The sequence below is a fragment of the Electrona antarctica genome, assembly GCF_951216825.1.
Source record: "Electrona antarctica genome assembly, chromosome: 2".
In the NCBI taxonomy this organism is placed as follows: domain Eukaryota; kingdom Metazoa; phylum Chordata; class Actinopteri; order Myctophiformes; family Myctophidae; genus Electrona; species Electrona antarctica.
The window spans coordinates 3,460,012-3,589,698 of NC_136807.1; the positions used below are offsets into that span (position 1 = coordinate 3,460,012).

The window sequence follows — 129,687 nt, forward strand, 5'->3', positions numbered from 1 at the left end:
ATCAGACAGTGGCCTTGTGGTTAGAGTGTCCGCCCTGAAACTGGGAGGTCGGGGTTCGATCCCCGGCCGGGTCATACCAAAGATTGTAAAAATGGGACCCAATGCCTCCCTGCTTGGCACTCAGCATCAATGGGTTGGATTGGGGGGTCAAATCAACTAATCAAATGATTCCCAATCGCGGCACGGCTGCAGCACCTTGGCTGCGGCTCAGCGCTCCAATGGGTCAAATGCAGAAAACAAATGTCACGGCGGTAACGTCTGTGACAAATCGTACGACTTTGAAAACGCACACACGCACATACACACACACCACGACTACAAGGAACAATGTCAAGAAATGACTGTCTTTCACACAGAAAGGATACCCTGCTGAATGATGCAATGGAAAAATGGAAACATCACATCTCCCAGTCATAGTGTTTAGGGACAGCTTAAGGCTGAGGAGGAGGGCCCTCAGCATTCATGGAGATTTCCTCCACCACCATAAATGCACCCCCCCCCCCCACCCCCACCACCACCAATTATATTCTCACATGACATACAGCAAAGATTTCTTACTGTCTCATTAAGGCAGCCCAAAGATCATTATTACTGTATTTATATTTTCACTGAAACATATATGATAGCCTATATGTATTTTCATTCATATTTTCCACTGTTCATAGGTTGTACATTTTATATTTATTGAGAGACTGAATTACTTAAAGGAGCATTCAGTGATTTGAGTGATTTGGAAAACCACCCAGTCCGCCCCGGTAACAAAATGTGCACATGCACGCTCTACAGTGGGGGGAAGTGCAACAGGCCAACAGCATGTGCACCAAGGCCCGCCCCCACTCGATCATGATTGGAGGAAGGCCCCTCTCATCCTGATTGGATGAAGGCTTTGCCACCCGCCACCAAAACTGAAACTAGGGTTTTTTGACCCCAGGGGCTCAATGGGGACAGGGAGGAACTCCTTATATGGTCAGCACACTCTATAGTAGGGAGGATTATCCACTAAAAAAGACAAAATAAGTGATATTTGAATTAAGTAAAATCACTGAATATACCTTTAAATCGTTCAGAGATCCAGTGCAAATGTCTTCTTGTCTAGTGTCAGATCCCGTGATCTTTTGTGGCCAGATGTAATTTCTTGGGGTCTAATTAGGACTATAGTAAATAATAAAAAAATAAATCTCTATCAAATTTGGTAAAAAAATACATATTTAGCCCCATGCTCGAATGCCCCCGCCCCCCTGTCAAAAACAGCTGAAATCCCTAAAACGAAAGAAAGCAGCAAAATGAAAAAAAAATGAACACTCATCTTTTACTTTCTCTAATAACAACCTAAAACATGAACCTTGGTTGAAAAAAACTAAAGTTGTCTTAATCCATTCTGGGCGGGAACCCTTTTTGGTGTTTTAAGCATTATGTTATAATTTAGCTATTGAAAAATAGCAGATCTACAAGCTCGTAGCGCGCCACCGAGTGGCGCGCTACGAGCTTGTAGGTCTGCAATTTTTGAAAAATCGTGAAAATGTGGCGCAAATCCTGACAGAAAACTGTCAGGATTTAGAAGACATTTTTATAAATTTCGACATCAGGCCTAAATGGGTTGATGAGGTGTTTTGATCCGGACTATTCTGCTGATGGAACCTCCCGTATCTCGCTATTTTCATTAATATTAAAATATTAATATTTCCTTGACTCAGAAGGTATAGTTCTTATTAACCAAAGTATAATATACTGGAACATACTGTACGACGAGTAAATGTCATTTTCATGTCATTTGTCATGTTATTTAATATTTAGTGTTTTTGAGTGGTGCAAACCACTCCAATAACCCGTGTCTGTACCTGTGTACCAGGTGTGTACCTGTACGTGGGGCCATGTACAGGTGAGCATGGTTGCTATGGTTAGTGTGTGACGTCACTGCACCACTCAGTTCACACGGGTGTGATTTTTGTTTGTTTGTTGAAGAAGCAATGGACATGGCCATAAGCCATCTGGCTTTATTGTGTTTTCATCCTCTGTGATACATTGACTGTACGTCGACAAATGCTTTTGTGCTTTTTTTTATGTCACCAAATAAAATAAAATCAATTAAATTCATATATCAATTATTTTTCTGAGACTGGTCAGCCCCTTGATATTTATTTCTCTTTTTGAGTGGTGTAAACCACTCCTACAACTGGCTTTGTTAGTTTGTCTGTCTGTCTGTTCGTACCAAAAAATGAGCATGGTCGCTATGGTCACCCAGTTCACACAGGTGTGATTTCATTACGTCAGACATTATGTCAGACCACAGCTGATCAGTCTATATAAGACCTTACACCACTCAGTTCACACGGGTGTGATTTTTATTTGTTTATAATGGAGTTGAATTGTCTACAGTGGTTCTCAAACATTTACATGTCAAGTTCAAGGGGGGGTCCTGCATTTGAAAAAAAGATTTTGTGTCAGGGTCCTCCATAATCTTCGTTCTAAGACTACTTTTGTTCAGAATTCTACACAGTCTAATACTGTAGGTGGATAATGAAACCTATACTCTGTAAAAATTAGAACGTAATATTTTAGGCCTATTCTTTATACATTATCATTGGGCTAACTAACTTCTGACTGGTGAAATAACAGTGCAAATAAACTGTTCTTAATTTGTCTGGGGACCCCCCCTCAAGGACCCTTGGGGTTTCCCGGACCCCCCTCAAGGACCCTTGGGGTTTCCCGGACACCACTTTATGAACCTCTGTTTATATTTATTTTAATCAACACAACACCAGTGGTCCACTGGTCTAGTGATGATATTTATTTATACACATAATACTATTTATATATTGCTCTTAACCCTTTTGACTTCTGAAAAGACAATTACCTCGGGGGTAAGAGTTAATGAATATGAATATGAAATATTCTAGAGGAGCATCTGGCTCCTGGTTCCGCCGTGGGTTCCGGCCGTCTGATGACGCAAAGTTACATCCGCTCTAGACAGGACCAGAAAACCCAAGGAGTTGATCCTTAGGTTTTACTGAGGTTGTGTGGAGGTTTATTTATTGTCCCTCTTGGAGGTTCAAGGTTAACTTCATTGTCCCTCTTGCGGGAAATTGGTTTGCAGATGCAGATGTTCCTTCAGTTTGTGGTTCCCAAACGTTTTAGCTCGGGACCCAAAAGAGAAATTAGACATTTGTTTTGGGACCCAAACAAGTGAAAATAGCGAATGTACACGTTGCTTTGCGAGCTTGTAGATCTGCTATTTTCACTAGTTCTTAATTATATATTATTTTTAATTTATGGAATTTCTTATTTGTGAGCGCAAATATTTTGATACAATTGTTTTTTAAATGTAAGACATTTTTATTCGAGTTGTGACCACCAAAAATTGGCCCATGACCCACAAATGGGTCCCGACCCACTGTTTGGGAAACAGTGATGGTATTTTTCTCCAGTGTGGACAAGCTGTTGTCTCTTCAGACCTGTCTGACTTAAACTCTTGTCAAAGTTGTCACACGCAGCAAAGGTTGTCGGGATCAGGAATCAAACCTGAGACACGCTGTCATGTCAGGCTTGGATTACCAGCCTAGGTGCCTGGGCCGTTGAATAACTTATTTTTTTTGCGTGTTTTGGTATTTATTGTGCAGAATGCATTTACTGCTGTCCTCTGCCACGTCCAAAGCCACCCCAGCCACCCCTGAACTGGAAGTCCGTGGCTGCTCCGGCTCCTGCCTCTGCCTTCTTGTCGCCACCAGGGGGCGCAGCAGAGCGCCGGTACGTGTCTCTGTCGGACTCTCCGCGGTTAAAGCGGCCGGCTCTCTCTCCTCCCTCGGCGCCCCTGGGCTTGGGCCTGGCGGTCTCGGAGGGGCGGTTGGAGCGACGCAGCGTGGACGGTACGATCTCGGCGGGCAGGTGGAGGAACTCCCTCAGGTACTGGATGCCCTCGTCGGTGAGGTACCAGTAGAAATGGCGCCAGGAGAACGTCTCCTTGACGAACCCGCGTGACTTCAGGGATTGCATTGTCTTCATCACGTGGAGGTTGGGTACGTTCTTGTCGGCCAGGTCGGGATGCTTGGCCAGGTGCACGTCCTTCATAGCGACTACCACCCCGTCTTTAAAGAGGAGCTCATAGATTGCTTTGCGGTTTTCCTTTGGCATCAGCATCTTCCTTGGCTTGTCTTACAATCTCTGTTCTTGAAGTCTGGGACACTCTTAGTAGTTCACTCGGTACTGAACTTTGCACTCTTGTGTGGCCCTCTTTAAGCTGAGATACCTCCACGCTTGTGTCATCAGTAGGACATCGGTCGTGCCCAAATATGGAGTTCCCTTGTTCAGTCATGCCCAAATATGGGGTTTCCATGTCAGTTGTGCCCAAATATGGAGACCCAGCCATGGTGTGTCAGAAATAACATTGAGTAACCATGACAACATTTTGGGCGGGAACCCTTTTTTGTGTTTTAAGCATTATGTTATGCTTTAGCTATTGAAAAATAGCAGATCTACAAGCTCATAGCGCTGAGAGTGCCGCGCTATGAGCTTGTAGGTCTGCTATTTTTGAAAAATCGTGAAAATGTGGTGCAAAGCTTTGAATATATTCTTTCAGAGCCAACGTTTTTAAGCTGGAGACCAGTCTATGATGTCATGCATTCGGAACGCATTCTCCTTCGGTTATGCAGTACAATATTTTAACAAATACTGTACACTTTTTTGAAAAAACTTCTTCCTTATATTATAAAACCTGATGATCATGTTTTAGGGTGGAGAAAAAAAGCCATGGCACTCCATCTTTAACCACATCAGATCTATGTTTTTACACCTGCTAAATTATACTTTTGACGTAGCTTATGGTATAACAGGCAATAGAAAACAACATGGAACTCATTTTCATTGAAAAACGGTGTACATGGTGACTATAACTATAATCTACCTGATCTTGAGGCCTACACAATCGGGGGGAAAAAAAAAATATATATATATATATATATAGTTTATATATATATATATATATATTTTTTATATATATTTTTTTCTTTTTCTTTTCTTATCAACTAGTCAACTAGTACCAGCAAGGTCGACTAGTGGATTTACTAGTCGACTAGTAAACTAGTCGACTAGTTGCTTAATGCCCTAGTATCTACAGTATCTACCAGTCTCAAGGTGCAGGGGCAACATCCCAGAATGAAGTTGGGCAAGGTCTAAAACAAGGCCAAACGAAGCGACTATCAGTTAGTTTAAACCCTTACATTTCATGCTCTACACAAGCTTAGAGCTTGTAGATCTGCTATTTCCCCAAAAATATTGAAGACAGTGAAATCTAACACTTGTAATATCTTAGAAACATTTTAAATACAGAAATCTTGTATTGGGGCATGGGGATTGTGGCACAAAATATGTTCAGATGGCGATCCGCGTAAAACAATATATTAATTTGGTGGTCCTTGACATGAAAATGTTTGTCAAATTAGGAAGCTGCAATTAAGACCAAAATGGACACTTTAGATAGACCAATAGTTACACGTGGCATTGCAGAAGAACAAGCCCAAAAGTTGCTTATAATAAGCAGAACTGGCAACACTGGTGTGTGTCTATGTTATTCCCTCTCTGGATAAGCTGCATTTCCTGTGAGACATCATTGTCTCCCGCAGGGGACACACACACAACAGCAGAGGTTAGGGTCAGGGGACACACACACAACAGCAGAGGTTAGGGTCAGGTCAGGTGCGCACACGCCTGCACGTAGCTCTGGTCCATAGCTCTAATGCGTTTCATTTAGACTAGAGCTATGTTACTCTCAACTTCCGCCGCTCGCATTAATGCAGACCAGCCTCTCCTCTTTAGCGTGAATAAAAATAACGTTTTTGCTACTCACCAAAACAAAGGCGGGTTGTGTCATTAGAAAGCCTACTTTCCTTAGTGGACGCACTCTGAGCCCCCCCCCCCCCCCCCCCCCCCCCCCCCACCACACGTATAAACGGTACTTTTTGGCCAAAAGGGGATTTTGTTTCCACCGGAAGAAAAATACTTGTAGTTACTCCACTGCGCCTTCTACCGATATTGCCCAGAGAATTGCCCCATAGAGAATATTTTTCCTCTGGTCAAAAAGTTCAGTTTATACGTGTGGTGGGGGGCTCAGAGTGCGTCCACTAAGGAAAGTAGGCTTTCTAATGACACAACCCGCCTTTGTTTTGGTGAGTAGCAAAAACGTTATTTTTATTTACGCTAAAGAGGAGAGGCTGGTCTGCATTCATGCGAGCGGCGGAAGTTGAGAGTAACATAGCTCTAAATTAAACGCATTAGAGCTTGTATGGACCAGAGCTAGCCTGCACGTACGCACGTATAGTTGAATTTGACAACTAGACCATTGGTTACCAAAGTGAGGTCCGGGGACCCCCAGGGGTACCTCTCTGAGTTACAGACCCATAATGGTCCATTTGGTTCCAAACTATAATTTAGCTGGGTCCCCCCCATGTGGGTAAACTAGAGTCCCTCAGTTTTATGGGCCGATCGACAAGCTCACAATACGACGCAACTCGTGGCTTTGTGAGCTTGTCGATTTGCCATTTTCAGGGAATCCTTCGCCACAATATACACTACTGTACATACAGTAAGGCCCTTTGTTTTCTTTTATTCTATATTTAGGACAATAGTGGTCCATTGAGCTATATGAAGTGGTGTGTGTGTGTGTGTGTGTGTGTGTGTGTGTGTGTGTGTGTGTGTGTGTGTGTGTGTGTGTGTGTGTGTGTGTGCGTGTGCGTGCATGTGCGTGTATGTATGCGTGTATGTGCGCGTGCAAGGAATGAGTGTGAGTAAAGAACGAGGAAGGACGAAAGCTACTCTCTTCCTCTGCTTATCCTGTAACTACTTCCTCCTCTCCTCTCTCCTTATACAACCCCCCCTCCCCCCCGCCACACACACACACACACACACACACACACACACACACACACACACACACACACACACACACACACACACACACACACACACACACACACACACACACACACACACACACACAGTTTAAAAATAACCCATTGTTGCACCAACACAAAGGGACAAGAGGAGGACATTCAGAGATCTGAGGGGACACAGCCAACAGAGGAGGACATTCAGAGATCTGAGGGGACACAGCCAACAGAGGAGGACATTCAGAGATCTGAGGGGACACAGCCAACAGAGGAGGACATTCAGAGATCTGAGGGGACACAGGAGGACACAGGAGGACATTCAGAGATCTGAGGGGACACAGCCAACAGAGGAGGACAATCAGAGATCTGAGGGGACACAGCCAACATCATGATGGCCTTTTGATTTAGAAATGACACCGTTTTATAGACTCCTTTCACACTTGCACTGAAAGCCGTAAATCCACTGCCAATATTCCATTATGTTAACACTAGAACACTGTCTAGAAGCTTGCACACTCACGTCTAATGCCACGCGTCGTGGCAGTGTGCGACCTGAGTGAGACACACACAAACTGTACATTTTGAACAAAGGCAGACAGCGATTTATCGTTGGCCACTGAGCGTGTTTTTTCCGTGCTGAGCAGGTTGTGTGGGACTCTGTAATGGGTCCATCACATCACAGAAACACTGAGCAGGTTGTGTGGGACTCTGTAATGGGTCCATCACATCACAGAAACACTGAGCAGGTTGTGTGGGACTCTGTAATCACATCACATCACAGAAACACTGAGCAGGTTGTGTGGGACTCTGTAATGGGTCCATCACATCACAGAAACACTGAGCAGGTTGTGTGGGACTCTGTAATCACATCACATCACATCACAGAAACACTGAGCAGGGTGTGTGGGACTCTGTAATGGGTCCATCACATCACAGAAACACTGAGCAGGGTGTGTGGGACTCTGTAATGGGTCCATCACATCACAGAAACACTGAGCAGGTTGTGTGGGACTCTGTAATGGGTCCATCACATCACAGAAACACTGAGCAGGTTGTGTGGGACTCTGTAATGGGTCCATCACATCACAGAAACACTGAGCAGGGTGTGTGGGACTCTGTAATGGGTCCATCACATCACAGAAACACTGAGCAGGTTGTGTGGGACTCTGTAATGGGTCCATCACATCACAGAAACACTGAGCAGGTTGTGTGGGACTCTGTAATGGGTCCATCACATCACAGAAACACTGAGCAGGGTGTGTGGGACTCTGTAATGGGTCCATCACATCACAGAAACACTGAGCAGGGTGTGTGGGACTCTGTAATGGGTCCATCACATCACAGAAACACTGAGCAGGGTGTGTGGGACTCTGTAATGGGTCCATCACATCACAGAAACACTGAGCAGGTTGTGTGGGACTCTGTAATGGGTCCATCACATCACAGAAACACTGAGCAGGTTGTGTGGGACTCTGTAATGGGTCCATCACATCACAGAAACACTGAGCAGGGTGTGTGGGACTCTGTAATGGGTCCATCACATCACAGAAACACTGAGCAGGTTGTGTGGGACTCTGTAATGGGTCCATCACATCACAGAAACACTGAGCAGGTTGTGTGGGACTCTGTAATGGGTCCATCACATCACAGAAACACTGAGCAGGGTGTGTGGGACTCTGTAATGGGTCCATCACATCACAGAAACACTGAGCAGGGTGTGTGGGACTCTGTAATGGGTCCATCACATCACAGAAACACTGAGCAGGGTGTGTGGGACTCTGTAATCACATCACATCACAGAAACACTGAGCAGGGTGTGTGGGACTCTGTAATGGGTCCATCACATCACAGAAACACTGAGCAGGTTGTGTGGGACTCTGTAATGGGTCCATCACATCACAGAAACACTGAGCAGGGTGTGTGGGCGCTCTGTAATGGGTCCATCACATCACAGAAACACTGAGCAGGGTGTGTGGGCGCTCTGTAATGGGTCCATCACATCACAGAAACACTGAGCCGGTTGTGTGGGCGCTCTGTAATGGGTCCATCACATCACAGAAACACTGAGCCGGTTGTGTGGGACTCTGTAATGGGTCCATCACATCACAGAAACACTGAGCAGGTTGTGTGGGCGCTCTGTAATGGGTCCATCACATCACAGAAACACTGAGCAGGGTGTGTGGGACTCTGTAATGCTGGTGTCCCCCCCTGACCCCCCCTTTATCCTCACTCCACCCCCACTCAGAGTGGAATGGACTGACTTGTGCTCTGAACTGATCACTTGAACTCTCTTGCACTTTATTTTATTCACTATTCTTTGCACTGTCTTGTCCTGTTTTGCACTTGTCCTAATGTTGTAACTGCACTCTGCTGTCCACCAAACCAAATTCCTAACATGTTTACATGTCATGGCAATAAAGTCTTCTGATTCTGATTCTGATTCTAATGGGTCCATCACATCACAGAAACACTGAGCAGGTTGTGTGGGACTCTGTAATGGGTCCATCACATCACAGAAACACTGAGCAGGGTGTGTGGGACTCTGTAATGGGTCCATCACATCACAGAAACACTGAGCAGGTTGTGTGGGACTCTGTAATGGGTCCATCACATCACAGAAACACTGAGCAGGTTGTGTGGGACTCTGTAATGGGTCCATCACATCACAGAAACACTGAGCAGGGTGTGTGGGCGCTCTGTAATGGGTCCATCACATCACAGAAACACTGAGCAGGTTGTGTGGGACTCTGTAATGGGTCCATCACATCACAGAAACACTGAGCAGGGTGTGTGGGCGCTCTGTAATGGGTCCATCACATCACAGAAACACTGAGCAGGGTGTGTGGGACTCTGTAATGGGTCCATCACATCACAGAAACACTGAGCAGGTTGTGTGGGACTCTGTAATGGGTCCATCACATCACAGAAACACTGAGCAGGGTGTGTGGGACTCTGTAATGGGTCCATCACATCACAGAAACACTGAGCAGGGTGTGTGGGCGCTCTGTAATGGGTCCATCACATCACAGAAACACTGAGCAGGGTGTGTGGGACTCTGTAATGGGTCCATCACATCACAGAAACACTGAGCAGGGTGTGTGGGCGCTCTGTAATGGGTCCATCACATCACAGAAACACTGAGCAGGGTGTGTGGGACTCTGTAATGGGTCCATCACATCACAGAAACACTGAGCAGGGTGTGTGGGACTCTGTAATGGGTCCATCACATCACTGAGCAGGTTGTGTGGGCGCTCTGTAATGGGTCCATCACATCACAGAAACACTGAGCAGGTTGTGTGGGACTCTGTAATGGGTCTATCACATCACAGAAACACTGAGCAGGTTGTGTGGGACTCTGTAATGGGTCCATCACATCACAGAAACACTGAGCAGGGTGTGTGGGACTCTGTAATGGGTCCATCACATCACAGAAACACTGAGCAGGTTGTGTGGGACTCTGTAATGGGTCCATCACATCACAGAAACACTGAGCAGGGTGTGTGGGACTCTGTAATGGGTCCATCCCATCACAGAAACACTGAGCAGGGTGTGTGGGCGCTCTGTAATGGGTCCATCCCATCACAGAAACACTGAGCAGGTTGTGTGGGACTCTGTAATGGGTCCATCACATCACAGAAACACTGAGCAGGGTGTGTGGGCGCTCTGTAATGGGTCCATCACATCACAGAAACACTGAGCAGGGTGTGTGGGCGCTCTGTAATGGGTCCATCCCATCACAGAAACACTGAGCAGGTTGTGTGGGACTCTGTAATGGGTCCATCACATCACAGAAACACTGAGCAGGGTGTGTGGGACTCTGTAATGGGTCCATCACATCACAGAAACACTGAGCAGGTTGTGTGGGACTCTGTAATGGGTCCATCACATCACAGAAACACTGAGCAGGTTGTGTGGGACTCTGTAATGGGTCCATCACATCACAGACACACTGAGCAGGTTGTGTGGGACTCTGTAATGGGTCCATCCCATCACAGACACACTGAGCAGGTTGTGTGGGACTCTGTAATGGGTCCATCACATCACAGAAACACTGAGCAGGTTGTGTGGGACTCTGTAATGGGTCCATCACATCACAGAAACACTGAGCAGGGTGTGTGGGACTCTGTAATGGGTCCATCACATCACAGAAACACTGAGCAGGTTGTGTGGGACTCTGTAATGGGTCCATCACATCACAGAAACACTGAGCAGGTTGTGTGGGACTCTGTAATGGGTCCATCACATCACAGAAACACTGAGCAGGTTGTGTGGGACTCTGTAATGGGTCCATCACATCACAGAAACACTGAGCAGGTTGTGTGGGACTCTGTAATGGGTCCATCACATCACAGAAACACTGAGCAGGTTGTGTGGGACTCTGTAATGGGTCCATCACATCACAGAAACACTGAGCAGGGTGTGTGGGACTCTGTAATCACATCACATCACAGAAACACTGAGCAGGTTGTGTGGGACTCTGTAATGGGTCCATCACATCACAGAAACACTGAGCAGGGTGTGTGGGCGCTCTGTAATGGGTCCATCACATCACAGAAACACTGAGCAGGGTGTGTGGGACTCTGTAATCACATCACATCACAGAAACACTGAGCAGGGCTTGTGGGACTCTGTAATCACATCACATCACAGAAACACTGAGCAGGGTGTGTGGGACTCTGTAATGGGTCCATCACATCACAGAAACACTGAGCAGGTTGTGTGGGACTCTGTAATGGGTCCATCACATCACAGAAACACTGAGCAGGTTGTGTGGGACTCTGTAATGGGTCCATCACATCACAGAAACACTGAGCAGGGTGTGTGGGCGCTCTGTAATGGGTCCATCACATCACTGAGCAGGGTGTGTGGGACTCTGTAATGGGTCCATCACATCACAGAAACACTGAGCAGGTTGTGTGGGCGCTCTGTAATGGGTCCATCACATCACAGACAGGGAAACTGTGAACACCCACAAAGCTGGGTTGAAATCGCAAAGGTAAAGTCAGTGACGTATCGCGGCCACAAAGCATAGGCGTGAGCGGCAAATACTCTGCATAGTTACGTCACGGTCTATGACTTGGCCAACCGATCCGCACACAAAGTGTGCTCTTTTAAAAAAAAAAGAGCAAATCTAGAAGCTCACAATGCATCACATTGTGAGCTTGTACATCTGCTATTTTCAAATGTTCGAAACTTTTTAATAGGGCTGAAGTGGGTAATGTAGGTTCGGTCAGGACAACTCAAGAATGGATGGAATATATATTTATTGAATATCCATCCATCCATCTTGAACCGCTTATCCGTAGTCGGGTCGCGGGGGCAACAGCTCCACCAGAGTGCTCCAGACTTCCCTCTCCAGAGCAACATTAGTGACTTCCTCATGGGGGATTCCGAGACGTTCCAAGGCCAGTGAGTCGATTTCGTCGTATTTCCTCCAACTAAGCCTTGGTCTGCCCCGGGGTCTCCTCCCAGTGGGACGTGTGTCGAGGACCTCCCTAGGGAGGCGCCCGAGAGGCATCCTAACCAGATGCCCGAACCACCTCAGCTGACTCCTTTCCAGGCGAAGGAGCAGCGGTTCTACTCTGGTATTGAATATAAAATGAGCAATATATTTATTATGGTTTGGCGATGTATTGGATCTGCTTTTTAGGTACTCTGATCAAGCGCATCAGTCCCGACCATAGGGACTCCGAATCCCCCGTACCTAAACAGTAGATCCACAACGACAGGTGGTAGCTGGGGTGGAGGAGGGTGAGCAGCAAAGGTTTAAGCAGTATCTTATTTTGTATTAATAATCAAAATCTACATGTCACTAAAGTTTGTCAAATAATTGTGGTGGAGTAAAAGTCAAAAGACATCTGCTGAGATGCAGACAGTGGAGTAGAAGAACAAGTATTGGAAATTGGAAATACTCAAGTGTAACAGTACGTATAGTGTAAGTAAATGTAGTAGAGTGTGCAGAGTGTGACTCTGAGAGTGTACCCACTTTAACCCATTCTGGTGTTAGCATTATGTTATGCTTTAGCTGTTGAAAAATAGCAGATCTACAAGCTCATAGCGCGCCACCGAGTGGCGCGCTACGAGCTTGTAGGTCTGCTATTTTTGAAAAACGACTGACATAGAAACATAACTTTTTCAGAAAACTGTCAGGATGTAGAAGACATTTTTAGAATCTGATCTCAGGTCAAACACAGGAGTTAACTGTGTCTGAACTGAACTTCAACCAGTTTCTAGCCTGTTGCTGAATTTGGCTCATAGTCATACTCAAATACTTAAGTCCAGTAAATCAGTGCAAGAGTCACTCCGCTAGTGTGCATTGTTTGTTTGTAGTGTGTGTCCTAACAGAGGCCCTGGCTGTCCATGTATGAGTTATTATATACTTGCTTATTTTCCCATCGCCGGATCCAGAAATAGATTGTCCAGCTTGGAGCTAGGCCAATAAGGACATACTGGTTTTTTGTTTTTTTATGCCCCTGGGGCAGTGGAAGCAGAACGGATAGTACAGAATACACGCACGCACGCACGCACGCACGCACGCACGCACGCACGCACGCACGCACGCACGCACGCACGCACGCACGCACGCACGCACGCACGCACGCACGCACGCACGCATACAGATTTCCTAGCATTTGAAAATTCCCCCCCTCTTTGTATGTGGATGAACAGAGTGTGTGACTGTGTTATACGTATATGTACAGATATGTGTCATTGTGTATGTGATATGTAGATGTATGTGTGTAGTGTATGTGTGTAGTGTATGTGATATGTAGATGTATGTGTGTAGTGTATGTGTGTAGTGTATGTGATATGTAGATTTATGTGTGTAGTGTATGTGTGTAGTGTATGTGATATGTAGATGTATGTGTGTAGTGTATGTGTGTAGTGTATGTGATATGTAGATGTATGTGTGTAGTGTATGTGTGTAGTGTATGTGATATGTAGATTTATGTGTGTAGTGTATGTGTGTAGTGTATGTGATATGTAGATGTATGTGTGTAGTGTATGTGTGTAGTGTATGTGATATGTAGATTTTAGGCAATGTTATGTATGTGTCACCATTGTGCCACTATTGAAGGACAAAACTATTGCATATTGTCCAAATGTATTTAACATTTTATATAAATGCGTTAAGAAAACAAATCTAAAATCATCACGACTGCCTGAATAATTTGACATATTGACAAACAGGGTGGCATGCTGTACTTAGGATCACAATAATCCAAGCTTCCCCGTTGCCATTAGCAACATGGCAGCTTCACCTTCACACCTCTCATCGCATTGAAGCCGCGCACACACACACACACACACACACACACACACACACACACACACACACACACACACACACACACGCACACGCACACGCACACACACACACAACCCTAAAATAAACCGGGAGCAATTTTAGGGGAGTGGGGTGCGCTTGACACTTGGCTGTGTTGCAAAAGTAGAAGGCAAAGCAGCTATTAATATGCTGACAGCTGCCCAGTGAGACCAGCCTGTTCCAGGCTGATACTCATTGTGACACCGTGAATGAGCCACTGGTTCAGGGGTCAACACATCAGCAATGTGACGTGTTGTGAGCTTGCCTTGTAGATCTGCTATTTTATCTACTTTGGGGGAAAAAAAGGGAAATGTATTGTTAATGTCATTGTATGGCGTTGTTGCACAAAAGTCACATTGTGACAAAGTGTGTGCTTATGGATCTGCTACCTTTCTTTCCCTTTGTTTTTGAATATTTTCACCTACAATGGCATGCCCAAAATAGTGCCCATGTGTCTGTGGGTTTAAAGATTCAATTAGGGGGAATAATAAAAGAAACAAACAGAACAATGTCTGATGAAACAAAAAATGGCCCATTATATTAGATTAGAGCCAGACCGTTATATAATTTTAGGCCGTATAACAGCCATTATTTGACTTTCTTCATGACATCGGTACTGGCAATTATGCAGCCAATTTTTTTAACCGTTTATTTACTACAAAAATAGCAGATCTACAGTACATGCTGACAATGGGTCACCTGCATCATTTCAGTTTACTAATTTGCTTGTTCATTGTATAATTAAAGTTAAATGTTCTGATTTTAAATATTATTACATTTTTAATTAATCAAAACATTAATTTCGTATTTGATTGCTTACACCGGGGCTCCACCGGGCGCGTCAGCGTCTCCGTCACCGTCAGGGAATGTTCCCTTTTTAATCAATGAAGGGTGGCTCCACTGCCTGCGTTGCGTTGCGTTGCGTTGCGTGACTGCATTAAAATTGCCCCGGTTCGTTTTTTGACGCACGCGACGGAGACGCAACGTGTCCGGTGGAGCCCCGGCGTTATACGTTAAATGTTCTCAAATAGTAATCAAAACTATGTTTTTCAAATTGAATTCATGATTTTGCATTATTATTATTTATTTTTTTTAAACAAAATATGGGTGTACAGTATTGGTAAGATGGTGGTCTAGGTCAGGTCTCCTTAGAATGGGGATCGGCCGCAGACCCATACAGTATACAGTTATATACTATTATATTATTATGTCCAGAAAATAGTTCATATGTTCTCATCTGGTGTTTTGCAGACGGACTAAGGAAGAAGGAAAAGCCACTTCAGTAGAAGCTAACAAGGATCCGGAATAGTAGGCAAACACTATTACCAGTGGCAGACAAATTATTCAACCAGGGGCGCCGCTGACTGCCCCAATCAATCAATCAATCAATCAATCAATCAATCAATCAATCAATCAATCAATCAATCCAAAAATACAATGACCCAAGTAAAGTACGTACGGTGCTCAAGTAAATGTACTGTGTTACTAACTTACTGTCTACCACTGACTTAGTTATTACCTAACACTGTTTACAGCTGTTACTAACTTACTCTCTACCACTGACTTAGTTATTACCTAACACTGTTTACAGCTGTTACTAACTTACTGTATACCACTGACTTAGTTATTACCTAACACTGTTTACAGCTGTTACTAACTTACTCTCTACCACTGACTTAGTTATTACCTAACACTGTTTACAGCTGTTACTAACTTACTGTATACCACTGACTTAGTTATTACCTAACACTGTTTACAGCTGTTACTAACTTACTGTATACCACTGACTTAGTTATTACCTAACACTGTTTACAGCTGTTACTAACTTACTGTATACCACTGACTTAGTTATTACCTAACACTGTTTGTTTAGAGCTGTTACTAACTTACTGTCTACCACTGACTTATGTTATTACCTAACACTGTTTACAGCTGCAAGTGGGTTCTGTTGACAGGACCAGGCACACACATCAAGTGGGTTCTGTTGACAGGACCAGGACCAGGACCAGGACCAGGACCAGGACCAGGCACACACATCAACGGAAGGAGGAATACTGTACCACCAACTCTGCAAAACGTCCCAGTGATTCTTTCAGACAAGCACACAAGAATAAGCTCAGCAAGAGGCAATGCAAATTCTTAGAAGAGAAGAGTGTTCATTGTGATTTAAATCAGAGTGTCCCAACTGGACCATTTTGCATTACCTAGAGAAAAATCATATGGATTTGTTTACACAATTATTGTTCAGCCAGTTATTCTAGCAACCTCTGAAACACTGCAAGAAAACAGGAGGTTTTGGTCCAAATATGGCAAGTGTATTGCCAATGATATACAGGTTTATAGGTTTATCTTTACAAATATCTTCACAGAAAAATATTAGGCTTTGCAACTCATTTGAGTCATTAGTCCTGTTTGTGCCAAGACTGTTGGCACAAACAGAAATGTTGGGGGTAATTGGATAAAGCTTACAAAATAAATAAAATCATTTTTAGCCCCAACAATAACCTAATTTATATTTATAGTAGGGTTCAAAGAGACTCATATGCCACCCCTTACATCTTATCCCTAAACATATTTGCCATTTTTTACTATTTTAAAACATGTTTAAAATAGTTCAAATAGCTGATCTACAAGCACACAACGTGTTGATGTAGATTGGCTAGTCGAACTATTTTAAAATGTTTTTAAAAAGTTTAAAAAAAAAAGGCAAATAAATGTATGGATAAGGGGTAAGTAAGGGGTGGCGCAAATTGGGCCCTGATCAGAGTAAAAAGGCTTACAGATTTGATTAGTTATAACAATGTCAATGAAAGGGCGACTGCATGAGACTTTTTCAAGAATGCCCGAGTTGACGGGTATTTGAAAAGGATGGGTCTTCTCTGTAATAATGTGGGAGAGCTGAATCGAGGCCGGGATACTGGGCGTACAGGCGTACACGGACTAATTTAAAACAGTTGGGGCCACAGCCAGATGTGAGGGACTAAACTCACAATGGTGAATAAAGCAGTACTAATGAATAACAGAACCTCTTTCAAGAATGGAATGAGTAGGACATCCCGGGGACTGGAGTGTGCATTTGAGACGCTGTGCCAAGGAGTCAGGGGCAAACCAGGACAACACAACATGATCGGCGCAGGAGGAGGAAGGGGGCATTATGTTAGATCCGACATCACTGACCTTGTTAACAAAGAAGGATAAAAAACAATGCCACAGTCTTCTACAGTAGTGGTTCTCAAAGTGGGGTCCCCTGAGAGGGTTCCAGGGAGTCCCCTGAGAGGGTTCCAGGGAGTCCCCTGAGAGGGTTCCAGGGAGTCCCCAGCTAAAAGATTCATAGTTAGGACACTTACTTGTCTGTAACACTCAAGAGTGGGGGTCCGTGGCCTAATCAATGCAAGCATACGGTACCTATAACTACATACTGTACATAATACAGGAAACAAAAATAAAAATGTTTGAGAACCACTGTTCTACAGGTATAGTAACAGGAATTAAGAGAGTACAATTACCGTAACAGGATGATTACTCTACTGAAAAAACCCCACTTCTGACTCCTTGGATATGTAATGGACTTGGAGATACAGTATATATATATATATATATTTTAACATGCCTGAATTAACAGTAGGTTCAGTCATGGTTTTGAAAGGAGTAATGGCATTAAAGTATAGTTGCATAAACAATATGCATATAATAAGGTGGGTATAATGTATACAGTGTCCTGACTGCATCACTCGCCATAAATAACTTGTTTTCAAGGAAGAAAATCAATCATGTGGAGCCACATGAGAACAGCGTACTGGCTCCAATGTGGCGCATGGACTTCATCTGGCCAGCCTGTGACGTCAGTTGACTATGACATCAATTGTCAATGGAATTGAATAGAATTGAACAAGTGTGTAAAAACTGGTGTGTGTGTGTGTGTGTGTGTGTGTGTGTGTGTGTGTGTGTGTGTGTGTGTGTGTGTGTGTGTGTGTGTGTGTGTGTGTGTGCGTGCGTGCGTGCGTGCGTGCGTGCGTGCGTGCGTGCGTGCGTGCGTGCGTGCGTGCGTGCGTGCGTCAGGCCGCGGGGCATGCTTGCCACATGAGGGGATACAGTGAGGTCAAGGGATCCTGTGATGAAGTTATGTGTGTTTCTACAGCAGAAAGAAGGACATACTGTAGGTCTTATAGATCTGCCATTTGTTTAGCCCAGTGGTTCTCAAATTTTCAAATGTCAAGGACCTCCATAGCTCATTTCGTTCCATTTCTACACTCTCTCAGTCGGAGTTAGAGACCTGTAAGGGTGGACACCCACAATGATCCCTGAGGGTCCCTCCTTAGACCCCACTTTGAGAACCACTGATTTAGCCTGTCTGTGCAACTATTGTGATAAGTGTTTTTTTTTTTTTTTTTTTCCACCGCCCCCCCTTTTTTCCCCTCACTGTATATGTTTCTTTTCCCTTTTTACCTCCATTATGATGAATTCCTGTACTGTTCTTTGTCTATATAGAAGTGTCTATTTGTACGTCTCTAAATGTTTTGATGAATTGAACATGGTGGACCCTGTTGTAAACAAGTGTAATGCTTAATTGGGTCGTCCACTCACAGTTAACAGCCTTTGTATTGAGTTTGTGCTTGAAATGTACTGTAATTCTGCAAACTGTTAATAAAATTTTCAATCAATCAATCAAAACACACGGCAGCTGAAACATATCTGTTCAACACGGCACAGTGTTGACCATACAAAATAATTGATTACTGCAAATGACAATTATCTTCATGTATAGACTGGCACACTCACCGATACCGATATACCAGCATTTTAGGCAGTTATCGGCACATTCGGCAGCTTTTCTGATACTGGTATTGGAACAACTCTTCCCACACCAACCCCAGCAGACACACTGTGCACACCATCACGCTCTACCATAGACACTGGCCATAATGTCCTCCTCCTCCTCACCAAAAAACATAAAGTAGCAGCCTATTTAGAAAGTATACCCCCCGAATAGGCGACTAGGGATGCTAAGGTTCAAGTGGTTAATTATTGATTGTGGTACATCCGTCTTTGTCGAGCATCTACACAAACAGTGTAGATGCAGGAGAGAGAGAGTGATATTTGTCATTTGCACTATAGTCTAGTACTCCTGCACCGGGACGGCCCCTGTACTGTCCGAACTCTACAGTAGTGGAGCAGATTACTGAAACGATCGTTCACTTGATCATACAAGCACCAAATTTGGCACACAAGTGCTTCAGAACCTACTCTCTCAGAAAAGTACGTTGTCCACTTGAAAAAATAAAATGGCCACCATTTTTCAAGATGGCTGCCTTTCAAAATGGTTTTAAACAGTGTTTGAACTATGGTTTGATTGAATAATCTTATTGTGATGGCCTATACATCAGAATGTATGTTTCTGAGTATGATAAATCCAATTCTGCATTTAGCAATCAAAATGATTGAATATTATGATGATACAATGGGAATTAAACGAAAAGCTGGGGCAGATTAAGTCAATATTCCATAAGAATCTTTCACTTGGTGGTACAAGCACCACATTTGGCACACATGATGTCCAGGATGTATTTCTATGAAAAGCACCTTATCCAGCTGAAAATCCAAGATGGCTGCCAGTATTCAAGATGGCCGCCTCGTCAAATGCAAGAAAACAAAACAAAGGTTTTCGAAGTAGGATTCAAATGTGTTAATGATCCAAACATCAAAATGAAAGTATTCTGACTGTAAGAACTTAATGGTGTTGGAATTTAATTCCAATATGGCCGCCAGTTTGCAAGATGCAGTTATTACGTGACTCAAAATTTGCGTTTTCGGAAGCTGTATGATTGTTGAAGGGCAACATCATTTGTTGATCATGCATTGAAATGCTGTGATCAAGCCCTATTGGTTTGTAATTTTGTATATAAGAGTGATGTCAAAGCACAACCAGGACACACTGGTGACATCACTGCTGTGAGACTCTGCATGGGGTTCAGTGTCGGCTTGTAGCATAGCTGTAGTTGTGGTTTACTAACTGTTGTAGTGTACTCACTGTAGTTTGTTGTATACTTTAGTGTCCTAAATGCTAATTAGCCCCTGTATGTATGTATGTATGTATGTATATATATCTCCACTAGAAGTTTAGTTAGTTGTAGTATTGTAGTTAGATAGCCGCACCTGAATTGACAAGATGTGCCAGCGTGGGAGAGCTGAGACGAGGGTAACGGGGCTTCAGTTACCTGGATGGTGTACAGATCGCACAGGACTTAAATGGCACTGGATGAACGGTCGGGCTAGGTGTAGGGCACCAGATGCTTGAACCTAGATCAAGGTTCAAGGTTGGACTTTATTGTTACATCTTATGTACAGGTGTATATAAGATTAAAACTTATTTTTGTTTGGCTTCCTTACAGACAATGCAGCGGCATAGATAGCGTAATATTCAAACAACAAAAAACACAGCAAGCACAGCAAAACAAAGGGATAGAATAAAGAGTGCTAGAAAAATAGTAACATATGTACATGTTTCCCTGTAGTAGCAAAGTTAGGTAAACTCGCCCTGGTTCTTATCAGTTCGTTCATGTATCTGATTGTTGGGGAAAGAAGAAGAAGCTTATTTGCAGTCTATTTCCAGTGGCTTCGAGACTGCGAAAACGTTTTCCATGTGGCAGCATCTCAAACAGTCTGCGGTTGGGATGGCTTGGGTCCCTCATAATTCCACGACGAGCTTTGCTCACACAACGATCGTCATACAGGGCTTCGATGGGGGGGAGATCACATCCGCTGCACTGCACTCTTTGAATTTGTGCGTGTCCTTCACCAGGATCATTCTGAATTTCAGCTGCTCTCTTAGTGGAACGCTGGAGTTTCAGTTGCTAAACATTTGCCTGACAATTTTGGTGATACTTTGTACTGTTTTGCCTCAATGTATCCTCACTGCCACCTCCATCATCCAATCTGGATGAGTCTAACATGATGGGCAACAGGTGTATTGCCTGAAATACGGTGAGACTTCAACTCCTCTTTCGTATCTGTTTGACACTTCCAATCAGTTTTAGTAGCGGAACATCTTGTGTTATACGGTTAAAGGCCGGGGGCTATATCCTTTTACCACCCAACCGTACAAACATCAAAGCACATTGAAATATGGGATGCATCTAGGTTCAAGCATCTGGTGCCCTACACCTAGCCCGACCATTCATCCAGTGCAAGTCCTGTGCGATCTGTACACCATCCAGGTAACTGAATCCCTGTTACCCTTGTCTCAGCTCTCCCACGCTGACACATCCTGTCAATTCAGGTGCGGCTATCAACTAAAATGCTACAACTAACTAAACTTCTATTTGAGGTATACAGGGGCTTATTAGATAGCATTTAGGACACTAAAGTATACTACAAACTACAGTGAGTACACGACTACAACAGTTAGTAAACCACAACTACAGCTACGTTACAAGCCGACACTGAACCCCATGCGGAGTCTCACAGCAGTGATGTCACCAGTGTGTCCTGGTTGTGCTTTGACATCACTCTTATATACAAAATTACAAACCAATAGAGCTTGATCACAGCATTTCAATGAATGGTGATGTTGCCCTTCAACAATATCTGTGATCAGACGGCTTCCGAAAACGCAAATTTTGAGTTGCGTAATAGCCCCCATCTTGAAAACTGGCGGCCATATTGGAATTAAATTGACACCATCAGAATACATTCATTTTGATGTTTGAATCAATGTGTGGATCACACATTTCTGTTCACTAAAGTTCTACTTATTAATTTGATGAGGTGGCCATCTTGAAAACTGGTCGGCCATCTTGGATTTTCAGCTGGAAAACATACTTTTCCTAGAAAGTACATCCTGGACATCAAATGTGCCAAATCTGGTGCTTGTACCACCACATGAAGGATTATTATGGAATATGGACTTAATCTGCCCCACTTTATCGTTTAATTCCCATTGTATCATCATAATATTAAATAATTTTGATGTTCTAAATGCAGAATTGGATTTCTCATACTCATATATTTTGATGTATAGGCCATCAAAATATGATTTTATAGCTCAATATAACTCAAACACTGTTTAAAACCACCTCGAATGGCGGCCATCTTGAAAAATGGTGTCCATTTGGTTTTTTCAAGTGGACAACGTACTTTTCTGAGAGAGTAGGTTCCGAAGCACTTGTGTGCCAATTTTGGTGCTTGTATGATCAAGTGAACGATTCTTATGATATATTGACTTAATCTGCTCCACTACAGGGAGTGTTGGGTGGGACGGAGGAGTGGGGCGGAGGTGCTGCTGTGTCCTCCCAGTGGGGGCTCCTCACTGGCAGGTGAGCTAGTAGGATAATGGTACAACAGCAGCGACCAGTTCTTGGGGAGAAAAAGGCAAAAGCCAAAGGGCAGCCAGAGGGCATGCAGCAATTCGATGATTTTAGCAAAGTCAATATACAGTCCAGGTTATGGTAGCCTATATTAAGTCAAGGATAGTGTTCCCATTTTTCCCTGATGTTGACCAGGGACCTTGAAAGATTCCATCACAAGGTTGACTGTGAAACACATAGGCCTAATTAATTGTGATTTATAACATTATATCTATTTATTTTACACAACACAATAATTGTGAATATAAATTGTCATGACAGTTTCCTAAATAGTAGTCTACTTGCTGCCACCTTGATTTATGCATTCCATAGCCTACTATTACTAGTAGCCTAATTAAAAAGAGGTGTAGGCTACATGTAGGCTAACAGGTGCCATATCTCAGTGTAATATTAGCAGTCTTGTTAACAGTATTCTGCTCTCCAAGAACACACTAATGCATAGCCTATAACAAACCTGTCTTCCTTCTGTTTAATTGGTTTACACACCCACGCAGACAAATCGACCACCACAAACAGCTAAATTAATACAAGTGGATAATATGACGCCAGGCCAGTCAGTTATCGGATAAATAGCTGTCTACTGTGGCCTATTTGCATACCTGTTGAACAAGGAGACGTACGTGTAGCCTACCTGTTAAATTGTTTGTTTGTATGAGTGGTCAGGTTATTCTTCCTCCAAATATCCGTTTGGTGTCATGATGATCCAAGTGTCTCGGACTCCTAAGCCAGCAGCGCTGATCCCAGCCACTAGAAATAATAGGCGGTGCCTAGATATTAACTCAAGTTGTTTTCAAAGTTTTCAACCACACTTCTTCCACAGTTCCACTATTAATTCTGTAACTAGTTTTATGGAGATGTGAGCGAATTGCACAAACCATCATTATGGCCTTTTGAGAGTACCCTATTCCGAATGGTCTGAATTTAAATTATAGGCTACAGCCATTTCAGTTCAAATTCAATTAAATGCCCGATAATAGTTATTGATTCACAGTACACAGTCTACCTGGTAGCTGGAGTGGGGCTGGTGTGAATTCCATGTCCAACGACGCCATCTGCTGGAGGTAATCAATACATGAATCAACTTCGTTTTGTTATCAGCGGCCGGGGTTCATGCTAAATACTATCTCAACGCCAAGTGAACAGAATCAATTAATTCTACAGACAGAAATACTCCTTATCTGGGTTTTACTTCTAATCTGACCGCCTTTAGATTATACAATTTAAAATGGGCCTATTTTCGGCAAAAACCTAAAACATACGACCTACAATAATAGGGTATAGGTTCTCAAACTGAACACACTCAACAGAAACATCTGTTTAACCCTAGCCCAATAGGCTATTGGTTATTTGAAAATAGCAGTTTCACATCGACAGCATGTGAAACTGCGTGTGTGTGTGTGTGAGTGTGTGTGTGTGCACGCGTGTGCGTGCGTGTGCGTGTGTGTGTGTGTGTGTGTGTGTGTGTGTGTGTGTGTGTGTGTGTGTGTGTGTGAATGGTTTCGAATTTAGGATGCCTGCCCATGGAATGCTGGTGACATGACATGCTTGTTGTATCATGACTGAGGACAATACAAGATGCATGCCTTGATTTTGTGGATGTAATTAACTTTGCTGCACCTGAGCTAATTATGTCCTTTTATGCAATTTCCTTTGTGTGGACATAAATACATTGCTAAAATGTGTGTGTTTGTGTGTGTGTGTGTGTGGGGGGGGGGGAAATATTTATATATATATATTAAATATATACATTTTTCCTTGACATTAAAAAGTTTGGACTTCCCTTGCCTCTCTACCTCTCAGTTTATTCTGGTTCTTCTAGCCCTGAAACATGACTGTCATAAATAATCGTGAAGTACGAGCGTCACGTGAACCATTGGCTATGCTTGTTCCAGGCGCTCATTGGTCCTCCTGCCTCCCCGTGTGGACCAATCGGAGCGCACAGGAAGAAGACGCGTTCCTCACGGCGCCCCACCTTGTTTGTTTCGGTCACGTGACGCGACGGTGAGGAAGATGGTGGAAGTTTGTTCCTGAAGTGGAAAACACCTTACAAACAAACACACAAACAAGCTAGCAGGATCTAAAAGCGCCACGGCCTCGTTCAACCCCACGTCCGACCATCGGATTCAGGTCAGTGATACCAGCCGCTCGAAGCTCTTTTTACCCGGTTACATCTGGTTGTCTAGTCTGTCTCTACCAGACATGATAACAACCAGCTAACAGGCTAACGTTAGCCTTGCAACACGTAATAACAACTAACTGAAGCATCTGGTAAACACTGCCATTCAACATGTAACAACAATGACAACTAAACTCGAGTGTCTGGTGTAAAATACTGCTACGGCTGTCTGTTGACGTTCAACATCGTAATGACTAACTACTAAACCACTGACATTCAACATGTAATCAACATGTTTTTGATGAATTGAATACATTAGGGCCACAATGGAAACAAGCCCTTGGGTCTTTTTGTGTTATCCCTTTAGCATCATTGATAGTACTGTACTATTTGCGAACTGTTAATACATGCAGTGTTCATTCAATCAAGCAATCAGTGGCCAGTAACTAAACCATCTGGAAGACTGTCATTCAACATGTAATAACTAACTTACAACTGGTAAATACTGCTATCTAGTCTACTGACATTCAACATGTAGTAATGTAAAATGTACTAGCTTACAACTGGTATATTCTGAATCTACTGAATGACATTCGACACGTAATGACTACTAAACCAACTGGTAATTGCATTCTACTGACACACTGACATAATGACTAAACAACTGATAAACTACGTGATTGTTTTTTTTTTTTAAATAAACACAATAATTGCATAACACAGCTTACACACACACACACACACACACACACACACACACACACACACACACACACACACACACACACACACACACACACACACACACACACACACTCTCCCCTCCCCCCTCCCCCAGCCCTTCAAATGTCAACACCACTATTGTTGTCTTAAGCTTGAGTAGACTTGATGAAAATACCATCCGATAGCCAGGATGACAATTAGAACCAGACAAAGATTTATTTATTATGGTCACAGTTAGTTTGTTGCTAGTGGTTTGGCAAGGTTGGTCGTGTTACGGTGTTAGTTTCTACTCTGTCACTGTTGTCTTCTGTGAGCGTTGTCATGCGGTTGTTACCCATCTCTGCTGACTGATCTCAGCTGTTTATTACAACCCCAGGGAAGGAATGCCCCAAGACAGGCCTATCTGCTTTGTAATTTAATTTCGTCCTTCCGTCATTGGAAACGTCACTTCTTATCTAGGAATGTATATCACTTTAGGAATTCAAGACTGACTGGCTGGTTTGGCATCTAATTTCCTTTATGCTTAATTTCTTTCATCTAAAACACTATCATATATATATATATATATATATATATATATATATATATATATATATTTCAATGCTATGAGCACGTGACCTGACGGAGCTCACGGCGAAACGCGTCGTGTTAATAACTACGTTGATGATGCAGTAAGTTGTCCGTCTCTATTCCCTGGAGTGTGCAGTCCCTGTCCCTTCCTTGGAAGGTTTATTTTTCTTTTTGAAGTCTATGCCTGCTAACTAGACTTGCACCTCCCACAGGGTTTTTTGTATGTGCAGGAGTTCCTTCTTTTTTGTCTCATATATATATATATATATATATATGGCTAAAAACCGACATGCAGATGACCGTATGAGTGCAAGTTATTTAGTATGTCTAGGCTGTGTTCAGCTTATCTCATTGTGATGGATAGGATCATGGCTCTGTGCAGAAATGTAGCTCTGGTTTCCTGAAGGCGGCATACCTGTTACCTGTTTCCAGTGAGTTCACTTGATTGGCTCAGCAGCAGATCTGCTTTTGGTTGAAACACTTGTACCCTAGTGCAGAGGTTCCCATTGTCCACTGGTACTAACCCTCTGAAACACTTGTACCCTAGTGCAGAGGTTCCCATTGTCCACTGGTACTAACCCTCTGAAACACTTGTACCCTAGTGCAGAGGTTCCCATTAACCACTGGTACTAACCCTCTGAAACACTTGTACCCTAGTGCAGAGGTTCCCATTAACCACTGGTACTAACCCTCTGAAACACTTGTACCCTAGTGCAGAGGTTCCCATTAACCACTGGTACTAACCCTCTGAAACACTTGTACCCTAGTGCAGAGGTTCCCATTGTCCACTGGTACTAACCCTCTGAAACACTTGTACCCTAGTGCAGAGGTTCCCATTAACCACTGGTACTAACCCTCTGAAACACTTGTACCCTCTAGTGCAGAGGTTCCCATTAACCACTGGTACTAACCCTCTGAAACACTTGTACCCTAGTGCAGAGGTTCCCATTAACCACTGGTACTAACCCTTTGAAACACTTGTACCCTAGTGCAGAGGTTCCCATTAACCACTGGTACTAACCCTCTGAAACACTTGTACCCTAGTGCAGAGGTTCCCATTAACCACTGGTACTAACCCTCTCTAGTGCAGAGGTTCCCATTAACCACTGGTACTAACCCTCTCTAGTGCAGAGGTTCCCATTAACCACTGGTACTAACCCTCTCTAGTGCAGAGGTTCCCATTAACCACTGGTACTAACCCTCTCTAGTGCAGAGGTTCCCATTAACCACTGGTACTAACCCTCTCTAGTGCAGAGGTTCCCATTAACCACTGGTACTAACCCTCTCTAGTGCAGAGGTTCCCATTAACCACTGGTACTAACCCTCTCTAGTGCAGAGGTTCCCATTAACCACTGGTACTAACCCTCTCTAGTGCAGAGGTTCCCATTAACCACTGGTACTAACCCTCTCTAGTGCAGAGGTTCCCATTAACCACTGGTACTAACCCTCTCGTGGTACGCAGAGGAGTCGCCCCCAAAAAAGAAGAATAAAGACAAAAGTGGAATGAAATATTTATATTAATACAGGTAGTTCTTCTGACCAAGCCATTGGTTGAAATAGGTTCTCCAGCCGTGCTGAAATGAACATGACAGACAGACAGCCCACCTAGCCGTTAATAGAAGATTTGAGGACGGATTAATCACATTAGAAATATTATCAGTTGTGCTGATTTAGACAGAGTTTCATCAGAGCAGCAGCAAAATTGGCTTAGGAATGGAACAAAAACAAACAAACAATTCAAAGAATAAATTGCATTTTCCTCTGAATAGGATGGGGCAAGTATTTTAACCTGTATTTTGACCCATTTTGGGGCGGGAACCCCTTTTGGTGTTAGCATTATGTTATGCTTTAGCTATTGAAAAATAGCAGATCTACAAGCTCATAGCGCGCCACCGAGTGGCGCGCTACGAGCTTGTAGGTCTGCTATTTTTGAAAAGTCGAAGAACCACTGACATAGAAACATAGCTTTTTCAGAAAACTGTCAGGATGTAGAAGACATTTTTAGAATCTGATCTCAGGTCAAAATGGGTTAACATCAGTTATTATGGTGGTACTTGGAGAGCCAGCTATTTTCTGTGGTGGTACTCGGTATAAAAAAGGTTGGGATTGGGAACCCCTCCCTACTGTGGAGTTAACATTCAGGTTAAACAGCAGATCTACAAGCTCACAATAGTACACATTGCATTATGTGATGCATTCTGAGATTGACTACACAGTTATCCACCAGGGGTTGACACTAACGCTTGCCCGCTTGCCCGGGGCAAGTAAAAAAAATGGTCGGGCAAGTGAAGGTTGCTACCGGCTTGCCCGATCGGGCAAGTGTGCATTTTGAGTGAACGTCTTGGTTTAGTTGGCTATATAAACATTTACACAACATGAGATATATATGTCTTGAACGTGGTCATTGCGCGCCGCCTCCGCATCTTCCCCTGCTATCTATCTCTCTCCCAAGCAACCCCCCCCCCCCTCCGCCGCCGCCGCCGCCACCACCACACACACTGTAGCTATACTAGCACGCGTGAAGCTATGAGAGAGGTCCCTGCTCCGGCAAAATTATGAAACAGCCTATTGTGACTGTGACTAAAAAAAAACATAATTTTCAACTTGGAAAGGAAACGTTTCAAGCATGCAAGTAGAAAGTAAAAAAATACGTTAAAATAAACAGTAATGTAGGCCTACAATATATTTTGGGGGGCAAGTGGCCATGAGCTGAGGGCAAGTGGAACATGACCGTTACTTGCCCGACGGGCAAGTGCCTCTGAGACCTTAGTGTCAACCCCTGATCCACACTTGCACAGAGTTGATTGCATCAATTTATTTCTTAGTAATGATATGTCGCAAGAGCAAGGTTGTAGAAGTAAAAATGTGGATTTAGGTTTCAGTTTAGGTCACAAGTGTAGGCATTGGTTTCATTTAGCAATGCCTGGAGGTTTGTGGATATTGAGAAGGTTAGTTAGTGTGCTGGGTGTGTGTAAACGCAATTAACTCAGACGTTGTTTTGGCCCTCCTAAATAGTAATAAGTTCTTGTTTCTGTAAAGAGTATCTGCACTGAAGCTTGTAGATCTCTTATTTGTTTTTGGTATTAGGCATAGCTTCATCATACTCTGTCACACAGACTCACTCTCTGTGTGTCGACGGCACCATACAAAGTCACACTGCTGCTACTCCGCCTGCCCCAAAAATTAATTGTCAGAGAATGTGTCCAAAACCCAGTGAGCCCACTGGCAAGGCTGTGGAGTCAGCAGCGCTGATGAATTATTGACCAAGACTGACGCAGAAGCCCAAGTGAAAGTTTACCCAGCCAGCACGTCTCACTCTTTCCCTCTCTACCATCTGCATACTTGAAGAGATGGAAGAAGGAACATGCATTATTCACTGACACATTAGGGCAACGAAAGATCACACAAGACTAAGTTAACTCTCCCCTAAATGGCTGTGTACTACAGTACTGTACTCTGTGACGTTTCTCCCCAAATGGAATTACAGTTATCCATTAATCTGTGTGTTTTTCTAGATGTGGTAAAACTAGTGTTGACTTGTTTCAGTGGCTAAATTATTTGTTAAATCCACGTGTAAGTAAGACGACATGTCCATATCATGTAGTGAGTGCGTGTGCCAGGCCTGTGCGTCCTCCGGTACTTGCCACCTATACTCTTCCTTAACAGAATTTTAAGTCTACAGTATATAATAATATGGGGTGTTTTTTTAGAGGGGGACATGGCAATTGTAGTCCTTATTATAGGGTGTCTGTCAAGTGAAAGCCCCAGGTACCTGCTCAGACCGTTACTAGGTCTAAGGAAGGCTGTTGCAAGGTGCAGACTGTCACTAGAGGACTGACCTTTGTCCACAGTCACACACACAGTCAAATGATATTGCTGTCTATGTCCTGTGTTAGCAGTAGCACAGCCCATTGGAGACTTTTGGAGTGTCTGTATAATACTTTGTCAGGTTATCGTGTAACAGACAGATTGGGCTACTTGATTAACCCATTTTGACCTGAAATCAGATTCTAAAAATGTCTTCTACATCCTGACGGTTTTCTGAAAAAGCTATGTTTCTATGTCAGTCGTTCTTCAATTTTTCAAAAATAGCAAAAATAGCAGACCTACAAGCTACGAGCTTGTAGATCTGCTATTTTTCAATAGCTAAAGCATAACATAATGCTAACACCAAAAGGGGTTCCTGCCCAAAATCGGTTAAGTATGTGCCTCGAGTCGTTATCGATGCTTAATATCTTCTATCAATGCTAGGAGCTTTGAGACCAAAATACATTGTTAGCACCGATTCCCAACCTTTGGGCTGGTCCTTGAGGATATTGAAATAGGGTCCCCATAGTTGGCAAAACACCAAATAATGTTTAATAACTTAAAAAGAAAATGGTGGGAAAAAAAGGCCAAGGAAAACCTTGATTTCATTGTTATATGAATACATTACAACGTAAAGTATAATAGCGGATTAGTTCCACTTATCCAAGCTGGAACACTGAAAATGCACCAGATTTAATCTTGTTATTAAAATACTTTCAGGGGCAGCTCCAAAGCTATGACAAAACAAGGATTACAGTACGTGCCCTCAACAATGTTAAGCATACCTACACTTGTATAAATGCAGAGATTAAAACAGGGTGCATTTTGCATCCCAAAATGCAGTTTATAATTAAGGGACGCAATACAACAACGACCTCTGCATCCACGGGATGCACTACTGTACTGTTTTTTATTCTAGTTTATTTTGCTATAGCTTTAGTTATAATAACCCTTTCTTCTTCTGTTTTCTACATGAATATAACCACATTATAACCATATAAAATGAAATGGGAGTTAAATGCTGCAATCTTTAAAAATGACAAAATATGACTCCTAACGTCGTTGAAGTGGGACTCCTAAGATGTCCCTGCATGGGACTCATCTAAAAGACCATCCCTGCATCCCGGGACTCATTACATTGAAAACCTATTTACATCACTGTAAATGTCCTGCCCTAATGTCCTGCACTGATCCAAAAAGACCACACGAGTGGACTACTATGCCTTGAAGTGAAGCAGTCATGTCTATTTGTAAAAGTCCTAATGTTTTCATATGGCCTGTTTTGCAGGAACACAGCCCTATGTCATGGCCAGCGGTGTTGCCAAGCCAGGCCCTTCCAATGGCTACCCAATGAAGGCACAACTTCAAATCATTGGTAAGTTTTTATCACTTCAAACACTTTCATCACTGTGTCCAAGGTTTTTATTTTATTTTTTTTGCTCATGTGCCACAAACCACATTTGTATTATGAAGTTATAAACAGGGGAAAAGCACATGGAATCGGATATATTCCAAGTTCTGTTTTGGATGTGAATCTGATCTGCCGATGTGACCACAGTTTGGAATGTTTTGGTCCTCACAATTTGTTCAACATAACATGAGGCCAAGAGAAATGGAGGATGAATGCTCCTTTTAAATATCAGTGTCTTGCAAGACACTTTGATTTACTGGAAGCCTTAGTCAGTGCTCTGCAGGGTCATTACCCTTCATTGTCTCAGGCCAAGAGAGACATTTCTTTCGCCCCTGTCTGTCCGTGTGTATCCCCGTGTCCTTCCGTCTGTGTACAGCTAATAGTACAGCTCAGGCACCATTGGCCCGATCAACGTGAAACTGTGCACATGCATTCCCTTTAGGGCCAGAGCAGAACCTCTGCCCCGCCGTTTTCATATCTGACTTTTATAGTGCCACCAAGAGGCAGATGTTTGTTAGAAGTTTTTGTTTAAATATTACTCCTACAGATTTTGTCCAAACATCACACCAATCGGTACACAGTACTGTATCTCTGCTAACCTATGTGTCTTTAGTACTGTGTAATTGCACTGCTGTAATGTTGTAGTTGTACAGTACAGTACAGTACAGTACAGTACAGTACAGTACAGTACAGTACAGTACAGTACAGTACAGTACAGTACAGTACAGTATGTATAGGACCCCCTCTAAAACCAGATGCTGCATCTCAAGGGGCCGTCCTCTCAATACAATTCTGACAAAAAGATTCTCTATATTCAGTCATGTGATCAAGACAGACCAGTCTGGTTTTCCATATTCCATCCTGATTGACTAAGGTCTTATGAACATGGTCAAGCTGGACAGACTAACCCTGACTTCTGACTTCTACTGGAAGCCAGTTGAGTGATTTAAATTGGCTCCTTCCTACCTATTTGTGACCAAGCGCCCAAACCTAATAACCCTGTTTAACCCATTTTGGGCGGGAACCCCTTTTGGTGTTAGCATTATGTTATGCTTTAGCTATTGAAAAATGGCGCGCTACGAGCTTGTAGGTCTGCTATTTTTGAAAAATCGAAGAACGACTGACATAGAAACATAGCTTTTTCAGAAAACTGTCAGGATGTAGAAGACATTTTTAGAATCTGATCTCAGGTCAAAATGGTTTAATCTGTATTCTGTGCTGTCTCTGCAGCTTGACTTTGAGGATTTTGGTTGAACTCTCAAACCAGGAAATGCAGGCAAAGTCAAAGTGACATTATACAAGTAATGATTTGGCTAAAACAAACATTGAATCCATGAATCTAGAGCAGGGATCTTCTATTTGGTAGTTTATAAATCCATTCCTTATATGTAAAGAATAAATGTGCTAAAATCTGTATTTAACCCATTTTGACCTGAGATCAGATTCTAAAAATGTCTTCTACATCCTGACAGTTATCTGAAAAAGCTATGTTTCTATGTCAGTCGTTCGGGTTTTCGACTTTTCAAAAACAGCAGACCTACAAGCTCGTAGCGCGCCACTCGGTGGCGCGCTACGAGCTTGTAGGTCTGCTGTTTTTGAAAAGCATAACATAATGCTGACACCAAAAGGGGTTCCCGCCCAGAATGGGTTAAATGTGATATATAAATATAAATACATAACAATGAATGCCACTGCGTTTGAGTCCTGTTTCATCTTTCATAATGTTTGTAAGATAATGAAAGGGAGAGAGACTATTTTGGTCACACATGCTCCCTGAATTGAATCTGTGCGATCGCGAGTGTTTGTGTGAGTGCAAATGTGTCCTTGTGTGACACTTTCCCCCACCGCCAGTCGGAAATCCCTTTCTTAATCGTACACCCATTGTAGTATGCATTTGTTAGCAGTAGGTGTGCTCTGCTTATATTAAAAAATCACACCCGTGTGAACTGAGTGGTGCAAGGTCTTATATAGCCTGATCAGCTGTGGTCTGACGTAATGTCAGTGACCATGGTAACCATGCTCACCTGTGCACGGACACGTACACGGACACGTACACAAACATACAGACAAAGCTGGTTGTTGGAGTGGTTTGCACCACTCAAAAGATAGTTTGAATTGGCACAACGCAGCAGAGATATCACAGAGCAGTCTGCTGTGCTTGGCCTTCTTGCGCTTTCTGTGCGACCACACCGTGTGTTAAAATTATCTTAGAACCTATTTGCAGAAACAAGACGGAGACGAGCATTGTGAAAGAGAGGTGGGGCTGTTTCGTGTGAGCGTGCAGCAGGTGCGTCACAGGTGTGTGTACAGTGTGTGACACATGTGTGTCACTGACACACTGAACTGGTATCGATGGTGTAGCACGCCGTTTCACTGACACACTGAACTGGTATCGATAATGTAGCACGCCGTTTCCCAAACAGGGTTGGGAGTCGAATCTTTGGGTCACGGATGGTTCGCGAGTAAATATTTCCCTTTTTCTGTTTCTTACAAATTCTAAATAAAAAGTAAACAAAGGAAGGAAAAAATATATATATATAATATATATACAGTACACATACATGCATGATGCATACACAGTATATAATAATAATAATAATAATAATGATAATAAAAACTTAATAAATGTAATAATAATAATTAAAAACTTTATTTATAAAGCGCTTTTCAAAACGGAGTTACAAAGTGCTTTACAATGAAATATAAAAATGAAATGCAGTATACCAGCTTAGAGGCACTTGGTGGAATTAAACAACAACAATAAATCGTTAATGCAGTACACAGAAGCAGTAAAATAAAATAATATCACACAAAAACAATAAAACAAACAATAAATAAATCTAGGGGAAAGCCTGTGTGTACAGGTGGGGTTTTAAACCCATTCTGGACGGGAACCCCTTTTGGTGTTTTAACTAAGCATTATGTTATACTTTAGCTATTGAAAAATAGCAGATCTGGCGCGCTACGAGCTTGTAGGTCTGCTATTTTTGAAAAATCGTGAAAATGCAGCACAAATCTTTGAAAATATATTCTTTCAGAAGACTTTTTTTTTTAATTTATTTCGATATTCGATATATTTTGGTGGGTGTTCCTACAGTTTTGATGGGGCTCCTTGAAGTAGTGAGCACCAGTACTATCAAGTAAAAAAAGAAAGAAAAATAATGGAGCCCTGCAGCTTAATGTAAACGTTTGCTATGCAACAAGTTGTGACACTAGTGTCAAGTTTAAGTTTACACATGCACGACTGACATTGAGCACCAGAGCGTGCAGTAGGTAGTAGTAGTAGTGCAGTAGTGGTAATAAATAGAAACCAAGTAAGTAGTGTGCTCCTTGGTTCATTGTTTAAATACTATACAAACAAATATGTAGTTCCAAATGTTTCAACCTTTGTTGCACAAATCTAGGGGCACAACTTAAGTAACTTATTTTCACCTCATGTTCCTCTGTACATCCCTTGCAATGATCTCCACTTTGGAAAGACCCGATCTAGAAGATTTTAGAGCAAATATGTTTTCAATGTAATGAGTCCCGGGATGCAGGGATGGTCTTTTAGATGAGTCCCAGGGACATTTTATGAGTCCCACTTCAACAACGTTAGGAGTCATATTTTGCCATTTTTACAAATTGCAGCATTTAACTCCCATTTCATTTTATATGGTTATAATGTGGTTATATTCATGTAGAAAACAGAAGAAGAAAGTATTATTATAACTAAAGCTAGCAAAATAAACTAGAATAAAAAACAGTACAGTAGTGCATCCCGTGGATGCAGAGGTCGTTGTTTTATTGCGTCCCTTAACTATAAACTGCGTTTTGGGATGCAAAATGCACCCTATTTTAATCTCTGGTTCATAATGGAGTTCATAGCAAATAGCAGAAGAAGTGAACGTCTCCATTCATCTTTTAACCTACAGCTTCTCCCATTTATGTAACACTTATTCCAAGGTTGATGAATATTTAAAGAACTTATTGCGCCTCCAAATGATTAAATACAACTTATATTTGTATTGTCCTTAGTAGTAAGGACAATAATAAAGTAATTGAGGTAATACAAAAACACACTACACTGAGACTTCAAACTCCCCTTCCGCTTCAATCATGCATGTGACATGAACTACTTAAAGGGATAGTTCAGATTTTTTGAACTTAAGTTGTATGAAATACTTGCCATTAATATAGTGGTTGCAACTGTATTAATTGATTGCCCGAGTCCCGTGGTGGGAGTTCTGCTCTGGTTTTGGTCAATATTAAGTAGTTCTGGTCATTTTGTGGGGGGTACTGGGGGCCACGCAGTAAAAGTAAATGAATCCACAAAACGAACGTAATTTGTATTGTTGACCTATTTCTAAAATATTAGCGCGACTTTCGTTCAACTTTGACCCCTCTATCACATGGAACTATTTTTTGGGCGTAGTGACAGTTCTGTGTGATAGAGGGGTAAAAAAAGAACGGAAGTTGCACTAATATTTTAGAAATAGGTCAACAATACAAATGACGTTAGTTTTGTGGATTCATTTACTTTTACTGCGTGGCCCCCAGTACCCCCCACAAAATTACTTGATATTTCACCAAAACCAGAGCAGAACTCCCACCACAGGACTGGGGCAATCAATTAATACAGTTGCAACCACTATATTAATGGCAAGTATTTCATACAACTTAAGTTAAAAAAATCTGAACTATCCCTTTAATACTTATCCTGTATTTGGTCCATAAATATTAGACACTAGAGCATGACCGATGCCAGATTTTCTTTTCTTGATTATAGTAATATTAAATGCTTTACTGTAGTGCAACTTCTCCTCCTTGACCCTCTCACCCTCTCTCAGTCCTCCCTTCACCTCCTTGACCCTCTCACCCTCTCTCAGTCCTCCCTTCACCTCCTTGACCCTCTCACCCTCTCTCAGTCCTCCCTTCTCCTCCTTGACCCTCTCGCCCTCTCTCAGTCCTCCCTTCTCCTCCTTGACCCTCTCACCCTCTCTCAGTCCTCCCTTCTCCTCCTTGACCCTCTCACCCTCTCTCAGTCCTCCCTTCTCCTCCTTGACCCTCTCACCCTCTCTCAGTCCTCCCTTCTCCTCCTTGACCCTCTCACCCTCTCTCAGTCCTCCCTTCTCCTCCTTGACCCTCTCACCCTCTCTCAGTCCTCCCTTCTCCTCCTTGACCCTCTCGCCCTCTCTCAGTCCTCCCTTCTCCTCCTTGACCCTCTCGCCCTCTCTCAGTCCTCCCTTCTCCTCCTTGACCCTCTCACCCTCTCTCAGTCCTCCCTTCTCCTCCTTGACCCTCTCACCCTCTCTCAGTCCTCCCTTCTCCTCCTTGACCCTCTCGCCCTCTCTCAGTCCTCCCTTCTCCTCCTTGACCCTCTCACCCTCTCTCAGTCCTCCCTTCTCCTCCTTGACCCTCTCACCCTCTCTCAGTCCTCCCTTCTCCTCCTTGACCCTCTCACCCTCTCTCAGTCCTCCCTTCTCCTCCTTGACCCTCTCGCCCTCTCTCAGTCCTCCCTTCTCCTCCTTGACCCTCTCGCCCTCTCTCAGTCCTCCCTTCTCCTCCTTGACCCTCTCGCCCTCTCTCAGTCCTCCCTTCTCCTCCTTGACCCTCTCGCCCTCTCTCAGTCCTCCCTTCACCTCCTTGACCCTCTCGCCCTCTCTCAGTCCTCCCTTCACCTCCTTGACCCTCTCGCCCTCTCTCAGTCCTCCCTTCACCTCCTTGACCCTCTCACCCTCTCTCAGTCCTCCCTTCTCCTCCTTGACCCTCTCACCCTCTCTCAGTCCTCCCTTCTCCTCCTTGACCCTCTCACCCTCTCTCAGTCCTCCCTTCTCCTCCTTGACCCTCTCACCCTCTCTCAGTCCTCCCTTCACCTCACTTCTGTCTTTATTGTTGTTTTTTAGTGCTATCAGCGAAACTGAAAGAAAACAAGAAGAACTGGTTTGGTCCCAGCCCCTATGTGGAGGTGACAGTCGATGGGCAGTCCAAGAAGACGGAGAAATGCAACAACACACACAGTCCCAAGTGGAAGCAACCTTTCACTGTGTAAGTCTGACCTGTCCACTGTTCATCCATGCAGAAACACAACCAGTCACTTGCGTCAGACTTGACCATGAACCCTGGTGTCCTTATTCTGGCCATGTCATAGAAGGCCAATATTTGGCAAAAGAATTGCCGATCTCTACAAGTGAGACGTTGTACCACCTCAAAAAACATTTGTTTCTCCAAGTACCATTATTATATCTGATCTTAACACATTTTGTGCCCAAAACGTCTGTGGACTGGGTATTACCGCACGTGCATAGCCCAAGACGTCTGTGGACGTCTTTGGAAAAAAAAAGAAAAAGATTTTTTTATTAAAAGAAATCAGAAAAATCAAAACACTTTTTGTTTTTTTTTAACACGTGGTGCCAAAGTTTGTGTTTTCGCCATTGAGAATGCATTTGGCGTTTAAATTAAATAACTCAGAAACTATAAAACATTTCAAAGTAAAAAGTTCCAGCATGTGTCTCCACAGTCAGCTGAATTATAAAAAATGTGAATGGATTTTCTAGGTGAAAGTGATTTTGGGCAGTTTTGCGTGGGCTCTCAATGTGTTAAAATACAGCCGTACAGCAACCCTATCCCATCCTAGCTATGCACAGTTCACACAGGAGGTAAGTTAATTCTTAATAATATAATATGTATAATATAAGAATATATATTTGGGGTGCGCAGTTGCACACGCTTATCCGACACACCAACGGACCGACATGTGGAAGCAACGGTCGGACATCCGGTGGAACATGCCCTGCTCCCGTGCTTGGGTTAGGGTTAGGTTAGGGTTTGAGGTGTGTTGTCGTTCTAATGACAGTCGGACCAATAGTATGTCTAAACTAAAGGCTGTACCCATATATTTTTCACAGTTGTCAGCCAAAGTCATGCTGTACAAAATGCTAACAATAAAGCTGGTACTTTAACTGGTCCAGTTCTCACACAATGCAACATACAGAGGAGACACAGAGAGAGAGAGAGAGAGCTAGTAGAAGTTTACAGATTTTGCAATGTGCGAGGCATTATTAGCGCTACGCAAACTACGCAACTGCGTAGAGCCCTGATGGCTAGAGGCCCGAGAGTTCTCCCTGAAAAATGTCTAATATTGCAGCCCGTTCCGTCGCAGTTTCTGCAGTCGGTTTGAGGCCCTGGGGGGGCCCCCCAGGGCCTCCTCCGAACCGGCGTCACTTCTTCATCCTCCCGTTAAGCGACGCCTGGCCGTCCCGTCGCGGGGCCCCCTGTTGTCCCCCTCTGAGCAGCGCAGTGCCGTGCAGGCGTGCGCTGCAGAATTAGAGCAGATCTACAAGCTCACAACGCGTCGCAGCACGACACGCTGTGAGCTTGTAGATCGGCCGCGCCGCCTCGCAACGCAGTCGAATTATGCACACAATGGATGGAAACCTAACATAAACAAGCTGAACACATGTATGTAGTTGAGTGCACAGCCGCTTCGCTCACAAACAAAAACGACTCGTCACTCGAGTGAAGTGAAAAGGGTAGGCTGTGTCATGTCATGTATATGACTGTGTGTGGACAAAAAAAAGGTTTTATTTCAAATGCATGGACCGACGACCAAACGAGCGAGGAACCTCTCTCTGTCTGGGTCATCTGAACGGCACCAATTGATGCTGGGTGCGATTTCACTGGAGCAACTAGTTGGGCTATGTTCAAGTTCTGTGGTCCAAGACATCCACCACTTCAGTTTCTACAGTCAGGGCTTCACCACTGGTCAGTTTCTACAGTCAGGGCTTCACCGCTGGTCAGTTTCTACAGTCAGGGCTTCACCGCTGGTCAGTTTCTACAGTCAGGGCTTCACCGCTGGTCAGTTTCTACAGTCAGGGCTTCACCGCTGGTCAGTTTCTACAGTCAGGCCTGCACCGCTGGTCAAGATATTCTCTTCTTGATCCACACTTATAGTTCCAGTTTATTATCTTGCCAGCTTGTTGAGATCCAAAGTCAAAGTCGTACGATTAGTCACACACGTTACCGCAGTGAAATTTGTTCTCCGCATTTGACCCATCTCTTGGAGCTGTGAGCCGCAGCGTGCGCCGCGCTCGGGAATCATTAGTTGATTTGACCCCCAATCCAACCCATTGATGCGGAGTGCCAAGCAGGGAGGCATTGGGTCCCATTTTTACAGTCTTTGGTATGACCCGGCCGAGAATCGAACCCCCGACCTCCCAGTTTCAGGGCGGACACTCTAACCACAAGGCCACTGTCTGGTCGATTGGACCAGTTGTGGTCCGTTGTGATTGGACTCATCGCCGACACATTTTAGACAACATAAGCACGACGCACACTGACAACGTAATAATACAGGAAAGCCATTTCCATTCATGGAAGTATTTGCCTATAATGTGTTTTTTTACATTATTAATATTTATAATATTTTATTTCAATATCTTGGGGGGTGGGGGTGTCTGGGTTCACTGCTCTAGATTGTACAGTGTACTCCACTCGTTGGACTCATGTATCTGAGCACCACTTGGCACTTACTTCTGTGTGTACAGTGTATGTCCAGTTTATTTGAGCCTGTCCAGTCCACAGGCTCCCTGTGTGCACGGCACAGAGTGCCTTCTTAATATAGAGTCCATCTCGTATTTCACTGACCCACTGGCGGTGTGGAGTTATTATATAACAAGAGTTTACCATGGGATGGTAAACAGACCCATGTGTCTGTCCTGGAGACACTGTCCTGGAGACACTGTCCAGTGGAGACACTGTCCTGGAGACACTGTCCTGGAGACACTGTCCAGTGGAGACACTGTCCAGTGGAGACACTGTCCTGGAGACACTGTCCTGGAGACACTGTCCAGTGGAGACACTGTCCTGGAGACAGTGTCCTGGAGGCACTGTCCTGGAGATACTGTCCTGGAGACACTGTCCAGTGGAGACACTGTCCTGGAGACACTGTCCTGGAGACACTGTCCTGGAGACACTGTCCTGGAGACACTGTCCTGGAGACACTGTCCTGGAGACACTGTCTTGTCCTGGAGACACTGTCTTGTCCTGGAGACACTGTCCTGGAGGCATTGTCCTGGAGACACTGTCCTGGAGGCACTGTCCTGGAGACACTGTCCTGGAGACACTGTCCAGTGGAGACACTGTCCAGTGGAGACACTGTCCTGGAGACACTGGGATGGTAAACGGACCCATGTGTCTGTCCTGGAGACACTGGGATGGTAAACAGACCCATGTGTCTCTTGTCCTGGAGACACTGGGATGGTAAAAAGACCCATGTGTCTCTTGTCCTGGAGACACTGGGATGGTAAAAAGACCCATGTGTCTCTTGTCCTGGAGACACTTGGATGGTAAACAGACCCATGTGTCTGTCCTGGAGACACTGGGGTGGTAAACAGACCCATGTGTCTGTCCTGGAGACACTGGGATGGTAAACAGACCCATGTGTCTGTCCTGGAGACACTGGGATGGTAAACAGACCCATGTGTCTCGTCCTGGAGACACTGGGATGGTAAACGGACCCATGTGTCTCGTCCTGGAGACACTGGGGGTTGATGGGATGGTAAACAGACCCATGTGTCTCGTCCTGGAGACACTGGGGGTTGATGGGATGGTAAACGGACCCATGTGTCTCGTCCTGGAGACACTGGGATGGTAAACAGACCCATGTGTCTCTTGTCCTGGAGACACTGGGATGGTAAACAGACCCATGTGTCTCGTCCTGGAGACACTGGGATGGTAAACAGACCCATGTGTCTCGTCCTGGAGACACTGGGATGGTAAACGGACCCATGTGTCTCTTGTCCTGGAGACACTGGGATGGTAAACGGACCCATGTGTCTGTCCTGGAGACACTGGGATGGTAAACAGACCCATGTGTCTCGTCCTGGAGACACTGGGATGGTAAACAGACCCATGTGTCTCTTGTCCTGGAGACACTGGGGGTTGATGGGATGGTAACCAGACCCATGTGTCTCGTCCTGGAGACACTGTCCTGGAGACACTGGGGGTTGATTGGGATGGTAAACGGACCCATGTGTCTGTCCTGGAGACACTGGGGGTTGATTAGCTAGACGACAGTCACAGGGTTATGTTATGAATGCTCACTTGTCCCTGAATATCTTTTGAACTTTATTGTGCATGGATTGTTTGTACAGACTACAGATCAGGAACAACACTTGCGTTGATCACAGAACACTGGTTCATTCACCACAAATTGACAAGCCACATTCATCCTGACTTGGCTGGTTATCTGCTGAAGTGTCGCTGCTGTCGCATGTAAAAAGGCTTCACTTTTGACCTGAGATCAGATTCTAAAAATGTCTTCTACATCCTGACAGTTTTCTGAAAAAGCTGCCGAGATTGTCTCCAACCTTCTCACCCATGGTGAAATCCATGGTAAGCTGGGGCCTCGAGTGGCTTATTGCTTTTCTAAAACGGTTACAAACATATAGCAATATTAACCTAATAAAACTATTAAATTCACAAAAGTAGCTACGCTTTGCGCCACCAGAGCGAGCCACATCACTTCCTTGTTTTGCTCGGCAAGTAGGCTATGTGACGGGAGAATAGTGCTTGATGTCTTTACGGGGCTGCCTGGAGCCACACATTCACAGTCATATGAGCCGGGCGGTGCTTAGAATAGACGCCCGCACGGCATGGGCGTGTAAGGCAATCAAGTGCTCCCCTTCCCCAGTGCAGCTGCAGAGCTGCGGAATCAGCTGGGAATGATATGAAGTGATTGAAGGTGTCACCGGTGAAATTTACAACGGTCACGTGACGGTAACCAGCCAATCAGAATCAAGTATTGGGACTAACCGTTTTAGAACTGTTAATATTATTGACCGATCAATTTAACATTTGGCTGGAGAATTGTAATCTTGTCGGTCATGTTGGCCAGCCAGAAAAATGCCCAGCGGAAACCCTAGCTAGGGTCCAAGTGGTTAATTAAACCATAGCTAGGGTCCAAGTGGTTAATTAAACCCTAGCTAGGGTCCAAGTGGTTAATTAAACCCTAGCTAGGGTCCAAGTGGTTAATTAAACCCTAGCTAGGGTCCAAGTGGTTAATTAAACCCTAGCTAGGGTCCAAGTGGTTAATTAAACCCTAGCTAGGGTCCAAGTGGTTAATTAAACCCTAGCTAGGGTCCAAGTGGTTAATTAAACCCTAGCTAGGGTCCAAGTGGTTAATTAAACCCTAGCTAGGGTCCAAGTGGTTAATTAAACCCTAGCTAGGGTCCAAGTGGTTAATTAAACCCTAGCTAGGGTCCAAGTGGTTAATTAAACCCTAGCTAGGGTCCAAGTGGTTAATTAAACCCTAGCTAGGGTCCAAGTGGTTAATTAAACCCTAGCTAGGGTCCAAGTGGTTAATTGTCTCCATTTCATTTTGTGTCGTTGAGCCAGTTCATCTGAGAGCAAAATTGTGCTTTAGAAAATAGCAGTTCTACAAACTCACCATGTGTTGATACGATGTTAACCCATTTTGACCTGAGATCAGATTCTAAAAATCTTCTACATCCTGACAGTTTTCTGAAAAAGCTATGTTTCTATGTCAGTCGTCGTTCGATTTTTTAAAAATAGCAGACCTACAAGCTCGTAGCGCGCCACTCGGTGGAGCGCTATGAGCTTGTAGATCTGCTATTTTTCAATAGCTAAAGCATAACATAATGCTAACACCAAAAAGGGGTTCCCGCCCCAAAATGGGTTAATGTGAACCTAACATGCCCAAAGTAGGGACACCAGGTTGAAAGTGGTTAATTGGCAACCAGAATACTGTTTAAAGTTATACAAACATGGTTACAATTTACTCATTAGAGTTGGATTGAAGTCTGCCAAAGCCAAAGTCACTCTTCATTCTAAAGTTTGACATCTAAATTCATATTTTTTGTCCATCTCTCTCTCACACACACACAACAGAATCGTCACTCCATTCAGCAAGCTGGTGTTCCGAGTGTGGAGTCACCAGACCCTGAAGTCAGACGTGTTGCTGGGCGTGGCCACGCTCGACGTCAGCGACACTCTCAAGTCCAACGACATGAAAAGTGAGTATAGAACACTTACACACACACACACACACACACACACAGCGCGCTGCGCGCACATGATTTGAATGCGGCATGTTGAACCGGTCTGTTCATTAGCGCTTGGTGACTCATGCTGATTAATTCCATCTTTTCTGTCCTACTCTGACCAGTTTGCAGTTCAATAAAGGGAAAATACTGAACAGCTGAGTCCCTAGGACAAAGGCCCTGTGTGTGTGTGTGTGTGTGTGTGTGTGTGTGTGTGTGTGTGTGTGTGTGTGTGTGTGTGTGTGTGTGTGTGTGTGTGTGTGTGTGTGTGTGTGTGTGTGTGTGTGTGTGTGTGTGTGTGTGTGTGTGTGTGTGTGTGTGTGTGTGTGTGTGTGTGTGTGTGTGTGTCGTACTATGCACACCATTGCTTGCAGGAAAGCCTGCGCTGGCTTTCTCCATGCCTGGTATGTCGTATCTATAGACATACACTACACATACTTGTAGTGCAAGACTTGTCATTGTCTTGCTCCTTGTCGACACAGTCTCAGAGGTGGTGCAGACCTTATTATCTGTCATTGTCTTGCTCCTTGTCGACACAGTCTCAGAGGTGGTGCAGACCTTATTATCTGTCATTGTCTTCTTGCTCCTTGTCGACACAGTCTCAGAGGTGGTGCAGACCTTATTATCTGTCATTGTCTTCTTGCTCCTTGTCGACACAGTCTCAGAGGTGGTGCAGACCTTATTATTTGTCATTGTCTTCTTGCTCCTTGTCGACACAGTCTCAGAGGTGGTGCAGACCTTATTATCTGTCATTGTCTTGCTCCTTGTCGACACAGTCTCAGAGGTGGTGCAGACCTTATTATCTGTCATTGTCTTGCTCCTTGTCGACACAGTCTCAGAGGTGGTGCAGACCTTATTATCTGTCATTGTCTTCTTGCTCCTTGTCGACACAGTCTCAGAGGTGGTGCAGACCTTATTATCTGTCATTGTCTTGCTCCTTGTCGACACAGTCTCAGAGGTGGTGCAGACCTTATTATCTGTCATTGTCTTGCTCCTTGTCGACACAGTCTCAGAGGTGGTGCAGACCTTATTATCTGTCATTGTCTTCTTGCTCCTTGTCTGTCGACACAGTCTCAGAGGTGGTGCAGACCTTATTATCTGTCATTGTCTTCTTGCTCCTTGTCGACACAGTCTCAGAGGTGGTGCAGACCTTATTATCTGTCATTGTCTTCTTGCTCCTTGTCGACACAGTCTCAGAGGTGGTGCAGACCTTATTATCTGTCATTGTCTTCTTGCTCCTTGTCGACACAGTCTCAGAGGTGGTGCAGACCTTATTATCTGTCATTGTCTTCTTGCTCCTTGTCGACACAGTCTCAGAGGTGGTGCAGACCTTATTATTTGTCATTGTCTTCTTGCTCCTTGTCGACACAGTCTCAGAGGTGGTGCAGACCTTATTATTTGTCATTGTCTTCTTGCTCCTTGTCGACACAGTCTCAGAGGTGGTGCAGACCTTATTATCTGTCATTGTCTTGCTCCTTGTCGACACAGTCTCAGAGGTGGTGCAGACCTTATTATCTGTCATTGTCTTCTTGCTCCTTGTCGACACAGTCTCAGAGGTGGTGCAGACCTTATTATCTGTCATTGTCTTCTTGCTCCTTGTCTGTCGACACAGTCTCAGAGGTGGTGCAGACCTTATTATCTGTCATTGTCTTCTTGCTCCTTGTCGACACAGTCTCAGAGGTGGTGCAGACCTTATTATCTGTCATTGTCTTGCTCCTTGTCGACACAGTCTCAGAGGTGGTGCAGACCTTATTATCTGTCATTGTCTTCTTGCTCCTTGTCGACACAGTCTCAGAGGTGGTGCAGACCTTATTATCTGTCATTGTCTTCTTGCTCCTTGTCGACACAGTCTCAGAGGTGGTGCAGACGGGCTTATTATCTGTCATTGTCTTCTTGCTCCTTGTCGACACAGTCTCAGAGGTGGTGCAGACCTTATTATCTGTCATTGTCTTGCTCCTTGTCGACACAGTCTCAGAGGTGGTGCAGACCTTATTATCTGTCATTGTCTTCTTGCTCCTTGTCGACACAGTCTCAGAGGTGGTGCAGACGGGCTTATTATCTGTCATTGTCTTCTTGCTCCTTGTCGACACAGTCTCAGAGGTGGTGCAGACCTTATTATCTGTCATTGTCTTCTTGCTCCTTGTCGACACAGTCTCAGAGGTGGTGCAGACCTTATTATCTGTCATTGTCTTCTTGCTCCTTGTCTGTCGACACAGTCTCAGAGGTGGTGCAGACCTTATTATCTGTCATTGTCTTCTTGCTCCTTGTCGACACAGTCTCAGAGGTGGTGCAGACCTTATTATCTGTCATTGTCTTCTTGCTCCTTGTCGACACAGTCTCAGAGGTGGTGCAGACCTTATTATCTGTCATTGTCTTGCTCCTTGTCGACACAGTCTCAGAGGTGGTGCAGACCTTATTATCTGTCATTGTCTTCTTGCTCCTTGTCGACACAGTCTCAGAGGTGGTGCAGACCTTATTATCTGTCATTGTCTTCTTGCTCCTTGTCGACACAGTCTCAGAGGTGGTGCAGACCTTATTATCTGTCATTGTCTTCTTGCTCCTTGTCGACACAGTCTCAGAGGTGGTGCAGACCTTATTATCTGTCATTGTCTTCTTGCTCCTTGTCGACACAGTCTCAGAGGTGGTGCAGACCTTATTATCTGTCATTGTCTTCTTGCTCCTTGTCGACACAGTCTCAGAGGTGGTGCAGACCTTATTATCTGTCATTGTCTTCTTGCTCCTTGTCTGTCGACACAGTCTCAGAGGTGGTGCAGACCTTATTATCTGTCATTGTCTTCTTGCTCCTTGTCTGTCGACACAGTCTCAGAGGTGGTGCAGACCTTATTATCTGTCATTGTCTTCTTGCTCCTTGTCGACACAGTCTCAGAGGTGGTGCAGACCTTATTATCTGTCATTGTCTTCTTGCTCCTTGTCGACACAGTCTCAGAGGTGGTGCAGACCTTATTATTTGTCATTGTCTTCTTGCTCCTTGTCGACACAGTCTCAGAGGTGGTGCAGACCTTACAGCTGAGTGGAGCTGTAACTGCAGTTGTAGCTGCAAGCCACGGGTTCCAGCCAGAGATCATAGGAGACCTGTCGGTGTGCCTGGATGGCATGACGGTTGACCCTGACATGTTCGCCTCAGCTGTGGCCAATCATCAGAGTAAGTCCATTTAGAAGCTCTTCCATGTCCATAATATCCATACATTGAAACTATAAACATTATAGAATCCTGTAGAATGCCAGATCAATAATGACCCGTCTACATAACATGCTATCTAAATTATATATTTTAGCCTTTGCATAAGCCTGATAGACAACGGCAGCGAACGCCATTGGGGGGAAAAAAACATGTAGTTAAGATGTGAATTCACTCTACTGCTTAACCCATTCTGGGCGGGAACCCCTTTTGGTATTTTAAACATTGTTATAATTTAGCTATTGAAAAATAGCAGATCTACAAGCTCATAGCGCGCCACCGAGTGGCGCGCTATGAGCTTGTAGGTCTGCTATTTTTGAAAAATCATGAACATGTGGTGCAAAGCTTTGAATATATATTCTTTCAGAGCGAACGTTTTTAACTCAAATCTTTGCTTTGGGAGGTGGTCCCTGAAACAACACATTTTCAGATGGGGGTCAGCGGCCAATTTCATATATTTTTGGGGGTCCTTGACATGAAATATTGAGAACCACTGATATAGAAACATGAAGTTTTTCAGAAAAAAAATACTTTTTAAATTTCGACGTCAGGCCTAAATGGGTTAATTCATTAATTCTGTCATTTTGTGTCTCAGGTACATCAAACGGGGAACCAGAACACAACGGGGATCATGATATAAGGTACGGAACGGTTCCATTCGTACAGAGGTTCAGGTTTGTCCAAATTCTGCCAGCAGTTTTCTGTTTTGCACTTGTTCCCATTTTTTCAAAGCTTGTTTTTCTTTTTTACAGATACAATTTTTTTATTTATTTTTATACAATTATGTTGAAAATATCTGAATTAAAACTGAAAAATGTATCATGAGGCAACATGTTTTCACTTCAGAATCGGTCATTTCCATTTGAGGTAACCCGAAATGTTTTGAGAATATGTCATGAATGCAGCATGCTATTTTATCATCACAACAAACCTATTTCAAACGTGTTTGTTTGAATGAATGAATGAATAATGAAATGAATAGTTTATTTCGGTGCTTTACATTTACATGTTAAGTTTCATCATTTGCATTTAAGTTTTTTTACAAAGGGGTAGCACCGAAAAGGTCTAGGCTGAAGCCGAAGCTTATTTTGCCTAGCCTTTAAGAAAAGAAACAAATATACAAAATGTATACAAAGAAAATGAATCACTCATAAACAATTAAGAGCAGCTCCTGTACTGTATAAACAATCTTTATACAGTCAGTTATTCCCTCTTCAAAAGGTTTAACATTGGTGGTTCTCTTTCCCCTGGAGAAGGATGAGTAGAACTGGTCTTGAGTGAACTCCGGCTGAGACACGTCGTAGATGTCAACTCGTTCATTATGTTGCCCGTGACCTTTGTTGATGGTGATTGAGAAAGCCAGCATGGCAGCAATACTCTGCTACCCTCTGTGTGTAAAGGTTCTGCATCGCCGCCAGCTCAGTCCTGGTGATGTGCTGTTTTAAGCACCCACTTTAGAGCCTTCCATTGTGGTTTGGAGTGGAACATCTTCCATAGAGCCTTCCATTGTGGTTTGGAGTGGAACATCTTCCATAGAGCCTTCCATTGTGGTTTGGAGTGGAACATCTTCCATAGAGCCTTCCATTGTGGTTTGGAGTGGAACATCTTCCATAGAGCCTTCCATTGTGGTTTGGAGTGGAACATCTTCCATAGAGCCTTCCATTGTGGTTTGGAGTGGATCATCTTCCATAGAGCCTTCCATTGTGGTTTGGAGTGGAACATCTTCCATAGAGCCTTCCATTGTGGTTTGGAGTGGAACATCTTCCATAGAGCCTTCCATTGTGGTTTGGAGTGGAACATCTTCCATAGAGCCTTCCATTGTGGTTTGGAGTGGAACATCTTCCATAGAGCCTTCCATTGTGGTTTGGAGTGGAACATCTTCCATAGAGCCTTCCATTGTGGTTTGGAGTGGAACATCTTCCATAGAGCCTTCCATTGTGGTTTGGAGTGGAGCATCTTCCATAGAGCCTTCCATTGTGGTTTGGAGTGGAACATCTTCCATAGAGCCTTCCATTGTGGTTTGGAGTGGAACATCTTCCATAGAGCCTTCCATTGTGGTTTGGAGTGGAACATCTTCCATAGAGCCTTCCATTGTGGTTTGGAGTGGAGCATCTTCCATAGAGCCTTCCATTGTGGTTTGGAGTGGAGCATCTTCCATAGAGCCTTCCATTGTGGTTTGGAGTGGAGCATCTTCCATAGAGCCTTTCATTGTGGTTTGGAGTGGAGCATCTTCCATAGAGCCTTCCATTGTGGTTTGGAGTGGAGCATCTTCCATAGAGCCTTCCATTGTGGTTTGGAGTGGAGCATCTTCCATAGAGCCTTCCATTGTGGTTTGGAGTGGAACATCTTCCATAGAGCCTTCCATTGTGGTTTGGAGTGGAACATCTTCCATAGAGCCTTCCATTGTGGTTTGGAGTGGAACATCTTCCATAGAGCCTTCCATTGTGGTTTGGAGTGGAGCATCTTCCATAGAGCCTTCCATTGTGGTTTGGAGTGGATCATCTTCCATAGTCTTGTCCCCCGAACCCATCAAGACCTGAGGCCCGATTCTTAAAAAACACCAAATAAATCCTAACCCAGGTTTTCTGAAAAACATCTATTTTGATTCAATTACTACTTCTTTTTTTAATATTTTTTTTAATATTGATTTATATTAAGGGGATTTTGAGCAGGGAACAATACAGGATTTCGCAAAATATATCAATCAATCAAATGAAGTAAATCAATTTATGTATTTTTAATCATGTTGCTATATATCATTGTCAGGTGGTATTTATTCTTATTATTTTAAAAATGATCTAGAATGGTGAAAATAGTCTTATTTAAAAGCTCACAGTGCACTTTGCTATTTGCTATTTTCAGTACTTTTGTGCAATACTCTTTTATTTATTTATTTATGTTATTTATTTGACAAGGACAATGCTCATTAATCAACATGTCAGTTTTCACATCCATGTAAATGGGCCAGAGTTATCCAGAAGCTAATTGTCTCCACCAGGCCGAAGGCATGGGGAGAGAGTATGTTTTGCACTCCGTCCGTGTGTCCGTCCTTCCTTCCTTCCTTCCTTCCGTCCTTCCGTCCGTCCGTTATCAGCTAATCTCCGGCACCGTTGGCCCGATCCATGCCAAACTTTGCACACACACTCCCTGGATGCCAACAACGAACCTCTGCCCCAAATATTCTTCAATGGCCTGTTATAGCGCCACCATGAGGCCGATTTAGGCAAAACACATTTCTGTACATTACTCGTACATATTTTATCCATACATCACACAATTCGGTATACACTATCTTCATAGTCATGTGATCAACACGGATCTGCACCATTTCCCATCTTCCATCCTGATTGGCTAAGATTGGCTTCCAAAGCTCACATGATTGGTCCGTTTCGAACAAAATGTCGCAAATCACAAACAGTGTGCAATTTCCGTGAAATTATACACGCACATTTCCACTAGGCCGAGGACGACATGCCACTCATTCTTTTCCAAATCAGCCTCATGGTGGCGCTATAACAGGCCAATTCCTGTTTTTAGCTATTAACTGCATCGATCTGTATACAACTTATGTATGCGCACTCCCTAGAGGCCATGGAAAAACATTGTCTCTGCATCCCTCCACATCTACCGGTTATAGCGCCACCATGAGGCCGATTTCTGCAAAACACATTGCTTATGTTAGTCGCTCAGATTTCATCCAAATCTCACGCAAATCGGTACACATGATCTCTGTAGTCATGTGAACAAGACAGTCTGTTGGATTTCTCAGATTCTACACTGATTGGCTAACATTGCCTTCCAAAGTTTTCAGGAGTGGCCCGTTTTGTTCAAAATGCTGCACATGTCCTGCTCATCCAGAATTCTATCCTCAGAGATGCTATGAGTGATCTGGCTCTGCATTTCCTCAACAAAAGAACATTGTTGCAAAAAACAAACAAACAAACAAACATGTTTATATTACTCCTAAACATTTTGCCAAACATCTCACACAGTCCTATCCTCCTGGTGGAGACCTGTGCCTGGAAGGGCACTTTTTCTAGTTTACATCTGTAGTCCTTGAGCAGGCTCTTAAAAATGATGATAAAACTATCCATACAAAAAACACAACATACAATATAATAGTATGACGAAGTAGGGCTTTAATTTACAAAAAAAACAAACAAAAAAAACATACACATTTGAAACTTGGAGATACAAGGTTTCTGACCGACAGTAAATGGTAAATGGTGCATTTATATAGCGCCTTTATCCAAGGCGCTTTACAGAGATTGTACATTACATTCACCCATTCACACACACACATTCATACACCGATGGCGGCAGAAACCATGCAAGGCACCAACCAGCACATCAGGAGCAACTAGAAAAAGTGCCCTTCTGGGCACAGGTCTCCACCAGGAGGATAGGACTGTGTGTGATGTTTGGCAAAATGTAATATAAACATGTTTTTTTGTTTTGTTTTTTGCAACAATTTTCTTCATTTTGTTGAGGAAATGCAGAGCCAGATCACTCATAGCATCTCTGAGGATATAATTCTGGATGAGCAGGACATGTGCAGCATTTTGAACGAAACAGGCCACTCCTGAAAACTTTGGAAGGCAATGTTAGCCAATCCGTGTAGAATGATAAATCCAACAGACTCGTCTTGATCACATGACTACAGAGATCGTGTGTACCGATTTGCGTGAGATTTGGATGAAATCTGTGCGACTAACATAAGCAATGTGTTTAGCAGAAATCGGCCTCATGGTGGCGCTATAACCGGCAGATGTGGAGGGATGCAGGGAAAATGTTTTTCCATGGCCTCTAGGGAGTGCGCATACATAAGTTGTATACAGATTGATGCAATTATAGCTAAAAACAGGAATTGGCCTGTTATAGCGCCACCATGAGTCTGATTTGGAAAATAATGAGTGGCATGTCGTCCTCGGCCTAGTGGAAATGTGCGTGTATAATTTCACGGAAATTGCACACTGTTTTTGTGATTTGTGGCATTTTGTTCGAAACGGACCATTCATGTGAGCTTTGGAAGCCAATCAGGATGGAAGATGGGAAATGGTGCAAATCCGTGTTGATCACATGACTATGTAGATAGTGTATACCGAATTGTGTGATGTATGGATAAAATGTGTACGGGTAATCTACAGAAATGTGTTTTGCCTAAATCGGCCTCATGGTGGCGCTATAACAGGCTGTTGAGGAATATTTGGGGCAGAGGTTCATCGTTGGCATCCATGGAGTGTGTGTGCACAGTTTGGCATGGATCGGGCCAACGGTACCGGAGATTAGCTGATAACGGACGGACGGAAGGACGGAAGGAAGGAAGGACACACACACACACGGACGGAGTGCAAAACATACTCTCTCCCCATGCCTTCGGCCTGGTGGAGACAATTAGGGGTTCAGTGTCTTGCTCAAGGACACTTCCACACTAACTCTGGGGGAGCCCGTGTTCGAACAGGCAACCTTGCGGTTACCATCCAGCCACTCTACCCCTGAGCCACCGCCACCCCCTAGTGGCCACTCTACCCCTGAGCCACCGCCGCCCCCTAGTGGTCACTCTACCCCTGAGCCACCGCCACCCATTGACAGTGATGATATATAGTAACAACTAATATGACGGATGCTTTACTGGAAGGAAGGGTATAACAACGTATAAGATTGGTCTGTACTTGTAGCAATCCAACTATGCATTTTGGTTCTTGCAGCACTGAAAAGAAGAGGTGGAAGATGTACTCATGTAGAAATAACTCTTACAAGTAAGAATGTTAATGGATGAATTGGATGCTTTTCTCCTGCATGTGTCTCTAGGCGGAGTCGAGACAGCTCCCCAGCGCTAGACGGAGTCGATCTCCATCCGTCCCCGGGCAGTCGGAGGGCTGTGAACGGCACAGGCTCTCCGTCCGTGTCTCTGGGTGGCTCCCGGCCACTGAGACCTCCCAGGCCCTCCAGACCTCCACCTCCAACCCCACGCAGGCCCACGTCTTCACCAGGTCAGAAGGAAGAACACTGACGCCATTCACACACACAGTGAATCGCCTCACACAATTTTATACAGTATTTAAAAAAAAAAAAAAAATCAATCAATCAATTTGTTTTTAGAATAATCGAGTCAATTGATTAGTCTGAGCAGGACATACAACGTTTATTCACCATCACAGCAGGCAGGACATACAACGTTTATTCACAATCACAGCAGGCAGGAATGCCTCTTTAACTATATTTTGTTGCAAAGTTGCAAAAATAGCCCATCTACGTTCCCAACGTGTTGATCAGCTATTTTTGAAAGGTTTTTGCCTATAATGACATGCCCCAAAATAGGGCTACCAGGTGTAAAATGGTTAATTGTCATAGACCTATTGGACTTATTATGGTCCATTTATGCTACTATAAAAAATATATAATAAAACATAAAATCCATTGGATCAATTATAATTGATTCAATTAATTAGGTTGATTAACAGTTGAGTTCTGACACCTTCCCCCAGCATCCTCCAATGGTTCTGCTCAAGCTGAAGGCAGTGACGGACACTCGGGCTCTGATACGCCGGTGCGGACACCAGCCCCCGCATCCACACTGGGCCCGCCCCCGGAACCCCCGCCCCCGGACCCCAGCCCCCCCACAGCATCTGGCACCGCCGCAGGCAGACCGCAAGCTAGTGGCGCCACCCCGGCCGCCACTCCTAGGGTGCCCGCGGTGAACACTGGACCCATGCCTCCTGGGTTGGTGACACTCGATTATACTGAAACTTGGATGTAAAGACGCTTACTTGCATGATCTGCTTTTTTGTAGCTCAAAGATGCCATTCTTTATGGGCACTGGCCTCGTGGAAGTGACATTTGGAACCAGATCCTGCATAGTAGAATAGCTAGGTAGCAAGCGTGGCCTAAATAGAAATGCAAATTTCCTGACCACCGTTTATAGCAGAAGGCCAATACAAAGTCATACACTCTATGGACTTCAACTTCAAAGAACTTTATTTTTCCTTTCGGAAACTTATTTTGTGCAGTGGTAAAGACAACAAGAAAACACAGTACACACACACACAGCATGATATATTAAGAATCTGTTCTATAAGTACTAATAATTAAAAATCTAAATATATACTGTATGCAACTTATGCGTTCACTATAGTCCATCAGGTGAAGGGGGGGGGTTGTTTGTTAGAGATTCCAACGAGGGGGGGGCACAAAGCTAGCTGAGCCCCTTTTAGTGAGTTTTGATGCTCTGTAGGTAGTCTGTTTAGTAGTTTGGCGTATCTTCATTCAAATACAATTAGAAGAAAATGTCGTCTCTGTGTTGAGTGACACTCAATACCAGTTGAGTTTAACAGAATAGTACTCCAAGACACGAAAGAAAGATACCTGGGTACTGCAGTAGAGAGACTACAGATACAATACCTATCTATCTAATTAGAGATGCTAATCGGTGGCCGATTAAATTCGGCCGACCACCAAAATTCACCGATCCGCAAATCCGATTAAAAAAAAAACAACTAAAAGCTGCGCAGTTTACATCCAAAGAATGTGTCGAGCTCCACAACATTGGTAGGCTGCATTTCTTTCTCTCGAGGGTGCATGGGATGATGGGAGCCCCTCCAGCAGGGGGAGTGGTTTCACCAGGCTAGGGAGCCCCGCTCAGGTTAGAGGAAAATTACCGCGGGTCGCGGGTTGCCAGGTTCTTTTTTATAATAATAATAATAATACAAAATAACGGTATCGGCCGATTAATTAATAAAAAATCGGTGATCGGTATCGGCCCCCAACAACGTAATCGGAGCATCTCCAAGTCTAATGCGCCGGCATTGTATTTGGGTAGTCTCTCCGGTTTTTCTTATTCAAGTTGTCCTTGTTGAGCACCGAGCCCTCAACTGGCTGAAGCACGTGGGACTTCTCTTTGGACTCCATGATAACTAGTACTGAATTTTGATAACAACATTTTTAACTAGCAGTTGTAGAAATTAATCCAGGTTGAGCAACTGCATGGCCTATTTCTCGTCTAAAATGTACAGTTGGTTTGCTGCCAAAGACGGGCACCAATTTATTTTATTAATGGTGATATATTAGTAGGCCTGCCTTGGAGAAAACTCCACAATGAATACAGAAAATATGATGTAATTATATTGGGTAATAAATAATAATAATAGGACAAATGTACTGAGCTGATAATAGTGAAATAGTATTTCAATTTCACTAACTCCAAAATCTGGATCAGCATTGGACCCCAAAAAACTGGCATTTGTTGTGCATTTGTTTTATCTCTGAATACCTGATGACTAGTTGTTTTATCTCTGAACACCTGATGACTAGTTGTTTTATCTCTGAATACCTGATGACTAGTTGTTTTATCTCTGAATACCTGATGACTAGTTGTTTTATCTCTGAATACCTGATGACTAGTTGTTTTATCTCTGAATACCTGATGACTAGTGGTTTTATCTCTGAACACCTGATGACTAGTTGTTTTATCTCTGAACACCTGATGACTAGTTGTTTTATCTCTGAATACCTGATGACTAGTTGTTTTATCTCTGAATACCTGATGACTAGTTGTTTTATCTCTGAATACCCGATGACTAGTTGTTTTATCTCTGAATACCCGATGACTAGTTGTTTTATCTCTGAATACCCGATGACTAGTTGTTTTATATCTGAATACCTGATGACTAGTTGTTTTATCTCTGAATACCTGATGACTAGTTGTTTTATCTCTGAATACCTGATGACTAGTTGTTTTATCTCTGAATACCTGATGACTAGTTGTTTTATCTCTGAATACCTGAGGACTAGTTGTTTTATCTCTGAATACCTGATGACTAGTTGTTTTATCTCTGAATACCTGATGACTAGTTGTTTTATCTCTGAATACCTGATGACTAGTTGTTTTATCTCTGAATACCTGATGACTAGTTGTTTTATCTCTGAATACCCGATGACTAGTTGTTTTATCTCTGAATACCTGATGACTAGTTGTTTTATCTCTGAATACCTGATGTCTAGTTGTTTTATCTCTGAATACCTGATGACTAGTTGTTTTATCTCTGAATACCTGATGACTAGTTGTTTTATCTCTGAATACCTGATGACTCGTTGTTTTATCTCTGAATACCTGATGACTCGTTGTTTTATCTCTGAATACCTGATGACTCGTTGTTTTATCTCTGAATACCTGATGACTCGTTGAACACACGTTTGCATCTTACAGTGACCGTTGTGTGTTTCCGTCTAGGTGGGAACAGAGAGTAGACCAGAACGGCAGGATGTATTTTGTCGATCACGTGGAGAAGAGAACGACGTGGGAGCGCCCCGACCCGCTGCCTGCTGGGTAAAAACATAAATACAAATCTTGCTGTTTTTCCTCATTTTTGCAGTCCATGAATCTTTTCTGTTATCAATCTTCAGGGTAGTATGGCAGTAGCTTACCCACTAGTGCACGCACTAGACACTGAAGCTTACTGCTGAATGAACTTGGCATGTCAAACACGCTGCTAATAATAATAAATTGATTTCTCTGTGTTCTTTCTTGCCCTGTCTTTAGCTGGGAGCGCCGCGTGGACCCGATGGGGCGCGTGTACTTTGTGGACCACATCACGCGCACCACCACGTGGCAGCGCCCCACAGTGGAATCGGTGCGTAACTACGAGCAGTGGCAGCATCAGCGCAGCCAGCTGCAGGGCGCCATGCAGCAGTTCAACCAGAGGTTCATATTTGGGGTGAGCATGTTTTTAAACGCATCCCATTTTGGGTGCCAATCCAGTCAAAAGTGCAAAATAATCCATTTGGAAAACTTTGATTTCATTAACCCATTTTGACCTGACGTCAAAATTAAAAAAACGTTCACTCTGAAAGAATATATATTCAAAGATGTGTGCCGCATTTTTACGATTTTTCAAAAATAGCAGACCTACAAGCTTGTAGCGCGCCACTCGGTGGCGCGCTATGAGCTTGTAGATCTGCTATTTTTCAATAGCTAAAGTATAACATAATGCTTAGTTAAAACACAAACGGGTTCCCGTCCAGAATGGGTTAAAGTTTCTATTTGAGAACATTTAACTTATAAGCGAACAAACTAGATAACTATTGGCATAATTGCTAATACTGATGTTATAATGTCTGTTGTTTCGGTCGGGCTCTAGTTTTTCACCAACTATAGGGCATAGCAGTGGCGCACATTTTGTGGTTCCACAGATGGAAAACCCTTTTTTTTTTTTTCCATAGAGATTTTCGAAAATATTTATATACATTATTTTAAAATGACCACCACTGTTATGCCTCCAACTTTCTTTATAGAGCACATTTTAACCCATTTTGACCTGAGATCAGATTCTAAAAATGTCTTCTACATCCTGACAGTTTTCTGAAAAAGCTATGTTTCTATGTCAGTCGTTCTTCGATTTTTCAAAAATAGCAGACCTACAAGCTCGTAGCGCGCCACTCGGTGGCGCGCTATGAGCTTGTAGATCTGCTATTTTTCAATAGCTAAAGCATAACATAATGCTAACACCAAAAGGGATTCCCGCCCAAAATGGGTTAAAACAACAGATGAAATGAAATGATTACTATATTTACCCAGGGTATCTGGGAGCTAAGTTCTTGAGCTAAGCTCAAGAACTTGTTTCCAGCCAGGCCCTGCTCATAGAACATTTCATCGTAGTGGTTCAATGCCTTGTTCAAGGGCACTTCAGCGGTGGTAATTTTAACGTGTCGGACCGCTGATTCGAACTGGCGACCTTCCGGTATCAAGACCGCTCCGCAATCCGTTCGGCCACCGATGTACAGTTCAGTACACACACAACCCAAAGCACAGAAGGCCAGTTGACTGGTTCAATGTGCAGCATGTGTCAGAATGTACTGTGAAACTATATACGGTGTCAATATGTCTGTGGTGCAGCAGTGCCGCTATACAACTATGTCCTGTACTGTGTGTAATAGTGGTGGCAGAAGATGTGACTGCATGTGTGTGTCTGTCGTTCCAGGACCAAGTCGCTGCTGGTGGCCAGAAGCCAGAGTTTGACCCTCTGGGAAGCCTGCCACATGGATGGGGTAAGAGTTCATTCAGTTGTTCACATTAACACTCCGAACGCTCCGAAGTTCTTTGTCCTTTCTATTAGTAACGCCCGTCGCCCAGGACGAAGTATTGTCCAAAAGACGAAGTTTATTGATACGAGAACAGATCGCATGGCTGTAGAGCCCAGGCGCGCCTCCTGGGCTCTCCTCGGTGACGCGCAAGAGTGAGGCGTCATCGAAAAACTCCCTCCCCTGTTTAGCTGATGAAAATCTTAAAACGTTAATAAATCGCGATCTAAATCATCCCGTCTTTTTCTGAAAAAAGATCCTGTGTTAGACGGCGCTCCGCGGTCCAGACGCTAGTCTCGATAGATTTAGTCTTGTCTCTCGTTGTTGTCGATCGACTCTATAGTGCTGTGGCTATTGTTAGCTGCTACACAACATCATGAACTTCCGGCCGGTCCGTCCTGGAAAAGGCGTCCGTGAGGCCGGTTCTACGAATGCCTCCGAAATCTGTAGTTCTCACACTTATAGCAGATGTACAGTACAAGCTCGCAGCTGCTATTTTTTTGGATAGCCAACAGAAGAAAAATCTAAAATCACATTATAGATACTTTCCCGGTACGCCTTAACCGTTTCCGTCCATCCGACGTGTCAGCACGTCCTAGGGGTCCCAATCGACGCGTCCTAAAGACGTGTGAGGACGTCCTAGCGCATCCTAAATGATACGGGGCGAGATAAGAATATTCTGCTTTTTTTATTTGTCAGTTCGCCTCTCGGCTACCGTATGCTCCGCTCTGTCCCCATGTTAGCTTATCATTGAGTTAGCCGTTAGCGCGGCGGAAAGAATGACTCGTCTCTCCTAATCCAGGGCGCTCTCCGTGGTGTTGAACGGATCGATATACTAGCGCTTCATTTCTGCTCCTCATCCGTCTCTCCCGCAAAATATGAACGCTTTTTGGATCATATATCGTATAAACTAAAACGATCGCAATGTAAGCTAGCTATGTAAAGTGAACTTTTTTTTAGTAGATTGTTTCCGGGTCATGGCTTTCCGAGTAAAAGCGGCCATGTTGTTCCGGCACCCCAGAGCTCCTATTTTGAAGGACTTCCGGCACTGATTGTGTTAATGGGTTAATGGATCAGATGGAATCAGTAGATCACCATTTCCTTTGGATGCAAAGGCTTGGTGATGGAATTTTAACCTTGTGACACTGAAACTCCATAGAAACCAATCAATGTTAACCCATTGTGGACGGGAACCCCTTTTGGTGTTTTGACCCTTCTGGACGGGTCCTTGTTGCCATGTAAAGTATTTAGCAGCATAACATTTTTGTAATTTTGGAATAAACATTTGTCAGGATTTAGAATGCGTTTTTAGAACCGGTCTCAGACGGGGGATTTACAATGGATATTTTCCAGTGTGATTTTACAATGTGCATTAAATTCACCCATTCATGCACTCATGCATACAGGCACGCACGCACGCACGCACGCACGCACGCAAGCACATGCACAGGCCATTCAAGACACCGACCTGCTCAAAAGAAAACCAAAGTACTTGAGCACAAGATGTTAAAGGTCTTATAAAAATCTTGTATCGGAATAGTATTTAAAGCCCTTCAGTTTTCTACACTGAATGGGAACTCATTCCTAAACCTTAGAGTTGAGAAATGAAAAAAAAAAAAGAAGCCCCCTGGGGATCAATGCTTTTTAGCTCTCCTTTCAATGTAAAAGTCTTTCACATTTTATGAATGGTATCCAAGCATTGTAGACATAGTTACTGACTAATGTGAGTGTGTTTTCCAGAGAAGAGAACTGACGCCAACGGCAGAGTGTACTACGTACATCACCCCACACGGACAACACAATGGGAAGACCCGCGCACACAGGGGTTAGTGTACACATCTTTATCTTTATGAAGACCCGCGCACACAGGGGTTAGTGGACACATCTTTATCTTTATGAAGACCCGCGCACACAGGGGTTAGTGGACACATCTTTATCTTTATGAAGACCCGCGCACACAGGGGTTAGTGGACACATCTTTATCTTTATGAAGACCCGCGCACACAGGGGTTAGTGGACACATCTTTATCTTTATGAAGACCCGCGCACACAGGGGTTAGTGGACACATCTTTATCTTTATGAAGACCCGCGCACACAGGGGTTAGTGTACACATCTTTATCTTTATGAAGACCCGCGCACACAGGGGTTAGTGTACACATCTTTATCTTTATGAAGACCCGCGCACACAGGGGTTAGTGTACACATCTTTATCTTTATGAAGACCCGCGCACACAGGGGTTAGTGTACACATCTTTATCTTTCTGAAGACCCGCGCACACAGGGGTTAGTGGACACATCTTTATCTTTATGAAGACCCGCGCACACAGGGGTTAGTGTACACATCTTTATCTTTCTGAAGACCCGCGCACACAGGGGTTAGTGGACACATCTTTATCTTTATGAAGACCCGCGCACACAGGGGTTAGTGGACACATCTTTATCTTTATGAAGACCCGCGCACACAGGGGTTAGTGTACACATCTTTATCTTTCTGAAGACCCGCGCACACAGGGGTTAGTGTACACATCTTTATCTTTATGAAGACCCGCGCACACAGGGGTTAGTGGACACATCTTTATCTTTATGAAGACCCGCGCACACAGGGGTTAGTGGACACATCTTTATCTTTATGAAGACCCGCGCACACAGGGGTTAGTGGACACATCTTTATCTTTATGAAGACCCGCGCACACAGGGGTTAGTGTACACATCTTTATCTTTATGAAGACCCGCGCACACAGGGGTTAGTGTACACATCTTTATCTTTATGAAGACCCGCGCACACAGGGGTTAGTGTACACATCTTTATCTTTATGAAGACCCGCGCACACAGGGGTTAGTGGACACATCTTTATCTTTATGAAGACCCGCGCACACAGGGGTTAGTGGACACATCTTTATCTTTATGAAGACCCGCGCACACAGGGGTTAGTGGACACATCTTTATCTTTATGAAGACCCGCGCACACAGGGGTTAGTGGACACATCTTTATCTTTATGAAGACCCGCGCACACAGGGGTTAGTGTACACATCTTTATCTTTATGAAGACCCGCGCACACAGGGGTTAGTGTACACATCTTTATCTTTATGAAGACCCGCGCACACAGGGGTTAGTGTACACATCTTTATCTTTATGAAGACCCGCGCACACAGGGGTTAGTGTACACATCTTTATCTTTCTATAGAAGACCCGCGCACACAGGGGTTAGTGTACACATCTTTATCTTTCTATGTCTGCAGGTATGGCTATTGTGAGTGTCCTACTGTATGTGTAAAATAATGTGTGGTGGTTGTATTTAACCACTTTCAACCTGCTGTCCCTTATGTTGGACATGCCATTATAGGCACAAAATAAAACAATCTCTTTTTTTTGTTGACAGCTGTAGTTTTTTTTTAACCAGAACTGGAAAACAAACTACAACATCAAGTTTTCATCCCTGTTTAACTAGTTAATACTTGTGTTCTTATCCTCCAATCAGGCTGCTGAATGATAAGCCATTGCCAGAGGGTTGGGAGATGAGGTTCACAGTAGATGGCATTCCCTACTTCGTCGACCACAACAGGAGAACCACCACTTACATCGACCCGCGGACCGGCAAATCATCACTGTATGTGTCCTGCATTGTCAACAGGCTTAATACTGAGCAAAAACACTTCTCAGAGCTCCACTGAGATCACATTGGCTAAAGTGTGCCGTATATTCCCTAAGAAGTTAGAAAGGTCACCATTGAGAATAACTACGTGCGACCCCATGTCTCCAAGCAGCTGTCAGTATACTCAATGATGACATCGCTGTAGGGGCCGGGCTGGAAACCTTTTTATGTGCAAAACCATTACTTTTCAAGAAATGGAACTACAAACTAGTGTTCCAATGGGTCCAATGTAGTTCTTTTTTAGCCACAAGTTCCTGTGAATACTTTTCATGGGTTCAATCTTTATAAAAACCGACATGCACATTTAACCCATTTTGGGCGGGAACCCCTTTTGGTGTTTTAAACACTTATAATTTAGCTTTTTAAAAATAGCAGATCTACAAGCTCGTAGCGTGCCACCGAGTGGCGCGCTACGAGCTTGTAGCTCTGCTATTTTTGAAAAATCGTGAAAATGTGCCTCAAATCTTTGAATATATATTCTTTCGGTGTCTCCGTTTTTAACTCAAATCTTTGCTTCTGGGGGGTCCCTGGAACAACATATTTTCAGATGGGGGTCGGTGGCATAGTACATATATAATCTTTGGGGTCCTTGACATGAAATATTGAGAACCACTGATGTAGAAACATGAGGTTTTTCAGAAAAAATACATTTTAAAAAAATGCATTTTTTAAATTTCGACGTCAGGCCTAAATGGGTTAATATGGAGATACAAGGTGTGTGCCCAACAGTGACCGTATCATGCTGTGTCACTCCACTCCTCCTTGCTGCACTCCTACCAAGCAGGGTGAGAGCAGTAGCTACAGGAACCAACAACAGAGATAAAAGGGCTGGTGTAACAACTACTACTACCTTTTAAAATTACACCAGCACTTATAATATAAACTACTACTACCTTTTTCTTTCTTTTTTTGCCAAGCTAACCCATTTTGACCTGAGATCAGATTCTAAAAATGTCGGTTTGAAAATGACAGTTTTCTGAAAAAGCTATGTTTCTATGTCAGTCATTCTTCGATTTTTCAAAAATAGCAGACCTACAAGCTCGTAGCGCGCCACTCGGTGGCGAGCTACGAGCTTGTAGATCTGCTGTTTTTCAATAGCTAAAGCATAACATAATGCTAACACCAAAAGGGGTTCCCGCCCAGAATGGGCTAATGAATGTGCACAATGAAATTTGGCAGGAATTTGGGCATTTTTCTGCGGCATGGTTTAAGAAGTTAATCAAAGATTGAAAATGTTTGCTGCGTTATTGGTTACAGAATACTAAATATAAATGTATATACATAATGTTTTATACCCCCTGTCTCTTCCCATTATTCCATCTCTCTCCTAAATATTTCTCTCCCCATATTTCCCCTCTATCTCTATTCCAGTGAAAATGGGCCACAGATCACCTATGTACGCGACTTCAAAGCCAAAGTGCAGTACTTCAGATTCTGGTGCCAGGTAACTGTAATATTATGAGCATTATACATTTTAGTCTACGTGCTTTGCCTTAGAGGTGGTGTAAGTATTTGTGTTAAATAGCTTTATATTTGCATAGTAATCATTGCTATCAGGTGTTTGTTCAGTAACAGGGTTCTCCAAATCTATCTAGCCCATTTTCAGGATACCAATTTCATCCAATCAGGAGAGAGAACTCGTACGGGATAAATAATGAAATGAAAAGCAAAAATGTGTTCTACCTCCTGATTTGATTAAATTGGTGACCCACCTAGAAAATAGAATGTTTATTAAAGAGCTAGAGAGATGGGCAATGATTCAAATTACTTTCAGAAATTATGGGCTCCATTTTCGTCACCGCTAAACCCCTTATCCCTAAACTAATTTGCCTTTTTTTACTATTTTGCAAAACATTTTTGAATGGTTAAAATGGCCAGTCTACAAGCTCACAACGTGTCAATGTAGATTGGCTAGTTGAACTATTCAAAAATGTTTTTCAAAATAGTAAAAAAGCCAAAGAGGTTTAGGGATAAGGGGTTTAGCGGTGACGGAAATGGGGCCCTAGGTCTTTAACCTTTTCAAAAAAACCTTTGTTAAAATATCACTTATTTTAATGGTTGGAGCAGAAGTGGACTCCCTACTCTACCATTGATCAAGTGTTGCATGTTAATGGTTGGAGCAGAAGTGGACTCCCTACTCTACCATTGATCAAGTGTTGCATGTTAATTGTTGGAGCAGAAGTGGACTCCCTACTCTACCATTGATCAAGTGTTGCATGTTAATGGTTGGAGCAGAAGTGGACTCCCTACTCTACCATTGATCAAGTGTTGCATGTTAATGGTTGGAGCAGAAGTGGACTCCCTACTCTACCATTGATCAAGTGTTGCATGTTAATGGTTGGAGCAGAAGTGGACTCCCTACTCTACCATTGATCAAGTGTTGCATGTCAAAGATTGCAACACATTGTTAGCTTATGTAGATTAGTTCTTTTTGACAAGTTACACCCTTTCGATGTAAGTATAAATTATATAGGGCATGTACATATACCTCAAAGCTCAAAATGAGTCACATTACAAGCTTGTAGATTTGTATTGTATTTTCAGTATTTTCAAACAATCTTGGACACTTTAGCCTATAATTAGTGGTTAATCACTTGTGATTTCCCATTCCACAGCAACTGTCAATGCCTCAACACATCAAGATCACGGTCACCAGAAAAACGTTGTTTGAGGATTCCTTCGCACAGGTAAATGTTTTAAAACCATCCTACCTCAGGGCTTCCCGGTCCTTTCACAGGTAAATGTTTTAAAACCATCCTATCTCAGGGCTTCCCGGTCCTTTAAAGGTAAATGTTTTAAAACCATCCTACCTCAGGGCTTCCCGGTCCTTTAAAGGTAAATGTTTTAAAACCATCCTATCTCAGGGCTTCCCGGTCCTTTAAAGGTAAATGTTTTAAAACCATCCTATCTCAGGGCTTCCCGGTCCTTTAAAGGTAAATGTTTTAAAACCATCCTACCTCAGGGCTTCCCGGTCCTTTCACAGGTAAATGTTTTAAAACCATCCTACCTCAGGGCTTCCCGGTCCTTTCACAGGTAAATGTTTTAAAACCATCCTACCTCAGGGCTTCCCGGTCCTTTAAAGGTAAATGTTTTAAAACCATCCTACCTCAGGGCTTCCCGGTCCTTTCCATATCATATTTAAAACCATCCTACCTCAGGGCTTCCCGGTCCTTTCACAGGTAAATGTTTTAAAACCATCCTACCTCAGGGCTTCCCGGTCCTTTCCATATCATATTTAAAACCATCCTACCTCAGGGCTTCACAGGTAAATGTTTTAAAACCATCCTACCTCAGGGCTTCACAGGTAAATGTTTTAAAACCATCCTACCTCAGGGCTTCACAGGTAAATGTTTTAAAACCATCCTACCTCAGGGCTTCACAGGTAAATGTTTTAAAACCATCCTACCTCAGGGCTTCACAGGTAAATGTTTTAAAACCATCCTACCTCAGGGCTTCACAGGTAAATGTTTTAAAACCATCCTACCTCAGGGCTTCCCGGTCCTTTCACAGGTAAATGTTTTAAAACCATCCTACCTCAGGGCTTCCCGGTCCTTTAAAGGTAAATGTTTTAAAACCATCCTACCTCAGGGCTTCCCGGTCCTTTAAAGGTAAATGTTTTAAAACCATCCTACCTCAGGGCTTCCCGGTCCTTTCACAGGTAAATGTTTTAAAACCATCCTACCTCAGGGCTTCCCGGTCCTTTCCATATCATATTTAAAACCATCCTACCTCAGGGCTTCCCGGTCCTTTCCATATCATATTTAAAACCATCCTACCTCAGGGCTTCCCGGTCCTTTCCATATCATATTTAAAACCATCCTACCTCAGGGCTTCACAGGTAAATGTTTTAAAACCATCCTACCTCAGGGCTTCCCGGTCCTTTCCATATCATATTTAAAACCATCCTACCTCAGGGCTTCCCGGTCCTTTAAAGGTAAATGTTTTAAAACCATCCTACCTCAGGGCTTCCCGGTCCTTTCACAGGTAAATGTTTTAAAACCATCCTATCTCAGGGCTTCCCGGTCCTTTCCATATCATATTTAAAACCATCCTACCTCAGGGCTTCCCGGTCCTTTCCATATCAAGGACAGGTAAATGTTTTAAAACCATCCTACCTCAGGGCTTCCCGGTCCTTTCCATATCATATTTAAAACCATCCTACCTCAGGGCTTCACAGGTAAATGTTTTAAAACCATCCTACCTCAGGGCTTCCCGGTCCTTTAAAGGTAAATGTTTTAAAACCATCCTACCTCAGGGCTTCCCGGTCCTTTCCATATCATATTTAAAACCATCCTATCTCAGGGCTTCCCGGTCCTTTCCATATCATATTTAAAACCATCCTACCTCAGGGCTTCCCGGTCCTTTCCATATCATATTTAAAACCATCCTATCTCAGGGCTTCCCGGTCCTTTCCATATCATATTTAAAACCATCCTACCTCAGGGCTTCCCGGTCCTTTCCATATCATATTTAAAACCATCCTACCTCAGGGCTTCCCGGTCCTTTCCATATCATATTTAAAACCATCCTACCTCAGGGCTTCCCGGTCCTTTCCATATCATATTTAAAACCATCCTACCTCAGGGCTTCCCGGTCCTTTCCATATCATATTTAAAACCATCCTACCTCAGGGCTTCCCGGTCCTTTCCATATCATATTTAAAACCATCCTACCTCAGGGCTTCCCGGTCCTTTCCATATCATATTTAAAACCATCCTATCTCAGGGCTTCCCGGTCCTTTCCATATCATATTTAAAACCATCCTACCTCAGGGCTTCCCGGTCCTTTCCATATCACAGGTAAATGTTTTAAAACCATCCTACCTCAGGGCTTCCCGGTCCTTTCCATATCAAGGACGCTCAAATAAATAGCCATAGCCTATGACTGTGGTCCTCCTATTATAAAAGGAAAATGGTCCAAATTGATGTTGTATGGCATTGTATTTATTTATTCATTCACCACTGAATACATGAATTTGTCTGTTTTAGATCATGAGCTTCAACTCCCAGGATCTCCGCAGGAGACTGTGGATCATCTTCCCTGGAGAAGAAGGCCTCGACTATGGAGGGGTGGCCAGGCAAGTCCATATTGTTGTTGTATTCATCATACTCCTTCATTATCGCTGCTAGGCCAGAACGGCCGGGAGCGAGGCTTAGGTCTGTCTATCTGTCTGTATGTGAGCAGCTAATCTTAGAGACTGCTGCACCGACACTTTGCATACTCCTAGTAGACCAAGGAAGAACTTCTACCCCCAAAGTTTCTAATCGGCCATGCCATGCCATGCCATGGCCATTTGCATTTTCTTCAAAATGTACTCCAGATTACTGGAGATGCAGATGTTGTCTAAAACCTGTCAAACTCTCACAACACGGTAAACATTCTCTCCGGAGTTATGTGATCAAGGTGTGTGTGTGTGTGTGTCATGTTTTCCATATTACACTCTGATTGGCTTCCAACGTTTGCGGTAAGGGCCCGTTTCCTGATTCACTTACTGTACCTTACCTGTACTGTACATCTACTGTTGTGCTGTCCTTTATGAATGTCTCCTCTGTCTGTCTGTCTGTCTTCTTTAGGGAATGGTTCTTTCTGCTGTCCCATGAGGTGTTGAACCCCATGTATTGTCTCTTTGAGTATGCCGGGAAGGACAACTACTGTCTCCAGATTAACCCCGCCTCCTACATCAACCCAGACCACCTGAAGTACTTCAAGTTCATTGGACGCTTTATTGCCATGGTCAGTCATTTTGGCTTGTGTTCCACTTTTTGGCAGCATGGCTAGTAACTAGTAACCATTACGGAAAGAAATAACCTACCTATGTTCCACTGGAATCCACTGGAAAGTTATTATTTATATACAGTAGTCTAAAGCTATACTTGTTAACCCATTTAGGCCTGACGTCGAAATTTGTGTTTCTATATCAGTGGTTCTCAATATTTCATGTCAAGGACCCCAAAAATGATATGTAATATGCCGCCGACCCCCCCATCTGAAAATGTGTTGTTCCAGGAGGCAGGGACCCCTCGGAAGTAATGATTTGAGTTAAAAACAGAAACTCTGAAAGAATATATATTCAAAGATTTGAGGCACATTTTCATGATTTTTCAAAAATAGCAGACCTACAAGTTGAGCTTGTAGATCTGCTATTTTTCAATAGCTAAAGTATAACATAATGCTTTAAAACACCAAAAGGGGTTCCCGCCCAAAATGGGTTAATACTCACATGCAGACTTGCTGTAACTAACTATTCATTGATAGTTCATGTTCAGTTATATAATATTGCATATTGCGGTTGCCTTTACTTCTCCAGAGTAATAGGAACTAGTTCATAATAATAATAATACATTTTATTTATGAGGCGCCTTTCAGGGCACTCAAGTTCGCCGTACAACAAGTTAAAAACAGTTGACACAAAACACAGTTAAAAGCAAAAGCAGACAATAAAGTATATGTTGCAGCAGAAACACAGATCAATCATAGGCCTGCCTAAACAGGTGGGTTTGAAATGAGGTGATTGAGTCCATGTTTCTTATATCAGGGGGGGAGTTCTCATCTACAATCAAATATAATGTGTTGTATAGTACTGTAGGAAAGACATACTGTTTTATGAAGAAACATGTGTTCTCTGTAGTGTTTTACACATAGATAACAGGTATATGAAATTTAGGCTCGTAGATAAAAAATAACATTAAACATAACGTCAGACCCTGCGACCACAACAAGGTTGCACTGTCTCATACTTGGCAATAAATATAAATCTCATGCTGATTAGATCAGTAAAATATGTAGTCTGGTTTGGTCAATTGTACATTACAATTACATTTTAACACAAGGCCTGCCAGGAACATAGACACGTAGAATAGCGTAGCGTGCCACACCCGGAAAAGCCGTTTTAACAGCGATGTATTCTTTAATGCATGTTTTAATACGATCGTATCGAAAGCTACCGTAGTTAGCTCTGTTATGCTTCTGAGCCAATGGCCGCGGCCATTTTGAAGATGCGCGCGCATCCACTTACATTGCCTGCTCGGTTTTCAGACGGCTGTGTATCTCACAGAAGCGACATTGCAGGGGTCGCTTTGTCCCAGACAAGCGTTTTCAACGGCCTGTAGCAGGCGCTGTGATACTCGCGGTCCACTTTTTCCACCACCGACCGAGAGAACAAGCACCAGCTTAGTCAACACACACAGAATGGTTTCATAGTAAAATGCGATTACGGATATTTGGCTCTTCAAAGTAAGTGTTACGCGCGATAAAACCCTGGCAGGACGCGGCGGAGGGATTGAATAATGGTAGCGGTCAAACGGTTAAGAAAATATCTGTCTGATGTTCAATATGCAAACTGAAGCCCTGTTCATTCTACATGCTGTGTTACAGTTATACTGGTGTATTTATTCTGCTCTGTATGTTTGTGTTCACAGGCGCTGTTCCATGGGAAGTTCATCGACACGGGGTTCTCTCTGCCGTTCTACAAGCGCATCCTTAACAAGCCTCTGGCTCTCAAAGACCTGGAGTCAATAGACCCCGAGTTCTACAACTCACTCATATGGATCAGGTGTTTATTATTAAGGAGATTAGGAGTTCTACAACTCACTCATATGGATCAGGTGTTTATTATTAAGGAGATTAGGAGTTCTACAACTCACTCATATGGATCAGGTGTTTATTATTAAGGAGATTAGGAGTTCTACAACTCACTCATATGGATCAGGTGTTTATTATTATTATAGACCACTATGTTCTACAACTCACTCATATGGATCAGGTGTTTATTATTAAGACCTGGAGTCAATAGACCCCGAGTTCTACAACTCACTCATATGGATCAGGTGTTTATTATTATTATAGACCACTATGTTCTACAACTCACTCATATGGATCAGGTGTTTATTATTAAGACCTGGAGTCAATAGACCCCGAGTTCTACAACTCACTCATATGGATCAGGTGTTTATTATTATTATAGACCACTATGTTCTACAACTCACTCATATGGATCAGGTGTTTATTATTATTATAGACCACTATGTTCTACAACTCACTCATATGGATCAGGTGTTTATTATTAAGGAGATTAGGATGGCTTTCAAATTAACGTAATCATTTGAAATCTCATTTGGGAACAAATACAATGGCTATATACTTAATAATATTATGAAGTATTTGCCCAAGTATATCATATCATTACAGGCAAAAAGATCAAATATTTAGCTTTATCGATTAGTGAGACACTGTTACCATAACCTGAACCATTCTGTAATTTGATATAGAAAAGTTAAGAGAGAAACAAAATACAGAAAGCTCTAGTTTTTAATCACAATTTGTTTGGATTGTCTAATTTTGATAGGCTGTAGTAATAACTCTGGTGAGTTGAGTTGAGTGAAGGTGAGGCGAGAGGCTGTAGTAATAACTGGTGAGTTGAGTTGAGTGAAGGTGAGGTGAGAGGCTGTAGTAATAACTGAGTTGAGTGAAGGTGAGGTGAGAGGCTGTAGTAATAACTGAGTTGAGTTGAGTGAAGGTGAGGTGAGAGGCTGTAGTAATAACTGAGTTGAGTTGAGTGAAGGTGAGGTGAGAGGCTGTAGTAATAACTGAGTTGAGTTGAGTGAAGGTGAGGTGAGAGGCTGTAGTAATAACTGAGTTGAGTTGAGTGAAGGTGAGGTGAGAGGCTGTAGTAATAACTGAGTTGAGTTGAGTGAAGGTGAGGCGAGAGGCTGTAGTAATAACTGAGTTGAGTGAAGGTGAGGCGAGAGGCTGTAGTAATAACTGAGTTGAGTTGAGTGAAGGTGAGGTGAGAGGCTGTAGTAATAACTGAGTTGAGTGAAGGTGAGGTGAGAGGCTGTAGTAATAACTGAGTTGAGTGAAGGTGAGGCGAGAGGCTGTAGTAATAACTGAGTTGAGTTGAGTGAAGGTGAGGTGAGAGGCTGTAGTAATAACTGAGTTGAGTTGAGTGAAGGTGAGGCGAGAGGCTGTAGTAATAACTGAGTTGAGTTGAGTTGAGTGAAGGTGAGGCGAGAGGCTGTAGTAATAACTGAGTTGAGTTGAGTGAAGGTGAGGTGAGAGGCTGTAGTAATAACTGAGTTGAGTTGAGTGAAGGTGAGGTGAGAGGCTGTAGTAATAACTGAGTTGAGTTGAGTGAAGGTGAGGCGAGAGGCTGTAGTAATAACTGAGTTGAGTTGAGTGAAGGTGAGGTGAGAGGCTGTAGTAATAACTGAGTTGAGTTGAGTTGAGTGAAGGTGAGGCGAGAGGCTGTAGTAATAACTGAGTTGAGTTGAGTGAAGGTGAGGTGAGAGGCTGTAGTAATAACTGAGTTGAGTGAAGGTGAGGTGAGAGGCTGTAGTAATAACTGAGTTGAGTTGAGTGAAGGTGAGGTGAGAGGCTGTAGTAATAACTGAGTTGAGTTGAGTGAAGGTGAGGTGAGAGGCTGTAGTAATAACTGAGTTGAGTTGAGTGAAGGTGAGGCGAGAGGCTGTAGTAATAACTGAGTTGAGTTGAGTGAAGGTGAGGTGAGAGGCTGTAGTAATAACTGAGTTGAGTTGAGTGAAGGTGAGGTGAGAGGCTGTAGTAATAACTGAGTTGAGTGAAGGTGAGGTGAGAGGCTGTAGTAATAACTGAGTTGAGTTGAGTGAAGGTGAGGTGAGAGGCTGTAGTAATAACTGAGTTGAGTTGAGTGAAGGTGAGGTGAGAGGCTGTAGTAATAACTGAGTTGAGTTGAGTGAAGGTGAGGTGAGAGGCTGTAGTAATAACTGAGTTGAGTTGAGTGAAGGTGAGGTGAGAGGCTGTAGTAATAACTGAGTTGAGTTGAGTGAAGGTGAGGCGAGAGGCTGTAGTAATAACTGTTCTCTTGGCAGGGATAACAACATAGAGGAGTGTGGCCTGGAGATGTTCTTCTCTGTGGACAAGGAGATCCTGGGGGAGATCACCACCCACGAGCTGAAGGAGGGAGGAGGAGACCTGCAGGTCACCGAGGAGAACAAGGAGGAGTATGTCAGGTGGGTCACAGTGTCAGAAATGTCATGAAATTGGAACGATGTGTGTGTGTGTGTGTGTGTGTGTGTGTGTGTGTGTGTGTGTGTGTGTGTGTGTGTGTGTGTGTGTGTGTGTGTGTGTGTGTGTGTGTGTGTGTGTGTGTGTGTGTGTGTGTGTGTGTGTGTGTGTGTGTGTGTGTGTGTGTGTGTGTGTGTGTCAGTCAGACTGCCACAACAGCTTCGTTCGCTTCCCGCGTTTACGCGTCTTACTTGTCTAATGTATGTGTGTCTATAGGCTGGTGGCAGAGTGGCGTCTCTAGAGGCTAACCCTGATCTAATGTATGTGTGTCTATAGGCTGGTGGCAGAGTGGCGTCTCTAGAGGCTAACCCTGATCTAATGTATGTGTGTCTATAGGCTGGTGGCAGAGTGGCGTCTCTAGAGGCTAACCCTGATCTAATGTATGTGTGTCTATAGGCTGGTGGCAGAGTGGCGTCTCTAGAGGCTAACCCTGATCTAATGTATGTGTGTCTATAGGCTGGTGGCAGAGTGGCGTCTCTAGAGGCTAACCCTGATCTAATGTATGTGTGTCTATAGGCTGGTGGCAGAGTGGCGTCTCTAGAGGCTAACCCTGATCTAATGTATGTGTGTCTATAGGCTGGTGGCAGAGTGGCGTCTCTCTAGAGGCTAACCCTGATCTAATGTATGTGTGTCTATAGGCTGGTGGCAGAGTGGCGTCTCTCTAGAGGCGTGGAGGAGCAGACGCAGGCTTTCTTGGAAGGCTTCAACGAGGTCCTCCCCCAACAGTATCTGCAGTATTTTGATGCCAAAGAGCTGGAGGTTTGTGTTGGACATGCCTGTGTGTGTGTGTGTGTGTGTGTGTGTGTGTGTGTGTGTGTGTGTGTGTGTGTGTGTGTGTGTGTGTGTGTGTGTGTGTGTGTGTGTGTGTGTGTGTGTGTGTGTGTGTGTGTGTGTGTGTGTGTGTGTGTGTGTGTGTGTGTGTGTGTGTGTGTGTGTGTGTGTGTGTGTGTGTGTGTGTGTCCTATTCATGTTCATTTGTTCTTCCTGAATATGCAACGTTTACATAATGTGACATTTAACGTGGTTATATTGATCATACAGTATAATATCCGACCCCACTTTATTGTCACATGTTCATGTCAGTTTGTACTTTCTGGATGGAATTATTGCCGCTCGGCAATTTATGCAAAGTTTACAGTTTAAACATTTACATACAGTATATCGTTGCTGTGGAAGTGGAAATGTGGAGTGACCATGTTTCTGCCCGATGGCGATGATATTCAATTTAAAGTGGAAAGTGAGAAATGCGTTATATCAGTATTGATAGATTATCATCATGGACCCCGAAGCTCCCACAAAATGGGACGGTGAATTATTAAAAACAATGGCTGTTGTCAGCTGTCCGCAATTGATTGTCGATAAATGATCATGAGTGAATTTGAACTCGACTGATTGGAGACGAGCGCAAATCAACTGTGGGTCGTGTCTGAGCCAGTGTGTGTGCTCCCTGTCTGAGCCAGTGTGTGTGTGTGCTCCCTGTCTGAGCCAGTGTGTGTGTGTGCTCCCTGTCTGAGCCAGTGTGTGTGCTCCCTGTCTGAGCCAGTGTGTGTGTGTGCTCCCTGTCTGAGCCAGTGTGTGTGCTCCCTGTCTGAGCCAGTGTGTGTGTGCTCCCTGTCTGAGCCAATGTGTGTGTGTGCTCCCTGTCTGAGCCAATGTGTGTGTGTGCTCCCTGTCTGAGCCAGTGTGTGTGTGTGCTCCCTGTCTGAGCCAGTGTGTGTGTGTGTGCTCCCTGTCTGAGCCAGTGTGTGTGTGTGCTCCCTGTCAGAGCCAGTGTGTGTGCTCCCTGTCTGAGCCAGTGTGTGTGCTCCCTGTCTGAGCCAGTGTGTGTGCTCCCTGTCTGAGCCAGTGTGTGTGCTCCCTGTCTGAGCCAGTGTGTGTGCTCCCTGTCTGAGCCAGTGTGTGTGCTCCCTGTCTGAGCCAGTGTGTGTGTGGTTCCTCCTGCTGCAGGTGATGCTGTGTGGGATGCAGGAGATCGACCTGGCAGACTGGCAGAGGAGCACCATCTACAGACACTATGCACGCAGCAGCAAGCAGATCGTCTGGTTCTGGCAGGTCAGTACTTTAACCCAGTTGTTCCCCAACCTTTTAGCCTGTGACTAAAAAGACACATTTGATGCCTCCCCGGGACCCAAGCGAGTGAAAATATCTGATCTACAAGCTCCCAACGCGACGCTTTGCGCCGCGTTGGCGCCTTGTAGATCTGCTATTTTACGCTACTACTTAAACATTTATTTTCAAATTTATGGAATTTCTTTGATTTTTCTTTTGTTTCTTCATGAAATTACTGGAAAAAAATAATTGAATTTGTTTTTAATTCATGAAAAATATTGCTTTCTTTGGGAATGTTTTATGAAAATGTTTTGAAATAATAATAATTGAAACCAAAAATGTAAGAAACAAAAAAACCTAAAAATGTGTCCGCGACCCACAAATGGGTTCTGGCCCAGTGTTTGGGAACCAATGCTTAAAAAGCTACACAGGCAAAAATGTGCTGGTAACATTTTTAAGCCAGACTGTCTGTCTGTGTTTGCCTTTTAGCTGATTAAGGAGATGGACAATGAGAAGAGGATGAGACTGCTGCAGTTTGTCACTGGAACGTGCCGATTGCCTGTAGGTGGCTTCGCTGACCTGATGGGTAAGAAAAGCCATTTAACCATTCTCCCTTTCCTTTTCTAATTCTAATTATTTAACTTTTCCCCCTAACCTTCTGGTGCCATGTAGGCCTGACCTCGAAATAAAAAAAAAAACGTCTAAATCAGTTTTCTGAAATAAATATTTTCACGATTTTTCAAAAATAGCAGACCTACAAGCTCGTAGCGCGCCACTCGGTGGCGCGCTACGAGCTTGTAGTTCTGCTATTTTTCAATAGCTCAATTATAACAATGTTTAAAACACCAAAAGGGGTTCCCGCCCAAAATGGGTTAAGCTCAATTGTATATATATGTATGACTGACAGGGTCATGCAGTGGAGAAAAACGAATGGAAAAAGAATATAATACAATTATGAAAAAAAACGCAAAACTATGATAACCCGGGTGTGAATGAAGGCTGAAGCGATATTGACAGCTGTTGTATGTACTGTACTTGGCCTCATAGGGAGCAACGGGCCACAGAAGTTCTGTATTGAGAAAGTGGGAAAGGAGAACTGGCTTCCCAGGAGTCACACATGGTGAGTAGACACTGTTCAACAAAACTACACTGGCTTCCAATCAGTTTGAAGTTAGTGAATAAAACCTATAGATTTGATATGATCTTTTTTTTTTTTTTTTTAATTTACGTTTTATTGAATTTTAATCAAACATACATGTAAACGAAACGACTGACAATTGACAATACATACAACCCAAAACAAGACAATATACGTACAATACACACAAGGGGAGATAACCGGTGCATATACAGGTTAAACAGGTTTAACTGAATTTTTATATGATCTTCTTGTTTATTTTAACTTGTTTATTACTTACAGTATGGTGAAGTCCCCCCTTATATTGCAGTTTATTACTTACAGTATGGTGAAGTCCCCCCTTATATTGCAGTATATAATGTAACCACTTAAACCCTTAACCCTCTATTCTTAGTGAAACGGACCTGAGTTGCAACCATACTTGTTGCGCTGATTCCCTCTACACAAAATCTCTTCGCCAACAATAGATGATCTACAAGCTCACGACGCGTCCGTGTTGAGACACGCTGTAGAGCTTGTAGATCTGCTGTTTCTGGCGAATGTCCCTTCCCCCCCCCCAGAATAGCAGTCGTTGTGGTTCAGGTGGTCAAGGAAGGCTGTGACCACAGAATGTCCCCTCCCCCCCCAGAATAGCAGTCGTTGTGGTTCAGGTGGTCAAGGAAGGCTGTGACCACAGAATGTCCCCTCCCCCCCCAGAATAGCAGTCGTTGTGGTTCAGGTGGTCAAGGAAGGCTGTGACCACAGAATGTCCCTTCCCCCCCCAGAATAGCAGTCGTTGTGGTTCAGGTGGTCAAGGAAGGCTGTGACCACAGAATCTATGGTTTTGTCTCGCAGCTTCAACAGGCTGGACTTGCCTCCGTACAAGAGCTACGAACAGCTGAAAGAAAAGCTGATGTTCGCCATTGAAGAGACGGAAGGCTTCGGACAGGAGTGAGACACGCTACAAGCACCCAACAAGACACGGCAGTGTTCAAATCAGGGAGCCTCTCGGGAAAAGGCGCGTGTGTGTAACACGAATACATGGGCACTGTGCATTTGTGTGTGTGTGTGTGTGTGTGTGTGTGGTGTGTGCGTGCGTGCGTGTGCACGCATAAATGGCTGCAAGGTGCATGTAGTTGTAAAAGGACAGGCTTGCCAAGCTTCATTTATACTCCATTGTGTAACGGTGTTGCTCGCTGAAAGGAACTGATATGCAAGTTGTTATCTTGTAGATCAAAGCTTTTCGGCAAGCAACACTTCCTGATGCAGAGTATAAATGTAGGATTTTAAGGCTGATGGCTACTTTTTTCTTTTTTTTCCCCTTTTTTTTTTTTTTACAAATCCAAACCAAAAACACAGGAAGCATCTTCTGTCTGTCTGTCTGTCTGTCAAGTTGTGCGCGGAACCAGGACGCTGCCCATTTATGGCAGGGCTGTTTCAGAGCCAGGTTAAGTTTCAGCATGATTCGTTTCTTTTGTATGTGTCAGATTAATTTTGTGTGTTTAGTATTTAACTCAATCCATTTCTCACTTGTTCCAGAAACTGCTGTGTGTTTAATCCGTTTCCTGTATTTCACTCCATACACTGAAGAGTTTAGTTTCAGTTGGTCATTGGTCGGTGGTCCGCTTTCAAACTTTGGGAGGGGGGGTTAAGTTAACGTTCGCAGCGTTTACAGTGTATCTTCACTTCACAACCGAAGTGGAGGTGTGGGGGGGTAAACGTCTTGCCCATCACCACGGAGAGACTAGGGGTTTGAATCGTCCGCGGTGCTCCAGCGAACACTGTTGGTTGTGATAGTAGGAGGGAAGCCGGGAGGCGAGGGCGATCGATGTCGCTGCAATAGCGCCTCCTACTGGTTGTTCAGTAGAGAGCTGAGCTGAGAATACTGTTCCTCCGTTAAACCAGTGGTTCTTAACCTGTGTCACGGCTTTGACACAGTGAAGCATAGCTTTGACACGGTGAAGCATAGCTTTGACACGGTGAAGCATAGCTTTGACACAGTGAAGCATAGCTTTGACACGGTGAAGCATAGCTTTGACACAGTGAAGCATAGCTTTGACACGGTGAAGCATAGCTTTGACACGGTGAAGCATAGCTTTGACACGGTGAAGCATAGCTTTGACACGGTGAAGCATAGCTTTGACACGGTGAAGCATAGCTTTGACACGGTGAAGCATAGCTTTGACACGGTGAAGCATAGCTTTGACACGGTGAAGCATAGCTTTGACACGGTGAAGCATAGCTTTGACACGGTGAAGCATAGCTTTGACACGGTGAAGCATAGCTTTGACACGGTGAAGCATAGCTTTGACACAGTGATGCATAGCTTTGACACGGTGAAGCATAGCTTTGACACGGTGAAGCATAGCTTTGACACAGTGAAGCATAGCTTTGACACGGTGAAGCATAGCTTTGACACGCTGAAGCATAGCTTTGACACGGTGAAGCATAGCTTTGACACGGTGAAGCATAGCTTTGACACGGTGAAGCATAGCTTTGACACGGTGAAGCATAGCTTTGACACAGTGAAGCATAGCTTTGACACGGTGAAGCATAGCTTTGACACAGTGATGCTAGTTGATGGGAAAATAGCTTTCAGAAAGTAGGCTTTCCTGAATGTTCTGCACACTTTCCATCCCTTGCTGATGTCAAACTTAATGCTTCATATGTGTTTTGGTCCTTTGGAATCATGAATAGAAATCATGTAGTTTTGGTTGACGGTCTTTGACACGATTTTAATGTAGACAAATAATGACAAGAAAATACTATCCACAGAGCTTTTAAAAAAGGTGTGGAGACAACAACCAGCAGAAGGGTTTACAAAGGTGCAAGCTGCACAACTCGAGGAAATAAAGACTCCTAGACACTGTCAAATCCCCAGTGTTCATTTAACCCTGTCTGAGAGTGTACAAATGGAACCCGATGGACTGGTTTCTGGTTCCATTTTGTATACAGAGTACAGACCCATAAGTGTTGGTTCCTAACCCCACATTGAACCTGTAATCTTCTCATTATTTCGTGTCAAGGACCCCCAAATTGATTTGGCTGCCGACCCCCCCCATCTGAAAATATTTGATGCCCCATGACCCCCATAAGAGAAGATTTGCGTTATGTTTTTTCCAAATGTTTCACGTTAAAAGATTGTTCAAATTAAACTATTGTTTAAAATAGATGCTCTACACGGTACACACAAGGCGTTGTGCGCTTATAGATTGCATATTTTCACAATGTCGATCTCAACTGAGTCAAACGAAAATAATGCCTCAAGTCCTACAATTCCAAGTGCTTGTCAGGGTGGGGCGTCCCCAGTTCAAATATGATTTTTTTTCCTGGGGGGGGGGGGGGGGGGGCGGGGGGGAGATCTAGCCTGGCTAATAAGCCAGACCGAATCAGCCGTTGGCAAAATAAAATTGCCTGCCGGCGGATTACGGTCTGGAGAGGCTCAATTGTACGCCCATTTCCTACACCAGAGAACTGGTGTGGCCAATCGGGACACGGTATGCAATATGGGCGGGCTTTGGTACAGTGACGTTCAATGCTTGAGACCTTTGACTGACAGTAGCTGTGACCAATTGCGTCAAAGAGAAAATGTTTGAACCCGCCCCCCGGGAAACAAGATCCATACACAGCATCTCCAGACTCAAATACCACACGACAGTGTGATTTGAGTCTGGCTTATTAGCCAGGCTAGGGGAGATCCACTCATCTACAATGCAGATGTGTAGAAGGAAGTGTGCGTAGCTGCATCTATGTAGCATGTATTGCTGAAAATGGCAGAGTTTTTAGACGACAACCTGATGAGTCCGTTTTTATATTTATGGGAAATTACTTTAATAAGTTGAAGCGCAATCGGGCCAGTTGAAGGTGTGATAAATCTAATGATGGTTGTACCCCAGCATCCCTATTCTGGGGGGGAACATTTCACCAAAAATAGCAGATCTACAACACGTTGCAATGTGACGCATTGTGAGCTTGTAGATCTGTTTTATTTTTGCAAAGACATTTGGTGTAGATGGGGGCGGGGGAGCAGTACAGTTATAACTCAAGTCCGTTATGACTAAGAATTGAGAGTTGAATTGGTTAAACTTCCCTTGGCAGAAAGGTTGTCACTTTTTGGTACACAGACATCGATTGATGTCCATCATAACTGCACTGTTGATCTGTCGTCATCACTAACAACACTATCTATGAAACACAAGACAAAACTTAGCTGATTCCAATGCAAGGACATGGTGATGATGACAGCACCCCAAAATAAGCCACTGTTGGTGTGTGTGTGTGTGTGTGTGTGTGTGTGTGTGTGTGTGTGTGTGTGTGTGTGTGTGTGTGTGTGTGTGTGTGTGTGTGTGTGTGTGTGTGTGTGTGTGTGTGTGTGTGTGTGTGTGTGTGTGTGTGTGTGTGTGTGTGTGTGTGTGTGTGTGTGTGTGTGTGTGTGTGTGTGTGTGTTCTCTCTCACTAAAACACATGAAACTTCAGCTGTGCGAAGATGCACTCGAATGACAAAACACTGGATAGGTATAGCAAGTTTGTGCTTTAACTTTATGGGGCATTTCTTTGTAGTAGGACAGAATATACAGTGACGGTTAAACTTGCAATCTGGAAATTATTTTAATGAGGCAAATGTTATTTTAACCAATATGTATGTTAAGGTGGTCTCCTTACTCTTCCATTGAGACATTTTAGACTGCTATCGCGTACTACCCGTGGCGGGTATAAGACAAGCCCAATATCTCGCCCTGGCCAAGCAGTGATTTCCTCTTAGTTGAGCGGTAGGGGTTGGGATCTTCCACGCGGGAGACCCCGGTTCTAATCCTGGGTATTAGTTGCAGTTGATATAGAACTTGAGGATTGCAGCTTTAAGTGGAGACTCTGCTGGCATGTTGGCTACTCAAAAAAATATATAGATTTTTCTTTTTTATTTCTCTTTGCATTTTTGAACATTTTTGAAAGTGTTAATTTCTTCTTTTTTTCTTTTGTTTTTACACAAATCTCTTCTGGGGGTTCACTGGCACAAAACATTTTCCAGATGGGGAGGGGGGGGGGGGAGGTTCCGGGAAGAGAGTGATATTCCGACGTACCGCCATTCCGACTACGTGGCTTCTGCGTGCGGTTAGGGTTAGAGTAGTTAGGGACAGGGGGGGGGTCTGCGTCCAAATACATGAAGTTTGAGAACTACTGATTCTGGCCACCAACCTTTTTTACACCACACCTGACCAGCTGTAGTGGAACAGAGGTGATGTGGAGTTGTGACTTTTATCCTGACTGTCTTGTCTGCAGTGTTCAAACTAAAGCAGTGATTCCCAACCTGTGGGCCCCACTGGTGGGCCAGGAGGATGTTGCAAGTGGGCCCCCAAATAATTGGCAAATATCAGTATTTATTTATTTATTTTTCTTTCTTCATAATGAACTTAAATTATACCACATTGGTTCCATTGATCCGAGCCAGAACACGATTGATCGATTGATTGATTAATCATTAAAATAAACATGCTCTGAAAATGCACAGGACCCATACCATCTGACCAATGAAATGCACAGGACCCATACCATCTGACCAATGAAATGCACAGGACCCATACCATCTGACCAATGAAGAAGGCGGCTGTCGTGTTAAGTGGTCAGATGGGTGGGCCATGAACGCTTTCAAGAGTGTGGGCCTTGATCCAGAAAAGGTTGGGAACCACTGGCGCTAGTGTTTGTCGGTCTAACATCTGGATTTCCAAATGCATATTAACCAAGCTCACATGTGTCCAATAACTTCCAGTCTTCTGCACAGTAAAATCCTATGTGTTAACTCTTGAGATCGCACACATGGAACCAAATTTTACACTTTTTACAAATTGTACAGTTACGATTGGATAAATGATTTTTACTGTGTAGCTGTATTACTTGTCAACCAGTTTCTCTCCAACACAAGGTGATTCTCCTTGTTTCACAGCTAAAACCAGACAGCTCATTTAACTCTGATGGTGTAAACAATGACAAAAAAGATGTGTGCTCTCAGAGTAGAATTGTCACATTTTTCTATGTTGGGTCTAGTAAATTGATGTGTCTTGTTTTAAACTGGTTCATGAATCTTAAGAGGATTGTTTTCAGATTCTCTAAAAGGATTGATGATACATGAAGTCTGTATGTAGATGGGCTTCATTGCCTTTAGCGAGGGGTAACGTAGCGTGGATATCGTTGCTGTGAGGTAGAAACCTTGTTTCTTCCTTTAGCGAGGGGTAACATAACGTGGATATCGTTGCTGTGAGGTAGACACCTTGTTTCTTCCTTTAGCGAGGGGTAACATAACGTGGATATCGTTGCTGTGAGGTAGACACCTTGTTTCTTCCTTTAGCGAGGGGTAACATAACGTGGATATCGTTGCTGTGAGGTAGACACCTTGTTTCTTCCTTTAGCGAGGGGTAACATAACGTGGATATCGTTGCTGTGAGGTAGACACCTTGTTTCTTCCTTTAGCGAGGGGTAACATAACGTGGATATCGTTGCTGTGAGGTAGACACCTTGTTTCTTCCTTTAGCGAGGGGTAACATAACGTGGATATCGTTGCTGTGAGGTAGACACCTTGTTTCTTCCTTTAGCGAGGGGTAACATAACGTGGATATCGTTGCTGTGAGGTAGACACCTTGTTTCTTCCTTTAGCGAGGGGTAACATAACGTGGATATCGTTGCTGTGAGGTAGAAACCTTGTTTCTTCCTTTAGCGAGAGGTAACATAACGTGGATATCGTTGCTCTGAGGTAGAAACCTTGTTTCTTCCTTTAGCGAGGGGTAACATAACGTGGATATCGTTGCTGTGAGGTAGACACCTTGTTTCTTCCTTTAGCGAGGGGTAACATAACGTGGATATCGTTGCTGTGAGGTAGACACCTTGTTTCTTCCTTTAGCGAGGGGTAACATAACGTGGATATCGTTGCTGTGAGGTAGAAACCTTGTTTCTTCCTTTAGCGAGGGGTAACATAACGTGGATATCGTTGCTGTGAGGTAGACACCTTGTTTCTTCCTTTAGCGAGGGGTAACATAACGTGGATATCGTTGCTGTGAGGTAGACACCTTGTTTCTTCCTTTAGCGAGGGGTAACATAACGTGGATATCGTTGCTGTGAGGTAGACACCTTGTTTCTTCCTTTAGCGAGGGGTAACATAACGTGGATATCGTTGCTGTGAGGTAGAAACCTTGTTTCTTCCTTTAGCGAGGGGTAACATAATGTGGATATCGTTGCTGTGAGGTAGACACCTTGTTTCTTCCTTTAGCGAGGGGTAACATAACGTGGATATCGTTGCTGTGAGGTAGACACCTTGTTTCTTCCTTTAGCGAGGGGTAACATAACGTGGATATCGTTGCTGTGAGGTAGACACCTTGTTTCTTCCTTTAGCGAGGGGTAACATAACGTGGATATCGTTGCTGTGAGGTAGACACCTTGTTTCTTCCTTTAGCGAGGGGTAACATAACGTGGATATCGTTGCTGTGAGGTAGAAACCTTGTTTCTTCCTTTAGCGAGGGGTAACATAACGTGGATATCGTTGCTGTGAGGTAGAAACCTTGTTTCTCCATATTTCAACATGTTTGTTGTAAATGTCCGACTTCATACAAGAGTGTCGCACAAAAGTAGTGGTGATGCGACGAGTTGTGAACTTTAGATCTGCTATTTTCATGATTTTTACAAATTGATTTGAATCGTTTTTTTGACATCATGGATTCCACCTGTCAGCAACGATATAGCAGGATATATGGAGCTATTTAGGAATGATATAAACTTTACCCAATATTTGCTATAATTGCGGGTAACGATGCCCAACCACTGGCCTAAGAATGTCCATGAATCAGGGCCTGTAAGATAAGTGTTAATTCTGATCATGTTGTCTTCTGAGTGCATCATTAATTGAAATCCCAGGGACTTGGTAGATAAGCAAACGTGTAAATAATGGTGAATTTATGTCACATCATGGCAAATAAAATGTCCACTCATCTTGGTTTTTGGTATCCTGAATCTTTGCGACAAAACTGCTTTTCCTCCTGTATATGAACCTAAGTTGTAAATGGTGTTGATAACAAATGAATTTTTCTTTTGTAAAGAAAGCGAGGTTTTATTAATAAGAGGCTTGTGGTAACACTATATTTTCTTTCCCTGTTTGATTTATGATGTACATGAAGGATGTGTAATATAGAAAATTAATTAATAAAATCTTACAGGTGTGTTTGTGCCTTGGCTGAAAGACTATTAATATGAAAATGTTTCTTTTCCAAGACATTGAAATATCTGTGCCCTTATGTAGACTATTGAGTGTGTGTGTGTGTGTGTGTGTGTGTGTGTGTGTGTGTGTGTGTGTGTGTGAGAGACAACCTAAAACATGAACCTTGGTTAAAATAAACGATTCTAAACTCATCAAGTTGTTCACTTATAGATCAGATCTTTTTGGCAAGTGACGTTACACTATCCCAGACTTAAATCTGCCTGGGGCAATATGCATTGCAAAGGCAGATGAAGATCTGTAGTACAGCAGTATGCCAATTTAGCCAGTAGAGGGCACTAAATAGCCATGACCGGACTAGAGTTATAATGGAATATAAGTGAATATATAATTTACAATTACAAGTGAATGTTCATGAAGTTGTTTCCATTTGTTGTTCTCCCAGAGGTCAAATTACCTTGACCTTAACTTTAACATGTGAGATTGACCTGATGTTAAAGATTAACATCAGGATTGACACATTATGAAAACCTTGTAAAAAAGTATATATAGGCAGGCCTATTACAAAGTGGTTTTTGATTGATTGATTGAAATATTTATTAACAGTTTGCAGAATTACAGTACATTTCAAGTACAAACTCAATACAAAGACTGTTAACTGTGAGTGGACGACCCAAATAAGCATTACACTTGTTTACAAGAGGGTCTTTTTTGATTGATTGATTGATTTATTAACAGTTTGCAGAATTACAGTACATTTCAAGTACAACTCAATAGAAAAACTGTTAACAGTGAGTGGACGACACCATAAAGCATTACACTTGTTTACAATAGGGCCCACCATTTTCAATTCATCAAAACATTTAGAGACGTACGAATATACACAACTATATAGTCAAAAAGGAATCATCATAGGAGGTAAAAAGGGAAAAGAAACATATACAGTGAGGGGAAACGGGTGGGTGGGGGATTCAGATTTTACGGGGGCCAGTTTCGAATTGCAGCCGTCCGTAGGTGCCCTTTGAGAGCAGTTTTGAAGGAGTCAAGGGATTCGCATGTCTTAATGACTGTTGGTAGGGCGTTCCACATTTTGGTGGCATAGGAGCGAAATTAATTTAATCCCTTGTTTGTACCGAATCTGGGTTGCACATGGTTTGTTGAACTCCCTCTGGTGTTGTGGGAGTGGTCCACCTTGTTCAATTCATCAAAAACATTTAAAGACGTACAAATAGACACTTCTATATAGTCAAAGAACAGAACAGGAATTCATCATAAATTGGAATTTTAGGACAAGCAACCAAACATTTTTGCAACATTTTCACCAAGCATTCAGTGGCCATTTTCTTACACACTAGCACTATATTCTGTTTCTATAAAACATGTCCTTAGGATCTTTATATCTAAACAGAAGTATAGGTTATGTAGTCACTCACTACAGTAGGCTATGCCTAATAGATAACATTTCTAGAGAGAGATGCTAATTTTAACAACTTTTCTGAAAAACATGAGCTTTATCCGTACCATCTTTAAAAGACAGGGTCAATACTAGTAGAATACAAGTATTAGTAGTATTACTATATTAGTAATACAAGTAGAATGCTTCATTTGGATTTTGAAAAACGTTTTGGCTTGTGGTTTTAAATAGTGATAACACACCGAAAGCTACCACAGAAGCACATATTTCACATATTTCCTAGCACTAGGGGTCTATCTATACCTTAGGAAGAAATAGAGTCCGCAGCACTGGGATATTCAGGAATCTTCCTGTGTTGGGGAGGCATAATCGCAGTCCCTTACCTCTCCACTCAAAACCAAATATATAATGTATTTGTAGGAGCCATCTAATTTGATTTCACATATTTGTGACTAAATGGCTGGTTGCCTTGGAAAATGGCACCATGGTTCCCTTTAATTAAGCCACAGGCCCACAGTTGTGGGTGGAAAGACGCCGGCCAGTAGTAGAGATACAGATTTCAACAGCTCGCACAAACAACACAGTTTGAAGAAATACAGAAAAATACTTTATTTGTTTTATTGAACCCTGCGCTCGTCTGTTTTGAGACCTTTTGTTTAGTTTATGTCTGGAGCCTGTTCTTGTTTTGTTTGCCCCGTTTTTATTTTGAAACCATTACACTCACACAACACAAACTCCTGCCATAATATCAACCTGTTGCAGTCATCATCAATCACCATCGACAAACAAGTAAACAAACAAGACGCCCAAGTCCCAAAGTATGAGCACGTTGGTCGTTGAACCGTATATCTCTGGTGTAACAAAGAAAGGCATATTGGCCCTACAATCAAGTTGAAATCTTACTCTGATACGGACACAATTATTGAAATTGGATCATGGATTGGAAGGATCTAACCATAATGGATGTCACGCTATTGAAGCTAATGGAATGAGCGATACCATACGGATGAATGAACGCGCAGAGCGCGACATTTAATGTGGATTGGAATGAATTGATTTCGCTATTAAGCAAGCTTTGTGTAACACTTAAGTTTGGATCTGGAAAGCCAGCGCTGCTGTTGTATTCTAACTACGGACGTCGCGTTTTAATGATGTCTGTACATGAAGTGGATGAATTAGGCCTCTCAGTGTTTCCACACCTAAGCGCAAAACGGTCGACAGCCGCGCACGTCTTAAGCTGTGCGCAGCTTATTTTCCAAGTTTTTAGACAGCTGGTGGATGGAAATTAAGCTCCACCTCCGTGGAAGACTTGCGCATTTGAAACAGACAGTCACCAAATGGTCCCAGGTCACTAGGTGTGGTCACAGCTAAGAACAACAGGAGACCTATCTAGTCTAGGTGCTGCTAGATCAAAGTAGGCCTATAGCTATTTAGCATAGAGTACAAGCTGTGACCTGGTGCCTAAATGTCTACCCTGTTGGTCCTGTAGCCTGCTCTCACTCATGAGGAGAGACGAGAGTAACACTTTCAGTTTAAAACAGATATTTTATGCTATATTAATGAAATGTGGTTCCATCAGATACGACACATTTATTTTTCTGTAGTCCGTGCAAAAGCGAGGTTTTGGCACCAATAAACACGGTGAGCTCCACGAGCTACTACTAGGGACCGCATAACCCCGCTCCAATAGATACTCCACCTCCTGCTGCATTAAAGCTCTTTAGGTCGGATTAACCCGGTAGGCATGTTGTTTTATTGGTCTATGCTCCCCCACATCCACATCATGTTGAAGCACTGTAGTTTGAGTGGGATGGTCTCCAAATAATTCCAAGTGGCTAAAAATTAACTCACTAATATCATGACGAGTTTTTCAATCTGGCGCATGGCATCGGTGTACTGCCCAGTCCATCGGTGTACTGCCCAGTCCATCGGTGTACTGCCCAGTCCATCGGTGTACTGCCCAGTCCATCGGTGTACTGCCCGCACCCAGTCCATCATCTTCCGGTCTATATGGACCAGGCTCTACATTAACAGTTATCACCGGCATCACCATCGGTGGAGATGAGACATCCTCTCCATCCCGAGAAACATATTTCTTTATCATGTTGACGTGACATAAGTACAACACATGTTCAGATGGGGGTCCCTGGTACAACACATGTTCAGATGGGGGTCCCAGGTACAACACATGTTCAGATGGGGGTCCCAGGTACAACACATGTTCAGATGGGGGTCCCTGGTACAACACATGTTCAGATGGGGGTCCCTGGTACAACACATGTTCAGATGGGGGTCCCTGGTACAACACATGTTCAGATGGGGGTCCCAGGTACAACACATGTTCAGATGGGGGTCCCTGGTACAACACATGTTCAGATGGGGGTCCCAGGTACAACACATGTTCAGATGGGGGTCCCTGGTACAACACATGTTCAGATGGGGGTCCCTGGTACAACACATGTTCAGATGGGGGTCCCTGGTACAACACATGTTCAGATGGGGGCCCCTGGTACAACACATGTTCAGATGGGGGTCCCTGGTACAACACATGTTCAGATGGGGGTCCCTGGTACAACACATGTTCAGATGGGGGTCCCTGGTACAACACATGTTCAGATGGGGGTCCCTGGTACAACACATGTTCAGATGGGGGTCCCAGGTACAAGTAAATATTAATTTGGGGGTTTGAGAACCACTGCGGTTAGGGTCCATTTGGACCCCTAGTGTGGTCTGGGGACCCCCAGGGATCCTTAACCCATTCTGGACGGGAACCTGTTTTGGTGTTTTAACTAAGCATTATGTTATGCTTTAGCTATTGAAAAAAAGCAGATCTACAAGCTCGTAGCGCACCACAGAGTGGTGCGCTACGAGCTTGTAGGTCTGCTATTTTTGAAAAATCGTGAAAATGTGCCACAAATCTTTGAATATATATTCTTTCAGAAGACTTTATATTTATTTCGACGTCAGGCCTAAATGGGTTAAGGGGGTTCTTGAGGGGGTTCCAGGGGTCTTAAGGGGGTTACAGGGGTCTTAAGGGGGTTCCAGTGGGTCTTGAGGGGGTTCCAGGGGTCCTTGAGCGGGTTCTAGGGGTCTTGAGGGGGTTCCAGGGGTCCTTGAGGGGGTTACAGGGGTCTTAAGGGGGTTCCAGTGGGTCTTGAGGGGGTTCCAGGGGTCCTTGAGCGGGTTCTAGGGGTCTTGAGGGGGTTCCAGGGGTCCTTGGGGGGGTTCCAGGGGTCCTTGAGGGGGTTCCAGGGGTCCTTGAGGGGGTTACAGGGGTCCTTGAGGGGGTTCCAGGGGGTCTTGAGGGGGTTCCAGGGGTCCTTGAGGGGGTTCCAGGGGGTCTTGAGGGGGTTCCAGGGGTCCTTGAGGGGGTTCCAGGGGTCCTTCGAGGGGGTTCCAGGGGTCCTTGGCGGGGTTCCAGGGGTCCTTAACCCATTTTGGGCGGGAACCCCTTTTGGTGTTTTAAACATTATGTTATAATTTAGCTATTGAAAAATAGCAGATCTACAAGCTCATAGCGCGCCACTGAGTGGTGCGCTACGAGCTTGTAGGTCTGCTATTTTTGAAAAATCGTGAAAACACACAGCTCTGTGTGTGTGTGTGTGTGCGGCCTGCCCGCAGGGTGTAGGGTGTGACCCTCGCATAGAGACTCTATCTCTGCTCACACAGAGACACTGAGGAGCCAGACAACAACCAGAACCCAACACATAGCGGTTCAGTGGACGTGATCTGGAAGGTGTACAGGTGGGTCAGAGTGTCCTCTGAGGACACGTCATAGAAGGACAGAGTCCCTGCGGGGCGGTTTGCATACACTGCTACTCTGTAGACGTCGTTGGAGCGTCCAGAGGGACGGACAGGGAGGTAAGTCCTCTTCCCATTGTGTCTGACAGAGTAACGGGTACCCTCATAACAATCCAGACTCCATGACATGACATTCTCTCCAAGCCAACCAACCAAGTCACCACCAAGTCCTTTCCTGCTGATTCTTCTGTCAGTCCCTGCTATACGAACCGTTCCACTGCACTCTACCTCAGAGTAGCAGCGTTCGCTCAGAGTCTCTGCACTCAGAACCTGCTTCCAGGCATCAAACCTCTGAGGGTGATCAGGATACGGATGAACCTGTCCCTCCACCAGTGTGACCTTCCTGTTGTCCTCAGACAGAGTGAGGCTACAGTGTGCTGTGTTTGTGTCCAGTGTGAGACGCTGGGAATCTGATGAGAAAACAACACAGTGAACATTAAAAACATTATTCACTGACTAACACACACACACGAATATGTGCACGGGCACACGCACGTACACACACACACGAAGATGTGCACACGCACGTACACACACACACGGAGATGTGCACGGGCACACGCACGTACATACACATGAAGATGTGCACGGGCACACACACGTACATACACATGAAGATGTGCACAAGCACGTACATGCACGTACACATGAAGATGTGCACAGGCACACGAAGATGTGCACGGTCGCGCGCACACACACACACACACACACACACACACACACACACACACACACACACACACACACACACACACACACACACACACACACACACACACACACGTGAAGCCTTAACCCTTTATCGACCGGTGTCTCTCAGGGCTCTGTACCACTGGTTCTCAACCTGTGGATTGGGACCCCAATATTATTGTGGGGGGTCCCTAGTTCAGTTATGATTATTGTGGGGGGTCCCCAGTTCAGAGACTCGTAGCGCGGCACTCAGACAGACAGACAGACAGACAGACAGACAGACAGACAGACAGACACTCACATCTTGAAAGGAGTCGAGGATTAATCCAGTGATCTATCCAGTGTTCTCCTCCATGATTCACACTGTAGGAAGAAATGATAAAACATTTCTATTACCATTGAATGATACAGAGAGTATGAACATGCATCACTTCATTAAGACTCTTCAGCTCATATTCACCATTAAACATTTATTGCAAAGCTATTGAATAAAGCAGTGGTTCTCAACCAGTGGTCCGGGGACCACTGGTTGAGAACAAATATCTTTGAATATATATTTTTTCAGAGCGAGTTTTTTTTATTTCGACGTCAGGCCTAAATGGGTTAAGCATTATGTTATACTTTAGCTATTGAAAAATGGCAGATCTACCGCGCTACGAGGGGGGGGGGGGGGGGGGGTGGGGGCACCACTGATGGTGGACCCTCTTGTAAACAAGTGTAATGCTTAATTGGGTCGTCCACTCACAGTTAACAGTCTTTGTATTGAGTTTGTGCTTGAAATTTACTGTAATTCTACAAACTGTTAATAAATATTTCAATCAATCCATCAATGATATACTGTAGAAATATAGGTTTTTCAGAAAACTGTCATGATTTAGAAGACATTTTATTAATTTCGACATAAGGCCTAAATGGGTTAAGGTGGTCCCCAGCTAAATGATGGACAGTTGGTAACAAAGTGGACCCTTAGAGATCTTTAACTCCTGAGACCCTCCCGGGTGCATTTGGTTTCAATTTACGCTCTCAAGAGTTAAATTACTGTTAAACATCTGCATTCATTAATTTAAAAGAAGTCTCCACAATTAAAGAATGTAGAAGAATTGTTATTTTGATCAACGTTTGCCTGTTTCTCTACAACAACATATTTTATGTTTTAGGTCTGAGAGGCTAAATGTCATCAAATGGTGGTCCGTGGCTCAAATGGGTCTGAGAGGCTAAATGTCATCAAATGGTGGTCCGTGGCTCAAATGGGTCTGAGAGGCTAAATGTCATCAAACGGTGGTCCGTGGCTCAAATGGGTCTGAGAGGCTAAATGTCATCAAACGGTGGTCCGTGGCTCAAATGGGTCTGAGAGGCTAAATGTCATCAAACGGTGGTCCGTGGCTCAAATGGGTCTGAGAGGCTAAATGTCATCAAACGGTGGTCCGTGGCTCAAATGGGTCTGAGAGGCTAAATGTCATCAAATGGTGGTCCGTGGCTCAAATGGGTCTGAGAGGCTAAATGTCATCAAACGGTGGTCCGTGGCTCAAATGGGTCTGAGAGGCTAAATGTCATCAAATGGTGGTCCGTGGCTCAAATGGGTCTGAGAGGCTAAATGTCATCAAATGGTGGTCCGTGGCTCAAAAGGGTCTGAGAAGCTAAATGTAAGAACCTATACAAGAACCCCCAGAATTATCTGTATTTGGCTGCGGACCCCCATCTGAAAATATGTTGTTTTAGGGATACAACAGAAGCAAAGATTTGAGTAAAAATGTTCGCTCTGAAATAATATATATAGCCTATTCAAAGATTTGCGCGACATTCTCACGATTTTTCAAAAATAGCAGATCTACAAGCTCGTAGCTTTGGGTGCTTTGTAAACCCCCCCGGTCCGCCCCGGTAACAAGATGTGCACATGCACACACTACAGTGGGGGGGCTGGGGGGGGGACATGCAACTGGCCAACAGCATGCACACCAAGGCCCGCACCCGCTCGATCATGATTGGCGGAAGGCCGCTCTCTATCCTGATTGGATGAAGGCTGGGCCACCTAGCCAAAAACGAAACATAAGGTTTTTTGACAGATTGTTTTTTTACAGATTGTAAACTAATTAAGGATCATTTTGCACCATCTCCATGTGCCTCGGCCATGTGCCAAAAAGGACAGTCAGTTCGTGGCGCACGCACACGCACGCACACACACACACACACAGTCCCCGACGGCCGACAACACACATGCATCCACGTTACCGCATAATTTTAACACCATAGATTTCTCTGTGTAGTTTATGAATTGAACACATTGATAAAGTTCTCTGCTGTGATGACAGCGCAGTGTGAAGGCAAACCGCAGCAAATTAAATATGCAAGAATCCCAACTTCTCTGCCCATTCGCAGCGACTCTACCGAAGTATTAGGTGTGAATGCGACCTAAGTCATGTTGTAGTCATTTCATTCTCATTTCACCGGACTGGCCTACTTAGTCTCTGAACATGAAACACTAACCAACATGGACACAGTCAATCAATCTTACAGGTGGAGCAAATTAATTAATGAGCATAACGGCTGCTCTGCCTCTCTGACAACTAGCAGCTCAGCTACACAGCTCTGTGCAGCCTGCCTCGGCTGCCTGCCTGCTTGTTGCACCGACTGCTTTAGTGCTTGTTGCACCGACTGCTTTAGTGCTTGTTGCACCGACTGCTTTAGTGCTTGTTGCACCGACTGCTTTAGTGCTTGTTGCACCGACTGCTTTAGTGCTGGTTGCACCGACTGCTTTAGCTGTAGTGCTGCTGACTGAATGATCGGAGCAGAGTGGATTCAGAGGCGGGGCTACTTGGCCAGTGGAAAACAGCAACATGCATGCATGTGTCTCAGACTCTCAACCGCTCTTTCAAACCTCACCGTGCATTGCGTAAATCGCATGTTAAAATTAATTTGCGTTGACGCGCGATTAACGTGTTAACTTTGACAGCCTTAGAAAAAATTTAATAAAAACCAACATGGATGGACACAGTCCAAGTCGACTCACTTGACAGTCTCCAGTCCAGCAGAGAGCAGCGTCTGCTCAGCATCTCCTCCTGGGTGGTTACAGCTGAGGTCCACATGCTTCAGATGGGAGGAGGGGTTGAGGGCTACAGCTGAAGCCAGAGAAGAACAGCCTTTCTCTGTGATCGCACAGCCTGACAACCTGCAGAGAAATCAACACTTTAACAAACTGCTGTTGATGCTCCAGTACAGAGAAAACTCTATTTAAAACTCTATTTAACTCTACAGAGTCTGCAGTACAGATCCACACAGAATAAAACTATATTTACCTCAGAGTCTGCAGTACAGATCCACACAGAATAAACTCTATTTACCTCAGAGTCTGCAGTACAGATCCACACAGAATAAACTCTATTTACCTCAGAGTCTGCAGTACAGATCCAAACAGAATAAACTCTATTTACCTCAGAGTCTGCAGTACAGATCCACACAGAATAAAACTATATTTACCTCAGAGTCTGCAGTACAGATCCACACAGAATAAAACTCTATTTACCTCAGAGTCTGCAGTACAGATCCACACAGAATAAAACTATATTTACCTCAGAGTCTGCAGTACAGATCCAAACAGAATAAACTCTATTTACCTCAGAGTCTGCAGTACAGATCCACACAGAATAAAACTCTATTTACCTCAGAGTCTGCAGGTGACAATGTGGACTCTTCACTCCGGCACATAGAAGCTCAATTCCGGAGTCCTGCAGGTTGTTCAAAGTCAGGTCTAATTCTCTCAAATGGGAAGGATTGGAGGCGAGAGCCGAGGCCAGAACTTCACAGCTTCTCTCCGACAACCAGCAGTTCTTCAGACTAAATTAAGAATACAACCAGATGAGAGAGAGAGAGAGAGAGAGAGAGAGAGAGAGAGAGAGAGAGAGAGAGAGAGATTTTAAGACGAATAAAATACATATTCCTGCCATACAATTTCCGTTGGCTCATAACAGCATACGTTTTCCACATAAAACCTTCTCTCCCACTGGGTTTTTAGATATTGATCCAAAGTTCATGTTTAGAACATTTTGTGCATTTTGATCAAACTGTCGGGGGCTGACCAGCCTGCGCGGGGGCTTACTGACGTCTAGTTACGCCCCTGATACTCAACACCAATTAAGAATTAACATTAATATAAATATCATTCAAAACTAGGGGATGACACTCTGACAGAACACATTCAACCACTCATAGTGTCATCAGAGGTGTTTAGTGTTTTAAATGTAGTATCTCAGCATAAAGACTTCTGGCTAAGCAAATAAGTGACATATTGAATTTAAATGTTCTCATAACATTCCACTGTTTTCATTGGAATACAAACATTAAATAATGAAAATAACAACTTGCTGATGTTTCTCCAATCTACACATCTGACAGTGAAGTGAAGAAATGTTCTGTCAGATGAACAGCCTGTACGTCGACCGCATGACATTTGTTGAATATTTTGGTTTGCTTAACAAAGTCCTCTGTGAACGCTAAGCAGACCTAATGCAAAATGCAACAACGTAAACATTTGGTCCTTGATCCAGACCTTGTAAGCAAACTTTAGGTGTGAAAGGCACCTAAAAGATCTTCTATCTAGTTCTTCAGACATTAGCAGGATGTCATTAAGAACAGAGAACAGAGAAGTGGAAGACAGATGGAAAGCATGGAACTTACATTTAAATGTATTAAGTAACGTGTAAACGTAATGACCAAGCTCATTGTTTAAAAGACCATCCTCTGTACACACCTTCACTAATGGTACGGCCCATTTCTCATTTGGTATAGTCTGTTTTCATTGTAGAATAACTAATGAGGACACTGGTAAATAGTACAGAGAGGACTGTAGTAGGAATGTAGTATCTCAGCATAAAGACTACATACATTAGTCACTGTATCTTATCAATATTAAGGTCAGTGTGAGTTACCATGATATCAAACCTTATCCACACTGCAAATAAATACCACCTCTATAATAACTGCATTATAATCACCTACTATAACAGAACGTAACCAAATCAAAATAAAAATGTTAATTGAATCTGACCTGAGAATCTCCAGACAACAGTTTGGACTCTTCAGTGCGGCACATATGAGATCCAGTCCGGAATCCAAGTCGTTTCCACTCAAGTCCAGTTCTCTCAAATGGGACGGATTGGAGCTGAGAGCTGAAGCCATAACTTCAATGTTCTCCTCTCCGAGTTCACAGCCAGCAAGTCTGTAATTACAGATTAAATGTAAAATCAGAGATGATCAAAACAGAACAGACCACGTTCACTGTCAAGGAGGTTCTCTGTGGTGCTGTCTGAAATGTGTGTGTTTGGATACTTTTCTGGCTAAGCAAATAAGAGGCATATTGAATTTAAATGTTCTCATAACTTTCCACTGTTTTCATTTGATTGGAATACAAACATTAAATAATGAAAATAACAACTTGCTGATGTTTCTCCAATCTACACATCTGACAGTGAAGTGAAGAAATGTTCTGTCAGAAGAACAGCCTGTACGACCGCATGACATTTGTTGAATATTTTGGTTTGCTTAACAAAGTCCTCTGTGAACGCTAAGCAGACCTAATGCAAAATGCAACAACGTAAACATTTGGTCCTTGATCCAGACCTTGTAAGCAAACTTTAGGTGTGAAAGGCACCTAAAAGATCTTCCATCTAGTTCTTCAGACATTAGCAGGATGTCATTAAGAACAGAGAACAGAGAAGTGGAAGACAGATGGAAAGCATGGAACTTACATTTAAATGTATTAAGTAACGTGTAAACGTAATGACCAAGCTCATTGTTTAAAAGACCATCCTCTGTACACACCTTCACTAATGGTACGGCCCATTTCTCATTTGGTATAGTCTGTTTTCATTGTAGAATAACTAATGAGGACACTGGTAAATAGTACAGAGAGGACTGTAGTAGGAATGTAGTATCTCAGCATAAAGACTACATACATTAGTCACTGTATCTTATCAATATTAAGGTCAGTGTGAGTTACCATGATATCAAACCTTATCCACACTGCAAATAAATACCACCTCTATAATAACTGCATTATAATCACCTACTATAACAGAACGTAACCAAATCAAAATAAAAATGTTAATTGAATCTGACCTGAGAATCTCCAGACAACAGTTTGGACTCTTCAGTGCGGCACATATGAGATCCAGTCCGGAATCCAAGTCGTTTCCACTCAAGTCCAGTTCTCTCAAATGGGACGGATTGGAGCTGAGAGCTGAAGCCACAACTTCAATGTGTTCCTTCTTGAGGTTACAGCCAGCAAGTCTGTAATTACAGATTAAATGTAAAATCAGAGATGATCAAAACAGAACAGACCACGTTCACTGTCAAGGAGGTTCTCTGTGGTGCTGTCTGAAATATGTGTGTTTGGATACTTTTCTGGCTAAGCAAATAAGAGGCATATTGAATTGAAATGTTCTCATAACTTTCCACTGTTTTCATTTGATTGGAATACAAACATTAAATAATGAAAATAACAACTTGCTGATGTTTCTCCAATCTACACATCTGACAGTGAAGTGAAGAAATGTTCTGTCAGAAGAACAGCCTGTACGACCGCATGACATTTGTTGAATATTTTGGTTTGCTTAACAAAGTCCTCTGTGAACGCTAAGCAGACCTAATGCAAAATGCAACAACGTAAACATTTGGTCCTTGATCCAGACCTTGTAAGCAAACTTTAGGTGTGAAAGGCACCTAAAAGATCTTCTATCTAGTTCTTCAGACATTAGCAGGATGTCATTAAGAACAGAGAACAGAGAAGTGGAAGACAGATGGAAAGCATGGAACTTACATTTAAATGTATTAAGTAACGTGTAAACGTAATGACCAAGCTCATTGTTTAAAAGACCATCCTCTGTACACACCTTCACTAATGGTACGGTCCATTTCTCATTTGGTATAGTCTGTTTTCATTGTAGAATAACTAATGAGGACACTGGTAAATAGTACAGAGAGGACTGTAGTAGGAATGTAGTATCTCAGCATAAAGACTACATACATTAGTCACTGTATCTTATCAATATTAAGGTCAGTGTGAGTTACCATGATATCAAACCTTATCCACACTGCAAATAAATACCACCTCTATAATAACTGCATTATAATCACTTACTATAACAGAACGTAACCAAATCAAAATAAAAATGTTAATTGAATCTGACCTGAGAATCTCCAGACAACAGTTTGGACTCTTCAGTGCAGCACAGATGAGATCCACTCCGGAATCCTTCAAGACGTTTCCACTCAAGTCCAGTTCTCTCAAATGGGACGGATTGGAGCTGAGAGCTGAAGCCACAACTTCAATGTGTTCCTTCTTGAGGTCACAGCCAGCAAGTCTGTAATTACAGATTAAATGTAAAATCAGAGATGATCAAAACAGAACAGACCACGTTCACTGTCAAGGAGGTTCTCTGTGGTGCTGTCTGAAATGTGTGTGTTTGGATACTTTTCTGGCTAAGCAAATAAGAGGCATATTGAATTTAAATGTTCTCATAACTTTCCACTGTTTTCATTTGATTGGAATACAAACATTAAATAATGAAAATAACAACTTGCTGATGTTTCTCCAATCTACACATCTGACAGTGAAGTGAAGAAATGTTCTGTCAGATGAACAGCCTGTACGTCGACCGCATGACATTTGTTAAATTTGTTTGCTTAACAAAGTCCTCTGTGAACGCTAAGCAGACCTAATGCAAAAACGTAAACATTTGGTCCTTGAACCAGACCTTGTAAGCAAACGTTAGGTGTGAAAGGCACCTAAAAGATCTTCTATCTAGTTCTTCAGACATTAGCAGGATGTCAGTAAGAACAGAGAAGTGGAAGACAGATGGAAAGCTTGGAATTTACATTTAAATGTATTAAGTAACGTGTAAACGTAATGACCAAGCTCATTGTTTAAGACCATCCTCTGTACACCCCTTCACTAATGGTACGGTCCATTTCTCATTTGGTATAGTCTGTTTTCATTGTAGAAAACTAATGACACTGGTAAATAACACACACACACACACACACACACACACACACACACACACACACACACACACACACACACACACACACACACACACACACACACACACACACACACACACACACACACACACACACACACACACACACACACACACACACACACACACACACAGAGTCTCACTGAACTGAATTGATGTAGTTTTAACTGAAATAATGTTCTCATTTGTCACAATGACAATGTGTACATGTGTTTATTTGTATTTTGAATGAATGAATGAAGTATATGAGTGAAAGCTGCTCTAACATGATGATATTCTTATCTACTAACCTGGCCGTTTTGCAGTTCCTCACAGCTGGGACCAGTCTCCTTCGCCCCGCCCGTGATGTGTTGTATTTCTGCAGGTCCAACTCCTCCTGAACCTCTGACATCTGCAGCATGGAGGCCAGAGCTGAACACTGGGTCTGAGAGAGTTCCTTCCCTGATCTGCTCTCTGACTCCAGGTACTGTTGGATCCCCTGACTGACTGACGCGTCGTTCATCTCCATCAGACAGTGGAAGATGTTGATACATCTGTCAGGAGAGGCATCACGATGATTAATCTTCTTCAGGTTGTTGATGGCTCTCTGGATCTCCTCTGCACTGTTCTCTGTCTGACCCAGCAGACCTCCTAACAGACTCTGGTTGGATTGCAGTGAGAGACCATGAAGGAAACGGACAAAGAGGTCCAGGCAACCACTCTCACTCTTCAGGGTTTTCTTCATAGCAGCCTTCAGGAAGTGAGACAGGGAACTGTCACTGTTGTAACTATCATCTTCCAGGAATGTCTTCAGGACCTCCGTGTTCTTCTGAGTGAAACAGTGGGACAGGTAGACTGCAGCCAGAAACTCCTGGATGCTCAGATGAACGAAGCAGTAGACCGTTTTGTGGAAGAACAAACCGTCTTCTTTGAAGAAGGTTGTGCAAAAGCCCAGGTTTTTCAAGTCCTTTTTCACATCAAGACCACACGCCTTCAGGTCCTCCTTATAGAAAATGATGTTGCCTTTGATCAGTTGGTGAAACGCCAGCTTGCCCAGCTTCAGAAGAACTTCTCCTGCATACTTTATGAGCTTCTCTCTGTCTGCCTCGTCTAGTGCAGGATTCCCCCGCTGTATCTCACCCATCAGGAAGTGGCAGAACAGCTCAACCAGGGTTTTGGGCAGCCTGACTGTCGTCCTCATGTTCTTCACAACGGTAGCAAGGATCCAACAGAAGACTGGGATTTCACACATGGTGAGGAGGATCTTTGAGTCTTTGATGTAAGAGAAGATTGATCTGGCCTGGTTCTCATCACTGAACGTCTTCTCGAAGAACTCCTTCTTCTGGTCATCTCTGATGAACCCTCGTACTTCTGTCATCCTGTTTACAAACTCCTTAGGGATCTGATTGGCTGCTACAGGTCGTGAGGTTATCCAGATGCGAGCAGAGGGGAGGAGCTTCCCCTTGATGAGGTTTACAAGGAGATCTTCCACTGGGTAAGTGTCGTTGACATTCATGAGGCCAATTTCTGTGCTGAAATCAAACTGGAAATTATTTTCATCATAACCATCCAGAACAAACATGACTTTGAAGGGGATGTCGTTGTAGTTTCCTGACTTCTGCAATTCAGTGAAGATATGATTAAGAATGTCTTCCTCAATAAATCTGGTATCCACGATGCAGCAGTGAATTAGCTGTGCCAAAGTAAACTTCTGTCCCTTGAGCAGATTTAACTGGCGGAACTTGAGCGGAAACACGAGGTGTAGGTCTTGGGGGAAACATCTCTTGGACCAGTCAGACACAAATTTTTGTACGAGGAACGTTTTGCCAATCCCTGCATAGCCAACAGTCAGCACTGTTCTTTTGATCAGTCCAGAAAGGTCTTTGAACATCTGACCCAGTTGGATTTCTGTTCCCTCTCCTGCCTTCTTCATCTCCATCTGTCTGACCTCATGATGGCTGTGGATGTCTGTTCTTTCGATGTCTACATTGTAGAGCTGGGTGAAGACGTTTTCAAACACGACCTCAGACTGTGTGCCCAGTTTTACATTCAGATATGTGTTGTTCATGTTGCGTTGAAGCTGCCCTTCATAGTCAGTGATGTGAAGATATCCTGGTGTTCTCTCCAACAGACCTGTAGCGAACAAAGACATTCTATGTTTAACAGCCTTGGGGGGGGGAAGAGAGAGAGAGAGAGAGAGAGAGAGAGAGAGAGAGAGAGAGAGAGAGAGAGAGAGAGAGACACACACACACACACACACACACACACACACACACACACACACACACACACACACACACACACACACACACACACACACACACACACACACACACACACACACACACACACACACACACACCTCTCAGTTTGGCGGCTCGGTGTCGTCTTTCCTTTTCTTCTGTCAAAGCTGAGATGAGAGACAGTGATTGGTCAGTGAGATGTGAGACACTGATTGGTCAGTGAGATGAGACAGTGATTGGTCAGTGAGATGTGAGACAGTGATTGGTCAGTGAGATGAGAGACAGTGATTGATTGGTCAGTGAGATGAGAGACAGTGATTGGTCAGTGAGATGTGAGACAGTGATTGGTCTGTGGAATGTGAGACAGTGATTGGTCAGTGAGATGAGAGACAGTGATTGGTCTGTGGAATGTGAGACAGTGATTGGTCAGTGAGATGTGAGACAGTGATTGGTCAGTGAGATGAGAGACAGTGATTGGTCAGTGACATGTGAGACAGTGATTGGTCAGTGAGATGAGAGACAGTGATTGGTCAGTGAGATGAGAGACAGTGATTGGTCAGTGAGATGTGAGACAGTGATTGGTCAGTGAGATGTGAGACAGTGATTGGTCAGTGAGATGTGAGACAGTGATTGGTCAGTGAGATGAGACAGTGATTGGTCAGTGAGATGTGAGACAGTGATTGGTCAGTGAGATGTGAGACAGTGATTGGTCAGTGACATGTGAGACAGTGATTGGTCAGTGAGATGTGAGACAGTGATTGGTCAGTGAGATGTGAGACAGTGATTGGTCAGTGACATGTGAGACAGTGATTGGTCAGTGAGATGTGAGACAGTGATTGGTCAGTGAGATTTTAGATTTTTGAGTGGTGTAAACCACTCCTAAAACTGGCTTTTTTGTGCAGAAAAAATGAGCATGGTTGCTATGTTCAAAATAATTTCTGACATAATTAAATCACACCCGGGTGAACTGGATGACCGTAGCAACCATGCTCATTTTTTCTGCACAAAAAAAGCCAGTTGTGAAATCACATCCGGGTGTGATTTCATTACGTCAGATCAGAGCTGATCAGGCTATATAATACCTTACCTATTTTTTTTTTATATACATTTATCAAAAATTATAGCTTTTTTTTACTTAACATATTTTTTTTTCAACTAACCACCAGAGAAACAGATGCTGAATGCTGAACTCAATAGCCTAGATCTAGGAAAGTGGTCACTCAGTTCACCCGGGTGTGATTTCATTACGTCAGACATTACGTCAGACCACAGCTGATCATGCTATATAAAACATTACACCACTCAGTTCACACGGGTGTGATTTTTTTATCAAAGATAGATAGATGTATGATTTGTATTGATATAGATTTATTATCATTATAGTTACATAAATTAATTGATTCATCTTATTATAAACTATTACAAATACATCACTTAACAAATCATTTAACCCATTTAGGCCAGACGTCGAATTTAAAATAATCTCTTTTTAAAATGTATTTTTCCTGAAAAATGTTTCTATATCAGTGGTCAATATTTCATGTCAAGGACCCCAAAAATTATATATAATTGGCTGCCGACCCCCCATCTGAAAATATGTTGTTCCAGGGACCCCCCCCCCCCCCCCCCCCCCCCCCCCCGCCTCTCCAGAAGCAAAGATTTGAGTTAAAAACTGAAAAGATTTGAGGCACATTTTCAAGATTTTTCAAAAATAGCAGATCTACAAGAACTTGTAGGTCTGCTATTTTTGAAAAATCTTGAAAATGTGCCTCAAATCTTTAGATTTATAGCCTAAAAAATAGCAGATCTACAAGTTCAAAAATAGCAGATCTACAAGTTCATAGCGCGGCACTCGGTGCCGCGCTATGAACTTGTAGGTCTGCTATTTTTGAAAAATCTTGAAAATGTGCCTCAAATCTTTAGATTTATAGACTAAAAAATAGCAAAAATAGCAGATCTACAAGTTCAAAAATAGCAGATCTACAAGTTCATAGCGCGGCACTCGGTGCCGCGCTATGAACTTGTAGGTCTGCTATTTTTGAAAAATCTTGAAAATGTGCCTCAAATCTTTAGATTTATAGCCTAAAAAATAGCAAAAATAGCAGATCTACAAGTTCAAAAATAGCAGATCTACAAGTTCATAGCGTGGCACCCTGGAACAACATATTTTCAGATGGGGGGTCGGCGGCCAATTATATATAATTTTTGGGGTCCTTGACATGAAATATTGACCACTGATATAGAAACATTTTTCAGGAAAAATACATTTTAAAAAGAGATTATTTTAAATTCGACGTCTGGCCTAAATGGGTTAAATGATTTGTTAAGTGATGTATTTGTAATAGTTTATAATAAGATGAATCAATTCATTTATGTAACTATAATGATAATAAATCTATATCAATACAAATCATACATCTATCTATCTTTGATAAAAAAATCACACCCGTGTGAACTGAGTGGTGTAAGGTTTTATATAGCATGATCAGCTGTGGTCTGACGTAATGTCTGACGTAATGAAATCACACCCGGGTGAACTGAGTGACCACTTTCCTAGATCTAGGCTATTGAGTTCAGCATTCAGCATCTGTTTCTCTGGTGGTTAGTTGAAAAAAAAATATGTTAAGTAAAAAAAAAGCTATCATTTTTGATAAATGTATATAAAAAAAATATTTAAAAAAAATAGGTAAGGTATTATATAGCCTGATCAGCTCTGATCTGACGTAATGAAATCACACCCGGGTGTGATTTCACAACTGGCTTTTTTTGTGCAGAAAAAATGAGCATGGTTGCTACGGTCATCCAGTTCACCCGGGTGTGATTTAATTACGTCAGAAATTATTTTGAACATAGCAACCATGCTAATTTTTTCTGCACAAAAAAGCCAGTTGTAGGAGTGGTTTACACCACTCAATTTTTCAATAGCTAAAGCATAACGTAATGCTTAAAACACCAAAAAGGGTTCCCGCCCAGAATGGGTTAACGGACAACTTTCGTTTTGAACATGGGGCTAAATATGTATTTTTTTTACAAAATGTTATAGTGATTTTTTTTAATTATTATTTACTATAGTCCTACTAGACCCCAGGAAATTATATTTAGCCTCAAAAGATCACAGGATCTACTGAATGTGACCGGGGAGGTGACAAACTGACATGTTGAGCCTACAATAGCACCCCCCCCTTCACATTCAGTACATCCTGTGATCTTTTGTGGACAGATGTTATTTCTTGGGGTCTAGTAGGACTATAGTAAATAATACAAAACAGAAATCGATATAAAAATGTGTAAAAAAAAATATATATATAGCCCCATGCTCAAATGCCCCCGCCCCCCTGTCAAAAATAGCTAAAATCGCTAAAACGAAAGAAAGCAGCAAATGAAAAATAACTTACTCATCTTTTACTTTCTCTAATAACAACCTAAAACATGAACCTTGGTTAACAACCTAAAACATGAACCTTGGTTAACAACCTAAAACATGAACCTTGGTTGAAAACCTAAAACATGAACCTTGGTTGACAACCTAAAACATGAACCTTGGTTAACAACCTAAAACATGAACCTTGGTTAACAACCTAAAACATGAACCTTGGTTGAAAACCTAAAACATGAACCTTGGTTGACAACCTAAAACATGAACCTTGGTTAACAACCTAAAACATGAACCTTGGTTAACAACCTAAAACATGAACCTTGGTTAACAACCTAAAACATGAACCTTGGTTAACAACCTAAAACATGAACCTTGGTTAACAAACTAAAACATGAACCTTGGTTAACAACCTAAAACATGAACCTTGGTTGACAACCTAAAACATGAACCTTGGTTAACAACCTAAAACATGAACCTTGGTTAACAACCTAAAACATGAACCTTGGTTAACAACCTAAAACATGAACCTTGGTTAACAACCTAAAACATGAACCTTGGTTAACAACCTAAAACATGAACCTTGGTTAACAACCTAAAACATGAACCTTGGTTAACAACCTAAAACATGAACCTTGGTTAACAACCTAAAACATGAACCTTGGTTAACAACCTAAAACATGAACCTTGGTTGACAACCTAAAACATGAACCTTGGTTAACAACCTAAAACATGAACCTTGGTTAACAACCTAAAACATGAACCTTGGTTAACAACCTAAAACATGAACCTTGGTTAACAACCTAAAACATGAACCTTGGTTAACAACCTAAAACATGAACATTGGTTAACAACCTAAAACATGAACCTTGGTTAACAACCTAAAACATGAACCTTGGTTAACAACCTAAAACATGAACCTTGGTTAACAACCTAAAACATGAACCTTGGTTAACAACCTAAAACATGAACCTTGGTTAACAACCTAAAACATGAACCTTGGTTAACAACCTAAAACATGAACCTTGGTTAACAACCTAAAACATGAACCTTGGTTAACAACCTAAAACATGAACCTTGGTTAACAAACTAAAACATGAACCTTGGTTAACAAACTAAAACATGAACCTTGGTTAACAACCTAAAACATGAACCTTGGTTAACAACCTAAAACATGAACCTTGGTTAACAACCTAAAACATGAACCTTGGTTAACAAACTAAAACATGAACCTTGGTTAACAACCTAAAACATGAACCTTGGTTAACAACCTAAAACATGAACCTTGGTTAACAACCTAAAACATGAACCTTGGTTAACAACCTAAAACATGAACCTTGGTTAACAAACTAAAACATGAACCTTGGTTAACAACCTAAAACATGAACCTTGGTTAACAACCTAAAACATGAACCTTGGTTAACAACCTAAAACATGAACCTTGGTTAACAACCTAAAACATGAACCTTGGTTAACAACCTAAAACATGAACCTTGGTTAACAACCTAAAACATGAACCTTGGTTAACAACCTAAAACATGAACCTTGGTTAACAACCTAAAACATGAACCTTGGTTAACAACCTAAAACATGAACCTTGGTTAACAACCTAAAACATGAACCTTGGTTGAAAAACACTAAAGTTGTCCTTTAATGCTCCAATATCTTATTTTTTTCACACAGAGTACCAGTACTTAATTTTGAGTACTCACCGATACCAAGTACCAAATAGTACTTTTAGTTTTTGTTGAGTAACCACTTATTTTACGTAATTTTACACCAATTCCATTTCATTACAACACCTTTTAATTTAAATACTAGGTGTCTTGTTCCATTATAAATCACTTAAATACTAGGTGTCTTGTTCCAATATAAATCACTTAAATACTAGGTGTCTTGTTCCACTATAAATGACTTAAATACTAGGTGTCTTGTTCCATTATAAATGACTTAAATACTAGGTGTCTTGTTCCATTATAAATCACTTACTAGGTGTCTTGTTCCACTATAAATCACTTAAATACTAGGTGTCTTGTTCCATTATAAATCACTTACTAGGTGTCTTGTTCCACTATAAATCACTTAAATACTAGGTGTCTTGTTAAGTTGTTCCACTATAAATACTTACAAGATAAGGTCCAGAGTAAAACTCCAAGTGCTACTATCACCATGACGACAGTAACAATAATCCCATTTCTTAATCCTCTGCCTGGTGGTTTTGTTGGTTCTTTAGGAGCTGAAAGACACAAATATAAAAACAGAACAAGAAAAGAAAATGACTTCACCTTTTTGATTCCTCTGCGACCACTTCCTAGTAAAACAGGAAGTGAACAAATCCCCTTCCGGGTTGCACCATCTAGCTCCACCCCCCCTCATAGAGCTGTGGGAGGAGTTTGACGGCAATCAGTCAAACCCAAAGTAGGAATTATTGTTTTATGAAATTGGAAGTCCGTAAAACCACCCATGAGGTTTTGGACCTTTAGCATGCTGTAAGACCACCCATGAGGTTTTGGACCTTTAGCATGCTGTTGGACCACCCATGAGGTTTGGGACCTTTAGCATGCTGTAAGACCACCCATGAGGTTTTGGACCTTTAGCATGCTGTTGGACCACCCATGAGGTTTGGGACCTTTAGCATGCTGTAAGACCACCCATGAGGTTTTGGACCTTTAGCATGCTGTTGGACCACCCATGAGGTTTTGGACCTTTAGCATGCTGTTGGACCACCCATGAGGTTTGGGACCTTTAGCATGCTGTAAGACCACCCATGAGGTTTTGGACCTTTAGCATGCTGTTGGACCACCCATGAGGTTTGGGACCTTTAGCATGCTGTAAGACCACCCATGAGGTTTTGGACCTTTAGCATGCTGTTGGACCACCCATGAGGTTTGGGACCTTTAGCATGCTGTAAGACCACCCATGAGGTTTTGGACCTTTAGCATGCTGTTGGACCACCCATGAGGTTTTGGACCTTTAGCATGCTGTTGGACCACCCATGAGGTTTGGGACCTTTAGCATGCTGTTGGACCACCCATGAGGTTTGGGACCTTTAGCATGCTGTTGGACCACCCATGAGGTTTGGGACCTTTAGCATGCTGTAAGACCACCCATAAGGTTTGGGACCTTTAGCATGCTGTAAGACCACCCATGAGGTTTTGGACCTTTAGCATGCTGTAAGACCACCCATGAGGTCTGGGACCTTTAGCATGCTGCAAACTGGAGTTATGGCTGTTTAAAGCCCAGCCAATAGGATTCAATAATCATAGTCCCCCTAGCAACCCCTCAAGGACCCCTGGGGGTCCCCGGACCGCACTTTGATAACCAATGGCTGGCAAATGAGAGGAGACATGGACGGAACCTCTGGGCAATGGGATTACATACACCCAGGCTATGGGATAGAAAGGAACAGCTCTTCGTCATGCGTTGTGAGCTTGTAGATCGGCATTTTTCGTGTGTGTGCGTGCGTTTGTGTGCGTGTGTGTGTGTGTGTGTGCGCATGTTTGAGCGTTGGCTTAAACCATCACAATTTTAACTGTGATTACAGAAAAGAACGTGTGACGTATTCAAATACCGTTTGAACCATTAGAAAGTCTCTGTTCTTGGTTGCCGTTTCACACTTAAATCGTGTTTCTATGTAACAGTATGCCAGAGTAGTTGGGGGTCGAAGTTGAATTAAGCAATATTACACGAGAGGGTGTGGTTTAACGTGATTATTATTATTATTATTATTATTGCGGTCAGGAACGAGACGTAGTCGAGTTCCGCAAGCATCACTGAAGTGGGAATAATCACGTTAAACCACACCCTCTCGTGTAATATTGCAATTATACAACAGTTACCCTTAAAATTAAGAAAATCGCTGAAAAAAACATATTTTTTTAATGACAGATGCAGTCACTACGACCACAAATGTCCCCAGAAACTAGCTAGCCTAGCCACCCAGTTTGCTAGCGCTCTGGGAAAACAGAGCAGCTGAATTCTTTGTTTTGATTAGGTGTGGAGTGGTGCTCGTTTGAACCACGGGCTGTTTCAACCAATGAGATTGCTTCCTCGAAACGACCTGTTGTATAATGAAAGTTGCACTATATGATAGAAATAGTCGACAATACAAATGACGCTAGTATTGTGGATTAATGTATTTTGAATGAGTGGCCCCCAGTGCCCCCCCAGCACCAAATGAATGAGTGGCCCCCAGTGCCCCCCCAGCACCAAATGAATGAGTGGCCCCCAGTGCCCCCCCAGCACCAAATGAATGAGTGGCCCCCAGTGCCCCCCCAGCACCAAATGAATGAGTGGCCCCCAGTGCCCCCCCAGCACCAAATGAATGAGTGGCCCCCAGTGCCCCCCCAGCACCAAATGAATGAGTGGCCCCCAGTGCCCCCCCAGCACCAAATGAATGAGTGGCCCCCAGTGCCCCCCCAGCACCAAATGAATGAGTGGCCCCCAGTGCCCCCCCAGCACCAAATGAATGAGTGGCCCCCAGTGCCCCCCCAGCACCAAATGAATGAGTGGCCCCCAGTGCCCCCCCAGCACCAAATGAATGAGTGGCCCCCAGTGCCCCCCCAGCACCAAATGAATGAGTGGCCCCCAGTGCCCCCCCAGCACCAAATGAATGAGTGGCCCCCAGTGCCCCCCCAGCACCAAATGAATGAGTGGCCCCCAGTGCCCCCCCAGCACCAAATGAATGAGTGGCCCCCAGTGCCCCCCCAGCACCAAATGAATGAGTGGCCCCCAGTGCCCCCCCAGCACCAAATGAATGAGTGGCCCCCAGTGCCCCCCCAGCACCAAATGAATGAGTGGCCCCCAGTGCCCCCCCAGCACCAAATGAATGAGTGGCCCCCAGTGCCCCCCCAGCACCAAATGAATGAGTGGCCCCCAGTGCCCCCCCAGCACCAAATGAATGAGTGGCCCCCAGTGCCCCCCCAGCACCAAATGAATGAGTGGCCCCCAGTGCCCCCCCAGCACCAAATGAATGAGTGGCCCCCAGTGCCCCCCCAGCACCAAATGAATGAGTGGCCCCCAGTGCCCCCCCAGCACCAAATGAATGAGTGGCCCCCAGTGCCCCCCCAGCACCAAATGAATGAGTGGCCCCCAGTGCCCCCCCAGCACCAAATGAATGAGTGGCCCCCAGTGCCCCCCCAGCACCAAATGAATGAGTGGCCCCCAGTGCCCCCCCAGCACCCCCTGAGCAGGACTCAGAACCAGAGCAGAACTCCCACCACGGGACTCAGAACCAGAGCAGAACTCCCACCACGGGACTCAGGCAATCAATTAATACCTTTACAACAACCACTATATTAAAGTATTTCCTACAGTTTTGAGTCCAAAAATCTGAACCACACACACACACACACACACACACACACACACACACACACACACACACACACACACACACACACACACACACACACACACACACACACACACACACACACACACACGCACGCGCACGCACAGAGAGTAAACTACACACCTTTGTAAAGCACGTTGTGATGAGAACTCTGCTCCTCACTGAACAGGTTCTTTATTTGACAGGATATTTTTTTAACTTTTCGCCATCTCTCAGTGTTGTAGATGGTCGTCACCCAGGAGTCGGGTCCGCTCCATTCGCCTGCATCGAACTTCCAGCGATAGCCGACCGGACCAGACTCTGTGACGTCGTCACTGTGACAGTGCAGCGTGCAGTTGCTGGAGTTGGAGTCACACGGTTTGAAGGCCAGGATTGGCCTCGGGACTTTCTCTGTGGAGGACACAGAATTAATTACTGCACCACACACACCTATCATCTATCTCAAGTAGGTAGTAAGTATGTGTCTCCTGTCACAGGCCTAATGTTGTATATATTATACCACAGGTCGTTTCGAGGAAGCAATCTGATTGGTTGAAACAGCCTTCTAGCCGTGGTTTAAACGAGCACCACTCCACACCATCAAAACAAAGAATTCAGCTGCTCGGTTCTCCCAGAGCGCAGCAAAGTCGGTGGCTAAGCTAGCTAGTTTCTTGGGATCTGGAGTGTCAGTTTAGTATTCACTTGATCATTGTTTGCAAACCGTCATGTCGGTTTATTGCCATTGTTTATGTAGTGTAAAGTTAAAGTGTAAAGTGTCCTGTAAGTCCATATGGGCGGGGCTTCTTCGGAAGCATGACATTTAAATAAAGAATCAATCAATCAAAAAATCAAAATATATCATGAACACACTTGTACAGGGCTAGTCGACTATTCAACTAGTCAACTAGTCGACTAGTAAATCCACTAGTTGATCATGCTGGTACTAGTTGACTAGTTCATAAGAAGAAAGACTTCTTCTTCGAAAACTGTCAGGATTTAAGAAGACATTTTGTAGAATCGTCCTCAGGTCTAAATGGGTTAAATAAAATGTATCGATAATATAAAATAAAAAAGAACATCATTAAAGGACAGCCAATAAATGACGAGTTAGACTTACTCATCTCTTTAAGCAGGTAAGTCTTGTTGTGAGTCATACTTACTCATCTCTGTAAGCAGGTAAGTCTTGTTGTGAGTCATACTTACTCATCTCTTTAAGCAGGTAAGTCTTGTTGTGAGTCATACTTACTCATCTCTGTAAGCAGGTAAGTCTTGTTGTGAGTCATACTTACTCATCTCTTTAAGCAGGTAAGTCTTGTTGTGAGTCATACTTACTCATCTCTTTAAGCAGGTAAGTCTTGTTGTGAGTCATACTTACTCATCTCTGTAAGCAGGTAAGTCTTGTTGTGAGTCATACTTACTCATCTCTTTAAGCAGGTAAGTCTTGTTGTGAAGTCTGTCGTTGATCTCCACAGAATACAGCCCGATGTCTTCTACGGTCATGTTGTCGATGACCAGCCGAGCGGTGTGTGTGTCCAGTGTGGAGCGGTCTCTAAACGTCATGTAGTATTCCAGACCTAGGACCGGCTCCCACTCCGCTGCCTTGTTGGCTGTAAAAGACCACAGAGCAGTGTTGTTTTCATCGACTGATACTATGACACAAAATAAATGTCCGTCGACTACCTTTTTCCACTGGCGAAAACGGAATTAAAAACTACATGAAAACTAAGCTATGCCGACTAAAACTAAGACTAAATATATTGACAATTTCGTCAACAAATAAAAACTAGACTAAAATGTTAGGAAGGGACTAGTGGACAAGAGATCTAGTATAAGTCATTTTACAATTAGATCTTGAAAATAGCTGATCTACAAGATCAGCTATTTTCAGCAAGTGAAAAAGAAACTGTCATTACGACGGCATCAAGGTCCGCCAAAATACATTTTGTTCGACTAAATCAACTGTAGATTTAGTCGACAAAAATCGTATGATATTTAGTCGACTAAAACTAGACTAAAGACTAAAACATTCCTGGTGATTAAAACTAAATGAAAAACTATTCAAGAGACTATGACTAAAACTAAAATCTAAATTTGCTGCTAAAACAACCCTGCCACAGACCAACAGAAGGTTACGGATACTTGCCTCCAGTAGTGTTGTTATTGACAGCAAATTTAGATTTTAGTCATAATAGTTTCTTGAATAGTTTATTTAGTTTTAGTCACATTTTAGTCACGTGGAATGTTTTAGTGTTAGTCTATAGTTTTAGTCGACTAAATATACAGTTGATTTGGTCGACCAAGATGTGGCTTGATGCCGTCGTAATGGCTGATTGTATACACTCGCTGAAAATAGCCGATCTGCGACGCGTTGTGAGCTTGTAGATCTGCTATTTTCAGCATGCAACCAAGTGTAAAATTACTTATACTGGATCTCTTGTCCACTATAGTCCCTTCCTGACATTTTTGTCTAGAAATTGTCAGTATATTTAGTCTTAGTTTTAGTCATCGTAGCTTAGTTTTTATTTAGTTTCCATGTAGTTTTTGTCAGGGAAAAAAGGTAGAGAGAGGAGAGAGAGAGAGGTGACGGTCCCTCGTTCCTGCGCAAGTCGTAACCAATTATTTGAATGCACATATAAAACTTACACACACATAGGTGACATCACATGACATGGTATCTGTCTCAGACCTACGGGTCCATTTGGTTTCATTTTACGCTCTCAAGATTCACTTTGGGTTGGGTTTGGGTCGTGTCTGTGCTGCATTGCAGAAGTGTAGCTCTCTGGTTTGGGTCGTGTCTGTGAGCTGCACTGCAGCAGTGTAGCTCTCTGGTTTGGGTCGTGTCTGTGAGCTGCACTGCAGCAGTGTAGCTCTCTGGTTTGGGTCGTGTCTGTGCTGCACTGCAGCAGTGTAGCTCTCTGGTTTGGGTCGTGTCTGTGCTGCACTGCAGTAGCCTGGCTAATAAGCCAGACTAATATCACACAACACTGTCGCGGTATCGTAATCCGCTGGTAGGCAACTTTTTTTTGCCAACGGCTGATTCGGTCTGGTTTATTAACCAGGCTAGCACTGCAGCAGTGTAGCTCTCTGGTTTGGGTCGTGTCTGTGAGCTGCACTGCAGCAGTGTAGCTCTCTGCTCGAAATGAAAGAATGTCATGTTCTCAATTTAGTTTCCATTGTGTATACTTCCGACTTTGTTGCGCGGCGGCGGTACCGCACACTCAAAATAGCCGCTCTACAAGCTCACGCGTTGTGAGCTTGTAGAGCGGCTATAATTCTGTGAGCGCACACTTTCCATGCCTGTAGGCCTACCACAGCACCGCGCTAATTAACCCATTCTGGGTGGGAACCTTTGAGTATATATGTATAGAGACGACACCCGGATGAAACCCTGAGGCGAAATGGACATAGTGGCCGAATTTGATATTGCAGCGTGGGCCCAAACACATGAACGCGCTGGTCCGTTGACTATCATTGTGCACGTTCACGATGACACGTGAACGCTGAATGCCTGCAATGATAGTCAGCGGCAGCGCGTTCATGTGTTTGGGCCCAATCCATCCCAGAATGCACTCTGTTCCTACCCAGAATACACAGTGAAATCGCCTCATGCGCTTTTGAGCAACTTAATGCAAGTGGATGGGAGGAGAACTCGGGTGCCGTCTCTATTCATATATACTCTAAGTTGGGAACCCCTTTTGGTGTTTTAAGCAATATTTAACTATTGAAAAATAGCAGATCTACAAGCTTGTCGAGCCAGGTCTGCTACTTTTGAAAAATGGTGAAAATGTGGCACAAATCTATGAATATTATATTCTTTCAGAGCGAACATTTTTAACTCAAATCTTGCTTCTGACACACACACACACACACACACACACACACACACACACACACACACACACACACACACACACACACACACACACACACACACACACACACACACACACACACACACACACACACACACACACACACACACACACACACACACACACTATTTTCAGATGGGGGTATTTTTGGGGTCCTTGACATGAATGCGTTAGAGAACCACAGACATAGAAACATGCGTTTTTCAGAAAACGGTCAGGATTTAAGAAGGCATTTGTAGAATTTGTTCTCAGGTTAAGAAAGATGTAGTGTAGCTCTGGTTGCTCTGGTCCATAGCTCTAATGCTCTGGTCCATAGCTCTAATGCTCTGGTCCATAGCTCTAATGCTCTGGTCCATAGCTCTAATGCTCTGGTCCATAGCTCTAATGCGTTGCATTTAGAGCTATGTTACTCTCAACTTCCGCCGCTCGCATGAATGCAGACCAGCCTCTCATCTTTAGCGTAAATAAAAATAATGTTTTTGCTACTCACCAAAACAAAGGCGGGTTGTGTCATTAGAAAGCCTACTTTCCTTAGTGGACGCACTCTGAGCCCCCCAACACACATATAAACTGTACTTTTTGGCCAAAAGGGGATTTTGTTTCCACCGGGGAAAAAAATACTTTTAGTTACTCCGCTGCGCCTTCTACCGATATTGCCAAGAGAATTGCCTCATAGAGAATATTTTCCCTCCGGTGAAAAAAGATCTGGCCAAAAAGTACAGTTTATATGTGTGGTGGGGGGCTCAGAGTGCTTCCACTAAGGAAAGTAGGCTTTCTAATGACACAACCCGCCTTTGTTTTGGTGAGTAGCAAAAACGTTTATTTACGCTAAAGAGGAGAGGCTGGTCTGCATTCATGCGAGCGGCGGAAGTCGAGAGTAACATAGCTCTAAATGCAATGCATTAGATGGGGCCAGGTTCAGACTCGGAGCCTCAGATGGGGCCAGGTTCAGACTCGGAGCCTCAGATGGGGCCAGGTTCAGACTCAGAGCCTCAGATGGGGCCAGGTTCAGACTCAGAGCCTCAGATGGGGCCAGGTTCAGACTCAGAGCCTCAGATGGGGCCAGGTTCAGACTCAGAGCCTCAGATGGGGCCAGGTTCAGACTCGGAGCCTCAGATGGGGCCAGGTTCAGACTCGGAGCCTCAGATGGGGCCAGGTTCAGACTCGGAGCCTCAGATGGGGCCAGGTTCAGACTCGGAGCCTCAGATGGGGCGAGAGGGGAATTCTTTCCACATAAAATGCTACATTCCAGTTCAGGACGGAGAGGACACTTTTCTCTCCGACGGTCAAAGCGGCGAGGGGCTAAAGCCCCCTTTCATTAGCAACACATTGATGAACAACAGAACAAGCTGATGGTTTCAGGAGTAGAGACAGGAGAGCAGGTAGCGGAATGCTGTTTTTCACTACTTTTTTGGGGTGACCCACCCTGCTCCGCCCGCCGCGCGATAATTACGCTAAAAACCTTGTCCCGTCGGCCCGCCCGTGGGCAACGGGCCGTCCCACGCATCACTTCTGGGTACACAAAGTTACATCTTCACCTGCTATAACCCACAGCAACCCCCCAAGACAGTCCGTTGCTGCCCTCTGCAGGCCTGGGCTGCACTGGCAGTTAGCTGGAGCGTAACCAACTTCAATATATCACAAATACCTACAATTAATGCAACGCATGTTCTGCGTTCCTTAACCCATTTACAGGCGGGAACCCATTTTGGTGATTTAGGCATTATGTTATACTTTAGCTGTTGAAAAATAGCAGATCTACAAGCTTGTAGGTCTGCTATTTTTGAAAAATCATGAAAATGTGGCACAAATCTTTGAATATACCTGTATATTCTTTCAGAGCGAACGTTTTTAACTCAAATATTTGCTTCTGTGAGGTCCCAATATTTTCAGATGGGGGTCGGCGGCCAATTACATATATTTTTGAGAGTCCTTGACATGAAATTGTTTGAGAATGACATAGAAACATAGATTTTTCAGAAAACTTAGAAGACATTTGTAGAATCGTCCTCAGTTCTAAATGGGTTAAGGCATACATGGGCAACTGGCGGCCCAGGGGCCACATGCGGCCCCCACCTTCACTTAATGTGGCCCTCAGGTTAATGTAGGAATAATGATATATTGATTTGCATGATGACCCAAACATGATAAATGTTAAATGTTAAATTAGTAGCTTAATGAGTACTGTATTTAGTTTATAGAGTTAACATAACTACAATTAAAGGCATTTGAAAGGCATTTCAAATTAAATAAAAATGTAGCTACTTTTCACGATTCCAGTTGAAAAATACCAAAAAATAACTCAGGATTTCAATTCAAATAATAGCAAAAATAGATCTACAAGCTCAAAACGCGTCGCATTGCGACGTGTTTTGAGCTTGTAGATCGGCTTTTTTTGCTACAACAGTAATATGCACTGTGGCCATTGGAGTGAGTGTGGAAATATAGTGGCCCTCTCCATCGTCAAAGTTGCCCACCCCTGGGTTAAGGCATGTTTTTGTTTGCAACGGTTGGATTTCATGTCCAACGTAATTCTGTTGTCCTACGATGGCTTTACTTGAATTGTATTCAAGTTGAAGCTTATTTTGTTCAACTGTTTGTTTAAAGACTATTGTATTTTGTGTTTTTTTGTAGTTTTCACGCTGCTTCACCAACTATAAAGAGCCTCGGTTTGAAACTCTATACCGTGTCATCACCAGTTCACATACCGAGCCAGGGTGCGGATACATCGGGTGCGTGCAGCCACATGATGCGGTTGATGGCTTCAGGAACAGAGCGGTAGTCTGGGGACAGTTCCACGTGGATGCCTCTGTCTCGTGGTGGAAGGTACTTCACCTCATGGGCTGTGGAGAGAAACGCATGTCACGCATGTCGTACAATATGACGTAAGAGACTCACCGCTCACCCAAACACATCTCTCTGTTTTTACTAAAACTACAACATGACGTCACTGAGCCGCGGTGGTAAGAGACTCACCGCTCACCCAAACACAAAAATCCAGACTATGAATAACGCTTAAAACAGCCCTCCCCCTATATCCACAAGGAGGATCAGTGTACCAAAGCATTATGGGAATTGTAGTACAGGAAGGAAGTGAGCCCAGTGTCCATGACATCATGGACACTTTGAAATACTAAAATATCTAAAAACACATATTATTACCCACAAAAATATCCCCAGGAAAGTGTTTCTTGTCTCCCAAACATCATTAAAATAAGGTCAGGTTGCAAAAGGGGTGAAGTGGCCCTTTATGAAAAAGTACTTTTTACACGACTGACTGTACGTCTCGCCATAGGAGCGTCTCAGCAGCACACACACACACACACACACACACACACACACACACACACACGGTAACAAGACAACTCACCCTTTTTGCTCCTCCAAGTGAGTTGTCCGGACATCTCACCCCGAAAGTCCGGACAACTCACCAGGGGTGAGATGTCTTCACTTTCGGGGGTGAGCTGTATTCACTTTCGGCCACTTTCGGGGTGAGTTGTCTTCACTTTCGGGATGAGTTGTCTGACTGAATATGTAGCCTTTGAGCTCTTTTATATACATGTATATATATATATACTTTAAATGTGTAAAACTGTGTTGGCAAATTGTCCATAAATATGTTAATATTACCTGAACCCCTCCTAATTTATTTACTCCAGATGGCTGAATGGTTATATAAGGTCACTTGTAATTTCTCACATGCTAATGTATAACTAGCAGTAGCCATCATCATCGTTGTTGGGGGGGGGGGGGGGGGGGGGGGTCAATATTGCTTTGCTATTCAGATGTAATTCAGTCAGTATAAGTAGGCCTATTAGAACTGTGATTGATTGATCATGCGTGCGTTGGGAGTGCAGTCCCATTAGCAACTTTGTACAGCCGTGAGACTCTGCCTTTGAAGCGCAAACATTATCCACAAACGACCCCCCCCCTCAATGCTGCATAGAGTGAGAGAGAGAGAGACGCTCTACTCCTTACGGCCAAGCTACACCAGGCTTTTCACGCACAAAACGTTGAGGAAGGGCTATAATATAGCCCTTCCTCAACCTCCACTCGCTCGTCTATAGACCAATTATTTGTTTACAAACATTGGGACTGGGCGCACAGGTGACTGTTTCATGTAATCAATTCCCAACAGATCTCCAAACCTGTTGTTTTGGGGAGCGCTGGTTTCAGTCCATTCAACCTCTCTTGTGTGTTGGCTAGTGAGATGCACCCTAGGAGACATTTATACTTCATTGTGTGTTGGCTAGTGAGATGCACCCTAGGAGACATTTATACTTCATTGTGTGTTGGCTAGTGAGATGCACCCTAGGAGACATTTATACTTCATTGTGTGTTGGCTAGTGAGATGCACCCTAGGAGACATTTATACTTCATTGTGTGTTGGCTAGTGAGATGCACCCTAGGAGACATTTATACTTCATTGTGTGTTGGCTAGAGAGATGCACCCTTAGAGTATATATGAAAGGATGCACCCTAGGAGACATTTATACTTCATTGTGTGTTGGCTAGTGAGATGCACCCTAGGAGACATTTATACTTCAAAGCGCAACCGTACTGCAAGCAGAGAACAGATGATATACAAGCTCACATTGCCATCGCGGATGCGACTGTTGTGAGCCTAGAGGTCTGCGTGCGCGACACCATCGCGGGACGAAGCATAAATTATACTTGATGGGCTGCAGGTGCGCGTGCAGCCGTGCACAAACAGGCTCTGCTCCCGTGATCATGAGCGCACCTAGCTCCCGTTCTTATGACAGCGACTGGAGGTGTGGTTTTGAGGACAACTGCTTTGAATTGCTATTATTGTGTTGCAGAGTTGATGTTAAAACTTAAAGTCAAGTAAAACTACTTTTTTTCCCCACCGTGTCTCAGCAGCACACACACACACGCACACACACACACACACACACACACACACACACACACACACACACACACACACACACACACACACACACACACACACACACACACACACACACACACACACACACACACACACACACACACACACACGTTAAAAAAATAAAATAAAAATCCACATTTTAACCTTTTATTTTAAAGGACCACTTCACCACTTTTCAACCTATCTTCATATAATAGGTCCTCACTAATAATCATGAAAGAATGGTTTCTAAACTGCCCACAGCCCTCCTATGAGACACAGACTGAGTAGAAAAAAAACGTGCCATTTTATCATGATTATTAGTGAGGACCTATTATATGAAGATAGGTTGAAAAGTGGTGAAGTGGTCCTTTAAGCCTCTTCAATAAAGTAAATATCCAGACAGTCACACAATGATACACAGCAAATCAATATAAACCACATTGAATCCATTTGGAAGGAACTTTTTTAAAACCACACCCTGTTTTCCTTCCAGTAGTGTTAAAAAGTAAAGGGAAATAACGATTGAAATATTGAATTATTAGGTTTAGCTATTTGCTACGTACCTACTTTTTGCACGTAAAAAAGTAGTATTATGAAGTATATCGTAATAAAGATGTGGATTAAAGGACCCAATGCCTTCGATGGTGACGTATATCTCGATCAATGTCGGGTGGATTACAGGAAATGCCTCTATGTATATGTATATGTAATTTCAAATTTGTAAGTTGATTAGTGGTATACTGTGGTTACTTTTGATGACTAGCTCTCAATGATGACGTAATAAAGATGTGGATTAAAGGTCCCAATGCCAGAGTGTAATTGGTTTTCGATGGTGACGTAATGACGATATGTTTTAGTGTCGGGAGGATTAGAGGTAATGCTCCTATGTATACATGTATGTAGTCTGGCACCACTGCCGTATCAGGCACAAGTAGTCATTACGTCATTTGCTGGGACGGTGCATACGCATCGTCCCGGGCGAAACTAGTACTTGCGCGCTCTGCTTGCGCAAGTAACAAGTGAATGTGAATGTAAGTGTACATATAGCCTGTACCTGTCCCAGGTGTGTTACAGCTGCTCCACAGAACCAGCACCAACAGCATGTAGAAATTAATCCGCATGATGATCTTCGGCCTCAATGCCGTTAAAACTCTGCGGTTTACCGTGAAGAACAAAGAAGACAGGAGGACCTCCATGTTGTGCTCTTCTGGTTTTAGGCTCCTCTGCTGTGATTCTGTGAACCTTCGTCACCCTATACTAGCCTCGAGCCTAACCTCTAGGACACTCCCCCTAGCTCCCATTCTGATGCAGAGCCATCTAATGGTTGTGACATTGAGGGGGCAGAGTGCTGTTCATGCAGCCTGGATGGAGAGGGACAATTAAGCTGGAGTTGGAAATACATTGTTTTCAACGAGGGCGGCGCAAATAAGAGCTATTTTTAGGCAATGTGTGCAACATGATGACTGTTTTAAAGTATTGCACAGTGACAACTAAAGTCTCTGTAATGTACTATTACTACAAAACGATCTAAAATAAAGGGATTTAAGATCATTATAGCTGGGCTGTTGCCATGAATGCATTCTGCATACTATAGGGCCAGTGCATAGGGAGGAGTTTCACTCAGAACGGGTTATTCTGGTTGACATTTTTCCGCCTACCAGCAGGCTAGTAGGTTATAGTAGTAGGCTGCTAGGCTACATTCTCCAGCCTCATTGTGGAGACATAAACACTGTTGACACTGAGACATGACACATTGGGTGTCAGATGACAAAATAACATAACCTTGATCCACAACAGTAATGGGTCTGCCCTGTCCGTTTTTATACTCTAACTTGTCCATTCCACCGTAGCCTTGCAGTGCGTTGACTGTCGGCGATATCAAATAATGAAATACACGCTGTATGGTTTCTTTGATTTGGGTGTCACTGTCAGCTGACAAAATAACATGGCCTTCAGCAACATTCCCAAACACATGTATGCTCTGCTCTCTACCTGTCCTCAAACGAGCATGACAGTGTAATCAAAATGATGATGGTCAGATCGCACACAGACAGATTATTTATTTACTACACTTTAGAAACAAGACCAAATAAACTACACTTTAGAAACAAGACCAAATAAACTACACTTTAGAAACAAGACCAAATAAACAACTACACTTTAGAAACAAGACCAAATAAACAACTACACTTTAGAAACAAGACCAAATAAACAACTACACTTTAGAAACAAGACAAAATAAACAACTACACTTTAGAAACAAGACCAAATAAACAACTACACTTTAGAAACAAGACCAAATAAACAACTACATTTTAGAAACAAGACCAAATAAACAACTACACTTTAGAAACAAGACAAAATAAACAACTACACTTTAGAAACAAGACAAAATAAACAACTACATTTTAGAAACAAGACCAAATAAACAACTACACTTTAGAAACAAGACAAAATAAACAACTACACTTTAGAAACAAGACCAAATAAACAACTACATTTTAGAAACAAGACCAAATAAACAACTACACTTTAGAAACAAGACAAAATAAACAACTACACTTTAGAAACAAGACAAAATAAACAACTACATTTTAGAAACAAGACCAAATAAACAACTACACTTTAGAAACAAGACAAAATAAACAACTACACTTTAGAAACAAGACAAAATAAACAACTACACTTTAGAAACAACGTTGACGTGTCCAAACACAACATTCCTGCCATTCAGCCTAAAGGAAGAATAAAGAGGTTTGCTATTTTCACTAGTGCACACCGCGTCCAAGGGATATATGCACACACACACACACACACACACACACACACACACACACACACACACACACACACACACACACACACACACACACACACACACACACACACACACTTTTCAAACCGATTAATCTAAAAACAACTAAAATCGTCCGATACCGAATAATCTCCCATCACTACTAAGAACTGCAGACGTACTCACTGACCTCAAAGGTTACGGCTGTGATAAGCAACCTACTGCTGTAATAATCAACCCACGGCTGCAATAAAAAACCTACGATTGCAATAAGAAACGCGCGGCTGTAATAAGCAACCCACAACTGTTTTTTGTCATCGCTTTTTTTCATCGCTTTTTTCTTTGCTTTTCATCGCTTCTTTTCATCGCTTCTTTTCATCAGCAATAAGCAACCCACGGCTGTAATACGCAACCCACGACTGTAATAAGCAACCTACGGCCGTAATAAGCAACACAGGGCTTTTCTTTTCTTCATCGCTTTTCTTTTTTTCATCGCTTTTTTTCATCGCTTTTCTTCATCGCTTTTCTTCATCGCTTTTCTTTTCTTCATCGCTTTTCTTCATCGCTTTTCTTCATCGCTTTTCTTTTCTTCATCGCTTTTTTTCATCGCTTTTTTTCATCGCTTTTTTTCATCGCTTTTCTTTATCGCTTTTTTTCATCGCTTTTTTTCATCGCTTTTTTTCATCTAACTTCAGATTTGGGCACCCTAACATGTGGTCTTTAAGTGGTGGGCCTGGGGTCATCTTAGTGGCTAGGAGGTCCAGTGAAAGGCCTACATACTCTCCCAAGATGGAGGAACAACATTTTACAATCTGGGAACCCTAGGCCTTTGTATGCCTACAGGGTTCAATCCTACCCTAAATCTAGGCCTAAGACGTGACACCTCAAAGTGGGGTACATTGCATCCACTGGTCAATCCAAGGGCCTACCACTCCACTCTCTTGCTATGTTCTTTCCCAACTCTTGGAGAGTATGTAGGCCTTTCCCTGGACCTTCTAGCCCCTAGAATGACCTGAGGCCCACCACTTAAAAACCACATGCTACGGTGCCCAAATCTGAATTTAGGTGCTCAAATGTACTCAAACTGAAGCAATTCAGTAAAGGTCAACACTTCCTCCTGGGGTCATTTTAGGGGCTGGGACCTCTAGTAAAAGGCCTAAATACTCTGCAAGAGTTGGGGAACAACATATCAAGAGAGTGGAGTGGTAGGCCCTTGGATTGACCCAGGACCAGTGATTCAATGTACCCCACTGAAAAATAGCAGATCTACAAGCTCGTAGCGTGGCACTCGGTGCCGCACTACGAGCTTGTAGATCTGCCCAAAGTTGAAGGGCTTCAACCTTGGGTACTGGGTAGCTGAAGTTAAAGCTTTCAACTTCAGCTATCCAGCGCCCAAAGTTGAAGGGCACTTCAACCTTGGGTACTGGGTAGCTGAAGTTGAAGCTCTGCCCTTCAATTTTGGGCACTTATACATGTAGGCTGACCCAAAGTTGAAACAGTTGCCAGGGGGACATCTTTGGGCCTGGGGTCCTCATCGTTGGATATGTTGTTCCCACAACCAAGAAGAGTATTTTACCCTTTACTGGAGGTCCTAGGCCCTACAATGACCCCATGAGGAAGCGTTGACCTTTACTGAATTGCTTCAGTTTCAATTTTGACCACCTAACTTCAGACTTGGGCACCCTAAGGGCCGATTCATACTCCTATTTTACAGCTGTTTCGGTGCTGTAGTGCCGAAATGATTTCGGGTCGTCAGAAATTTTCAGTAGCACCGAAGAGCCGACATTAGGACGGTACCCGCCCCCCCGAACCTCAAATGACGTCACATTGTAGGCTCTACAGAGCCGAACCGACTTTTATTCGGCTCTAAAATAGGAATCGGCCCTAACATGTGGTCTTTAAGTGGTGGGCCTGGGGTCATCTTAGTGGCTAGGAGGTCCAGTGAAAGGCCTACGTACATACATACATATAGTGCAGGAAAAAACCCTCTAAAAGAGGCTTAGTTTTTGAGGTACCCCTCCCCGAGGTATAACAAAACGGGACAACGTTTTTTCATATCTTTAGGATGTCCCCTTCATGAAATGGATTGTCCCGAGATTTACTTTTACTGCAAAAGTCATGAAATTAATCCATGAAGTGACTCACCACATAGGCAAAAAAACGCCTATCCTAAAAGAGGGAGTTCCAAGTAAATCCTCTGTCATTTTCTACCTGCTGATTGTTTTTACATCATACTTGCACAGATGGTCTACAGGTAGTGTGCCTACATCCCAGCACAATCAGAATGCCAATATCTGGTTCTATTGTGAATCAGCAGCCTTTTATATAAGGTATTAAATAGGCGGAAATAGCAAAAAGTTAACTTTTCTGAGCAACATTCACTTGTCCTACTCTTTATCAGGGGTAGAACTAAATGGGACATAGTTTTTTCATATCTTTAGGATGTCCCCTTCATGAAATGGATTGTCCCAAGTTTTACTTTTACTGCAAAAGTCATGAAATTAATCCATGAAGTGACTCACCACATAATGAAAAAACGCCTCAATCATGAAAGAGGGAGATCCAAGTCATTTTCTACCTGCTGCATGGTTGGTTTTATGTCATGCTTGCACAGATGGTCTAGTCAGGTACATCCTAAAGCAACCTAAATGCCAATATTTGGTTCTATAGTGAATCAGCAGGCTTTAATATAAGGCCTTATTAGAGGCAGAAATAGCCAAAAGCATAGAAACTGCAGTATCAACCATCAATCTATTTACTTTGAATGCAAAAGTCATGCAATTCTTCAATTAACTTTTTGCACCAAAAAAGTGCATACAGTGACCCCAGTGTCTACAGGTGTCTGTAGACAGTAGTGTCTACCTAGCCTGGCTAATAAGCCAGACTCAAATCACACTGTCGTGTGGTATTTGAGTCTGGAGATGCTGTGTATGGATCTTGTTTCCCGGGGGGCGGGTTCAAACATTTTCTCTTTGACGCAATTGGTCACAGCTACTGTCAGTCAAAGGTCTCAAGCATTGAACGTCACTGTACTAAAGCCCGCCCATATTGCATACCGTGTCCCGATTGGCCACACCAGTTCTCTGGTGTAGGAAATGGGCGTACAATTGAGCCTCTCCAGACCGTAATCCGCCGGCAGGCAATTTTTTTTTTGCCAACGGCTGATTCGGTCTGGCTTATTAGCCAGGCTAGTGTCTACCCTACATGAGCAGGGTTTTATTAGCCTGGCTAATAAGCCACAACGAATCAGCCGTTGTCAAAAACAATTGCCTCTGGCAATTTGAGTCTGGCTTATTAGCCAGGCTAGGGTTTTATAGGCACTCTGGGTTAGAATCATAGGTGTTACACTCAAGAGTACAGGTCTCCGCCAGACCAATTACAGGTTATTGTGGGCTGGAAGTCAATCTTAGCCAGTCAGGATGGAATATGAAAAATCTGAAAGAACTGTTTCTTTATTGAACAGATGACGGACACACGCGGACGGACAGACAGGGTGAAAAACATAGAGATGCCATGCCTTTCGGCCTGGTGGAGACAATATGTTTTTACCCAGCCACTTCATATTCATATAGAATCTATTATTCTCAGATGGACCTAATATCGCTACACCTGAAAGCATCAAGAATGACACATTATTGATGTTGTATTCTATAGGTCCATATAGCCTAAATGCAGTATGGTTTAATGCTGTAGAATTCACAGCTTTGTGTGTGCCATTCTTTTTTTAATAATTTTTATCCCACGAATTTGTAACCCATTTTTCACCCCTGTGTCAATTATCTAATGTGATCCTGGGCTCTACACACACCCTCCGCCAACCTAGTCCCCATATATGGGGGACATGGGGAGAGCAACGGACTTGAACTCATGCTCAAGTTGCTCTTTTACACCCGACAGTGGGAGTTTCCCTGGTCGGACGTAGCGCGTGGAAGGAACACGTTATTCCAACCAGTTCCTTTCCCCTCCATCAGGCACCCCGGCTGGCCAGGGGGAGGCAGTTTAGAGACCAGGATTACTGCATGTTTTTTGTGAGGGTACCTACCCTAGGGGACACAGGGAGAACATGCAAACTCCACACAGAAAGCCCCTTTCGCCAACCCCGCCTCGGGTATGGGCACTGATGACGCGGAGGAGGAAACACGCCACCAGCACCCACAGCGCCCGAGCGGGAATCGAACCCAGGACCTTCTAGCTGTGAGGCGACAGCACTACCAACTGTGCCACTGTGCCCCCGTGTGTGCCATTATTAATGAATAATCAACAATCAGCAGTTTATGGAAACCAATTTGGCCCCAGTCAGTCAGTTCCCCCCACAATGCTCAAGATGACATTGAGAATAAGCTGCTGATTGATAAGTAGTACCATAGAAGACGTTAGGCCTCACTCACATGCACCTATACATCTAGCATACAACAATGTTGCCTTATATAACAATATGTTGTCATTCCAGCTGTTTTGAGGCATAGGCTCAAGACAGAAACATCCTTAGATTCCACATGAATGTGAGTAAACTAAAAACATGGCATCAAAATATATTTCCTGTTATTAAGTTTGTATAGGCATTTTACAGTATTAGATCAGGATTAGAACATTTAGAAGTAACTCTTGAAAAGAAAACTGATAGATAGATAGATAGATAGATAGATAGATAGATAGATAGATAGATAGATAGATAGATAGATCGATCGATCCACTTATAACCAGTAAGACGCCTGAGGGTGAGAAGCGACCGCGTCATAAAGGGCGAGGTGACGTGCACGCATCCACCTGGGTGACTGCTGGGCGAGCGCTGGCGCTTTGGCATGGGGGGTAAGATCAACATATGGAATGAATTCTGTACTGGCCATATATGGAGCATGTCTTGAGTGTACAGGGTTTGATGAGGTCAGATCAACATATGGAATGTCAGAACAGGTCAGCTCAGTGGCGGCTCCAGACCATTTTTACTGGGGGAGCTATAAGGGAGCTTGACTAATAATGGAGGTGCTATGTCCCGCACAGCGGGACGATTTTTTTTCGGGTTTAGTCCCCAAAAACACGCCTGTGGGTGTTTTCTTTTTTTGCACGTTTCCTCCCCAAAAAACAGCCTTTGGGGAGCAATTTCACACCAGCAAACAAGCAACTTGCAATAATGCAGTTATTAATGTGCAGGCTACTGTTTTAAAAAGCAAATTGCAATACATTAAGTTCATCATACACCTATTGCTCTAAGGCTGCAGTCCATTAACCTTCCCTGACTCCGTCAGATGGTAGCAGTATTGGGGGATATTAGCCCATGCCTATCCAACAATCTTGAGCATTATGGATTATCAGTAAACCATGTAACCAACACAAAATCTATATAAAATTAAGAAAAAAACTACAGAAATATTGTTAAATCAGTGGTTCTCAATCTTTTTACAAGTACCACCTCAGAAAATATTTGGCTCTCAAGTACCACCATTATGATTCATTTTAAAATGTAGTCCTATTCGGCTAGGCACAGGTTTGCACAAAAGGCAAATTAATTCCTAATCATTATAATAATAATTCCTAATCATTATAATACATATACAAATACAAATAATATATGTATACAGCCAAATTAAGGCATGCTGTACAAATTGGTAGGCCTATTGAGGAAAAATGGTTCTCCCATGACAGAGTGCAGACACAGGCAGGCTTTTATACTCTATGAGGCAGGCAGACAGACAGAGAGACAGGCAGGCAAGCAGGCAGACAGGCAGGCAGGCAGACAGACAGACAGGCAGGCAGGCAGGCAGGCAGACAGGCAGGCAGATACGACGCGCGCGCACACGCACACGCACAGACAAATAAGCTTGCTAGCGCAATTGTTATATGCGCGATTGAGTGAACCAGTTTGACTTCGCCATGCGCGATGCGATCCACAGCTGTAATTAATTGCGGACTGATTCAGTTTGCATCTAGAAATCAACGCTAAGCCATGGAGCCATCCATGGAGTTATGGTTATGTCCGCATCATATAGTGAGCAATGCATCGCCTGGTGTGCCATTTGAACAGTATCTATCGTATCCCCTGAACAAGGCATCAACCACTACGATGAAATGTGTTCTATGAGCAGGGCCTGGCTGGAAACAAGTTCTTGAGCTTAGCCCAGATACCCTGGGTAAATATAGATTTCATTTCATTTCATTTCATTCCACTCCCCGTCGGAATCTCACTACCCACGTATGGAGGGCCAAAACTGCCATATCTAAAAATAAATAAATAAATGAATAAATAAAATAATAAATAAATAAATCCAAAAATAAATAAATATATATGCAAAGAAATATATAAATCAATAATTAAATGCAAAAATAAATAAATAAATAGGCAAATAAATATAGAAATGAATAATTAAATGTATTTATTTGTTTTAATTATGTACACATTTAAATGCGAATTTAAATACACATTTAAATACGCATTTAAATATGCATTTAAATGTGCATTTAAATACACATTTAAATGCACATTTAAATATGCATTTAAATACGCATTTAAATACACATTTAAATGTGCATTTAATTTGTGTATTTCAAGCTGCTTTTCCCAAGGGTGTATTTCATGAACCGTATGTTAATGAGGGGGCGTGTCTTTCCTAATGAGGGTGTGTCTTTCCTATTCAGCCATTAGCAATCTAACCCAGAGCAATCAAACACCAAAAGATCCCATCCAGCCACTAGCATATAGTTTTGGATTTTACATTTAATTTTAGTTTAGTTTGTTTGTTTTGAATATATATATTTTTTTTTAATTAAGTTATTGGCATCAAAATGTACTTTAATTACCCAAAGTAAAAGTGTCCTAAATGTATAAAAATCTTTTGAAAATAGCAGATCTCCCCAAGCTCACAATGTGTCGCATCGCGGCCCATGTGAGCTTGTAGATCGGCTATTTTTAAATGCCCAAAATCTATATATGCTAGGGCTATTGTATGTAAGTTTTGTAATAATAATCAAAATCTACAAATTAATTAGTAACTAAAGTTTTCAAATAAATGTAATGGAGTAAAAGTAGGCTACAATTTTGGGATTTGTAAAAGTATTGGTATTGGAAAATACTCAAGTAAAGTACCAGTAAGTCCTTGCACGCATCCGCCTGGGTGACGGCAGACTGATGGGCCGCTGGCGCTTTGACATGGGGGGTCAGATCAACATATGGAATGAATTCTGTACTGGCCATATATGGAGCGTGTCTTGAGTGTACAGGGTTTGATGAGGTCAGAGGTCAGATCAACATATAGAACAGGACAACGCCAGTCAGAACAGGTCAACTCCATATATGGAGATATAAGGGTGGCAGCGGGGGCAGTGTCTTGAGAGTACGGGCCTTAATCTTCGCGCCTGTTGCATGGACAGGTATCAGTCAAAAGGGAGACATCGAAGTGGAAGGACAGGTGGAGAAGGATCAACATATGGAATGTCAGAACAGGAAGGAGAGGTGGAGAAGGATCAACATATGGAATGTCAGAACAGGTCAGCTCCATATAGAGATCTAAGGGTTTGAGTTTGAGGTCAGATGTAGAGTTGCTGGCCGGCTCCATATGCAGATCTTGCATATGGAGGTCAGTGTCATGATCTTCATATATGGAGATGGCCATATATGGAGACGTGATGTCACGAGGCGTGATGTCACGAGGCATGATGTCACGAGGTGTGATGTCATGAGGTGTGGACTGATGACTATATATGGAGGCGTGACGCTGACTGGCGGAATCTGCAGGTTTTCATATTAAACTGTGTATATCTCAACAAATACCTCAAACTTGTAGCCTACTTAGGTACAATACTTAAGTAAATGTACTAGATATTTTCCACCACTGCAAATACAATGCTAAAAATTTTGAACACAAGAAAGGGTTTGATTGATTGATTGATTGAAAATTGTATTCAGTTTGTATAATTTGGGTACAGTTCAAACGAAGGTAAAGGACAAAAACTGCTATGAGGATAAAACCAGAAAAAAGACTAAGACTTGTTTGTTTACATCAGGGTCCTCCATTTTCAATTTATCAGAAAGACGGGTAACAGGGTTACAGGTCAAGTGGACACTTAGTGGATCGACAGGTCACTTGTACACCTTGGATGAGTGGGCACTAGGTACAGGGTTGTAGTTTTTCTGGCACCTTGGATGAGTGGGCACTAGGTACAGGGTTGTAGTTTTTCTGGCACCTTGGTCGATTACCTTTGACCTCAGTACATTTTATTCTCAGTAGTAATTCTTAGTGGGGCAACTGGGCACCTAGGGGTAGGATAACTGGGCACCTGGACAACTTGGCACTGGGTAAAGGTGGGCAGTTTTTTTGCCACCTTGGTCGGGCACCATTGACATCAGTACATTTTATTCTCAGTAACATTCTTCTTGTGTGCAGTGAGATTAAGTATTGGCCTAAATTGGACATCATATATCTCTGATTGCACACTGTATGTGTATGCCCAGGCAAACATATTAATGCAGACATTTTGTAAGTGCTCTTCAGATGTCAAGCTTTAACTTTTTAAAGCATTTTGCACACCATTGTACACCAGGGGTTTTCAACTGATTATGAACCAGGGACCACTTACCACCCTGACTGAGAATCAACCTGGGGACCACCACCCTGACTGAGAATTAACCTGGGGGCCATTGTTGTGTTGGGAGGGGGGATATGGTCGTGGTGTGGGGGAAAGAAATTAACCTTCCATATTGAACTCATGTTGCTGTTCATTGTAACTTATTCTATGAGTAAGCAGACACCTGCGATTGATTATGGGCACATTTCCTTAATGGTGACTCAACCAGGCAATCCGGTTTCCCTTGAGATTCTAACTCACTTTTCTGTGGAAGTCCTTGACATCCGACTTCCCAGTAACTGACAACATCGACGCGTCATCATTTGTCACCAGATAATTTACTGCATTGTTTCTCAACTTGTGGTCAATACAATACATTCAAATACGAATCTTCACTTTCCTACATTACTAAATGCAGGGTCAGGGTCCAGGGACCACATGCAACAACTTCACGGACCACCAGTGGTCCACGGACCACCTGTTGAAAACCCATGCTGTACACCATCACTTGTTTACCTTTACTACCACCATATGATAATATTGTATCTGTATTTATTTATCATATATCTCTGATTGCACACTGTATGTGTATGCCCAGGCAAACATATGAATGCAGACATTTTGTAAGTGCTCTTCAGATGTTAAGGTTTAAAATTTTAAAGCATTTTGCACACCATTGTACACCAGGGGTTTTCAACCGATTATGAACCAGGGACCACGTACCACCCTGACTGAGAATCAACCTGGGGACCACCACCCTGACTGAGAATTAACCTGGGGGCCATTGTTGTGTTGGGAGGGGGGATATGGTCGTGGTGTGGGGGAAAGAAATTAACCTTCCATATTGAACTCATGTTGCTGTTCATTGTAACTTATTCTATGAGTAAGCAGACACCTGCGATTGATTATGGGCACATTTCCTTAATGGTGACTCAACCAGGCAATCCGGTTTCCCTTGAGATTCTAACTCACTTTTCTGTGAAGTTCTTGACATCCCACTTCCCAGTAACTGACAACATCGACGCGTCATCATTTGTCACCAGATAATTTACTGCATTGTTTCTCAACTGGTCAATACAATAAATTCAAATACGAATCTTCACTTTCCTACATTACTAAATGCATGGTCAGGGTCCAGGGACCACATGCAACACCTTCACGGACCACCAGTGGTCCACGGACCACCTGTTGAAAACCCATGTTGTACACCATCACTTGTTTACCTTTACTACCACCATATGATAATATTGTATCTGTATTTATTTATCATCATTTCCTGGGAAAACAGACAAGTACAGTCGATCTCTGAGCTCCTACATAGATTATCCAATGGTTGTTAAGTGACATCATCAAGTTCCACCCGGTCAGTGAGTGACATCATCAAGGTCCACCCCCTCATTAACATATGGTTCATGAAATAGACCTTTGGGAAAAGCAGCTTGAAATACACATTTAAATGTGCATTTAAATGTGCATTTTAAAGGGGAATTTAAATGGATATTTAAATGTACATTTAAATGCGTATTTAAAGGTACATTTAAATGCGTATTTAAATGCGTATTTAAATGCATATTTAAATGTACATTTAAATGTGTAGATAAATACAAATAAATAAATAAATAGTCACTTCAATACATTTAATTATTGATTTATATATTTCTTTGCATATTTATTTATTTATTTTTGCATTTATTTATTTATTCAATTATTTATTTATTTTTAGATATGGCAGTTTTAGCCCTCCATACCCACGGCCAGTGTCGGCCACCCGTGAGCAAAAACAAAACGGCCCGCAAAGTTCCACCAACTAGTACAACTACACCTGGTTGGTTCAAAGCATGTCAGGTGATGCACGCCGCTCGCGTAACGTTACGTAAATAACGTACGTAACGTTACGTAAATTATGTACGTAACGTTACCCGAACGGAGCACTGCGCATATACGAGTATACATTTTTTACTAATCGATGTTAACAGATAGCCGATAGGCCATTGAAAATAATATTATATGACCACCAAATAATTTCAGAGAAAATAATTGTATTCACTGACAGTGGGGGAAAAAATTTACATTTAGTTTGAGAATTTCTTGGGGGTGCTACAGGGGTGCTATGGGATTTTTGGAGGTGCTA

General features: G+C 43.2%; 3 protein-coding genes and 1 long non-coding RNA gene across 4 annotated transcripts; 2 read left to right on the forward strand and 2 right to left on the reverse strand.

Annotated features, from left to right (window-relative positions):
- Positions 1 to 3,624: 3,624 nt before the first annotated feature.
- On the reverse strand, positions 3,625 to 4,134 carry LOC306942093 (small ribosomal subunit protein eS10-like; the record flags this gene model as incomplete). Its single annotated transcript, XM_079527804.1, has 1 exon — positions 3,625 to 4,134. The coding sequence occupies one exon, from the start codon at positions 4,132 to 4,134 to the stop codon at positions 3,625 to 3,627; it is 510 nt and encodes a 169-aa protein (XP_079383930.1).
- Positions 4,135 to 24,567: 20,433 nt separating this feature from the next.
- On the forward strand, positions 24,568 to 75,693 carry itchb (itchy E3 ubiquitin protein ligase b). Its single transcript, XM_079495034.1, has 24 exons — positions 24,568 to 24,695; positions 31,073 to 31,159; positions 37,081 to 37,222; positions 43,085 to 43,209; positions 46,238 to 46,399; positions 47,031 to 47,076; positions 52,247 to 52,428; positions 52,924 to 53,158; positions 55,665 to 55,760; positions 55,974 to 56,148; positions 57,412 to 57,478; positions 59,252 to 59,336; positions 60,995 to 61,123; positions 62,540 to 62,612; positions 63,784 to 63,855; positions 66,157 to 66,245; positions 66,742 to 66,901; positions 68,587 to 68,720; positions 71,014 to 71,154; positions 71,848 to 71,968; positions 73,157 to 73,261; positions 73,748 to 73,844; positions 74,306 to 74,378; positions 75,231 to 75,693. The coding sequence occupies exons 2-24, from the start codon at positions 31,090 to 31,092 to the stop codon at positions 75,328 to 75,330; spliced, it is 2,679 nt and encodes an 892-aa protein (XP_079351160.1). The 5' UTR covers positions 24,568 to 24,695; positions 31,073 to 31,089; the 3' UTR covers positions 75,331 to 75,693.
- Positions 75,694 to 77,759: 2,066 nt separating this feature from the next.
- Positions 77,760 to 82,581, forward strand: LOC306935117. The gene is made up of 2 exons (XR_013791356.1): positions 77,760 to 80,568; positions 81,911 to 82,581. It is a non-coding gene; the product is annotated as an uncharacterized lncRNA (long non-coding RNA).
- A 5,053-nt stretch (positions 82,582 to 87,634) lies between these two features.
- LOC306914793 (NLR family CARD domain-containing protein 3-like) lies at positions 87,635 to 98,557 on the reverse strand (the record flags this gene model as incomplete). The annotated part of the gene is made up of 8 exons (XM_079491994.1): positions 87,635 to 87,712; positions 88,013 to 88,194; positions 88,776 to 88,837; positions 91,482 to 91,640; positions 92,132 to 92,305; positions 95,656 to 95,829; positions 96,801 to 96,996; positions 97,042 to 98,557. The coding sequence occupies 8 exons, from the start codon at positions 98,555 to 98,557 to the stop codon at positions 87,635 to 87,637; spliced, it is 2,541 nt and encodes an 846-aa protein (XP_079348120.1).
- Between the last annotated feature and the right edge of the window lie 31,130 nt (positions 98,558 to 129,687).

What these genes read in the sequence shown, in the direction of transcription:
- itchb (XM_079495034.1), top strand. Translation starts at nt 31,090, where the DNA reads ATGGCCAGCGGTGTTGCCAAGCCAGGCCCTTCCAATGGCTACCCAATG. An exon ending in ACTGGACCCATGCCTCCTGG is followed by an intron (nt 53,159 to 55,664) that starts GTTGGTGACACT and finishes GTTTCCGTCTAG; the next exon opens with GTGGGAACAGAGAGTAGACC. An exon ending in ACCAGAGGTTCATATTTGGG is followed by an intron (nt 56,149 to 57,411) that starts GTGAGCATGTTT and finishes CTGTCGTTCCAG; the next exon opens with GACCAAGTCGCTGCTGGTGG.